Source organism: Lampetra planeri, chromosome 7 (genome assembly GCF_965212315.1).
Source record: "Lampetra planeri chromosome 7, kcLamPlan1.2.h2, whole genome shotgun sequence".
NCBI classification, from domain to species: domain Eukaryota; kingdom Metazoa; phylum Chordata; class Hyperoartia; order Petromyzontiformes; family Petromyzontidae; genus Lampetra; species Lampetra planeri.
Window position 1 is genome coordinate 10,261,569 of NC_136113.1, and position 121,896 is coordinate 10,383,464.

The 121,896-nt window shown below is 45.1% G+C and overlaps 7 protein-coding genes across 17 annotated transcripts; 4 read left to right on the forward strand and 3 right to left on the reverse strand.

The window, feature by feature from the left end:
* The first annotated feature begins 10,617 nt into the window (after positions 1–10,617).
* Positions 10,618–34,585, forward strand: CCDC175 (coiled-coil domain containing 175). Of its 3 annotated transcripts, none has more exons than XM_078596269.1 (19): positions 10,618–10,702; positions 14,528–14,613; positions 16,254–16,365; positions 16,877–17,012; positions 17,694–17,922; positions 18,602–18,724; positions 19,929–20,038; positions 24,506–24,587; positions 24,698–24,834; positions 27,359–27,469; positions 28,402–28,473; positions 28,731–28,866; positions 30,270–30,401; positions 30,854–30,992; positions 32,465–32,544; positions 32,969–33,121; positions 33,240–33,342; positions 33,549–33,592; positions 33,889–34,585. In XM_078596269.1, the coding sequence occupies exons 2-19, from the start codon at positions 14,602–14,604 to the stop codon at positions 34,054–34,056; spliced, it is 2,079 nt and encodes a 692-aa protein (XP_078452395.1). In that variant the 5' UTR covers positions 10,618–10,702; positions 14,528–14,601; the 3' UTR covers positions 34,057–34,585. The 3 variants fall into 3 exon arrangements, with proteins under 3 accessions (XP_078452395.1, XP_078452393.1, XP_078452396.1); XM_078596267.1 differs by lacking the exon at positions 10,618–10,702 and adding an exon at positions 13,487–13,651; XM_078596270.1 differs by lacking the exons at positions 10,618–10,702; positions 16,254–16,365 and adding an exon at positions 13,527–13,651.
* Positions 34,586–34,588: 3 nt separating this feature from the next.
* On the reverse strand, positions 34,589–49,884 carry JKAMP (JNK1/MAPK8 associated membrane protein). Of its 3 annotated transcripts, none has more exons than XM_078596273.1 (8): positions 49,608–49,884; positions 48,759–48,913; positions 39,294–39,376; positions 38,025–38,179; positions 37,181–37,381; positions 36,535–36,716; positions 36,009–36,085; positions 34,589–35,585 (listed from the first exon to the last, which is right to left on the reverse strand). In XM_078596273.1, the coding sequence occupies exons 2-8, from the start codon at positions 48,760–48,762 to the stop codon at positions 35,370–35,372; spliced, it is 918 nt and encodes a 305-aa protein (XP_078452399.1). In that variant the 5' UTR covers positions 48,763–48,913; positions 49,608–49,884; the 3' UTR covers positions 34,589–35,369. The 3 variants fall into 3 exon arrangements, with proteins under 3 accessions (XP_078452399.1, XP_078452397.1, XP_078452398.1); XM_078596271.1 differs by lacking the exon at positions 49,608–49,884 and adding an exon at positions 49,055–49,145; XM_078596272.1 differs by lacking the exon at positions 49,608–49,884 and having other exon boundaries at positions 48,759–49,050.
* A 40-nt stretch (positions 49,885–49,924) lies between these two features.
* Positions 49,925–53,052, forward strand: LOC144719927 (biogenesis of lysosome-related organelles complex 1 subunit 3-like). Of its 3 annotated transcripts, none has more exons than XM_078596274.1 (2): positions 49,925–50,178; positions 51,255–53,052. In XM_078596274.1, exon 2 carries the CDS (start codon positions 51,259–51,261, stop codon positions 51,868–51,870), a length of 612 nt encoding a protein of 203 aa, XP_078452400.1. In that variant the 5' UTR covers positions 49,925–50,178; positions 51,255–51,258; the 3' UTR covers positions 51,871–53,052. The 3 variants fall into 3 exon arrangements, with proteins under 3 accessions (XP_078452400.1, XP_078452401.1, XP_078452402.1); XM_078596275.1 differs by having other exon boundaries at positions 49,941–50,178; positions 51,248–53,052; XM_078596276.1 differs by having other exon boundaries at positions 50,091–50,178; positions 51,232–53,052.
* A 2,013-nt stretch (positions 53,053–55,065) lies between these two features.
* On the forward strand, positions 55,066–61,415 carry CCT4 (chaperonin containing TCP1 subunit 4). Its single transcript, XM_078596278.1, has 14 exons — positions 55,066–55,367; positions 57,524–57,576; positions 57,761–57,850; positions 58,025–58,133; positions 58,229–58,371; positions 58,634–58,755; positions 58,870–59,002; positions 59,120–59,259; positions 59,430–59,526; positions 59,617–59,724; positions 59,867–59,997; positions 60,133–60,367; positions 60,696–60,809; positions 61,210–61,415. The coding sequence occupies exons 1-14, from the start codon at positions 55,256–55,258 to the stop codon at positions 61,222–61,224; spliced, it is 1,602 nt and encodes a 533-aa protein (XP_078452404.1). The 5' UTR covers positions 55,066–55,255; the 3' UTR covers positions 61,225–61,415.
* COQ6 (coenzyme Q6, monooxygenase) lies at positions 61,174–69,634 on the reverse strand. Of its 2 annotated transcripts, none has more exons than XM_078596280.1 (12): positions 69,373–69,634; positions 67,902–68,036; positions 66,685–66,743; positions 66,268–66,394; positions 64,760–64,956; positions 64,531–64,638; positions 64,201–64,263; positions 63,977–64,084; positions 63,055–63,257; positions 62,695–62,810; positions 61,857–62,023; positions 61,174–61,489 (listed from the first exon to the last, which is right to left on the reverse strand). In XM_078596280.1, the coding sequence occupies exons 1-12, from the start codon at positions 69,596–69,598 to the stop codon at positions 61,460–61,462; spliced, it is 1,539 nt and encodes a 512-aa protein (XP_078452406.1). In that variant the 5' UTR covers positions 69,599–69,634; the 3' UTR covers positions 61,174–61,459. The 2 variants fall into 2 exon arrangements, with proteins under 2 accessions (XP_078452406.1, XP_078452405.1); XM_078596279.1 differs by having other exon boundaries at positions 63,962–64,084.
* Positions 69,635–71,895: 2,261 nt separating this feature from the next.
* LOC144719930 (uncharacterized) lies at positions 71,896–77,555 on the forward strand. 4 transcript variants are annotated; one of them, XM_078596281.1, is made up of 7 exons: positions 71,896–72,088; positions 72,939–73,318; positions 73,424–73,706; positions 73,836–74,440; positions 74,640–74,804; positions 75,828–76,025; positions 76,733–77,555. In XM_078596281.1, exons 1-7 carry the CDS (start codon positions 71,939–71,941, stop codon positions 76,845–76,847), a joined length of 1,896 nt encoding a protein of 631 aa, XP_078452407.1. In that variant the 5' UTR covers positions 71,896–71,938; the 3' UTR covers positions 76,848–77,555. The 4 variants fall into 4 exon arrangements, with proteins under 4 accessions (XP_078452407.1, XP_078452409.1, XP_078452408.1 ...); XM_078596283.1 differs by having other exon boundaries at positions 73,424–73,682; XM_078596282.1 differs by having other exon boundaries at positions 72,954–73,318.
* A 1,523-nt stretch (positions 77,556–79,078) lies between these two features.
* Positions 79,079–114,141, reverse strand: LOC144720149 (uncharacterized). The gene is made up of 23 exons (XM_078596655.1): positions 114,016–114,141; positions 108,289–108,463; positions 106,630–106,742; positions 105,457–105,515; positions 103,849–103,932; positions 101,280–101,433; positions 98,878–98,963; positions 97,838–98,137; positions 97,311–97,326; positions 93,471–93,761; positions 92,500–92,537; positions 92,354–92,377; positions 91,467–91,586; positions 91,140–91,219; positions 90,011–90,152; positions 88,055–88,120; positions 86,392–87,231; positions 85,345–85,563; positions 84,062–84,157; positions 83,896–83,943; positions 82,941–83,055; positions 82,687–82,756; positions 79,079–82,010 (listed from the first exon to the last, which is right to left on the reverse strand). The coding sequence occupies exons 2-23, from the start codon at positions 108,321–108,323 to the stop codon at positions 81,878–81,880; spliced, it is 3,129 nt and encodes a 1,042-aa protein (XP_078452781.1). The 5' UTR covers positions 108,324–108,463; positions 114,016–114,141; the 3' UTR covers positions 79,079–81,877.
* Positions 114,142–121,896: the final 7,755 nt, after the last annotated feature.

A 121,896-nucleotide genomic window follows, 5' to 3' on the forward strand; every position in this document is an offset into this window, starting at 1 on the left:
AGTCAATGTGTTTGTGTGTGGGTCGATGTGTGTCAATGTGTGTCAATCAATGTTTGTGTGTGTGTGTGTACGTCGATATGTGTGTGTGTGAGTCCATGTGTGTGTGTGTTAGTCCATATGTGTTTGTGTAAGTCCATATGTGTGTGTGTGTAGGTCCATGTGTGTGTTACTCTATGTATGTGTGTGTTTAAGTCGATGTGTGTGTGTAAGTCGATGTGTGTGTGTAAGTCGATGTGTGTGTGTGAGTCGCTGTGTCTGTACATCGATATGTGTGTGTGTAAGTCCATGTGTATTAGTTGATGTGTGTGTAAGTCCATATGTTTGTGTGTGTATGTGTAGTTCTATGTGTGTGTGAGTCTATATGTGTGTGCGCGTCGATATGTGAGTCTGTAAGTCGATATGTGTGTGAGTCGATAAGTCAATGTGTCTGTGTGCGTAAGTCGATGTGTGTGTGCATAAGTCGATGTGTGTGTGTGCGCGTCGATATATGTGTATGTGTGTGTGAGTCTATGTATGTGAGTGTGTGAGTCGATGTGTGTGTGTACGTCCGTGTGTGTGTGTGTGCAAGTCAATGTGGGTGTGTCGATGTATGCGTAGTTCGTGAAGCCTTCAATAGCTGTACCGGGGGAATTACCATTTGGTACAGATATAATGGGAGGCTGATCGACGCCCGGGAGCGATCAAGGGATGGCTCCCTATTGGTCAACCACGTTATGTATGCCGATGATTTGGTAATAGCTGCTCATTCAGAAGAGGAGTTGGAGACGCTGCTGCTGAGACTGGAGTGTGCCACTAAGAGGTGGGGCCTTACCATCAGCCCCACCAAAACTAGGCACCTGCCTGGGTATTTTGTACCATCGGGCACTCCACCCCCACAACTCCCAATCGGTGATGGGGCAGTTGTGGAGAGAGTGGAGAGTTTCCCATACCTGGGCAGTGTGCTTATGACCGGCTCCAGTTTATCAGCAGAGGTCTCACTCCGAATCAGTCGAGCGGCAATATCTTTTCATCGGTTGCGTAACGCTGTGTGGAAGCTACCTGGTCTGTCGCTCCGCACGAAGCTTCAGGTCTTCTCGGCCACGGTCATTCCCTCCCTTCTCTACGCTTGCGAAACGTGGACCCCCCTAGTGGAGCATCTTCGCCGGTTGGAAACATTTAGGCTGGCCTGCCTACGATCCATCCTGGGTTTAACCAGGCTGGATTGTGTGAGGAGCTCACAAGTCCTTGAAAGATCTGGGCAAAGTCCCATGAGTGAGCTCCTCCGGCAGGCAAGGCTGCGTTGGCTGGGTCATGTAGCCCGTATGCCCAGCCACCGCATGCCTAAACAGCTTTTGTTCGGCCGGATCGAGGGGGCTAAACGGGCGCGGCACGGGCTAGAGAAGAGATGGAGTGATGTGGTACAGGAGGATGTGGAGCTGAGTGGACTTGCCGATGACTGGTACCAGCGGTGTCAAGATCGGCCTCAGTGGAGGAGGCTCGTGAAGGACGCTACTGGGCAGTTGGAGGCAGTCGCCCTCCAACAACAACGGAGGGCGGAGGAGCGACTCTCACAACAACGAGCGGAGCGCCGGGTGGCTAAAGCACAGCAAGTTGGCACAGTAGGGGGCACAGGTGGTGCATCAGCCAGTCATCTCGGTCATCTCGGTCAGTCGACCCGTGGCACCTGGGTCTGCCCCGTGACCTCCTGCCAGCGGGCGTTCGACACTTCACGTGGCCTCAGGGTGCACATGGCCTGGCACAAGCGTCGTGGTGACGTCACCGCCACTTAGTGGCGAATGGCGGTTGTTGTTGTTATTGTGTAGGTCTAGCTGTGTGTGTGTGTGCATCTGTGTGTGTGTGTAAATCGATGTGTTTGTGTCTGTGTAAGTCCATGTGTGTGTAAGTCCATGTGTGTGTGTCAGTCTATGTGTCTGTCGCTATTTGTGTGTATAAGTCGATGTGTGTGTATGTGTAAGTCCATATGTGTGCGCGTTTAAGTCGATGTGTCTGTGAGTCTATGTATGTGTGTGTTTGAGTCAATGTGTGTGTGTGGATCGATGTGTTTGTGTGTGTGGGTCGATGTCTGTGTGTGTATAAGTAGTGGTTTGAGTGTGTCTTTTTCGACCGGGCAACGCCGGGTACCTCCCGCTTGTGTCTTATCGATACTTCGGACTTTAAATGTTTTGATATATCCAGGCTGATGTCATATCATGTATAATGTATGCTGTTTACGAGCAAAAACACCTGCTATCTCGCTGTAATTTTACCAAAGCCATCTGCTAATATGAAGTAAGCCAATTATAAAAGAAAAAGGTGCAGCCCTGCAATATTTTGGTCACACCACTGCTGGTGGAAGGCCCTACACTAATGAGATAGCCCCCCTCCCGTGAATATTTGGCCTACTCTTCCACGCTGGCCAGACAATTTTTACCTCCCGATCGACTGACTCTGGTGTACTCATCTATACTGCTGGGTGGACAGATGGGGGGGGGGGGGCAGGGGATTTTAAACATTTGCCCATTGTTTCACCTTAACCACACCGATATATCAAACCGGCGACCTCTTCGTTGTAAGTATATAATGCTCAACCATTACACCACAGAAGTATCAACATGTCTCATTTATGGTGGTGTCAACTCAAAGTGGCCCCATTGAAGAAATTTGATTTTAGTGACCAAATTTATTAAGTTAAACTATGCCAAAACAGTAATCTCGCCTTAGACTAATGCTGCAAACAGCTGCTGCTGTATCGTACACAAAGGGTAATTTTAATTTCACTTTCTGTAAATAATTGTCACACGTAGTCCAAAGAGCTTTAAACCACTGGGATTTCTGTTTGTCTCTCTCTCTCTGCAGCTTCCGCGTTATCCGTTAACATTCTACGAAACGTAACTAACCAGCGCTGGGAGTGAGGATTGGAGCTGACTCAAATTCGCACAGGTGCCAGAAGTTTACAGCGTGACATTTTCCACAGCTGCTACGGGGAAACCACCTCCAAGGCCCTCATTACTGCGTGGCATCTGCGTTTCCTGGCGTGGGGCTTCACCCAGCATTATCCGACATGCCCCATTGATCCCATGCCGGGCGACTTCTCTGGGGCCAAGTAGCCTTTATGAGAAATAGGAATTTGATGTACACACACACACACTGGTCATGGAAGATCTGGCTTTGTATTGCACCGCGATGGCATTTAATAAATTCCAGGACATGCCCATAAACAACCTCCCATTGTGCATTCGCATTCATACCGAGCAATTGTCTAAATTTATGACTGCCGGTTTGAAGGTGTAATTTCGAGAAAATATACAAAACTATACAACACATTTTAATATTTTTCTCCATTGCGATGGAGCAAGCAGAATTGTGTTCATGTAAGAGCGTTTGTGTTTATATGAAAATGTGTGCAACATTGCACAATGCAATTTTAAAACACATAAGGAATTCCAATTCAAGCGATGGAAAATGTTAATTTTCATTATCTGATATTTTTTCTTCCAAAGATGTGTTGACGTCTCCATTAGTAGCAGTCAGGGCAAACAGCCACTATAATTGGCTTGGCTGGTTCATCAAAGTGTGAAACCACTGCTTTATGTGTACATGTATACATATGCCAAGTATGCTACAATTTGAACCTACTTAGTGTCTCATACATTCAAACAAAATGTGCAGTTGAGTTAAAAAATGCTAAAAGAGAGAAGGAAAAAATCACTGCATGGGATTCAACCATTTAATTGTTAAAGTGCAGATATTTTATTTTAACAATATCCGTCTGATTATTTTTAGTCACCACTGCCACGTCAAAAAGTATTATTTTTTTGTATTTTTATAAAAAGTGTGCATCATTTTGAATATAAAAAATTACCATTTAAAAATTCATCATGCCATGACTTTTGAAACACTGAAAAGATAACTTCTCAAAATAATATAAATTAAATTTTCATATGTCAATTTTATATTTATTTCCTCCAAATTCAGTGTCGGTTGTCCAATCGTTGTCAGTCAACAGATTAAGACGTTGCTCTTCGTAAATCTCGCAGCTGACAGTGCATCACCCTGTCAGAAAACAACCCCGGAAGATGAAATCACAGAACTACTTTTGAAGTCGTTTAAAAATACGTGTTTATCTGCACTAGGCTCACACCTTTTTAAATGCCCTGCACAGAGCATCTATGGAATATCAATCAATCAAATTGAGTGAAAACCCAAGTGTATTATAACGCTCTTTTTGTTAAGTCACTAAGACCATCAACTATCTATATTTGAGAAGCTGGTCGACTCACAGGTAGTTAACATTTGGATTTGAACCCAGCATCTCAGTGGTGCTGGCAACTTTTTTGTACATTTGTCCAAATGTAATTTCGTTAAATACTGTACTAATCTTATGTTATACTGTACAGCCCTTGTCTATCCCCTGCTGAATGAAGGCCTCCCCCATCCCATGTTAGTCATCGGGGATATATGACCATACTTCACCAAGCTGGTCAGTGCAGGTAGGTGAATGTGAGGCCCATGATCGATGTTACTGATATTAGCGGTGACCTGGGCCTGAACCCAGGTGACTGGGCTAATTGTGCAGTGCGCTAACCATTGTAGCACTGCTCTCCTCCACAAAAAATGTACAGCAGTTTGCTGTCTCAAAGGAGGAGGAGATGAAAGTCTGCTCACCGTATTCCCTGCTATGTGCGAAAGCACAACGAATGTCATCAAACCCACGCCCAGATGCCCGACAAAGGTATCCTAGTGACAGTAAAAGCGGCCCTTCCCAATGAAATGTGAATTCCGCCCCCCGTTGCTGCAAATAATGCAGCTGAACATTGAGGGCATCTCTGGTGCAAAATGCCATTGCATCACGAAGATGCTCAAGTTTCAAAACATCATGTCCTGGCGCTGAAGAAAGAAACATTAATCTGTACCAAGAGTACCCTCGCTTAAATATAAACAGTTACATCCATATTTGGTCGGCCTTGCAACGTACGTGAAGACCGACCTGAGGGATTCGGTAAAGGTCCTCTCCTAGGTTCTACCCCAGGTCCCTAGGAGTTACTCTCGACCAGACCACCACCACCACCTCGAACAAGCCAACAGAAAAACAAAAGCACGAGGAAACATGATTCAGAAACGTGAGATTGTAGGGAAGCAAACGCCCACACGTTGCAGAAATGTAAGCAGTCTGGAGTGCGAGCTCTCATACCTCGTCGATATCAAAATCATACAGTCCTTGGTGCCATCAGCGGCACCCTAAACTCCTCCACTCCTGTGGCTTCCTGTGCTGCCGAACAAGATGAAGAGAAACATCACTCTGCTGCTCCAACAATACCTAATAGAACCCCCACGGGAACCCTTCTCCGGATTCGCGCCTCCTTTTGAGCAGCCGAAAATAAAGACACGGGCACCCGCTGATCACAGCACTGCTGGTGGTGGAGTGGCTAGCGCCCTGCGCTACAAACCCGGCCACCCGAGTTCGATTCCTGCTCAAGGCCAACACCAGTGACGGTTATCTGAACCGGTCCTGGGCCTCCCCGAGGTCAACTCAGCCTTAAATTAATACCTGGTGCGGTGTGTAAACATCGTTAATGGGGATACAAAGCCGACCGGACGTGGTGCTGGCCACCCACGCTCGCGTGTGCCGTGCCGGCCTTCATAGGTACTCGCTTAACAGCACTTGCCCCAACAGTCTGTTGAGTCTACACACGGGGAATCTTTGTCATTGGTTGTGACCAGCACGGGCCGCCGTGGACGTGGCGGACGGCAACGCCGTATTGAGGATCCGACTGTGGAAGCACCGGGGGCTGTCTCGCTTCCACGACCAACAAGGGACCTCTCTGCACAGCGCTCCAACGTGGGAGACGCGCGTCCGTCTTGGGGCGCAAACGGGGCGATTAAAGGTCGCGGTCACTGACGAACGCGTGCAACATCGCGGTGGCAACTGCTGATGCCTCCTCCTTGGAATTGTTGGGAAAGAAAACAATTATTCGCCTTCAACTTTGAACTGTAACGCGTATCAACAACTGTTGCTTTTCCTAGCCTGCCGTGCGAAAGAGGCCGACTCATAATGCTGAAAAAGTGCTGCGTTGCACTGTGCTCTTTGAAAAGAATAAATGTTTCAGCAGTCTGCACTTATTTTAATCTTACAAAACAAGATCTATCATCGCGTCTTAACTTCTAATATGGAAATGCCTGAGGCTTAAATGAAGAATGGTGCAATACTGTGAGTGGTCAACACGTTTGATGTTTTGCGTAATACACCAATACACATTGATTTGTATTTATTCACGCTGCTGCATCGTAGAGACGCTCTGCTTTGAGTTGGTGTGTTGCTCTGTAGAAGTCTGTCAAGTTCACTCGATACAAATAAATCATCATCAGCCATGAATTATCCACTGCTCGATAAAGGGCTCATGCCAACAACATACCCGCGATCCTGCGATGACACAATCCATCTCGCTCTCTGAACATGAGTTAGATACAGCCCCAGTTTCCTCTATGAAAATGAGAAAGTTCCATTGTTTTGCTGCTTCCATCCAGAATGCATTTCATTATAATACCCAGTTACTTTATGTTTCATCAAACAGTGCAATGTACCACCGAGGCACTTATAAATAGCTCGTAAAGCCATCAGTGGTGCTCACTTCTTATAAACAACAACTGAAGGTGTCATTTGAAGCACCCACTGTGGCACATAGTTCACCCTCTGCTTTGTTCCCAGTCAACATGTGTTTGTGCTGCTCGAGTTGCTGCGTGTTCATTAATTGCTTTGTAGTTTTGTGCCGGCGAATGAAATATGCTGTGGGTCTGAACTTGGATGTGTGTGAATCCATAATAGAGTTTTTTTGGGTTAGATCGTGATCTAAACCCAAAAAACCTCTATTATGGATGATATTGGTCGCAAAAGCCTACGTGTTAAACTGACGTGTGTGAATGTTTATCACAGAGCTGGATAAAATTACATTTATTGAGGTGCTGTCATCAATTAATCTACCGGTTATCCAATTGATTAATCTAGTAATCAAATACCATACACACCAGTAGGAGGGGCGGAGGGGAGGGGAGCAAGAGTGTCACCTATACCAATGTGTGCCGCTGGACGGGAGGTGATGGGCGGGGATTGGTGATGTGGCCGGCAGCATCATGCTCGGCACGTTGGGCCTGGCTTGTACGGGGGTTTCCCGTCTTCACGAGGCAAGATGTCAAGACAGTTGCTATTACAAAAATAACCGAGGCAATTGACTGCATGTCAACAAAAGACGAATGATTGTGGTGTGCACATGGCCACACATGTGTGTGTCTGTGTAGGAGTGTCAACCTAACATCAGCACTGGATCACAATATCTCATACGCAATGAATTGGCATTTACATGTGCTCCCTAACAGCATTCACTTGCCCCGCCAGCCTGTGTGGGGTTTTCTCTAAAGCAGGTGTGGAGTACAGCCAAAATACCAAGCAGACAGCAACAAAGAACACCATCAAAAGTTGCATTAGGTATAAGAGTGAATACGTTTCTATCCAGGGAACATTGAACGCTAAACTGCCACACCAATCTCCTGACTCCCTGTTCTGGCATCCATTCTGTCACCAAATATCCGCAGAGGAACACAAACTGTAAGGGAATGTACACATTTTCCTGCAAACGACAACCACCTACCCATCAAACCAAGACCCCAGCAATGTCACCTCGCCACTGACTCAAGTCTCGATCCCTTTTCTGCATTTTCACTGCTGTCACCATTCAAGAATTTCATGCATATTTGGAAGAACACTACTGCTGTGCAAACAGGTTGGAATAACGCATCCGTCCAGAATACACACCTCAATCGAGACCCAAACCATCACACCTCCTGGCTGTGACATTCCTCGAAGACACTGCTATATCCATCAGCCACATCAGAACATGAACAGGCCAATGTGCTCATCTCCTTCATAAATGTAAAAGAAAGACAAACCACTGTAGTGCGATTGTGGCCATGCAACCCAAACTATAATAAACCACTGTAGTCTGTGCTCCTTCCACGCAGGAGGAATAGCAACTACACAAACTCTTTGCTGACGCCCTCTCGTCACGGCTATCAGACCTCGGCATTGGCATTGAGCTCCTGAACATATTTCTGCCACAAACAAACAGAATATATTTGTAGGTGTGTGCACGTGCACTTGCTCAACGGTATCAAGCACAACAATAATAATAATGAGAGCAGCACCGGCCAGATGTTTGTTTGTTGGCCCTGCACACAATGAAAGAGGGTGCTGGGTAGCAGCGCACATGGCTGCCTGCCTTCCCGTCTTCCCAGGAGAGCGCATGCTGCACCAAGTAATCATTTTCGGATGAGTTGACCCAAGGGAGACCCCTCACCACATATGGGGGCCGCTCACCGTGACCCTACACGTCACATGGACATACACTGCATTCTGCCAGCAATAGTTTATGCTTCATATGAAGCTCGTCATATATATTCTCGGTTGGAGGTGGGCGGGGGAATCAAAACATTGCATCTATCACCTGGAAGACCCCCCTTGTCCTGTCCCTTTTACTTAGCTACAGTTCCGGCAGAGAATCCAGCCATGCAGCGTGTTCAGTAAAATTCAAACGCTCAACAGAATTACAATGCGGCGGTGGGGGTCTATGTAGAATTTGTCCTGTCGCTTTATTTATGTACACTGCACACCATGGCATTAATATCCCACAAGGCACTATTAAAATTAAGCAAACAAGGGGTTATGTTTTATTGTCTTAATATGTGCTTAAGTGGTTACGTATCGTAGAGCGTCTCAGCCTTTGGCAGAATTTGCCACGTTTATCGGACACATTATGCGCACACCTTTACTGTGGATTATTTTCATTAAAAACAGGAGCGATGTGTGTTCATACATAATAATTAACACCATTTGAAGAAGAACAACCAAAACACTGTGCTTATAAAACACATTAACATAATAATTTGGAGAGTGATAGCTTTGTTGTTTTTTTAAAACGTACAAATTTCAAGTTCATAAATAAATATCACGGAGAATTACCAGGGCTGCCTGCATGTCAATCCAGCTTGCTATCGCCCTCTACCGACGCTTACCAAGATAATCCCTTACGACGGGCCGTGCTGCACGGCTATCTGTCTCCCTTCTCGGTAACTGCACTCGGGATGGCAGCATGAGAGGGGGCCCCAAGGTGGCATTCGTCTGTGACAATTATGTTTAGGTCTCGACAGGCCAGAAGAGACTCACATTCTGAGGCCATAAAGCCAGCAACCCTTGCTTAGCAAGGAAAATTAGCGCAAATTGACGCCTGGTGCCAAGGTTTATGCAAAGCCTGTCCTTGCCCTCTGACGATACCGGGACAAAATCTTACCTCATTCCATTTACTGACTAAACCTGTGTAAAAAAAAATCACATAAGCCCTTCTGCAAACCGCTCTGAACTCGTGACACCATTAGCAATCGTGTTTACACAAATGCTAGTTGTATTTGATTACAAATTAGTAACAAATTAGAGTAGAAATTACATCTTGTTTCTTTTCACAAGGGCGTCAGACTGTAAAACATTTTACAGCGGAAAACATTGCACCGTTATTATTAATATTTTGAGGTCTTCACTCTGCTAAAGAAATGTATAAATTACTCAAAAAAATCATGTTTGGCACGAAGACAAAATATATATGCGGAAATAAAGAAATAAATCCAAATTTGCTGCACCATAAAGCACAATGCAGTCAATATCTGTTGGAGGCAATGACGGCAGGTGACGTTTTACTGCTGTGAGACCATTCCAACTCCGTGAAGATAAACACGCGCGTAGCAGCAGACTTTGAGGCTCTCGAGGTCAAATTTTTCAACGAAACTTTTTTCTAAGAAATGTTCTGATGCAATGCACTCAATGACATTGCGACATTTGTGATTTACCTCACTGAAACTTATTAAGGCATATTGATGTCCGGAAAAAATATAACAACAACGCTTTAATGTGTTGCTCGCGATCAATGCTTTTGCCAGTATCTCCTTCTTCGAGAGCCAACGATAAATGCGAACATGCAGAGGCTTTGTATGCAATATCCAACCGGACATCCGCGATCAACAGCTTTCCGAGTAAAGCAGCAAAGAATTAAAACACGTAGCGCCTTGGTGTCCCACGTGGCAGCTTGAAACACCTGAACCGAACTGTCATGCCTTCCAGGATGCTGGCGATAATTAGGTATTTTGCAAAGAAAGGCTGCACATCTTGCACGTGTCTGCGTTGTGTAAATTTGACGTGCACGGTCGTTAACATTCAAAACCACAGCTCCTTATCAGTTCATCTCACCCATGGATAGTTTGCCTAATTAATATTTTTTGGATGAAGTGTTTGCTCTTTTAGGATGGCATAACATTCAAATGGCATATTTTTAAAAGGCTAATTATATGTGTAGTGGTACACTATGCAGTGCGATAGCATTAAAGTTTAGAATGTAAATTTGTAAGCCTTTATTGCAATTCCCAAAAATACTCTATCAACACAATAGAATTGGCAAACAAGAATAGTGCCCGAGTAGCACCAGAGTAGTGTGCCAAAAGACAAATGAATGCCGACATTTATAAGTAACTCATGTGATAAGCCATTGATTACTGAGTTTCCCAATAATAAAAAGTTGCCTATTCAGCAGACCTTTAACTGTCGGGGAAACAGTTCCAAGTGTAGCTGGTGTGAGCTCACCCGTGATGAATCACGCGTTTATGATTGTGCATAGCTGCGGGTAACCAGGTACGTCTTTGTTATTACTATTATAAGTGAATGCGACGGTGATCAGGGATTGGATCCATAGCCCCACGTGGACGGTAGAGTACGAGGTACACTCACCAATTTAGATGTGGGCGGACTTGGTGTCAGGTAAGCTGCACGTTGCATTAGCTCCAATAATATATAACTGTTCAACTGATATTACTTGAGTTTCAATCGACTGACAGGAACACGGTAACGTTAATCGACTGTTGATTGAGTTGTTGGTGGTAATGATGATATGCACAATTAAGACATTGATATTAAAGTAGATTTCTACGTATAAAATATGCATAATTGAGTGGAGAATATTAACACTGGCACTCAATCCCATTGATGGAGAAATTGAGCTGCGGTGTTGTGTAGTAGAGGGTGTTTCTGATTACTATTGCAGGTAGGAGATGCATACATGTCAACCCACACGATTTACCCCGTATTATTGTACAGGGAAATTGAGTTTTCAGCTCCATACGACGTACAGCCGTTTCAATACGGGCAACAACAGAAATGTTTTTGTCTATTTGTTTGTGTTTTCTCTCCCTTGTTATGGGACTTTGTAGGATGAACGTCGATATTTGAATTAGTCTGCATTAAGGTAGGCACTGATAAGGGGTTGACAGGTATGGAGATGTTCACTTAATTTTTTTTGTTTGCTGTTTTTTGCGCGGAGAAATCGAATAATAAGATGACGTCGCGCCTCGTGGTGAGTTTTTATATTATTATTATTACGAGTGTTAATTACTTACTCTCTGATTCTTTTGGTAAAGTCACGTAGGTAGAAAAAATAATAGATCATTACTAATACGAATCATATTATCATTAATAATACATCATTAATATCAATAATAATAGACCATTAATGCCTCGTCTACAGCAGTCTGATTCTCTCACCTGAAGACGGTCGCTTGTTGTTGCGATCGAAACGTCGTGATCTTTTATTATTTTTTCTACCTACGTGACTTTACCGAAAGAACCAAAGAGTATGGATTCCTACGGTCACGAAAACTTCAGATCAAGAGTGTGTTAATTACTTGTTTATTTTTTATCAATCCAACTCCAATCAATAGATAACGGAGTTGGAAGATGATTAAAGTGTTTTGGTGATCAAAAACTTTGAAGCAGTTGTTTGGAAAAGTTTTTAACATTTGGCATTGTGTTGCGGGAGACTATTCATTGGGAAGGCACAAATTGGCAGCCTTAGAGCTTAATTGTAACATTGAGCTACTGGGGTGTTTTTTCACAGATTACATTCCTGATTTGGGTATAAGAAAGAATTTTTTATATGTTCATTGTCAGTAAAATATGATTTCTCTTGTTAATATAATCGTATAGAAAATGTAATTATTAAAAGTGCGTATTTTTTGTTTAAGCATTATTATCAGGGGCTGTAGGAGGTGCTACAGATGTTTCGGGCAGATGCCTAACGTTAGATATGAAAAATGTTTCTGGTTAAATGTTTGTTAAAAAATATGTTTCAATGTTCGATATGATAAGCGGCTGTTATCATAATTGCGATTTGGGCGGACTTGGTACTGTGACATGGAGGGTATCTCCGATTGCTATTGCAGATACGCAATGCCCTCCTGCAGACGACTTTTAAAATAAAGTTTTGCCGTTTCACAAAATCCCCTGATGCTCAGCTGTTGAGGAGTGACCCACCTCTCGGCAGGACAGAACACAGCGCTCAGTCACTGCTCATCGTCTCCAAACTTTATTTTGTTTTATTGTTGGTGTTGTTGTCTATGTGGCCGGCGTGTCACCCCCTGCACAAGGATTCGCGACGGGAGGAGAGGGCGACAGAGCGGACCGGCTACACAAGCAAACTTTAATTGTGGTTCTAGATTTGAAGCTTGATACAGTAAATTTAGCTGTGACGGTCCCACCTGATGACGGAGAGTTGTGTTGCCTCCGAAACGTCGTCATTTATAGTTCTATTTCTATTATATTTTCTCTTATTTTTATTTTTACCTACGTGACTTTACCGAAAAAACCTAAGAGTATAGTTTAATTGTGGTTCCAATGTAGTTACGTCTTTGCAAATAAAAGTATCGTACTGTGTATTCTAAATAAAAGTGTATACATCAGAAGGTGTATGAAAAATAGCATCATTATTTAAATTCAAATGTTAAGATTGGCATTTGGAAATGCCACAATAAAATCAACTATGCAATCGTGTGGGTATATGTGTGCACGTGTGTGAACGCGCGCGTGTGCGCGTGCGTGCGTGCGCATGGGTGTTCATTGCGAGTGGCCGCTCACGGTCAACACCGACGACGATTATCTGAACGTGTTCTGGGCCTCCCCGAGGTGGAACTCAACCTCAAATGAGTTGCCGGTGCGCTGTGCGTCGTTAACATCGCCACTGGGAAGAGACAAAGGCGGCCTGGTTGTGGTTTTCACTTCAAGTTCAAGTTCATTTATTAGGTATAGCCCTGTGAGCCATTCGGCTCTTGAATCGGGTGCAACCGCAACAAACAAAAAACATCTTAAAGTGAATATGTAACTGAGTGCAAACAGAAAATCCAAGAAAAGACAGCAAAATATTGCAGAAAAAAACACCGTACACCAACGCTGTGTGCAAAAATCCCAGTGGGATGCAAGTCAAACAACCAACTTGCGCCCCCAACACACACAGTCTGTTGTTACAGGCTATGAATTGGCCCCCACTCCCCTGCATGCTACAGCAGGGTGCAGTTGGCATTGTTTGCGAAGTGAAGAGGTCTATTGGCCATTGGTAGCTTCCGTGTTAGAATAAGGGGGGGAAGTTGCTTGGCAACCGTAAAGCTTTGGCTGAGAAAAGAAAAAACCCGTACAACCCTCGGAGATTTAGCTAGAGAAATGTAATAGAGTAACATCGTCATTAAGGGCTGAAAATGGCTTCGGGCGTGGATTTACCAACTTTGAAAAGTGTCCTTAAGCACTTGCGCGACCTCGGTATGTGACATGCGACTTAAGACCCCCATCGTTCACAAACCCATTATTATTACAATGTGGCTAAAGCGTGTACTAAATACGCCGCACGCTTACTCACAGCTCCAAGGAGTCTTGTGCAGTAATGTGTATCCAGTAATTCCATCTATGGCTGGAATAAGCCCGCAAGGCAACGGAGCTCTTTCTGTCAGGTATAATTTATTTCGTTGCTGTGTGTTTGTAGAAACTGTTTGCGAGCCATGCCTCGCTAGCACCGTGTGCGCATCACCGCGACTTAGCCCACGGCAAAAGTAATTTTTTTAAATTTTGCCCGATATAGTGAACGCTTGGTAATGCGACAGCACGCGGTGCTCAGCTCGCTAGCTGCTCTTAGTTTTTTTTTTGGAAGTTAATTAAAACGTTAATTCAGTGACTGAGCACAATGTTCATGTGTGTACATACTTATTGAAAACGTTCAAATGTCAATTCTAGATTTGAAGTTTTCGTGACTGCAAGTATTCATACTTTTTTTTTCACTTGATCCAGTAATTTCGGAGGCAACACAAGACGGAAGCTTGTGTTGCCTCCGAAACGTCTTGATTTCCTTTATTTTAATGTTTTACCTACGTGACTTTACCAAAAAAAACAAAGAGTACGTTCAAATGTCGGTGGGTGTATGTGTCATTCCGTGTTTGCTGTGTGTGCCACGTAACACGAATATTACTCTTTCCATCTCAAGGGATCGTGGAGGTGAATTATTTTAATAAATTCGATGGTGTGTTTATATAATTGCTGTAATAATTACTCATAGCAGAACATGTATGGTTGCATTTTTGTTTAAATCACGGTGCCGGTTTGTACTTTTCTAACCAATCGTTTTATGTTTTTGTCTCGTCTCAGCACATCATCTCAAGAAGGATGAGCATGGATTTCAGGAAGAGGAAATTAGTCACTTTGAAGAAATTGCCATAGCCATGGAAGAACTTGTAAGGATTAAAAAATGCATTTCCTGATATGAAACATACATAAGTATAGTATACTCTTTGGTTCTTTCGGTAAAGTCACGTAGGTATAAAATAAAATAAATAACCACGTTTCGGGCGCAACACGAGCATCCATCATCAGGTGGGAAAGCATGGCCTGCATTCCAAAATAAGACCATGCAGACCACGGCTTTCCCACCTGATGATGGACGCTTGTGTTGCGCCCGAAACATTGTGATTTATTTTATTTTAAACCTACGTGACTTTACCGAAAGAATCAAAGAGTATGGATTCCTGCAGTCACGAAAGCTTCAAATCAAGAAAGTATAATATATATATCCCGCATTCGTTCATTCTAAACAACTATCCATTAAAATACCGTAGGTCAAATGGAATGAATCATTACACCCACACACTGCAGTCGAGGAGACAAAACAGCTGAAATAATTGCAATATTAAGAACAAGACTTATTTTTTCTAAATTGCTGCTTCCGATGAAGGTCAGAAAAGATTTTCTTTGCATATAAATGCTACCTCTACAATGTGACACGTTGGCAAAAAAATTATATAGGAATGCAAACCTGTGATTTAGTGTGGCTATTTTTACTCCCAGTTCTATGCTGTGACAAAAGACACAATATTCAACTGTGATTTTACAACTTTTCAAAGTCATATTAAAACCTACCACACTAGAAAACTGTCCAAATTTAGATTACAACAATGCTCTCATAATGGTTATAGTTTTAGTTTGATCTTGCCCTAACAGAGATATTCTTAATGTTGGATTTCATGTATCTGATATGGATAATCATAAATTCCATGGACACTGGGTTTGTTAGTCTTGCTTCGGTTACCTTCACATGGCATTAATCCAAAGCATAAAACTTCCTGAATTATGCCATTTATTCCCAATTCAGAGCCAATAACAATGTTCAGGAAAATGAAGATGAAATTCCATTTAGAGAAACAATTTAGTCGCAGATTAACATTTTAGAAGGGGTAAGGTACAATGTTGTTATGCTAGACAGTGCATGGCACTCTGTCATTACACAGCAATAATTAGTAGACGGGAATACATAGCATTCACTTTGAACTTTAAAAAAAATTATGTCGCTCATAAGCCATGGCAGTAGGTCGATAGTTTGGCTCATAACGGCTTTAAGTGCAACATATGGACACGGTGATGACACCGCAAATTACGGTGGGTAGAGAAAACGTGAGTGAGCATGGGAGGGTTGGAGGCCAACAAAATAGCAGGGACTACACCATGAGACCACGTGTGGGTCACAGAGCCGATAATGATGGCCACGTCTTCTCCTTCTGTCACCCCAACTGCTGTTGTCACTACCGTCGTGTGGATGGGGGTGCCTCTGTGAAAACATTGCATAGGGCTGGCCGGCAGAGCATTCTGTAAAATAACTTGCTTCCACGCGCCACAAAATCACAAACAACGTTGTGACTGCATTTAAACAAGCCTCTCTTCCCATAGCTTTGTTTTAGTTTGAGCAATTTATACACATTTTATAGTCCCCATGTAAAAAAATGCTTTATGTGTATGTCGATCACGAGGTGTAACGGATAGTTGAATAGAATATCCACCCCAATGGTTTTGATCCTGCGGGTTTTTTTGTGCATTACTGCAGGATGCAAAAAGAAGACATGCTCATGATCGATTGGAAGTGGAAACCATAAAAGCGAGCCTGCTCAGGCAAAAGCTCCACACCATTCCAAATGAAATCAGCCGGGAAAGAGCCGGTGCGTAGTGGCACGGTAGCATGCCGCGCGTGTAAAGGAGTGTTCCGGACCTCGTGCACTTGACCTTACGATCTGTGAGCTGTTAATGGATCTGAGGACGGTTAATGAATCATAAAGTTTATTGGAATGTGTGATATTGGTCACATAAAACACCACAGGTATGCAATACATTAGGCTTCTGATGACAAATTGATGTATGACCTGAAAAAAATCCCTCGAAAAAAAACAAGCTTAATTCTGTTTTTAAACAAAGCTAAAGGGACCTCTTCCACATTAAGCATATTCAGTCAAAATAAGCTTTTTGTGTTTTCATGATTCGATTAATTTCAAGTAATGTAATTTACAAATGTAAATAAGTCTTTCTTGAGTACATCATTCTTGTGCTTTGCAATTGATACAGAATGAAGTAATTCATTTTTAAGAAATACTTCAAATAGATAATTGCATAGGCATGTTTGCGTTCACTCTGGATGAAGCTTTCAAGGTTGTGACAATGCTTTGTCTGTTCCAGCTGCAGTCTCGGCAGCGCGAGACACGAATTCAGCAGAGCTCAAAAACCTGCGGCATGGACTGAGCGCAACCTTGGAAGAAATTCAGGAGCTGCAAAAGAAACATAATTTTTTGGAAAATGACAATTCTGCACTGATGTCAGTCTATTGTTACAAAAAAATCATTTGAAACATGCATGTAGAATATTAACAGCTAACAAAAACACATTACAGAATTTCAAATATTGTACACGAAAGAAATAAATAGAAGGCAGCATTTTTTTGTATCTGGTATACCGAATACAACGTGAATGGTAGTTCTGCTATCGTCAAAATGTTATTGCGGCGGATAGCAATGCACGTGTTTGTTATGCTCATTTAGCGTTTGGAATTAAATGGGGAAAAACACGAGCACGACTTTTCCGAGATATAGCATGCCCTTACCAAATTCACAAAGGGACTGTTCAAATGAGTTGAAGTGCTTTTTGTTCTTATTAAACTCATAATAAGGCTGATTTCAAGTTATAAAAGTGTAAATGCCATGCTATTTTCTTAACACCAGCAAAAAGATTGTGAAAGTAAAACTTTTCCTACACAGTCTAAAAACTGTAAAAAAAATATTCCCACAATGTTTTGAGATATTTTACTTTTTTTAATGTGCTGGAGTTAAATCATATCAATAATTATTTTTTCAACAATTTTCAGATGTCTACCAATGCCAAGAAAATGTCACGTACCAAAAACATCATGCTCTGTCGCACAGTAACCACGTATTACATGAATAGTTCATATTATGCAGCCTTGGTTATAACGTGTATATTTTTGCATTCCCTTTTGCAGGCCTGAATTGGAAAAATGGCAATCACAAAAAGATGAAATAATATACCGACTCAATGAACAGATGTCAGAACGAGCCAACATGCAGATCACACTCAATGACACACACAAGCAAATTCAAGAGTCAAGAGAGACCATCAGTCGACTGGAGGTGGCACGGGAAGACTTGCTGAAGGCCATGGCTCAAGAAAGAGCCCAGTTTGCACTGAATAAGGAGGGAATTCTTAAAGAGGTCACATTACTATTTTGTGTTTTTATAAAACTGTAGGGGTGGTTGGCACAGAGGTCAGTGCACTGCTGATGTCCCGGGTTCATATCTAGATTTCACCAAACCATGATTAACCAGGTTCTCAGTCACAGTGGTCTCAGCTCAGGCACCAATTACTGCAAACACAAAAAATATACTTTTGAAATACGCTTCAATTAACTTGCCAAAATTACAGCTCTGGTAATTATAAATATTGCCATGTGAAGAAAATCACTATAATAAATGGGAAAGTGTCAGACCCTAGCGTGCATAAAAGGTCACTTTGATGGATCTCTGAAGTAGTTATTTGATTTCACCTTCCACTAGTTATTCTTCATGATGCGGTGATACACTGCTCTGAGAGCTCCCATTGGACATTTCTTCATCTTTTGAAATTACTTCGGTAACACAGTACACAATTGGAATAGAATTGAAATAAAAGGAGAAAAGTATGCTTTTGAAAAAGTATTTTCATAAATCTAACTCTGCACTCTAAGTTGGATAATAAAATAACATATCCCCATTCTCACCGTTAACATTTTATAGGCTGGTGTGTACAGTAAAACCATAAGCACTGGATGCATGCACTTTTGATTCACAAAAACCATGAATTATTAATTTTATGTAAATTACATCGAATGTATCTCCGCGTGTTTGGTAGCAGATGGAGAATGAGAAGAGGCTCGTGGGAGCACAGAGGGAGATGAATGCAGAGAAAAGAAAGGATGTGGAGCAAGTGACTAAGGAGCTGAGTGACCAACAATGCAGACTCGATAACCAGTATCAGGTACACACCGATAGCAGTTTACTCCTGTGTAAATTAAAAAAACATGTGGAAAGAAGAACACTTTTTTTGTTCAAAATGTATTCAAGATTATCTTGTGACGGCAGGGGGGGGGGCTTACAATGTGCATTTTCCTGTCCCATGAAAACACTGAACAAAGTTGGACATCAATAAAAAGAGTGTTTTTATTCTTGGACGATGAGATAAAATGCATGTGCTGTTTACCAAAATTATATCCTACCACTCGTAAACCCTGACTTCAATTCCCAGCCGCGGTTAACATCAGTGATGAGCGATATCTGTACTTGTCCTGGGCCCCACCCCCCTTTCATCAACCACACTAACTAGAGTAGGGAAGTATGGTCCAATAAAATCACATGCCTGACAAGGCATGGGGGAGACTTTCATCCAGAAATATGTTGATAGCTTAATTTTTTTGCAAACATTTCAAGCAACATCGACAATAACAGTCCACGCAGCACTTATTTATGTATACATTATATATATTTTTTAAACCTCGACTTTGACACAGAATCCTTCTTCGCACACATAACAAGAAATGTTCCCAGGATCGTCCCGTTTTTTTATCGAAGCTGTCTTTTGAAATCTATAAGTCTTCCCATGACATTAAAAGTCACCAGATGTTGACATTTGCTTAACAACGCAGCACTCAGCCTGATGCGTGTACATGTACAATAGCTCCCCCCCCACCACCACCTCCATCATTGAGAAATATTCGTCTTCCAAATTATACGTCCCAGTTTTTAAATCCTTTATATTAAGTTCACTTTCTTGCTTGCTTGCGCGCTTACGACCGTGCAAATCTCTCGGTCGTTTTTAAACCCACTTCCCGTGATCCAATCGAGCTGACATTTTGCACACAGACTCGTTGTGCGTGACAATTTATTTTCGTGAAAAAAAATGTCCAAAATTTTCCATTTTTTAGGAATTTTTTTTTTTCATATTTAATTTAAAATACCAATGTGATAAAAATGAAACTCTTACTCAAGAAAAACAGAAATGAATAATAAAATAAAATCGATGCCACGCATATAAAGGATTTATAGTGAAAAACATTGTTTTTACGGGTTAATTTTTTTTTATATTAAATACATATATACCTCAAAGGTGGCAACCATATCTGCACTATATATTGAGATCACCTCGAAGGCTGCCTGGAGCCTCATTAGCGTCGTGCGCCTTGTAGCTGCTGAGTCGCGTGCAGGGTTCGCTGGCGCTACTGGAGGCGGCTCGCGTGCGGGGAACGGCACGGCAGGAGCAGGGGAACCAGCAGCAGCAGGAGCTGCGCAAACGCAGGTGCAAGAAGCCACTCGCAGCAGAGCGGTTGCACTAACAAGAATGTGTATACATTTAGATTGAAAGCTTTCGTGACTGCAGGGATTCATCTTCTTGGTTCTTTCGGTAAAGTCACGTAGAAGGGAAATAATAAAATAATAAAAATAAAACATAATAAAATAATTCTCACCACCAAGCTTGGAGCGTAAATATATATACAAATATATATGTACAAATATACGCTCCAAGCTTGGTGGTGTTTCATTCTTCACCTGAGGACGGCTGCTTGCGTTGTGGCCGAAACGTCGTGAGAATTATTGTATTATGTTTTATTTTTATTTTATTATTTCCCTTCTACGTGACTTTACCGAAAGAACCAAGAAGAAGAATATGTGTGTGTGTGTGAGAGATTATCTGTTGCATCTTACCGGTCATCTCAGTCAGCCAAAGTATGGCACCTGCAGGATCTGTCCCGAGACCTGTCAGCGAGCCTTCGACACTTCACGTGGCCTCAAAGTGCACCTGGCCTGGCACAGGCGCCGTGGTGACGTTACCGTCACTTAGTGGCGAATGGCAGGTATTGGTATTGATTATAATCATACTCGTAGTATATGAGAATACAGGCAGACCTCGCTTAGTGCTCAAGGTGCGTTCCTGGAGAAGTGAGCGCTAATCAAATCAGCACTAAAAGGGGCCATTATACCATTATTTTTATGGGGATGTGTTCCCGACAGTGTTGTTTCTTTCGTATGAGCTATATATGAGAGCTTGATTGAGGTATCGGTAAGAGCGCCAATAATAATCTAGATGTTAAACATGATTTCATGAATAAAAAATAATTTATTATTACGTCAGTAAGTATCTACCCACGAGTGTATTCTACAGTACTTCTATAAGGCAGCGGTGGGAGACAAAGCGCAATAACGAGAATCGGCAGTCTACGGCGTCGCGCGAAGCGAGGTCTGCCTGTAATATTTATGGCCGGATGATCTGCATGGATTCCTGTCTGGCTGGGTGCCGCGCTCCAAAGCGCGCAAGCGTCGGGGTTGGTGATGTCACCGCGCACATCTGCGTGATGACATCACCCGCATCCCCAAAGCGTTAAGCCGGGCTCATGCGTGCTGAAGTCACACCTCCCCCAAGCGTGTATCCGACGCAAATGTACAGGATATCATGCTATAATATAATCATACTGTCTCTGTCACACTACCATACTATATTAGAACAAAGGAGGGAGGTGAGGGAGGGAGACAGAGGATGGAGAGACGGAGAAAGGTGCAGCGAGAGAGTAAAATGGCATGCAACGGATAGGAAAGAAAGAGAGAAAAGCGGAAAAAGGACAGCGTGGGAACGTGATATGCAGTGGGAGAGAGGATTAGGAAAAGGCAAGAGAGATTGAGGTGGGGAAATGAGAGGTGCGAATAAGGATAGTAAGGGTGAGAGGTGAGAGAGAGACACAGGGAAAGAGATAAGGGGGGTGGGTGGATAAATGTGCGAGATGAAGTGGAGAGAGGAGAGGCGACAGAGGAATTGAGAAACAGAAAAAGCGAGACATAGAAATACATTTTGATATACAGTACAGAGAATGGAATAGAAATATGGGGAAATACAGCACTATATATAAGAATAAGAATAATACTTTTGCCGGCCGATTGACTGGGAGGGACAGACACAGTCACGTTTAAAGGACGTGCTGGTTGCTCGTACTGTGCAGGGACTCCTCTACTTACGAACGAGTTAGGTTCCAGAGGTCTGTTCGTAAGTCGATTTGTTCGTAAGTCCAACTTTACTCCTGTCGATTTCAAACATGTTGTACAGCATCTACACTAAACACGTGGAATGGATTTAAAAGTTGTATAATCTCCTGTCGATGTAGATGCCACTGGTTCTTCATGTTCTGCAGATGTAGATGCCACTGGTTCTTGATATCCTGCAGATGTAAATGCCACTGGTTTTTTGTGTTCTGCAGATGTAGATGCATTCCCAGAATTTCTGCCTGGGCATAAATTCTGGGAATGCTGGGTAATGACACCAAACAACCACCGCCATCTATTACGAGGCGATTGAACTTACGACTCTCGGTCGGAACAGGCAACTGGACATACGGACAGGTTTGTTCGTATCTCTGAAAGTTTGTAAGTCGAATGTTCGTCGGTAGAAGAGTCCCTGTATATATAATAGAAAGCTTTCATGCCACTGCCATCACAGTATCACCAAAAATAATGTTATTAGAAAGCTCTATGCGATGAAGAAATGCCATTGCCAGAAATGTCGCCAATTTCAGGCGATGTTATTGATGAGTGTGCTTTAGTTATCGCTCTTTGTGCTTTCATACCACTGCCATCACAGTATCACAAAAAATAATGTTGTTCCATTGAAAGGACTAAGTCGACCGCAGTGGAGAATTGATGCAATGTTACTCACACTTGCGCTATGAATTCGGTGGCACCTAAGTTAGATTTCTAGCCACATCTAATGACGCCATCAGTGAGTAATGTCTGAATCGGTTCTGAGCATGTGCTCGATACCAGTGTAATATCCTACTACCCATGACAAACTTTGGGGTAGAGCAGTGGCACACATTGGTTAAGGGCACTGTGCTACAAACCCGATAAGCCCCTTCACCAACCTTCACTGACCAGCATGGACAAACAGTTCGCATGACTGACACGGCATGGAGAGGCTCATCCAGCAGTGAATAGGCATCGGGCTATTGATTATTTAGATTGTATTAATTAGTGCCTAAAATTATCGTACAATCATTGGATATTGCTGCTGCTGTACAGCTACTGTGACACCACATTGGATGCCTATGATATTTTAACTTAGGTGTTCTAGACACCAATTGTGAATAATTATTCCTCTTATTTACCCAGAAAAGCCTCACTGAGTCATAAGACTTCGTTTCACGAGGGTCTTGCATTCAGATGTTTGTCCAATCCATGAATGCCTGTTAAGTATATGGGAGGAAACTGGAGTACACGGTGAACACCCGTGCATACAAGGCAGGGATGTTTAAAGCTCCGCATAGATAGATTCAAGAATAAGTTTCTCTAATACCATTGCCCATCCATCTTGTAGTCCAAGCCGACAACAGTGACCACATGACAGTGGTCATAAGAAAATAAAGAATTCCGTTAAATGACCAATTATAGCTCTGGACCTGCAAAATTATATTTCTGCCGACATATTAATGTATTGTCTCACCAACGTATAGTCAATGGAGTAGTAACTACCCAAACCTTCCATTAAATTCACCGCTTATTGCACCAACTTTAACTGGGCAGCTGCCCATGGTGTGGCTGTAATATGGCTGCCGTTTTGCAAGAGTTTGCACTCTGGCATTTAAAAGTTTCACGTGACACACACGCACATGGCATGGGTAATGGATGAACACGGTAATTTTTGATCGATTGGTTTGGATTTCAATGGCAGTCGTGTCATCAAATACACGGTTCGCAGATGGAACTAAGCAGCTGCCTGAGAAGAACGGTTCTTTGGGTAAGCGCAGCCGACTGATGCATAATACATCACCGCTACATTCCAATTAACAAATTATGCATGCTGCTGGGTTGCGTAAATTTTTTTCTACAATAAAAAAAAACACTCAGACTTCCAGTCCACAGGGAAGGCCTCCTCTAATGGTGATCACACCACAAGCCGGAGTCTTGTGCTGCCTCTGCAGTCTGAAGTCAACGGCATGTTTTAGGCGATAATTTAAAATATAACCTGGGAATTGTCCTTGTGGGCGCAGTCTAAATGGCTGTGCACGAGCGGAAGATTAATCAGTAATGAGTGACAGATGAAATATATGCTTGATACGCCCCTGTGATTGAACGTTGCAGGGTTGAGCAACTGCAGGTTATGCTGGTGGAGCACAATTTTTCTTTTTCATGTCAACCAATCTTCTCTAGTTAATTGCATATGGTTCAAAGAGCTTTAGATGTGCCTGTTGATAGACTGGCATGGACATATGAACTTTGTCCAGCTCATGCGGGCTGCTCATTTGTGTATGTTTTTTTTTACAATTTATTTAAGCAAGATAACACGAACAATGCTCGTACTGGAATTGTTGTGAACGGTAAAGGATGCAGTCCCGAAAATACTCGCTCATGCCACTGTTGCTGGAAGGGCCTCCACCAGAGGGAGCTCAAGAGAGTCCTTCTAGAGGGTATATTCGCCTACTTGTCCACGCTGACTGCATATCTTGGAAGAGGTTGAAGTATCCGTAATATCTACGCCACCACGAGCAACCTAGCGATCGACTTAACCGCAGTGTTCACGTTCACACTGCTGGGTGGACAGAGGTGGAGTTTAAGAAACGTGCCCATTGTTTCCAACTGCATGCTGCACGGGCAGATTGAACCGGATCGCAAGTCCAATGTGTGAACAAACCCATCACGGCAGAAATTCCTGAAGTGCCGATACTTGTTTGATTGGCCAGAGTTGTCGTGCAAATATATATAAATCTTACTGTTTATCTTTCAGCAAACGCTTAACCGAGGGCTTGACACACGCATCTCAAACACTCGGCGAAAGAATTCGCGTCCTCCGTGAAACGCAATCCAAGGTAACATTTGCATCACGCCACCCAGACACTAAAAACCTCCACCCCACGGTGCACAGGAGGACATGCTCGCTGAGCTCACTTCAACTCTTTCGTGCCAAACTGTGCATCAGATGAATAAGGCGATGGCAGACGCTGAAGAGATGAAGAAGAGTCTGCAAGCTCGGCGCTCCGACACAGAAGCAAGGCTCGCCCAGGCACGGGAGCTGGAAGCCAAAGAGCTCGCGAATAGAGAGGACGCAATTAAACAGTGAGTAGGAGGGACAATCTTCATTTGAAGTTTTTGTGGCTGCAGGAATCCATACTCTTTGGTTATTTCAGGAAAAAAAATAACGTAGATAGATAATCTACGTGACTTTACCGAAAGAACCAAAGAGGAGGGACAATGTTGCACTGACAAAGGAAATCATTTAAGGGTGTTGAGTGCATATTGAAAGCGCTCTGAGGTGCCAGGTTTTGGAGCATGACCCAGACTGGAACTGAAGTTGGAATCAATGGCCCTTATCAAAGTGATGCTTTAAGCACTACCCACTAGGGGTCGGCACGGTTTGAACCGACTCAAACTGGTTTCAAATTGAGCAATCCAAACCAAACCAGCGACGACTGAACCAAACCAAACCAAAACCAAACTAAGCTAAACCAAACCTCTTAAGTTGGCTTGAACCAAACTAGTTTGAGCCGGTTCCACCCTGTCCGAGCGAAACCGAGTCGGTTTTCGTAGCCCCAAACCAAACCGAACCAGTTCAAACAGAGCCAAACCAAACCGATTTGGTTCGGTTCAAACCGCGGTTTGGTGGTTTGAGCCAAACCGTGCCGACCCCTACTACCCACTAACCCAGTGGCCCAGCAGTGCACATACAGTCGTACAATCTATCAAAGTGAGCACTTTGATAGCTGGGAGCTCCATGTCTAATTTTATATTTGACGTCATTTTGAGACATGTTGCTAAGTGGAGGTACATTACAACTAGATTAACACTATTCTTTGGTTCTTTCGGTAAAGTCACATAGATAGAAAAATAAAAAGTGAATAAAAATAATAAAAAACAAAAAAACCACGAATGTAGACTGTAGCCTGGTTCTTATTTGGAGTGTACTGGCAATCTATAATGTAGCCTGGTTATTAAGTTTGGTGAGTGTACTGGTCTGGGTGATGGTACTGGCAGTCTATAATGTAGACATATTCTTTGGGTCTTTTGGTAAAGTCACGTAGATAGGTTCAAAGAAAATAACAAAATAACAAAAAACTACGACGTTTCGATCACAACACAAGCGGCCGTCATCAGGAAAAAGGGGGTTATCTTCTTTGAACCTATCTACGTGACTTTACCGAAAGACCCAAAGAATATGAATTCCTGCAGTCACGAAAGCTTTAAGTCAAGATTTAATGTAGACTTATTATTGGTTCCTAAAAATAAGCACTGTTTGATAACACTAATTGTGTTGCGCTAATTTGTAGGTTTTTTGCCGTTGTGCTGCATAGATCTGTGATGTGTTTTCGGGTTGTACCACGAGTCTTTTGGCATGCCAGTCTATCAGCAGCACATTTGTCATGCAGTACAACAAGAACGCAGAGAGCTATCCCAATTTTGTTAGTGTAGCTGTGAAGGACGCATTGACGGTGGGACATTGCCTGGTAAAATATAGCCACTTTCACAGCTTAACAATTCGATTTGACACCAATAACATTCACAGTTTCACACTCATTGGGCCATTTAGAATTAGCTTAAGCATAGAGAGCTGTTATCCTGGCCCCTGTGTGGTCACAACTGGCCCCATCGACACTGCAATCGATACTGGTTCTTTTAGGACTTCCCACTGAAGCGGTCTCAGGGATGGTCGATGGAGTCTCATTTATCAGGGATCACTTCTAGGAGGAGCTAAGGTCAGCAATGTTCACACTGCCAAGATCCATTTCTTTGAGCCGTCATGAATTGATTGCAACTGAATGCACCGAGTGCAACAATACTTTGTGTTATCGCTACCTTTTTAAAATATATATGACGGTTCCATTTACACAGGTGTGAAATAATCATTGGTTTATTGTAACATTCCTTTTAACATAGAGACATAATTCAGACTATACATTTGCATCATTTTCTGATTACATAGTAGACAAAAGTGCGCGCAAAAAAATAAGCAAAAGTATCGTGCACGCTCATTAACATCAATAACACTGATGCATCTCATTAAAGCAACCATTACGCGCCACATATTTGCATTTAGATTGCTATGAAATTCGCCCAACATGAATAACAAATATTCTAATAATGCAACTTGAGACAATTATTAATCAACGCATATTTACATTCGAGAGCGTCAACATTGTGCAAACACCTCGCGGCGTAAACCTGTGATCGAAATGGCTGCAGGTTATGCTAGGTGCCCACGAGGGCCACTATTCTGTGATGTAAGCGGAGGTGCTGTGCGTGATTCACCACGTTCGACTCGGTTTCTAACGCACACACGCTCCCCCATGATACCTAATTCCTACCGACTTTCCACATCAGCCGAGCTCCCATTCCTCATGTAAATCACATCATGTTTGCACATTACGCTTATCTGCTCATTTGTCGACATGGGACGGCTGTCTGTGTTTGGCCTCCAAAGACTTAAAAAAACAAAGTTTCCAGGAAAATACTTACAAACCTAACATGTAATGATGGCTAAATATTTTGTAACATCTAGGGGCATTTGCAAACATTATGATTTGTTACTCCACTGCCTCCACCCCCTCCACCCCCCTTTTCATTCTGGTGCTTACACGTTCGTCAGGTTTCAGGCGTCAAGATCTTTTATAGATGAGAAGACAGAAATGATAGCACGACTCCAGCGGGAGACGGTGGATCTGGAGGAATCCATGCGAGAGACGCAAGAGCAGAGCAAGTGAGGCTGCCACGCGCGACGCAATGCTGCATCGTCTGACCCTTGCATTCACACGACCCTGCCCTTGTTAACGGTCTGCAGAAAGAGAAAGCAGAATGAACGATGCCGACACTTGGCTTCCCGTCAAATTGTTCGTGTTTGATGTGTGTAAAGCAATGCTGTCTGAACCTCTCATTACAAGAGAACAAATGCCACAATTTTTTGTTATATAAATAAAGATGATCAGACACAGAACTGCGTATATTTAAATTATCATTTACCATAAATAATTCAGTCGATTTTGATTTCACACTGTGCTATAAACAGCTTGAGTTCAATTCCTAGTCACGGTTCACAATATTGGCAAGTGATATCCGAACCAGTCCTAGGCCTTATCTTTACCAAGCCTCACTGACCAGTGTGCTGAAGTATGGACAAACAACCCCCATGACCAACATGGCACGGCGAGGCCTTCGTCCAGCAGTGGATTGACAAAGGGCTGTCGTCTAATATTTCAAAAATGTTATTGTGTATGTTCACCACAGCTGCAGGAACTGGCCAAAGGTAGTATCAACGGCTTTGGCCATGATGACCCTTTTTATCTTGAATTCCATATTTAAAGTGTCAGTAACACCGCTATGCTGAACTGTTTATATTATATGATGTAAAAGGGGCTACGTCAGATAACAAGGGGCACTATGCTCATATGGAAGTGGCAGTCGTGACATTGTTGCACAGAGGTAATGTTCGGCTTATTATAAAGCCCATCTCTATGTACTAATGAAGTCATTTCTGTGTGAGATGGCAGCAGTGAAACATGAATTAATAAGTGTGAGTCTGTTCGTGCTATGGATATACCATGTCCTAGCCCTTTTTAGCATGCCCCACATTCTTTTTTTTCCTAATTATGACTTATTTTGTTCACATTTTCACATCTCCCATTTTAATGGCAGGGCAGTAATGAATTCCTACAACCAGCAGCTTGAAGAGCACAAGGAATGGCTGGCAAAGGCACGGCAGGAAAGGTGAGATTTCTTGGCTTTGGTTAAGAAGAGGATACATTTATTTTACACGAGATGGGAACCGGTGAGCCACACAACTCTCGGAATTTCACGAGCTTTTTCCACTCACGAATTCAAAATGCAAAACTTTATTCGCAGCTTCTGACTGCTGAAAGGTTGAATGCATATATCCATTTTGTCTCGTGAGCGTTTTCTGCTAAACAATGCAATCCTCTACAGGATTCCTCCTGCTTTTCATAACGCTGTGTATCTTTTGTGAGGATGGCGGTAATCTCCAAGAAGGAAAGTATCCAGATGGAGATCAGGGAAATGAGAGTGGAAGCAAACAAGTTCATTCTGCAACTAGACGGCCAGCTTGAGAAGGATGCGCAGAAGCAGAGAGAACTCACAGATGAGGTTGGCACATTTCCTGCACGCTTAATTACAATGCACATGCCCAAATGAATGTTACATTTTTCATTGATGTGTAGTGACATCACGGATGTCACTGTGTGTTGCCGGCCCTAGAGAGGCACGGCGTGCGATGTACTTACATTGTGGACATCATGTATGTAGCGACATCGTGTATGTCACTGAGTAATGCCGGCTCTAGCGAGGCACGGTGTGCGATGCATTGTCATCGCGGACACCCCATAGGTGGGTGTAGTACCAGCCCTAGAGGGGGCTCGGTGAGCGCTGGGATAGCGCTCAGTGGCACCACGCGTGGCGTGCAGTGCCGACCCCTACAGGAGGGAGTGTGAGAGTGTCAGCCATGGGATGAGGTTACCCAAGGCCATGGCACTCTGGTTGACCCTGGAAGGCACGTGACCAGTAAGATCTACACAGGGGCCCCAGGTGAGGGCTTGGGGGGTGGTCACGTGTCATGGTGAGATCCTACGGGAAGGGTCGAGAAACGACAAGGAGGTTTCTCGAAGGTGGTCGTGGCCAAGGGCGGGGCCAGCCACGACCCAGGAGCAGGTAAACCGGCTCCGCACAGGGACCGGGGTTCAGCTTTGCTGTTGTCATCTGAAGATCTACGATCTACGTTCTACGTCCGAGAAGAAGTCACCAACACGTGGACGAGGACCCAAGCCAGGGCCCTGTCCGTTGTAGCTACTCCCAGTGACTAGCGTAGTCAGCCTGGTGGTCCACCACCATAGGTTATCTGGTAAAGGGGCAGTAACCCCTTTGTGTCAATGTGTTGGTGTTAATAAATATGTGTTGCCTCCAAAGAGTACGTCTGCGACTCAGTTAAATCCACTACAGATGTATGTTAAAATATTTTTTTTTGTATAAGGTGGTGCAATCATGCACATAGTTCCTGTTATAGCGACAGTAGTTTATATATCTTCAGTTGAGTGTTAAAAGCAAACATTTTCAGAAATAACTAGCTTGTAAAGGGACTTTTAAATAACATAAAATAGTACATTTTGGCGATGATGTGTTGGCAGTGGTAGATAAGCAAACAAATAACAAAAACGCTGGGCATTCGTCAATTGAAAAAATGTACGTAACTGATGTGTCAGGCAATTGCCCTGCTTCATAGCACACGAATGAAAATGGTGTATGTGGGCTACTTAAAAGAAAATGGACATTCACTGTATTATCATAAAATATACAATCGAAGCAAAAAGCAATAAACACATCTGAAATGATCTCAGAGCTGAAAACGTATCACCTGTCCTGGATTATAGAAATTGAACAAATTACAACCTATCCAGAATTCCACAAGATTCAATTTCATTTGGAAAAGCTTACAAAATCTTGCAAATGTCAATGAAAAGGTGAACTGAAGACGCATCTTTTTTTCCAACGTGTAGTCCAGGCAGCTGCAAACGGAGATAGCGGAGAAAATCCAGATGATCCCCCGTCTGCAGCAGCACCTGACAGAAGCAAAGGAGCAGTGTCGTCATCTGGAATGCGAGCTGACGGCCTGCGTCAAACGCATCGAGGTCTGTGCTCTTAATCTCCAGCACCCACCCCCACACTTACAGGAGTATCTGTATTCTGCCAACAGAAAATGGAAGTAGCGTCCTTATAGGTTGTGTGCGTTTGTGTATGTGCACAGGGGTTTTATTCACGCCTGCATGCATGTTCATTCATTGCAAGTGATACTCTAAATATATTATCCTGGGATTTTTTTTCACAATATACTGCTTTAAAAAATACTGAAAATGAGAATTACATCGAGTTTAATATCTACATGATTAATCAAACATTTCATTGTATGTTTTAGAGCCCATTTTCCCAAAGTTACCTGAAAATAATGTCCATTTTCTGTGGTTATGTAAATACTGATTGGCAGATCTCACTTGCAGGAAAACATGATATCTCAGCATTCTCCCAATACTTTACCCTCAAACAATGAAGCAATAACACTTGAAGTTGTATCAATTGCGTTCAGGAGGAGTTGGTGCGAGTGACAGAAGTCTGTGAGCAGAAGGAGCAAGAGATGCAGCAGACAGCCCCTGTTCTGCAACAGCTGCAAGCCGAGCTGCAGGAGGCACAGAAGCTGTACAACGAGAGGAAGCACGAGATCGCAGGTGGTGCCTGGGGCATCACCAAGGCCTGGGAGGGGTGCCCAGTCTGTGAATGTTAAGACTAATACGCCCTTTATATATCCAGAAAGCTTCCACGTGGGACGAAATTTGAATAGCCAGAGAAGACCCGCACGGAGGGTGTATCACTCAAAAGCTCCCCTGTGAGGAATTTCATAATCTATTGCGGTACTTCCATCTCTTTACATTGCAGCCGAAGCCTACAGCACCTGGTGTTTGTTTCCAGACTGCAGCCCCGATAACATTCAGAGGGACTGAGCCCCCTGTTAATTATTAAGTCAAACATTTTTGAAAGACTCACATCGGGAATGAGAGCTAGAGCAGAATACATGATAGACAAGAGCAGAACTTACCATTACTTGTTCTGTTTGGCGTTTCACATTTTCAGCAAAGTTCTTATTTAAGATGGTTAACCAAATCCATGAATGAGTTTTTTCATGATTAGTTCTGTTTGGCGTCTAATATCAGTTTAAAGTTTAACGTTGAATGTTAAGTGCCCCCTTCCTTTTAAATAAGGTCAGAGTTCATGGTTGCCAGACAATCCGCTAAGTACTAACCAGACTGGTTAGTAGTTGGCTTCTGAAGTAAGAATTATTCGGCGTGATATGGCCTAAATAACCACTCACTTTCTCACCAGCCTGAAATTGAGGCTTTCATAACACAAACGTGTGGCGATGGCAAGAATGAATACCCCATCCTCTAGAATGTCAATTTATTTTAAAAAGCATTGGGTACAAACAACCCTCACTTGTACTTACATGCTGGTAAGGGGAGCTGGGAGAGTATATCATCTTACCTGACCATGTAGACGCATTTCTTAATTGCTGCGACATTGATCGATATGACATGTTAAATTTTACAAATGCTCCTGTACATTCGTACATCACTCAGAGAAGCCCTGATGAAGCCCTGAGAGGCGGTATCATTCACCATTGCTGAGTACAGACACAAGGCAATTGGTTCCAATGCATATCGGTAGGCACTAACGTATTAAGACATATATATTTTACACCCCGGGTGGGCTTTACTCATATTTTCAAGGATTAGGGCCGAGATGCTGGAGTCAAATAAAACAATCATTGCACCTGCTGTGATCATGGGAAACCACGTGAATGTGGCCTCTGCCGCTGCGCAAACACCCCCCAGGCCTGTGCTCTTTCAACCTCTCTCAACATCGCAAGAAATTGTGAAAAACAAACTCTGCACTTCGGATGAAAAAAAAGTCGATTTTCATGATGTGATAAGTGAAGAAATCATTGTGAATAAAAACTGGCTCTATGTAGGTTACTCAACAATAGATGCACAATCTGAACTCACCTACAGCTACCTTTAAAAAAACCCGCACACTATTGGACTTTGATCCACGAGAATGCAGATTTACACCGACTGCGGGTAAATCCACAGACTGCAGTAATTTACTGTGCACGTATTTAATGGACAACTCTTCTAAATTGCAGCCATTAAGAGTAAAAGGAGACAGATGGAAGAAATGTCACGTCAGATGCAACAGGAAATCGAAAACTTCAGCACATCAAAGGTAGTACTTAATTATCCACGCCTAATGTAACTGTACCACATTAAGATGTTTAGTGGGGTAGGTTGCTATTGTCCACTGCTGTACATTTCACAGTTGTGCATTTAAACAATTAAATGTTATAGACATTCCATTTGGCCTTAAGACTGTAAGCAAGTGCTATGAACGACCACTTATTTAGACCACCAATGCTTACAGGGCTGGCGTGGCCAGTACCATATCTAACTTTGCCTTTCTACGCAGTATTGATGGTGACTACACCACAGCCCCAATTAATTATATTAGCCAAGCTAAAGCAGAACAAAGTTGTTCTTGGATAATTGTAATTGTTACCGTGCAATCAGTAATCAGACCCATGACACTGGGATCGTAGTGTCTGTTACTCTGACTGCTATACCATATGCACACACGCACACATTTGTTACAGGGACAGTTGCAATCAGAGTTGCAAGAGGCCAGAAGTGAGTTTCTGCAGCAACTCAAAGACCAAGGAGATGAGCTGCAGGCGCTGGAGAGAAACATTTATGAGACATGTGGGAAACGGGAACAAGTTACGATGGAAAACTGCCGATTTAAGCTGGTCAGAATTAACTATCTTCTCCCACAACATGAACGTTGCGCGCGATTAAAAGCATTTAGTTGGTTGTTTTGTGACTTAATGCGATCAAACTTTTAACCTCATTGTAAATCACTTTCAGTGTAATGTCAAGTTTTCAGAAGATATTTCCAAACTTGAAACCGATGCTGAAAATCACGAGCAAGCCATGAAAGACCTTGAGAAAAATCGTGACACTTTGGAAGGTTGGTGTTTATTTTAACGTTGAAAGAAGTAACCATCCGATTATGATATACGAATTAATTTTAATATAAGGAGCAATGTATTTTGAACTTCGTTCGCACCGTATGTAACCAACCGTGATAATCGTAATTGCAGGGAATATTCCTTAACAGCTACACACAACTAGCCTTTAAACTTGTTAACCATACATTTTTTTCCTTTTTTTTAGCAAACCTCCAAGAAGGCTGGGTGAGATGTGCCAAGTCTCAGAAGGTAGGATTAATACCGCTTGTGTTCATGCCATTACCGTGCCTAACGATGGCTGTAATAAGAATCTGGGGATCGCTAACCACACTTATTTTAAAGATAGATTTTTCCAACCCATTGGGAGGGAATTTTTCTTTGGATAATCGAGTTTGAATAATGAAAAGAAATGCAATATTTGATCATACAAACATATTGTAGTGATTGAGAAGAAATCAAAAACACTAACGTGAAATGTCTGCAAAAGAAACTGTCAAAAACAGTCCAGCCGTGTGGGTCACAGTGCTTGAACATTTCTCTCTTAGGAATACGAAGAGGGAGATGAGTGCATTGTGGAGAGTCTGCTGGAGCTCATGAAGAGAACCCAGCGACGACAGATTCACATTGGGAAAGTGACCTTGGGACTAGAAGATCAAATGAGTCTCTTTGGTAAAATTCTGGACCGAACGACAAAATCCTGCCCGCTGGGATAGTTTTACTCATGTGCACTTATCGCCTGTGCCCTCAGAAGCAACTGTAAATTTCTTAGAAAAACAAATTCACTTTTTTGGAGTAATTGTATGACTAAGATTGTTTGCATGCATCCATGCAGTTTCTCGTTTAAAATGCCTTATTTTTCAATTTGCACTAGGAATACCTTACGAACTCTGCTTGATGGAAGTGAGGATTCAAAATAGATACCCTTTTTCAAATTTGTATGCAGATGCCAAGATGTCCAAAGAATATTTATGGCAGCTTCACATTTGAAAATTCTTCAAAACATAAAAATCATCTTAAATGAATACTCAGATGTTTGCTTTCTAATGTCAGTCTCCTTGTGCTTTAATGGATATCAATTGTTTTTACATGTGTGATGTTGTAATCTGTATGCTCATATAAACACTTCCTCTTTTAAGTAAAATAGTAGAAATTTTGAACAGCTGTAACACGTTAATTACTTTAACTGATCACCTTGCTTTCACATATCCCCTGCACGAGTTGCCATAAACATGAGATGGTAAAGGCTTGTACTTGTTCATTTTATTTTACATCATGACATATTGTACACCTCTACAATATTACAAGCAACAATACATATAATTACACCAAAAAAGCATACATAACTTATTCCATTGAGTTCAGGTTTTGCAAGCAAATCAAATTTCAACATTGATTCAAGAAATTATAGCATCTCCATTTTAACATAAATGACACATTCTCTCTTTATGAAGGATGTACAGAAAGGGGTTTATACACAGTTTTTTGTCAGACTAAGCTGCTCACCTTGGTCATTCTGAGAAATGCTCATGCAGGACACAAGAAGAAGCCATGTAGACTGAGCCTGGCATACCAAAAATCTTATCACGTTTCGGTCTCGTGATTTAAACGAATTTAAACACCCAGATTTGCCAAATGTGCTGGCCCAGATTTTTCAATATATACGTTCATTGTGCTGTCCAATGCATAACCATTCCCCCTTCTGTTAACACTGAATCTCCTAGCTGCCTCTGACAACCAAGGCCAGCATGCAATATGGCTAATAAAGATAGTGTTCAAGCTATTTGCTGCTCCACTACCTACCTATCTTGCTACCTGGTGTGATAACTGCACGGCAAAACATATACTAGCAGTAATATTTTCTCTCACCATTACAATTCTCAGTAAAATAGATGAAGAAAACAATTTAACTTCTAAAAATGTAAAAAATAAACCAGTGTGAGTGCTGTCAGCAGCACAATATTTTGTACAACCTCTCGTGTAAGATTGGCGACATCTGCACATGCATTGCCAGAGTGCATGTACAACTTCAACCCGCATTGAGCTCCGAGTGGATCCGCTCTGGGTCAGTGAACTTAGCGGTGAGCAGGTAAAAGAGAGCTGGTCCTGGCACAAGTGCCAGCATGGGTAGATCACTCTTCAGGCTTTCCAGGCGGGTGATCGAGATGATGCCATAAGTGTGCACCACCCAGTGGCTCAGCAACACTATCAGGTTTCGCTTGTTGGAGAACAACGTTTGAATGTTCTATGAAAGGGAAGGGAGGTAAACAAAACAAAAACACACTTTTTTATAACATTGCCAAGTTGTGACCTAATCTGTGTGCAAATACTTTATCGTATATCATAACTGTTGACTGTATAATAAGTCCCGTAGCTGCTGCTATATGTTAACCCAAAATGTTGGGAGGCTCCCATGTTAAATTACTGCAAGATGGTGTACTTAATTACATAAGCACAGCTTATTCGCACAGGTACACAGAGTGCCCTCTGCTGGACTGTTTTTTTCCAAATTTCTCCATTTTCAGACTAATTAAATTCCAATGAACACAGTAACATTTTACCATGTAAACACTACCAAATAAAAGTAACGCATTTAATTGCACAACACAATTTTGCATATTGACTGCTCTTCCACTAATTGAGGTGATAAAATAAAAATCACACTTACCACGATTTTCATTAATGCAAAGTATACAGCACACGTCACAATTGAAAACACCAGTAGAATGAATGGGAAGGCAAAATCTGTAATTGAAGACAAAGGCATTACATTGTTATTTTAAAATAATCTATTTATCGTGTGACCATGCTTAATTTGAACTTGTAAATAACATCACAAAACCATGAGAATAAAATATAAAATACATTCACCATTAACACCCACAACGGAAAACTATGTAATAGACTAAAGCCCCAAACGTCAAGAAGTTTAAAAGGCCCATTACCTGAAATGTTAGCGCATTATATACTATAAATTAACCTATAATGTATCTGCAGCGGTGTTAACACAAATATGGTGCATATTTTGCATTTGTTCTTGGGTACTATTGCTAATTTAATTCATAATAATTGAAGAAGAAGATACAATCTGGACAAACTGTAACACTTTTAATGTAATGTGAGAACAAGTGCAAGCTCAGTAAAGTCAAGGCGTTTAAGTGCTCTGTACAAAGGGGACAGGACTGGGCCCTCACAGAGCAAGCCGGCAGACACAGCCTGCACGAGAGTGAGGATGGGGAGGAAGTAGAGCGCAGCATAGATGCTTTGGAAGCGATCCGCCTTGCCCAGGCTGCCGGCAAGGCGCTTCACCAGGAACGGCCGCACCACCATCATGAGCACCAGGCAGAAGGCGTAGTAGATGAACACGATTGTGTAGCTGTGCGCACAGCAGAGACAGTTATTGACAGGCGCTGCATAACAAGCAAACAACTCACAAAACTAAACAGAATTAATAGCTAAGTAGATGAGATATATGCATCCCATGATAATTGTTTTTTTTAACATCACAGCCTGGTTTACATGCAGGCGTTGACCAAGCATGCAAACCTATCCAGAGCAATGCACACTATATCAAAAAGAACAAATGCTAGCACACAATCTAGTTTAATGCTGACGTTTCATGTTCTGATAATGGTATCCGTAAGCCCATGGCAAAATGCAACCTTTTGAAATGAAAATGTCTTTCGTATACCAGAATAACCGATTACATCAACAAAAGGAAAATGTAATCCCTGGCTGCGCACATTTTTGAAGCAGCATAACAGTACGACTCGTGCAGTCATCCCGGAGAAGGATAATTGTGCGCAGCGGTGTCATCTGGTGATGAGACCGTTTACTCACAGGGGAAACACTGCCTCCTGCGTGCAGTGGATGGTGTGGATGTAGTCGGGGCTGGGGTTGAACAGCATGGTGTACCAGTCGGAGAGCACGTGCGAGCGGCATGAGCGCACGTGAAAAGAGCCCAACGGGTCACTGAGCAGCACCGTCACCACGGCAGCCGCGCTGCACTCCAACACTGCGGAAAAGTGCAGCAGCAGCGCACTGCACGCAGCGAGAGGGTCACTTGCTGACAAATGGGCATCGCTGGAAAGATAATGGGTGTTCTCTTCACTGCACAGACAAGTGTTTGGAACAGCATGAACAGTTCAGGATAATTTTAGCCAATAAAATAATTTCATTCGTTTTTAATACGAATATAACTTCAGCTTTGTGATGAAGGGACTTACATGAAAATTGTTTATTGGATCAAATAGTTAAAATTTTGGAATTTACATAATTCCAACTTAATTTTATTATCACTTTCAACAGTTAAAAGGAAAACAAGAAGAGAATATAATACAAGCCTTTTGTTACTTAACTGTTATTCCATGAATATGCAGCCATAACTGTTGGACATTAACATGTGGCTAGGCATGAATGTATAATTGTACCTATTTAATCATAACTTCGGTACATATAAATGGTAATCTTGCAAACATTACAAAACATAAAAAATCTTTATAAACAATAAAAGAGGGCTCATCAGAAAGCCCACATACATCTATAAGCAGCAAATCATGAATAATCACGTGTGACACATTCGACAACATATTAGCCAGCTTGGGATTTGGACACTCGTGATCTTATGATAAAAAAAACATCAGCAGCTGCTTTGTGACAGCAACCATATGGGCACCGTGCACACCTCTTCCTCCGCGAGTACCACTCGATGAAGAACCAGTGCAGGATGAGGGGAAGCATGGCCATAAAGCCGAGGTACAGCCAGTCATAAAGGTTTGGAGATTCCTCGCAGCGTTGACAAAACTTGTCCTTGTCCGGCCTCTCGCCCCGAGGGCACGCCTAGATCAAAACAGCCGCGCAGTCACTCTCATGAAGTGCAAATCAAAACACCACGATAAAAAAAACATTCTTAAAATGCAATTCTTAATTGTGTGCCATAAGTATACAGCAATTCCTCGCCAACCACATGGATTAGCTTTCTGGAAAAGGCCGTGGTAGACAAATCTGCGGTTGGTAAAGTGCAGTGCCCTATGGCAAATAAGGGCTTCGGGGAACAAAGGCCACAAACTTGTCATAGCTTAACTTGCTTGTTCATTAACTAAACACAGTACATTACACAATAACATAATAAAACATAAATAAACATTACATTACCTCTAAAATTAACGATGATGATGACGATGATGACAGTGAGATGATGGGGCAAGGGGTAGTTAGAAGGGGTTCAGCCCACCCTCCTCAGCCCACCCTCCCTCTACTTCTGGGGCATCAATGACAGATGAGCGGCCAGGCGTACATATACGTTATCAGAACGGATTCTGAAAAAAAACTTCAATAAAAGAACTTTATCGGTACGTCTTCCAACCTGAAGATGTGCCGATAAATGTATTTTATTAGAGGCTCCTACAAGGCCATGCAGGAGGGCGTGTGGCACAGTTTGGTGCCAGCTATCATAGAGTGTGGTCATGTTGCTACAGTTCTCTGCGGTGAGTACAGTACAATGTCTTTTAAAATAACGGCGCTCTGCCTCTAAATAAAATTTACGTGACCTGCTTGAGCGTTCCAAGATTCGGCGGCGAGCAGGACCCACACTGCAATTTGCAGATATCTCGGAATGGGAAAAGGTAAACGTGAATGTGGTTGCGGTGCGACGCTGTCTATGCACTACGAGAATTACAGTACACACAACAAAAGAGACGGACAGCCATGGCACGGAAGAAAACTGCAGCCGATCAACACGTAAAGGCGTGTTGCGGACCCGTGCTTACCAGCGGATACTCAAATTTCCAGACCGCGGTTGGTAAATTGGTTCACAAATAATAAACCGTGTATACATGAAACCGCGTTTGGCAAAGGATTCCTGTATTACAAAATTAAAGCAAAGTTTAATGTAGAGATGTGCAGATTAACATATGCATTTATGTTTACAATAATAACAGTGACGAATACTCACGCCACATTCACTGTATGTATCATTTCCACCGAGCTGGCGTCGCCCGCAGTAGATGCCAGGGCACAACTGCTGCATATCCACAGCTGGAAGGGAAAAAGTGCATTATAATCATACGTATATCTATAATGACATTTTAAATGTTTGCCCTGGTTACAAGTGTTTTAATCCATTTTGAATAGCTAATTGATAAATTAATTTTGAGCCAATATGTAATTAGTGTCATCATGAAATTGTGACTTGTATGCTCAAATCAGGGTCTTAAAATGAAAATCTTGAATAATTTCTTCAGCATATTTTTATTTATTTATGGTGCTATGTAAATTGTTGTTGTATTCCTCTCTGACCATCTGATATAATCCATCCAACAGCCAAGCAAAATAATCCAATACTTAGCTTTCAGCCTATGCTAGCAATTTGGGGACATGCATGCAAATATTCATTTTAAAAAGAAACACAGGACAGTTGTGGCACCTAGAGTATGTAAGCCACAGGACTTAACTGACCAACTTTCACTGAAATGTTTGTAATTTTGTCCATGACTGCCCAAGCATCCTATAAAGTATAACCTGCACTATAATTTCTGCTAACAAGGATAAAGGTACTGGCATTTATTCAGCAAAAAACCGACACAGAAACAAACAGCCTCCACTGGCCTGAGGTTTAAAAACCAATCCGCTTTGATCATTGTAGCGTGATGACATGAAAGTCAAAAGTACACAAAACCCTTAAATCCCCGTGGGGAATTTTAAAAAACATATCAGTGGGAGGTTTGGAAATTATTTCTGTGACCGTGCCCTGACTTCGCTAATGTTCTACCATGGCACGACTTACGTTGGCTCATTAAGCCTCTGATTAAATAATTGCCTCCATGACATCTGCTGAGTGGAATTTATGGACAATGGCTTGCAAACCTCTTCACCGTCATACACAGGGCAGATACAATCCCAAGAGAATTCAAGCAAGCTAAAGTCATCGCCATTCTGAAACCAAGAAATCCCTCCAGCTACAAGCCAATATCCCTTTTCCCTCCACGCTGATGGAACGTGCCATTCTTGCCAGACTTTCTCCCACTATCGATTCCCAACTGCCTCCCGAATAAGCAGGATTTCGAACTGGCTTTAGCTGCTGCAAACAGATAGTTGCCTTCATCATCCTCATAGAAGCTGGTTTCCAGCATCAACAGATAACTGGTACAGCAATGAGTGACCTCTCTTCTGCCTATAAACTGCTTGACGTCATGGCCTACTGCTGAAATTGTCAAAAATTATCAAACGTTGTACTATCGCACGATGCTCAGCAACCGTACTTTCAGGGTACACCTCTCTGGTAAACACATACACAAGAGAATAATGAACAATGGCGTCCCTCAAGGCTCATTAAGAGCACCGCCACTATTTAACATATATCAGAATCTTGATTAGGACTGGTGGACTCTGATGAGCTATGAAGCTATTCACTCATGTCCAGAAAATATATGTGGCCTGCCATAGGCATCATCTAACAAGTTCATATCTGCAGATAACATAGCCCTTGCTGTACAGGGTATAAAGCTCGAAAACATTGCCAATACAGCTGATCTAACGTTTTGGAGACATTTCCATCACTGGAGACTGACCAAATCTTTCCAAAGCCACCCACAAATGCTTTCCAGCTGAACAATCATGCAGCAGATGTCACCCTTGATGTGTCCTTCTGTGATCCTACTCCTAGATATCTAGGGGTTAGCATGGATAGAAGCCTGACCTTCAAGCCCCACATTAAAAAGATCTGTGAGAAGACCAAAAGAAGAATCACACTGCTACAGAAACTTGCCTAAACGACCGGAGGCGCTTCAGCCGATGTGCTGCAAACTTCTGACCAATCACTACTCATTGTCAGGCTATTGTGCTCCAGCCTGGTCCGGGAGCTCACACATAAAACTGCTCGATGCATTATGGAATGCGCATCATTACCAACACTGAAATAGACACTTAATTCCCTGGATCCCTGTTCTCGCGAATATTCTGCCAACAAATATCCACAGACATGCTAACTGAAAAGGAGTTCATACCTTTTCTTCACAACGACAACCGACCCATAATCCAAGACCTTAACAATGTGCCTCAAGTCCCGATACCCCTTCTGGGATGACACTATCACCATCCTAATATCTCACCCAGATACAAAAGAATGCTGGCAAACAGAATGTAAGAACACGGACATCCAGAATTTAAGATGGAATAACAGGCCACAGGTTAACTGTGGTCATACAATCCAAACTATGGACCATATATTAAACCACTGTCATATCCGCTCATTCAATGGAGAAACAGCAAAACAACAAGCCCTCTCCTGAAGCTCCCTCGTGGAGAGCAGACCTGACATTGGCATTTAGCTCCTGAATATATTGCTGCCAAACGCTAAAATAGAATAGTGGAATATAAATCCACGCAGAGGGACATGGTAATATTACCATTAATACCACGCAGTAATAACATACTTATCCAACAATAATCCATGTATATACCAATACACCATTAGGCAGTAAACTCATCACACAGCAATACTTCAATTACAGTGATCCACAGATACACACTAATGCTTTACATCAATACATGCAAAGTGTAATATTAAGGAGATTGTAGCATAACATTTACCAAAAATTTACTCAGGGCACATGGAAACCAATAACTGATATTGGTTTGCAATATCCCAGGAGTTCATTTACATTTTTAATACAATGAAAATCGCTGCATGGGTTAATAGGGCACTGCATTTAAGATAATAACACAGGCAAAACACATCTATTCTCATATCAACTACACTATTCACAAAATCATCTAATGTATTAAATGCACTTTTTACACGTTACAGTTGCACAATTTTGTGTCAAAAGAATAAAGGAGTCACATGTCCCTTGTCCATGGGAATTGTACTTTTATGTAATAAAAATGCCAATTGTTAGTGGTGTTCGAATGTTAACAATTACTGTAGTAACTCATGAGTCTGTCTGCGTAAGTACATGCAAATACATTTAGCACTGTTACGAAAGACAGTGCTAAATAGTTGATCATACAATCAACTATTTTTTTAAGTTAATCTGAGTATCTTATCCCTTATTCACAAAGGGGCCCTGGGCATTAGTGGCAAAATATGAGCGTTACCTGTAAATACTGTAATATTTACTGTATAATACTGCCTGATAATAGAATACAGTAAATGAATAACATGTTGGCAAGGGTTTTTCTTACCGAGAGATAATGTATTGCATATGTAATGTTATAGGTGCACTCCCAAAACATTGGTCTATTAAAAATTGTACTGTACAGTTGCATTAAACAATTAGGCTCATTGACATATTAGAGTATATAAAATCAAAATCAATCTTCACCATCAAATAAAAATGGGTAATTTGAACAAAAAATCACAGAGTTGAATAATACCTCTGAAGAGACAGCTGTCATTTTCACTAAAAGTCATCTGCTTGTTTATGTAATAACATGCCAAGATAATAAGTAATGTGAATGTTTTTTTATATTCTCTAGGATTTAAAGAATATTCTGGCAACAGAACGACATTAATCAGAGCACAAATTGAAAAGTTAGAGCAATTTTAAATGAACCGTTTCAGCCTTCTGTATTCAAACACTGCCACCTCTTAGGGGTGCTGGTTTTGTCTTCCGAACTTTGGTGGTAAGAGTCCGCAGCCACTAACAGAGTTATTGTTGGGGTGGAGAGGAGCCCTGCCAGCAGCCATCCAGGAAACTCGAGGCATAGATGATTACATTCAGGGAAATCTGGTAATTTTATTTACACTCTAAACGACCAAATAATTTCATAAAGACAATTTAGCAATTTTCTCCCCATGTCTGTATTTGAATGAATTTATTTTGAAAAATGTGAGGTGGTGTATGGGAATACCATCGTAAGATACAATCTTTTCATAAATTCATTCAGTGACCTACTTTCTGCAGAAAAGCTGGACTTTTTGTCAAAGGTCTAAGATTTGTTTTTATTCATGATCTGCTATGCTACATCCACTGCCGGACAAAGGCCTCAACAAGTCACCACCATCCTTCATGGTTCCACGATGCAACAATTCACCTAGCACCTGCACATGAGCTGATTTTATGCTCAATCTCTTCTCGAGTGCTCTCACTCCTTTGACCACTGGTTCGTTATCCTTGCCCACTGGCTATATACAGTGGTAGGCCGCTGTACGTGAGCTGTATCGTTCAGTTTCATTCCGACAAACGGGGCACTACTTTTTATTTTGCTCAATATGTTCAACGTTAATAAAAGGTATCCAAGCAAAAAGTTCTCCACGCATTATCCTGGAGTTAATGAGAAAAGTGTAATTTATTGGCGCACTATATTGACTGCCTATTGAGACATATAAAACTGTTGAGCTAGATTTTCAACCAATCAGCATCGAAAATGTAAGTAGGTCTGAGCTAAAATCAAGCCAATATCACTACGCACATGTAAACATGGAGGACGTAAGCAGTGCAGCTTCATCCGATTGCGGCGATCAAGCTCGATTAAGGTGAGTTCCACACAGCCATGTCCTTTATGGCAGTGATAGGCAAACGTTTCAAAGAAGCAGGACTACAGGATATGCTGATTGAATCAAATGTGGTAGCTGTTGGTTCAATAAATGGAGTCATTAGTGGACATCACTACAACCGTAGCATTCGTGCACACAAACTCCTATTTGAAGCAATGCATAACTTGCGGTTGAGGTCATTCTTCTGTCCCTTCCTGAGCAACATCACACTCGTTACATATCAGCCATGGAAGATCTAGTACGAGAGTACAAGTCTGAGGCAGGATTTTCATCTAACTCAGTGTTTGACATATTATCAGATATGCTGTCCTGCTATGATAGATATGTACATGAGATGAACTCTGTTAATCCCACCTTTGGACTTTGGAGCTCATACATTGAAATGGTTCAACTATTACTGAGTTTCATTAGAGCAACCAGAGACTCTGACTGGAGCCTTCACTTAGCAACAGTGAGACGTATGCTGGCATGGTATTTTGCATATGACCGCCAAAATTATGCAAGGTACCTATCAGCATATTGGGTCGAGATGATCAATCTTCCAAAGACTCATCCACATTGCTATGAAGAAGTTACTGCAAAAGGAAACTGGGCAGTACAGCGTAAGGATGCTAACAGGTTCTCATCCATACCTTGTGACCAAGCAATAGAACAAACCTGCAACCGTGATTCAAAGAACAAAGGCGGCATAACTGGGATAACATTGAACAGAGGTGCCGTCCAGCGATGGATACTGTCTCATCCTGAACGTTCTGCAATCACAAGGCAGTGTGAAATGATGGCTGGAATGCAACATGAAGAGAGGGGTCATAAAGAGTTGGATGCAACAGGAATTGCAAAAGACAATGCTGCTGTTATATCTTTGGTTTCAGCGGTTGAGTCTATGATCAATCCCTTCCTGCCTCGTAAAGATCTTGTATGTGTTAGCTCTGGTGTTGTTGCTACAAAGACTGTCAGAGATGACATACAAAGTGCTTGTGATAAAGGTGAAACAGCTCTGAAAAATTTCATCCAAGATCGAGTCCAGTCATCAAAAACAGACTTCTTCTCTCCAATAAAGTCCTTGAAGCTCACTACGTTTGGGGATCAAATGAAGAAATCATCTAAGACAAAAGATGGAAATCAAGTCATTCTAAAAAATGACAGGAGACTCTGTGCACGACTGTTAGTGATAAGTCAATCCCGGTCTGTAAACTTGAAAGAGATTCTGACATATTCACTTGGCAATATCTCATCCCCGCTAGCAAGCACTGATGGTTCATTAGCCAAAACAAATAAGGCTGCTCTTCTAGCTTGTTTAGAATCAAAGAACAAGGACTGTCATGTGAACAAGACTGTTGGTGATAATGGTGCCCTACTGATAGATGGCATGGCATTGATCAGGAGTCTCAAGAATATACCAGACACATTCGGTGAGCTTGCTGATGATCTTCTTCAACTTATGATTAAGATGGGTAGAAAGTTCAGTTGTCCAAGGGTCGATTTTGTCATTGATTGCTACCCGGCAGTGAGCATCAAAAATGCTGAACGATCAAGACGTGCTGTTGCTGGACAACAATTACTGCAAATATACAGCATCAATTATTATTTGGTTCTTTCGGTTAAGTCACGTCTAAAGATAAAATAATAAATTAAATTAAATAATAGAATACGACGTTTCGATTGCAACACAAGCAATCATCATCAGGTATAATGAAATAGCGACATAATATCTAACCAGAAAACTATAGACAGACATATTAGCAGACAGATATCACAAGATACATACATAGCGAGAGCAACACAGGTGACAGAGAGGGGTGATCGTCTCTGTGGGGTGGCCTTAAATAGACAGAGGGGGGGCGGAGGCAGAGAGAGGGAGGGGGGTTAGAAAAAATTAGCATATCAATGAGTGGTCCAAAAGAAAACGTGGTGCTGCGAGTACGATGGCACAGCAAGCAAGCCTGAAAATCAGGAGAAAGACACACTAAAATTAAATAACCTAGTAAAATATCGAAATGTAATGTAATACAACACAGAGGGTCGGTCAACACACAATTAACGCATAGCCTGGTTGATTACGTATTTCAAAGATTGCTAAGTTAGAATTTAAGTGTGAACATTCTAAAGAGGACACAGGCAGAGAAAACAAGTCGCCAGCATCAAGCAGAAGACTCCAAGTCAGTGGACCAAGTTTCTAGCCAGTGGTAAAAATAAAGAAGCCTTGACAGACTTTCTCTTTGAGACATGGAGAACTGTGCCTTTACAAGCAGCTGGAAAAGACATAGCTATCTTTGTGGCACACAGAAATGTATGTCATCAACTCACTCTTAAAGATGGCATTATGTCTGTCAAAGAGGTAGAATATTTGACTTGTGACCATGAAGAAGCTGACACGAGGCTCCTACTTCATGCAAAACATGCCTGGAGTGAACTTTATAATAAGATAATCATCCAGAGTCTTGACACTGATGTTGCTATCATTTCACTTTCAATAATGGCTAAGCTTCCCTCAGCAAAGATGTACTTTCTGACAGGAACAAAAGACAGGCAAAGAATGTTAGATCTCCAGGCTATTGGTTCTGCTTTGGGTCCTTCACTAACAGAGGCACTGATAGGACTACACACATTCACTGGCTGTGACTCAACTAGTTCCTTTTATGGGAAAGGAAAAGAGAAACCACTAAATATAGTGTCTGGAAACACAGAGTACATCAGTGCATTTGTTGCTCTTGGGAGGCAATTTGAAATGGACAGCACCGCATTTGTGACCATAGAACGTTTTGTGTGTGAGCTGTATGGAGAAAAGGTATCAGATGTTAATTTGGCCAGATACAATAGGTTCTGTGTCCAGGCCTCTTCCGAACAGGCATTACCTCCAACAAAAGATGCACTTGCAGAGCACTTCAAGCATGCTAACTACCAAGCTGCAATCCACAGGAGAGCATTGGATCCTTTTATAAATGCTCCCAGTCCAGACGGCTTTGGATGGATTGTCAAGGATGGTGATCTCATCATATCATGGATGACTAAAGATCCAGCTCCTCAACAGATTTTGGGGTCACTCCACTGTGGGTGTAAGTCTGGTACTTGTACAGGTGGAAGGTGCTCATGCCACAAGGCTGGCCTGGCCTGCACTGACCTATGTAAATGTGTTCATTGTGACAATGTGAGATTAACTGAGGATATTGTTTCATGTGAATTTGATAGTGAGGACAGTGATCTTGATATTTAGTGATGTGTATATGATAATAAAATTAATATAGGATATATATATTTAATATAAATCAATCAAAATTAAATCTTGTTTACAATAATCATTCCTGTGAATATGTACATGTAGTGCAGTTACTGCTCGTGTATGCGAATTGACAATTCACCATTAAATGTGCTATTTTGAAAAGAGTTTTTTATATATATATTATAGTTTGGCTTAATTCTATTTGTTATTCATATTTTACCTCAAATATTACCTTTGAATTGGAACAACATAATGAGAAGTAATTGGGATGTTAATGCTACAGTAGAAGTTTTCTTGATAATCTTATCATGTTTACTGTGCATAGATAGCAACTTCAGGTATATCACACATTTCAAACTGGTTTATTTTGTACTTCAAGTGGTAATTCTGCATTTTTGGGTTTATATGATAAACAGGTTTGAAAGTGCAAAATTCCCTATGGTTTCCCTTTTTTTCAAAATGGGCACCTTTAGCATCATTTTTCTCAAAAACGGCAAGGTTGTGTGCGGATAACTTTTTCCTAAGGAATCTCTATATATTTCTGATGTTAAATATAAAAAAAGTAGGTAGTGCCCCACTTGGTGGAACGAAACCCTATTTCTAGGCCTCTTTTAGGCTACTGACAGCGGCCTATGGTGACGTCTCCTGCCTAAGCGCCAGTTTATTCCTTTAACCTGCATTGTTCTCTAATCCGTGGTATCCTTTCTCTCTCAGTGTAATCATAAGCATGCATCTCTCCACACTCCTCTGTGTACGTTTGAGATTGTTTTCCATCCTCTTTATCGATATCCATGTTTCTGATCCATTTCATACAGGAAATACACACTGATTAAAATGTTTCCCATTCAGACACATTGGGATGTTGCTTTTCATTACCAAGTCCAGATTTCCAAAAAACATTACAATTAACCCACATTATATTGATCTCAGTTCTAGTTCAATAACTGCCATTGGTTCACATTATGTTGCTGTTTTCCAGCCATGTTCCCCTCACAATGTTTCTACTTATGTAGCAAACTTGTTGTACATTAATTTTGTTTTCCCAATATTTACTTTCAGCCCAACATTGCAGCCTTCTCCGTGAAGATGTTCTAATATTGTCTGGTTCATTCCCATTGGACGTTATAATGACTATACAACTAGAAAATCCGAGATGATTAATAACTTCTCTATTTATTTGTTTGCCTTTGTTCCTCCAATAAAATTTTAGCAAAACATCACCCCATGTTCCTGTGAATAGCATTGGCGGCGAAACCGTGTCTTCTATTTAGCTGGCCTGCCGCTCCTGACACAATTATACGACTCAACCACTTAAATGTAAAATTATAGTTGTCGCTCCACCTCCACGTTAGGCATACGAAGAGCGTCTTCAAAGTCTGGGCTTTATGGTATTTGATCTAAACGGTCAGTGGTAGAACACGTCCACCTTGCTTACGTAGTTTGTTTGGCTTATATACATCGTCCATTATTCAGCTCTCTATGATAGTGAACAATGTATATAATAGTACTGTATAGACATGCATTTGCATGTGATACAAACAAATTTGTTTAGCACGTAGGCTTTCGCGACCGACCTAACCCAAAAAGCTCTATTGTAGATTTTTAAAATGTTGGCATCTTAGAACTTTCAGTTTGACGTTCTAATAAAAACACAAAGGACAAGTATTCAGCATTACAACCCAACAATCGACAACACGTACGCATGGTGTAAGGAGACCGAGATGAGGTGGGATAGGTGGTCGCTCCTCGCCGCCTCTGGCCGGGTTTGAGGCTTCGTTGGCGGCTGCCGATCCAGTCGAGGCCGGTCACGCACTTGCGAACTAGGCCTTACCGGCCTTAAGTCCTCAAAAACGCACTAAACACGAACAAAAACAGCCCAGTTAAGACGTGCAGCCATCGCAAGAGTTACTAGTAAATGTTTAAAATCACAAGTGTAAGTTTATATTGACGGCGCTTTAGTTAGGGGGGTGAACGTGTGAGACGGAGACGCACTAACCCGGACGTGACCGGGTCCCCCCCCCACGCGATGCCAGACCAGAGGTTTAATTACTCCGTTATCTTTTAAGTTTCGTTTATAGATTTTTTATTTTGTTGGCAATCGAACTTATAACAGAGATGTTATACGAGGTGACGTTAAGGTTTCAGGTTTAACACGGAGGCTTTCGCGACCAATGTTATTCCATAAGATTTTTTTTTTATGGGTGAGATAGTGTAAACATGTTCCGTTTATTTAAAGTCACGTAGAAGGGAAATAATAATAAAATAATAAAAATGTAAAATACAAATTCTCAGGACGTTCCACAGCAAGAACAGCTGTGGATTTCACCCCTGATGATGATTGCTTGTGTTGCAGTCGAAACGTCATGAGAATTGTATTGTTTGATATTTTGTATTATTTTATTCTTCTCTTCTACGTGACTTTACCGAAAGAACCAAGAATAGGTGTTAAGATGTTAAAACACCTAACATAAACATTGTGCAAGGAATCGTGTCTGCGTTAACCACACGTACTTGTGGTGAACATGCAAACAAAACAAACCTATTCTTACATTTTGATACTGGCCAGGGGGGTCCCATGATGCAGAAACAAGTTCGCTCGGCTAAACAACCCAAACTTTGATTCCATTATGTAACACAATTTTTGTTAATGGTTAGTGTTATTTTCTAATTGCTTATGCCTCAAAAGTACATCAAATGGCTATTATTCCCCCAAAAAATTGCTTTTGTGACCAGAACTTGCACACGTTTTCTCATTGAAAAACAAAGTTTTTATTTTAAAAACGCGTTTGTAAAACGGAGGCCTCGGAGGCGGAAAAGGAAAAAGCCGCCGCCCGCTCCCTCACGGGATTCCGTAACAGCTGACGCCATTCACGTGACCGGCCCCTTCCCGTGGTGCGAGCAAGTGACGGTCGCGAGCGATACAATCACAACAACAATACCAATCACCAGCAGCAATTATAACAACTATGCTTGCCTCTGGTCATTCATGGTGACAATTATAACGATGACGTCTAGACCGTGTCGATCTGCTGCTTGCGGGTTTTAAGCCAGGCAACTTTCAGGCGTCGCGGCGACGGAGTGAGTGGAACGCGGCGACTTCGTGGACCTGAATTCAACCAGGTGAGATCACACTGAGATGTGACCGGTTGACAGGTTATATGATTATTCAACCAGATGTGGGGATATATGATTATTCAAACAGGTGAGGTACCTCTAAGATGTGACGGGTGAGGGGCTATATGATTAATCAACCAGGTGATGGCCCACTGAGATGACCGGTTGACAGGTTATATGATTAATTATTCAACCAGGTGAGGTCCCTCTGACCGGTTGACGGGCGATATGATAATTGAACCAGGCGAGGTCCCACTGAGATGTGAACGGTTGACAGGTTATATGATTTTTCAACCAGGTGAGGTCCCTCTGACCGGTTGACGGGCTATATAATAATTGAACCAGGCGAGGTCCCACTGAGATGTCACCGGTTGACAGGTTATATGATTATTTAAGCAGGTGAGGTCCCTCTGACCTGTTGATGGGCTATATGATTATTTAACCAGGTGAGGCCCCACTGAGATGTGACCAGTTGACGGGCTATTTGATTATGCAGCCAGATAAGTTCCTTCTAAGACGTTACCAGGTGAGGTCCATCTGATTAATTATTCAACCATATTACGATTATTATGGCAATACTTTATTGTATAAGGAGAGGTTTCTCATTCAATGTCCCATTGATTATATTATATATTGCGTTATAGTTTGCATTGGAGTACACAATTAAACATTTTTGGGAGAATGAGTGCCTGAGCAATGCCCATTTTCGTGCATTTGCGCCAAATGCTGACTATTGTTACGCTTGAAAATACTAAAATATACCTCATGCTTAGTGCTCATTGGTTAGATGTACTTTTGCAATTTTAAAAGTTCTGCTTTACCATGACTAAGTTCTGTGTGTAAAGCCTCTCACGTGTGACCCAATTTCATACACTTTATAAAACAAATTTGAATAAGTGGTGTGTAAATGCTTCATATTTCTTAATCTATTGTATGTTATAATCATATGCTAGCAGTTGTTAATACTCTTTGATTAAACCATGGTTGTGAATATATTTTTTTAGTACAGTAAACGAGTGCTTATTTCATGGCAGCTAAATTATAATTCTGTAATAAAAGTGTTGTTGTTCATGAGGGCACAGGGCCATGGCATCCAGCAAGTACCAAACGGTTGTGGAGGGGGAGGCCTCGGAGACCGACTCAGATGAGGAGGTGTGTACCACTTCAGTAGCAGCAGAACCCAGCGCATGCATGGTGGTCACAGGAGAGGCTTCCGAAACAGACGAGGATGAAGGGGAGGAAGCAGAAGAAGAGATTCAAGCTGTCCGTAACAACGGTCTGATACAACACGAGGACCTGACCTCGCTGACAGGGCAAGGTGCCATCTCATCGTTGACTGTGGAGAGGAGACCCGGGAGGGTGGAGATCTGCGGCGAGACAGAAGTGCCCGCGCAAATCTCCCGGCCACCGGGGACGAGGAGTTACAACACGCTGCTGCAACTGAAGCTCCGAGAAAGCAACGCGCGTCTGCGGGGTGACGTGGCCGAGATGGTGCGCAAGGCATACACCACAGCCGCCAGGGACGTGCGCAACACCACGCAGCGGCTGGGCGACTCACAGGTGGTCATCATAGAGGCGTCAAACAGCCTGCACCATGCCCTGGACAACCTACACAGCATCCGCGACAAGATGGACATCATCACCAGCTGCAATTTGCTGCCAGAAATCCACCTGCCTGCCGAGTACAAGCCTTCCTGATGCCTCTCACTGAAGGGTTATCTTATACACCTGAATAAATACAAATATACAAATCCCAGGAACACGTTTGTTGAATTCATATAACATGTTTTTCAATGTATTTGTTGATTTGTCTTGGTCCATGTAATGTAAATAGTTTTGCAGAATTAATGTATCATTATGCAATGCATAACGATACTGTTTATGCAATGCATACTGTTATTGCATTGCATAAACAGTATGTTTTGTAATCGGTGGCACAGTGGTTATGACCAAGACTAACGTAAATCGTGAATGATATGTGAACCTATCATAGTCAAACCTGACTGACCAAGAGCCCCCATGAGCAACAGGGGAGCCCTTCTGGAATTGTTTGGCAAGGGCTAAAATCATGATGGTAGAATCCAAAATATTTAACCAATGAACAGTAATTTTTATTTGATCCTTAATTATTTGTCAGTGCAAGACAAATGGCTTGAATTACTTAAAACAAATTATTTGGTGTGTTTCCTTCCGTTTTTGAAGCAGCAGCAGCAATTTGTAAAAGGTAAATAAGAGGTGTATCTCAATTTTCACTTGATTGTTGCCAGATGTGAAATCCTCAAAATGCTGGGTACTATACTGCATTTGATCAATTCTAAAATGCCTTATAGGTCACTTAAATGTTTAAAGGTTATGCTTTACAACAATGTGTACCTCTAGACATTTATTTTTATCACCCCCCCTCCTCCACCGAGTGTGTTGTTATTCTGCCTGTGTAATTTCTATTGAGATATGTGCACCTACAATGTGACTGGGTCGTGCACCTCATCACCTAATGTAGGTGTTATATGAAATGTCCTGAACTGTAATGTATCTCCTAAACCAGGGGTCGGCAACCAAAATAACAAGAAGAGCCATTTCTTTCCAATTCGGTAGAAAATTCAGTATTTCAAGAGCCGCAATGCATCTGAGTACATACTGTACATACGTACATATTGTCAAGAAGCAGCCCGTAAAGAGCCGCATGCGGCTCCGGAGCCGTAGGTTGCCGACCCCTGTCCTAAACCATATGTGAGTTCTGTCGAGTTATCACGTGTACGTTTGAATATGCAGTTTTGGAGATATGGACGGTGAAATAAATATTGCACTGCATGGCCTTGTTCAATGAATGCGGTTTTATCCAAGACAGTAAAGTACATTATTGTGGACCGAATAATAAAATTAGTCTGAGTTTCCTTGGGATGGAAATCTGGTGTCGGATGTGCAGGCAGTCCCTGAGATACGAACGTTCTAACTATGAACGAACCGCCATACGATTATTTTCAACCATCCGACATGCAAATGTTCGGTCATATCAACGAACTACATAAGTATTTTGTTCATCGGAGTGATCCTCCACAAGGTGTAATGAGTCCCAGCATCCCGTGTGAAACACCCCTTCCGACAAGTAAGCCAGTATCAGGACTCAAGTGAAAATAAAAATGTATTCCTTTTATGTTTTATTTACGATACAGTATTAAAGTATTACATGCAAATGTACAATATTTTTTAGTTTAAGTGCTTCCCTTTTTTTTTACAGTGCTTCCCATTTTTTTGTTGAACCATAACACTTTTTATAAACACTGCCCACATGTACATAATATTGAGTTCCGAGATAACAAATCTACTTACGAATGTCTCAGGAACATAACCCGTTCGTAAGTCGAGTACTGTATTGCATGGTACAAGTACAGACCCATTTATTATTCTGCTCTTGGATGACGGATTCCCCATGCCCCAATGCTAGTTGTGGGGATTATGTGACAAAACGTTCACGTTGGTTAAAAGGTGGTAAATTAGAGCATAGTCCACGACAATTATTACAGTACTATACTCCAATGGATTTTGCTGCACTGTCCTCGGTTGGTAACAATCCAGCAATGGCCTACAACACTATAGCTGCTACGTATATTAAAAATTTTGCATCCGTTAATAATACTGCCTTCAAAAGAAAAAGTTTATAAGAGGCGACGTTTCGGGAAGAAACCTCGGAGGAATCTGACTTATGTTGTGAAAGGCCATTTGCCGAAGTTGTTTCCTTCAGCAGTGTTTTTGGCAAATGTTTTTTTTGTACGTATGCATCACTGCCAACGGTATATTTTACGAAGTAAATCAATCAGCCAAGCACGAACCTAATATTGTGAACATTATTTGAATCCGTTGCGTTGGCAGTGGTGCACAAAAAAAACATGCATCAATCACATTGTGTAGCCTTAAAATAATTAAATACAAATAGGCGACGTTTCAGGCAATATCCCTTCATAATACTGTGCTTTCGTGCATTTGAACGTTCATCGTTGCATCCAACTATCTGCGAAACTTTACCCCTGCAATTCCAAACATGTACGGCATGTACAATAAACATGGGGAATATCTTTAAAAGTTGTATAATCTGTAGATGCCACTGGTTTTCCATGTTCTGCAGATGTAGATTCCACTGGTGCTTCATGTTCTGCTGATGTAGATGCCACTAGTTCCTCATGTTCTGCAGATGTAGATGCCACTAGTTATTCATGTTCTGCAGATGTAGATGCCACTGGTTCTTCATGTTCTGCAGATGTAGATGCCACTGGTTCTTCATGTTCTGCAGATGTAGATGCCACCATCACCATCTATTGCGCAGCGGTTGAACTTACGACTCTCGGTTTGAACAGGGAAACTGGACATACGAAACCAGGTTTGTGCGTATCTCAGAAAGTTCGTAAGTCGAATGTTCGTAATCGGAGGAGTCCCTGTTTACTAGTGTGCGCACAACACCGCACGCTCCTCCTGAGCACGTGACTTTGGCGCGCGCTCTCATTGCGTACCGAACACGTGCGCGCAAGCGCGCGCCGCGGCGGGAATGAGCGCAGCGGCGATTGGCTGGAGCGTCGTTCCCCCCCCCCCACCTCGTCCCCCCTTTGTTCAACGCCGCGCGTCTATTGGCTGCAACCTTTTTGCGCATCGCGGTGAAACGGGAAGAAGCCCCGCCCACTCCATCCCCACCCCACCCATTTCGGGGCAAACCGTTGAAAGTGAGAGCGCGTCACACGGGTATCGAATTCTCCACGCCATCTTGCTCAGGGTGTGTGAGTGTGAAAAAAATAAGATTCCATACGCGCGTGTCGCCGCTCGATGACGCAACCCCCGCCCAATGCTAATGAATGGACAAACCACTTGACCAACATGGCCGCGCGATGCTTCGGCTCCGCCGTGGTCGAGGCGCCGGCCCGGGCCCCCACCACCTCCCCCACAGCTCTTGAGCACCGGCGTCTGGAAAGTTCCTCTTGTGAACGCGCCTCGCTCGTCCTCAATCCGCCGTCATCCGCGCTCGCCGAGCCCCGCGACACACGCCGACCGAAGCCGCTCGCACCCGCCTCGTCCTTGCCCTCGAGTTGGAAGCAAAATGCCCGAGAAATCCGTGTCCGTTCGAGGCAGCGGAGGGAAGATGGGAGGCGCCTACCAAGACCGCGAAAAGCCGGCCATGATCCGCTCCAGCAACATCTGCGCCGCCAAAGGTGCCAGTGCTTGCTGCTGGGTTGTTCTCTTGGTCTCGCAAGCCGCGTGGTTTAATGAGGAAAACACGGCTAATGATGTCGCATTAACTCGTTACGTCGTGTTGAATTTTTGGCAGGAGACTTGACGCGTGCTCATTGACAACCCGCAGCTTCCATTCATTCGCTGTTGTGCCCATCCCAGTCAACGGTGGCTTCGTGGGCAATATGCGTTTTAATGTTTTTAACGAAGATTGAGAGCAAATTTGTAACAATCTAAATGTGTGGACCATGCTGGTTATGCCACCTTGGCGTGAGATTTGTTAGACGTCAGGACGCAGCTAAGCGGCGTCGGTGCAGCTGTCCAATGTCAGATACATTGTTACGTTAAGGGCGAGGCCACAAGTCTGATATGGAAACACGCAACACAACGGCTCCGTTCTTGCAGTCCCATTAGATTGGATTAGAGCCACCCACCCGTTATGGGAGAGAGGGGTGATAGTTGCTCATACTTCACCGTAGATTAAAGTAATTTTGAAAAGACACTCCTACCTTGAGCATTGAGAAACAATCCTTTCGTTTCCAATTCTAAAATGGGGCCTCGTCAATGTACCGGTGTATGTAGTTGAGGACATGGATTTGCTTAATGAACCCCAATACGATTAATCTCAAGTCGAGGTGGATACAGCAAGGATTAATATCCAGTATATGGGCGTTTAAGTCAATGTTGCCTGTGTAATAAACATACGATGCAGCGTTAAATGCACCCGTGTGACGGGAGTCACGGTCATGTTTTCATGAAAATGTGAGTAGTGATACCAGACGAGTAAAGTAAATGCTGTAATGAGTACTTGTTTTTAAAATCCATGGTCAAAATTGGTTTGAACTCGGGACATAGAGCTTTAGGGGCTGTCTAAAAGTAGCACTTTTTCAGGCTGTATTTTTCTTTAATAGTTCCAGTTAAAGCTACAATCATCAGCTTGCTAAATGTGCAATCATTGTGTTTTTTGTGAAATGCCTTTATAACATTCCCAACCCTACTACACATTTGGCGTATTGTACACACGACATGGGTGTTTTTTTACGTCCCAAGTACAGAGGTCAAGTGTCAACTCAAATATACACGGGTTCGGTCCAAATAAGGCAGGCAATTCTTAAGTAGATGGAAGGGAAAGTGACATTACATGTTTTTGTTACTAAAATTACAATTCCTACCCAACGTGTAGCGTATTCGGTAACCTGGAAGAAAGCTGCAATGCTTTACGTTGTCAGCTGAAACCCAAAAGCTTTGGGTGTTTGTCGCTAGGGTTACGTTTTCAGGGGCGTCACAAAGTAGATGTGTTGTACGCGTCAAATGCGCGCTTAGACCGTTGTGAAGGTGGATAATTTGTGTTTGTTTTCAACGTCCTATTTCGGAGGACCTCATTATGTTTGAACTCTCACGGACACGTTGCCGTAGTCTACTGCGCTGTGCTTCGTGTTTCCTCTCACCCCTCATTGGACATTGCACACATTTTTATATGAACCAAAATCCTAATTCGACGTTTGCCATCATTAGGGATTTGAAATCTCTTTTAGCGAGACGGATTTCTAAATTAACTTTGGTGTTCACATGGGACAAATAATACACAACTGCGACAGTTATTATTTAAATGCACCCCCCCCCCCCCCCATGTAAAAACGTGAAATTTTGTCTCATTCCTTAATTTACAACCACTTTGGACACGGTTTATTAAGTGCAGGCTTGCATTCCTGTCTCCGATATCGACCTGGCATATTAAGCTGATGGCCAAAGCATCTCCCTTTTTTGGATATGTAATTGCCCCAATGTGGTACTCCTTTTAATGACCTTTGAGGAATGAAGTTGACCCCTCAATTGTGAATCAAACACTAATCATAGTAGCACCCAGCTGATAATCTGCTAAATGATTAGTTGTTACACTTAGCTGAGTAATGTTTGATATCAAGTTTTCTGTACTATAGACTTGTCAACTTGCACCTGTTCAAGTCTAGGCTCAAGACCTTTTCTCCTGGGCCTATCTCTAATATAGATATGCCCACATTCTGTCCAATGTTTTGAATTGCATTCTCATTTAGATGCTATATGAATCAGTATTGTGTGAAAGTTGAGGTTTTTCTCCGTGCGAGGACTCAAGTCTCTTGTGTGTGTTGCTTCACAGCGATTGCCGATGCAATCCGAACAAGCCTCGGACCCAAAGGCATGGACAAAATGGTATGAGAGGCAACCCTAACGTAAATTGCGGTTTCATAATTAACTTTTGTCTCATGAAGTTCACAAGACTCATTGGCAATGTTATGAAAGTATAATACTATTAATAATCTTGCACCACGTATACAATAGCTTTAAATGCAGTTATATGCTTGTCATTAATACCATAACTGTAATTGGTGATCAGATCCAGGACGGTAAAGGTGACGTCACAATTACCAACGATGGAGCCACCATTCTTAAGCAGATGCAAGTGACGCACCCTGCAGCCAAAATGGTGAGTGTCTTTCGTGTTAAAATGGTTTGAACTATGAACTTGATGTTCACTAACACTTGCATTTGAGCAGGTTCTACAGGAAGAACTATGCCGTTGTAGATTCTTGGACCGGTTTGCTTGTTGTAGTTTTCTTACAAAGGATGACTTATTCCATTACTGGTTGTGTCCTTGTAGCTGGTGGAGCTCTCCAAAGCCCAGGACATTGAGGCAGGAGATGGCACAACTTCTGTTGTGGTCATTGCTGGAGCTCTGCTGGATGCCAGTGCAAAACTGCTGCAAAAAGGTATTTTGCACGTTTTAAACAGTTTTGAAATCTTCCATTAAAGATGAGGTGAGTTGCACACTTTTTTTTAATTACCACTTATGTCATCTATGCAGGAATCCACCCAACAATCATCTCCGAGTCATTCCAGAAGGCCCTGGAGAAGGCTCAGGAGGTTTTGGAGTCAATGTCCTTGCCTCTGGAGCTGTCTGATAGACAGTCCCTCCTCAACAGTGCGACCACAGCTCTCAACTCAAAGGTGGGTCTTCACCTTTGGTTATCTGATAGGCCAAGTGCAAAGCCTGCCAAGTACATTTTTTTAACAAAACTATCCGCAACCGTGTTTGTCTTTACACCACGTTGAGCCCCATCATCAAAGACCTAAAAAATTACAGCAGTTTACATTTATTGGGCTGCTGTATAAACTTGGTTAATTGGGTTGCTGGAGAGTGGGATGGGTGTAATCTGAAATATCGGTAAGCGCAGCAGGTGTTTTCAGTGTTTTTTTCTTACCTGTTCAGGTAGTGTCCCAGTACGCCAGCTTGCTGGCACCGATGAGTGTGGATGCTGTTATGAAAGTGATCGATCCAGCCACGGCCACCAGCGTTGACCTCAATGACATCAAGCTCATCAGGAAACTTGGGTAAGAACCTAGCTGTTTGCTCAGTCTTGTATATTTGCTTATTTCAGTGTAGTTCACTGAATCGGTATGAACCTATTTATCTGTTTGTTTTAATTGCCTTTGTATGCTTTTCAGGGGAACCATCGACGACTGTGAGCTCGTGGAGGGCCTGGTTCTCACGCAAAAAATCTCCAACAGTGGGATCATTCGAGTGGAGAAGGCGAAAATTGGCCTCATCCAGTTCTGCCTGTCCCCACCCAAGACTGATGTAATTAAATTACATATATAATTGGTCTTTTTTACATATAGTTTTATCATGGAAAGTCCAGTTTTACAATGGGGAGTCCAGTTTTAAACATTGAAGTTGGTTGTGGCCGTTTTACAGATGGAGAACCAAATCGTGCTGTCGGATTACACCCAAATGGACCGTGTTTTGCGTGAGGAGCGCACCTACACCCTCAACCTGGTCAAGCAGATTAAGAAGGCGGGCTGCAATGTACTGCTGATCCAAAAATCTATTCTGAGGTGAGCTGGGCTGAGAGCATCACTGCATTATTTTACTGTGGAGCTGAAATACTTTACATTGTGTCAAAGAGAAGTAACATGAATATTTGTTTGGAGTTGCTTGAAATTTACCATCACTCACCAGAATGGATTTGCTAATCGCAGCACATTTTTTTTGCGATTTTATTCAGAGATGCTCTGAGTGACCTGGCACTACACTTCCTCAACAAGATGAAAATAATGGTGGTGAAGGACATTGAGAGAGAGGACATAGAGTTCATTTGCAAAGTGAGTAAAGGTTGAAAATAATGTTTTCCATTGATTGTGTATTGATATTAAAATGCGATGTGTTAACACTTAATATTACATTTCCCCTAGACAATTGGTACCAAGCCCATTGCTAGCGTGGATCACTTCACTGCCGAGATGCTGGCATCTGCTGAGCTTGTGGAGGAGGTCAGTGTGGGCAGCAGCAAGGTGGTCAAGGTATGTGTACAAATTCAAAATTCAGCAAAATATTTTCATCATCTCTACAGCACCCCATACCTTATTTTCTGCTCAAATGTAATAAATTACCCCTCCGCATTCTTGAGAATTGGACATTACCGACCAAGGCGTCTTTCTGCAGGTTACAGGGTGTGCGAACCCGGGCAAGACGATGAGCATCCTGGTCCGTGGCTCCAACAAGCTGGTGCTAGAGGAGGCAGAGCGCTCTCTCCACGATGCCCTCTGTGTCATCCGTTGCCTGGTCAAGAAGAGGTGCGGAAGTGTAGTGCACCGCACACAAGCCGCCACCCTTGCTGTAAGCATGTGTTAACGCTGCACGCTGGTTGTGAAGGGAACGTGAAGCTTGAGTTCTGCCTCCCCGTCCTCTTCCCTGTGTGGTAATCACAGGGCCCTGATTGCTGGAGGCGGAGCCCCCGAGATCGAGCTATCACTGCGCCTGACGGAGTACGCGCGCACGCTCAGCAGCATGGAGGCGTATTGCGTGCGTGCCTATGGCGAGGCCATGGAGGTCATCCCCTATACGCTGGCTGAGAACGCAGGCCTCAACCCCATCAGCACGGTCACAGAGCTGAGGAACCGCCATGCCCAGGGCGAGAAGACTGCTGGCATCAATGTCAGAAAGGTCAGTGGCATGCTGTTGACCACACACGCATGTTGTGCCATGTTAAGTAGATTTTTTGTTGTTCCTGATTGTCTAAAGGGTCAAGGGTGTATCGCATATATTGTTGGGACACCAATTCAGTGCAACTATGAAACATAGCTTCACAGCTAAATGACCTGTCAATATACTGCACATATATCCACATGGTGTATTTTGATAGTGTTCAAAGGACCATGGTCTCGTCAAATAGAATACTGATGAATTATCGTTGGTCATGTAAGTTTGAATTTACTTTAATTGCTGATCAGTTCATTTCCACTGAAGTCCATTTGTTTGTGATGGCAACTAGGGTGGTATCTCCAACATCCTGGAGGAGCTGGTGGTGCAGCCCCTCTTGGTGTCCCTCAGTGCAGTCTCCCTGTCCACCGAGACGGTCCGCAGCATTCTCAAGATCGACGACATAGTAAGGCACTCTGAACCACGAACCCAGGCCTGACTTACACTGGTCTACTGCATTTGAGTGCATATTTATGAATGCATTTGAAATTGTTTGTGCTCCTGTGAAATACTTGTATGATCACACATTGAAGACCGATGGGACCCATGCATAATCTAAACCAGTGGTTTTCAGCTTTTTTGGTGTGGCAGCCCCCAATCAAGACCACTAGTCCCTAGACCCCAGCCCCCCTCCCCCTGGTGTGAGAAGGCTGGTCCTCAACATGTTTGCTGCACAATACCGAAGTGATAAAAAAAATTTACTTGTGCATTGCTGCTTAATATCCCAATTTATTAGTGCACAAAATTGCAGAGATCACCTGGTCATGTAGTGAGTGTTTAATATGCTTTTATTGTATCTTTTTCAGGTGAACGCCAAGTAAACATCTACATTTAAACATGGTGAACACGACATGGCAGGAACAAAGTAGCTTCCACATTGCGTAGAAAACAAATATTTTATTTGGCTGCAATAGCCAAATTGTTTGAAATGATCACATTGTCTTGTCTTTTTATTAAAAGAAACAAGTCACATTACACTGTTGAGCACTGAATAAAAGCTGAGATTACTGAAGTTGCAGCTGTCCTGTGCAAATTCCATGACTTGCTTCTCACCTGCTATTGGTTGGCATGTGCCATGATCTGGGTCTGTCAAGAGAAATGTACAATGAGGTTTTGTTAATCCAGTGCACATTTAAATTGAAGCACAATAACTTTGTTCACTTCAGATTGGAGTATTACCAACACCAATTAAAGGCAGATTCCCAAGTGGGGTATGATTTGCTTCCCTTATTGTGGCATTTCAGGATTGCAATTATTAAATTATTTGTATCTTGTAAGGATAACAACTCAATGGCCACGTGTACGCACATGACATACAGCCAAACAATTTCAAACATCAATTCTTACACATTCTAGCTATGCATGTGTAATAAGCTTAATGCCATGAATTGATGCATTGTGGCACCCTTTAAAAGTCGCATTATCTGGTATAGTTGCTGGGGATGACACGCACCTTGAGAAAAGGCAGTGCATTGGTGGCCTGAAGACCCAGACTGCGGAGCAGAACCACAGGCCCGAGTGTGGTGGAGTATAGTCGCTTGAGGCCGTCAATGGCCAGCATGGTGGGCAGGTTTTGCCTTTGCTGGGTTGTCTCGTACTTGCTCAGGTGTTGCAGAGAGCCTGAAGAGAAAATTGAGAGTTATCTCCAATCCAACTTTAATTTTAAAATAATTCTGCTACTTCCATTTGAATTGCACACTGAACATGCTAGAATGTGCTTTCAAAAGCCAGTGTTTATCCCTACAAGTATGATAAATGCAAACAAGTTAACATTTGCATACTTCCATAAATGGTAGTACTTTATGCTAATGTACCTTGCCTGAAAAGCAGCCAGTTTACAAAATCTGGTATAGAACTGTTTCAGAGCTGTTGCTGGTGGATGATGGTAAACAATATACAGGCGTTTCTGGGAACCTTAAAAAATTGGATTGTCGTTAATCCCATAGATGGTAGAAATGGGACATCACTTGCTGATTTGTTTTTCCTTTTATCAGCCATATTTAACAGTTGTATCGATAAAAATCCAGGAAAATACTTGAACAACAAAAGCCCAATTCCCAGTCACGTCGGAAACCACTGTTCCAAGTGTTCCGAATCTTGTCCAAAGATGCAGCGTAAATAAGTTTCTACATTGGAAATCGATCCATGGTGGCATATAAACAAATGTGGATCGTAAATTGGACCATCGCAAACCGGGGACTGCCTGTACTTCAAAGAAAACGCCTATGGTTTCAATACAAAGGGGTAGTCCTGTGAAACCCGCATGTTAGAGCAGGGCTGTGCTGGCTCACCCAGGTCGCTGCCATCGTATGCGGCTTGGCTTAGCACATCGCGCAGGCAAGCAACATCTCCAAAGCCAAGGTTGACCCCCTGACCCGCCAGTGGGTGAACGCGGTGTGCTGCGTCACTGTTGCAAATAAACACAGAGGTTTTAAAGAAACCCACATGGTCATAAATCGCGAGAGGAAAGCAGTTGATTTGAAATTTGCTCCATGACATCCATACACAAAACATTTCGTACATGTTAAAAATAATATTTCCCCAGCGCTTTGATAAATTGCTGTGATGCAAGATCACAAAGACAAGAAATGAATGTGTGCATAGTAAAAGTTCCTGAGATGGTGAGCCCTCAGAAGAACAGGCCACCTTACCCGATGAGGGCGAGGCGAGGTCTGACATAGTTTGTGGCATGGCCCAGTCCCAGTGGGAAGGACGCCCGGCTGGCTGGGTCCACACCCGACACGCTGGGAGGCAGCTGACGAACTGAGGTCCCCCAAGGCAGAAGTACCGTGAGCAGGGAGCGGAACACGGAATTTGCCGTGTCCACAAGTTCAGAGCGATTATTCTCGCTCCACTGACTCGGGGAAAGGGGGGGGAAAAAAAAGGGATTTTAAGCACGACTTGAAAATGGTGTAGTAAAATTCGAGGAACACAGCTATGCAAGTGCAGAAATCCATTCTCAGCAGTAGTGCAAAAAGCATTGCCTGAAAACTTAACAAAAGTGGTTTATGAGGATGAATTAATTTAACAAAAAGACTTGCACCGTTTACTTATCAATGAAAACGTGGAATAAAATCAGACAATAGCTGCAGCGACTACAAGCATAAAGCACGTATTACACCATAAAGTACTTAAATTGCTTTGCAGACTGGACATCAAATATGCAGCCTCGGTTAGCCGCATCAAGACGTGAATAATGCTGAGCTCTCTACAAAATAGATGCCAGAACTTTTTAATGTGCAAAGTCTCATAGCAATTAAATATTTCCATCACTCGAAGCTTAGAAATCTTTAAGGCCTGCTTTAAAAAAGATGGAGGCTCTCATTAGTCTATTTTAGTTTAATAATGCAATGATTAACCATTAATTTTTCTTGATTTTTTTACACGCACATGCTGTTTCCCCATCTGCATTGTGTGACTTTGCAGAAAATGACCTGCTTAGTTTCTCATTAAACAGGCTTCCTCTCGGCAAACCATTTGTGATGTCAAGGCTGTAAAGCAGCTGTGCTGCCTGGTATTTAAGGGGCTTAAAGGTGTTACAATTTGCACGGCACTTGCATTTCCTGTGCTCACAAAGGCGGAGTTGACAGCGTCGACAAATTCCTCGTGGCCTGCAGCGAGAAGCTCCTTTGCGTGTTCATGTGACGTGGACCACACGAGAGAGCTCAGCCGCTCACTCAGCTGAGACACAAAATGACGGGGTTACCGGATTGACTTAACATCTCTCGCTGCAGTCTTAAAATGGATCAGGACAACCTTTTAATATTAAAACGTTGACATCATGCATTTATATTTACCGGCAGCATCGCGATGGGGCCTGTGGGCAGGAACCTCTGCCAAGCAACGTTGTTTTCCGTTGGCTAAAAAAAGAATATAATATTCAAGCATCTGATGAATGTTAAATCCGTTTAAAAACAATGTGAAATACATATAAACGCTTACACTCACATTTATTTTTATTACAGTCCACAGTGTTACATTTCAACTTAGTTTTTCTGTGCCTTTATACAATTTTACAAGACATTACCACAATTTAATCCTGATATTTATTTGTGCATAGCAACACTTTGGCATGCAATCTCATTCCATAGAGTATAATACACCACTAGTTATTTCTTATAATGCACCTCTGAAAGCTGAAGAGTGGCCACAACGGCTGACTGGTCATAATTCCACCGCACTGTGTGGATGCCAGCCGACTCCCTTGCCATCGAGTTGGGCCCATCTGCACCGATCTGCACCATTCTCAGACAAAAAACCAAAACAACAAATGCTCACCTAGCTAAATGAAGGTATGCAAGTTGGTTGAGCGATAGCCCAGCACACATTCAATGGCGTGGATAGGGAGGGACTCACCACAAGTTTTGTCCGCAGGATGCGTCCATCCGCCAGTGTCACGCGTACCCACGAGCACCCAGATGCCTCCTCTTTGTTCTTTTCGATTAACTCAGGCCCTTCTTCGGCCTCCTGTCGCTTCTCAGGAGCCATGACGGCCAACGAGTCAGGCCACTCGTACTTCACCACCCGAGTCTTGTAGAGAACGCTGACATGATCTACCACACACCACCAAGCACAGCTCTATATAATCACCATCATCCATATGATCCTTATGGCGGTACCCCGGGGTACCAAATAATACAAAATGGCTGAAGCAATTAAATATTTTATTTCTGGGACACTTATTTTTCCAGGGGTGTACTTAACTGCACGGCTGGGGTAACCAATCAATCCGAAATCAGTGCTGCTCTGTGATGTCGAAACGCCAAACATTTGCATAAAAAATCCGTTATCGAAAAATTCTACTTTGAATAGTGCATCTTGTACAGCTCGTCGAGATGAGTCGATTGCCGCATCGCCGACCATCAACAGACTAAAAATGACCGCATCACTGACATTATGCGAGAGCCAGGGTACTATGGTACCCCGGGGAACCGCCATAAGGTTCATATGTCCAGTGTTTCTTCCAAAAGTGATGACTTTCTAAGAGCATCTGCTACTGGCAAGCAGTGAGTGAATGAAATGTTGGGAATAGGTTTTCCCCTTTTTTCTTGCAACAAAACAGGTGTTAAGATGTTAAAACACCAAACTGAAACCTTTTACAAGGAATCATGTCTGCATTAACCACAATAGTTGTGGTCAGAATGCAAACAAAAAACATACTCTGATAATATATGCATTGTCTTTGAAACTGATTGGTCCACACCAGAGACAGCTTTCTTTTGAGCCTAGTCTCAAAATGGTGTTAGACCAGAGTATGCCAAAAGGTGTACAGCACAAAGACAATGCACTATCAGAGTAATGAGGGCTCGGGTGAGCATCTACATCATGGGACCTCCTTTGCCAGTACCAAAATATGAGAATAGGTTTTCCCCTTTTTTCTGGCAACAAAACAGGTGTTAAGATGTTAAAACACCAAACTGAAACCTTTTACAAGGAATCATGTCTGCATAAACCACAATACCAATCAGTTTCAAAGACAATGCATATATTATCAGAGTATGTTTTTTGCTTGCATTCTGACCACAAGTATTGTGGTTAATGCACACATGATTCCTTGTAAAAGGTTTCAGTTTGGTGTTTTAACATCTTAACACCTGTTTTGTTGCCAGAAAAAAGGGGGAAAACCTATTCTCATATTTTGGTACTGGCAAAGGAGGTCCCATGATGTAATGAAAATGTTGTTTTGCAATTTCCAGATTTGCAGCAATTATACTCATTTTGTGGGGGAAAGGCTGCGTACAATGCAAAAGAAATCCAACATATATATACATACATAAATTGTCCCATATGGTCAACAAACACAATGTAAACGGAGTCATATTTAATTGTAAAAGCAAAGGATGTGGTTTCCATGGAGACAGCACCAGAAAGTGTCTCGAGTTGCCTTGTGAGAGCTGCCATCACCACATCGTTCTCCACCACATAGCCCATGTCCTCTACAAGGTCCTCTTTGTCGAATGTGATGAGGGCATCTGAGCAGGCATCCCAAACCTACCAGTGGAGAGAGGTTGAGGAAAAAGGAGATCTAAGGACAACCTGCATCATCATCATCAACATGACATCAATTAATTCGTGACCCAGCAAACGCTGAAGAATTTTTTTATATTAGCAAGTACTCTTGGAAGCGATTTATGATGGCTACTGCTAAATATAGTTTTGTTTATTTTTAAAGACAACTTCCAAATAACAGCTCCTGCTGTGAGCTCTTTGAATATACAATCATGTGTCACTGACTGTGAACATGTTAATGCACCTGTCCTTCAAAGCCCTGTGGCACTTACCTGCATTCGTTTAAAAGCCTTGCTTCTCATGTCGCACACATGATCCCAGGCTCCGACATCTGCAAAGCGAAATGTGGTAAACAATATGTAACTTATACTCTAAAGTCTCAACGAATGGGTTCGCAGACGTGTATTAATGCATGAAAACAGATTAAGCTCAGGATACATGTGTAGTGAGTCCAACTGAGTCGCAGACATTGCCTTGGGAGCAACACTATTTATTTAACAACTTTACATTACATCACACAATCTACACTCGGGTATCAAATGCCCCTCTAACCACGCTATGGCAGAACTAGACACGGTTCACTATCCCGGCCCGGACCACAAGCTGGGTCCCAGACCGCATGGCTAGAGGCTTCTTCTCCCCGACGTGGATCTTCGTAACACCAGCACACGAAGCACCCCGAGCTCCTCACGGGCCCCGTTATATCCCCCTGGGCTGGGGCTGGCTTTCGCCCTTCGCCAGTCCACCTTCCAGATCTCTCGAGCTCTTTCTCAAAGGCTCCCGAGAGCTCTTTCAGACCACGTGACCGCCCAGCAGTACTCGTCCACCGTTGGCCCCCCTCCAATATCATCCGGTCAAGTGTCAGTAGGTCAACCAGCGTATCATGCCCCAACGTAACCCTGCCTGGCTGACGCTCCCTCTCGCTCCATCACCAGGAGCCCGCACCGCACACTGCTCGCGGTGCTTCCGCGCTGACCAGGGCTTACCCAAGCCCCGCTATGGCTGGTACTACGCCCCGTAAGCGGGCTACACATAATGTCAGCACATTATCCGCCGTAGCTTCGTAAGCCTGGCACCACACAGTGACAGTCACTACACATGCATTGAATCATCTACGAATGGATATATTTCGATTCGCACATCTTGCAATGAGTGTACGTTACCTCTGTAGCCACCAGTGGCCAGATTTAAATTCACCACGTAATTATTGTATTATTCTTCAACTTAATTCTTACCCCAAATCATGAAAATCGTTGAGCCTACTCTGTAAGTTATCACGGTTATGCTATTAAGTTCTCCAAGGTTGTACCGTGTTGTTCAGCATGTATGACATTGACCCTTCTGGGCGGATGGACGAGGTGTAACCGGTACATCCCTAGCTCCGATCAGCACCTCCAATTAGCACTGTTGAATACGTACGGTGTGAAAGAAGTTCTAAATACATACACATAGCTGCCTGGCTGTGGAAATGGCGGCGTGCGTCTCTTACGGTCAAGCAGCGTGATGGATCCTGGGCTGAGGGCGCTCACACGGTTGCTGTAGGTGGGAGGCAGGGTTCCAAATTGCTTGGGCTTTCCAGCTTCCAGGAGGAGAATCCGCTTGTCAGACAGCACCGGATCAGTGCCTGCCAGCGAGAGTTGGTGTTAAGATGTGTGGTATTGCATGTAACTTTTGTTAATTTTAAAGTGTTTTATTACTAAGACTAGTAGCCCACAAATCCTTTGGACGTGACCATCCGTATCTCCCTTCCCTCCAGCAAAACTTTTTCCAAATATAGTATAATAGTATGAGTGTATCTCACGCATTTGTGGGGGATACACGGCCGGGGTGGGTAGGGTTGGGGGGAGGCTGGCTGGCTGGCTGCTTGAATCCAGCTCAACACTGTGGTGTGATGCGGGTGATGTCATCACGCAGATGTGCGAGTTGACATCACGACCGTGCACGCGCATTTGCGCGCCAGCCAGGCAGGAATCCACGCAGGAAGCCAGACAGCATTTTTTCTAATATAGTATGACGATAATTCTAGATTTGAAGCTTTCGTGACTGCAAGGATTCATATTCTTAGGTTTTTTCGGTAAAGTCACGTAGACGGAGGCTTGTGTTGCCTCCGAAACGTCGTGATTTTTATTTTATTTTAATTTTACTTTTATTAATTTGAATTTGAATTTTTTTACCTACGTGACTTTACCGAAAAAACCTCAGAGTATGACGATATATTTGGGATTCCATGGCCACAATCAGACTACTGTGTCTTATCTTTACATTTCCATTTATGAAGGAGATGTTGATGTTCTGATTGAGTTGATTGTTACACCAGTGTCTTTGAAGAGGACTGTCTGAGCCAAGAGGTGCGATTTTTGGGTCTATAATTAGGTATTTATTCTGGATGCCTGCGGACTTCCAATTTATCTCAAATGCAATAATGGGGCGACCGTTATAGCGAATGAATTAATTACTCAGTTAACACATTAACATGGGTCATTATCAGCCCATGGAGCAATGAGCCCGCGGAGCCACGCGTACCTGCGGCGAACATGCAAACAAATACATGCTCTGGTAATATATTGCATTGCCTCTTTGAGACGGATAAGGGGCTGACAGGTATGGATTTATATCGAGCAAAGCAACCGACCTCTGGCGCTTGCAGGCTGCATTGCCATGCCCTCCTGAAGCCGGCGCGTCCATCTTACCACGGGTGTGAGAGAAAACCACTTGGGCCCAAAGTCAACTTCAACGCGTTGCAAAACCGTGTACCGTCATAAAAAAAATTCAAAGTGCATTCAAATACACTTAAAACACACACGGGCGTCGTTTCCCCGAAATCGCACCGCCAGTACAGCATTGCAACCCCCCCCTCCACCCCCTACGCAAGTTGGCCGCAGAGCATCTGCCAACGAGGGGCCCACGCGCAATGCAGGTGGTGGCGGTCGCGACGCGTCGGACAACCAGGCCTCTCTCACCGAGCGCGCACGCCAACGCCGTGCCCACCATGCCGCCGCCGGACACCACCACGTCGTAGTACGGCTCCACCTCCTCCTGCTGCTCCCCGTGCCCCACGCCCCGAGCGGCGTGGTGACACGGCCTCGCCGCCGCGTGCTGCCGCCCCGGGGCGCACAGAAGCCGCGGCAGAGTTCGCGTCCAGGCGCCGCGCAGCGCGCCCCGGCACAAGGGCACGGAGGCCGCCATGAGGACAGCTGCTGAGGCGGGGGGGAGCTCGTAGAGCGCCCCCGGGTGGCGGCTGCGTTCACCGGAGCACCCCCCCCACACCCCCCATCCACCCCCCCTCACACCCCCCACCCAACACCGCCCCACCCAACACCCCACGCATCCCCCCCCACAGCACACCCCCCACACCCCTACGCCCCACCTCACCCCCCCCACTACCCTCCCCTACGCCCCACCCCCCACACCTCCCCCCTACACCCCCCACTACCCCCCCACACCTCCACCCTACACCCCCCCACTACCCCCCCCTACGCCCCACCCCCCACACCTCCACCCTACACCCCGCCTACACCCCCCTACACCCCCACCTCACACCCCCCCACCTCCCCCCTAGACCCCCCCTACACCCCCACCTCACACCCCCACACCTCCACCCTACACCCCCCCTACACCCCACCTCACACCCCCCCAACTCCCCCCTACACCCCACACCCAGCCCATTACATCGCGAACGCAGATTGGCGAGGGGAGCTGCTGTACTGACATTGCGATTGGAGGTCGCGGTTTGATTGACGAAGGCGTTCAAGTTTGTTTGGAACGGATGAAGACCATTGGTTGGTCGGATGTCATCTACTTCAATAATAATACTGGTAGGTACCTCCTGGTTCCACCAGCCCACAGGGGCTGGGTGGAGAGGGGAGGGTGGGGAGGGGCTGGGTGGGGAGGAGCTGGGGAGTGGGAGGGGTGGGGCTGGGTGGGGAGGGGCTGGTCACCCCGTGGTGCCCTTATAAAACTCAACGTTTAACCTACTCACGCCGGCTTGTGCCCGCCCTCACAGTCGGGCATATTTGCGGAATACACCACGCCGCCGTTGACCCTGGCCATTGACCGAGCAACCCAACGTTACTACCAGCTCCCTCCGCAGGAATGTGTTTTTGCATTTGAGGTGGAAGATGTGTTATCTCATACCCGTCAACCCATTATCAGTGCCCTACTTTATTTCGGACCAATTCAGACCTTATTGGTCACCCTGTGCCCCTTATAAATCACAACGTTCGTCCTAAAAAGTCCCATCACAAGGAAGAAAGACAAACAAATACGTTGTAGACAAAAAATATTTACAGAACATGAAGATCTTCTTGGTTCTTTCGGTAAAGTCACGTAGAAGGGAAATAATAAAATAATAGAAATAAAACATACTAAAATACAATTCTCACGACGTTTCGGCCACAACGCAAGCAAAAAAATAGAACATGAAGAACTAGTTGCATGTGCAGAACGTGAAGAACCAGTGGCATCTACATCTCCAGAACGTGAAGAACCAGTGGCATCTGCAGAACATGATGAACCAATGGCATCTGCAAGAATGTGAAGAACCAGTGGCAACTACATCTGCAGAACATGAAGAACCAGTCGCATCTACATCTGCAGAACATGAAGAACCAGTGGCATCTACATCTGCAGAACGTGAAGAACCAGTGGCAACTACATCTGCAGAACATGAAGAACCAGTGGCATCTACATCTGCAGAACATGAAGAACCAGTGGCATCTACATCTACAGAAAATGAAGAATCCGTGGCATCTACATCTGTAGAACACGAAGAACCAGTGGCATCTACATCTGTAGAACATGAAGAACCCGTGGCATCTACATCTGCAGAACGTGAAGAACCAATGGCATCTACATCTGTAGAACATGAAGAATCCGTGGCATCTACATCTGCAGAACGTGAAGAACCCGTGGCATCTACATCTACAGAACATGAAGAACCAGTGGCATCTACATCTGCAGAACATGAAGAACCAGTGACATCTACATCTGTGGAACATGAAGAACCCGTGGCATCTACATCTGCAGAACGTGAAGAACCAGTGGCATCTACATCTGTAGAACATGAAGAATCCGTGGCATCTACATCTGCAGAACGTGAAGAACCCGTGGCATCTACATCTACAGAACATGAAGAACCAGTGGCATCTACATCTGCAGAACATGAAGAACCAGTGACATCTACAGAACATGAAAAACCAGTGGCATCTCAATCTACAGGAGGTTATACCACTTCTAAAGCCATTCCCCGTATTTAGTGTACACGCCGTACAATCGATAGGAGTAAAGTTGGACTTACGAACATATCTCTGGAAGCTAACTAGTTCGTAAGTAGAGGAGTCCCTTGTGCTGTCATAGGCGACGTTTCGGACAATAGCTCATCGGTATTGCTAGCCCCTCCCCCTCCTGTGTAGCCCCGCCCCATCGTAGCTAGCCCCGCCCCCCTCCGCCACTAGCTCCGCCCCCTCCGTCGCTAGCTCCGCCCCCACGCATCCCCGGAAGTGGTCGCCGAGAGTCGCGAGCTTGGCCATGGAGTCGTCGCCTGCCGGGTCGGGCTGCTCCGGGTCGAGCCCTCGCCGCTGGTCACCCCGTACCGGCCCGGGGTCAAGGGAACCCGCTTGGGACATCAGTGAGGACAACGACAGCGACGACGGCAACAACCCATGGATTCAGCAGCAGGTACAGACTTGCGCCCCGCTGAGATTGCACGAACCAAGTGGACTTTTTAACTCACCACTGTTGGTGTCTTTGATAGATAAACGATCGCGTGGACGAGTAGGTGAGCGGCGGGGGGGGGGGGTAGCTGTCTATGTGTGCGGTTGTCGTGGCTTCTGCTGTCCTTCGTCTCATCGCTCGTGGTCCTAGTGTCATGTCGCTACTGCTCTGGGTCTCGTCCGCGTTGGCGCGTGTTGATTGCCGCTGACCGCCACTTCCTCCCCCTTTTGGGTCCCACAATTCGCGTTGTTTACGGTTGCCGTGGCGATGCTGAGCGTTCACCGAAGGCCTCCATATGCATGGGAGAATGATGCAGCTTCAACATTAAATGTCTCATCGGGCAGCCGCACACCGAGGCTGTGCGCGTGAAGCTGCCAGACACGAGTTAGAAGCTTCGTCAGAAGGAAAAAAACACACAATTTTGAGTTTTATAGAGCTTTTTTGGCACTTTGCTCATTTGTGCTCATTGTTTACATTTGCTGCTTCGGTTGATACGTGTGCAATGATTAACAGGTCAATTAGAGATAATACCTGGGGTTTTCCTGAAAAGAGATTGACGTTTCAACTGAATGGTCTTCCTAAGGAAATTACAATTTTCTTCCACGAACAGGAAGTTAATTTAAGAGGGCCAGCCCGCAGAAAAGTCGAACTATCTCTCGGTGACAGGTTACAAACCTCTTGTTACTTTTAATTAACCTCATATTTGTCTTGATTCGGGAGAAAAAAAGGACATTAGCTTTTCTTCATTCAACGGTGACTATACAAGTGGAAAATTATTATTATCGAGTCAGAAAATGTGACTTCCAACGGATAGTTTTCTCCCACACAGAGCACCGGGAGAGACCGGACCACAAGTGTGGAGGACACCTTCATTACCAGGAAACTGCTGGACTCACTGCTGGCAGAGGCGGTGAGTGAGCATTCAAGTGAGGCCTTCGCCTTCAAGCTGCAGGAACTGCAGACGCTGCAGGGCAGGCAGCTCGCGCGTGTGGAGGCTCTGAGCCTTGAGCAGGGACATCGCCAAGGCCACGACGGTTCGGGGCAGGAGGCCAAGGAAGGAGATTCCATCTGCTCTCGAGACCCACAACGTCCTCGCGCCAGGTGTTCAGTGGCCGACGAGTCAGAAGACGGTCGCAATGAGTTTATGCCGGAATTGGCATTTGGGGTGAACATTTCTGGCACCAGCAGTCACAGGTGATTGAATAGCTTTACACGTTACTGCATCGATATATTTACGCTCGTGTATTAATGTATCTTTTGAAAACATTTTGCTGTTTTTATGCATTGTCATTCCTGCAGATTCCAGCCGGAACTGCCGAGAGAAAGCTCATCCCTACACGATGATGCTCGGTGGAGCAACCATTCGTTGGAGGAAGGAAGCAGCTCAGATGAGCATGCAATGTCTGATGGAGAGGACCTGAATGTGAAGCGCCGTGCCGAAGGCAGAGACGGTGTTCCTTCACTTCTCCACCACATGTGGGAAGGGTTCAGCGTCGATGATTACGCGCCCTGCGAGAAGCCAGAGCATGTCCGAACCACGTCCGAGTCATCGACATCAGTGAGTAGAAAATCTGCTACAAAGGTATCGTGCCACAAGCACAGAAAATTAATTCGTCAAATATGTTGGTAAATTGAGTGGAAAATAACTTTGCATATCTTAAATAAGTATTGAAAGCAGGGATTTTATGAGCGTTTTGAAATCATCTGCCAGAAACCGATGGAGTGGACACCAAAAATCACGATTCCCGAGCCCTTCGGTATGACGGTTCGGGAGGAGGAGAGGAGGCGGCACGGGGTGAAGTCTCGCTCGGCCCGTCGTCTGGAGAAACTCGTGCAAGAGCAGCAAAAGCAAGAAGCGCAGCTGGAGGCCCTGAGAAAGAAACAATTCCGTGCCACTCCAGTGCCAGCTCACACTTTTAAGCCGTTGTTCACTGCGATGCACCAAGACAACCGCCAACCAAATAAAAAATATAACACAGCCTCGCGGGATGACAAATCAACGACAAAGATGCAGCAGGCAGAGGTGACGGGCAGAGGAGACGCGGGGGAGCACCGTGGATTTAAGGCCAAGCCTGTGCCACGCAGCGTGTACGACCCCGCAGTTGCCGAGCGGATCAGGGAGGAGGAGCTGTACCGGCGAATTCGCATGCGCGTGCGAGCAGACGAGACCCTGAGAGAGTCGGCGCTGCCGGGCGGCATGGCTCGCCGTGCAGCCTCTCCCAAGAGGGCTCGTCATGCCTGCTACACAAAAAGCAAGCAGAGGGACCAGTGCAAGCCCTCCATTCCAACAGCATCCAGTTCCATACAAATACACAGGTAATAGATATTTAGTTCACCTTGGTGTCCAAACTCCTATAATTGTAATTAATAACATCTATTTATTGTGCATAGATTGTAATATTTGGCCTGTATCCATAGATGGCTTTGTAATGGTTAACCTTACCCCACACATAAGCCAGCTGTTGACGTGCTGCAGAACGTTTAGTCAACGAATTCATGGCTCTACCTTGTGCAGGGAAACTCCTAAGGATCTGCTCCAGAAGAATAACCTCCATGAAGTGACCATAGGTCACAATGGCAACAGTCGAACGGAAACTCTCGTGGGAGGCCACATGCCGGGTGTTCACATCATGTTTGAGGAGCAGAGTCAGGACGACTCCGATTCAGGACGTCGGTCGAGGTACAAAACGTGCATCTGGTTCATGCCTTGTGACAGTGATCCCACAACTTGCGTTACTGACAATGTTATTCAACAAACATCACATTTTTAGATGCTAAAATAAGAAAATGTGTTCTTGTGAAATAATAGGAATAATTTTTGTCAAATTCAACGCTTAGAAGTATAGCCATTTTAACTCGGAGGCTTTCGCGACCAATATCATCCATTAGAGGTTATTTTGGGTTAGATTGCGTAAATATATGGCGAATTGCCCGATGATGCTGGATGCAATTACCTGCGAAACGTCGTACTCAAATTGTAAATGTTGTGGATTCACGCTTCAACACACCGGTGAGCTAAAGCAGTGAACTATTTGTCTTTTGTCAACGTGACACTTTTTTACTGATTGGCCGTGTCGGGTGGTGGAGGTTTACGACACATTTATAAATAACGCGATCTAAACCCAAAAAAGTTGATTATGAATATGTCGTTAAAACCCGCCATTACCCGACATGTTCTGTTTACGTGACAATCCTTTCTAGTTGGCTGTGTCTGGTGGTGGCGGGTATTAACGACACATTTATATATTTACACGATCTAACCCAAAAAACCCTATATGATGGAAGTATAGCCATTGTTTTCCTGTCACTGGTGGTAGACGTTTTGGCCAACTTTTCAGGAAATATTTAATTTTACATTCAATCGCAAATGTGCTGCAGTCCAGTTGGATGAGTCATTGGAATTTGAGAAATGTTGAGTACATATATGCAGTTTTAAGTGATTTGAATTTCAAAAGATTGTGTAAAAAGGCAAATATAAAATACCATTATCCCTTGCTTTCGCAGACTTTGAATTGTCTCATTTGCTTCGGTGACAACTTAATGCAGTGAACCACAAAATCTTGTTCAAAATTATTGTTATTAAAAATACGTCGATCTTACAGAAAAATTTAGTAACTTAATGACAGTGTTTGAAGTGAATATGGGTGTGAATGCACTCTTTCTGGTCCCAAGTGTGATTTTACGTTATGTACCCACTCAACAGTGCATCGTCATCATCCAGTGTGGCAGATGAACCCACGCAACATCGGGGACCCGCACAGCATTGGCCCCTCACTCCCTCGCAGGCGGGTGGTGGAGTGCGGGTTGGATCCCGGTCCCGTGGCGTGGCCAAACACAGGGACAAGCGGAATTCATTGTCGCTCAGCGATGAGTGGGACAGCGACTACACTGAAGACAAGAGGTGTGCATGAATAGAAACGGAGCTTTGTGTGTTCTGAAGTGTGGTGACTCATATTTAAACTAAACTATATCTATTTTACCAGGTAAGGCCCACTGAGCTATGTAGCTTTTTTTCAGAAGCGACCTGGCCACAAATGATAGCTCAACGAAGTGGCTTATAAAATACTCTAAATGTAAAAATGTGGAGGGAAAAAAAACCTGTGTACCAGGCGTGATAATTAACATCTCGGCAACAGATTTAACTGAAATTTATTGCACTGGAGAATCTCAATTACTTAAGAATTACTGTCGGCACACCTGTAAATGTTGTGGATTTGCTCTCCAATACACCAGTGTGTTGTACTAGTAATGAATTGGCATGTTCTGTGCACGTGACAAACCTTACTAATTGGCTGTGTCAGGTGGCGGCGAGGTTAACGACACATTTACGTGATCTAACCCAAAAAACCTATATTATGGATTTCATTACCTTGTCGACATTTCTGCAGATTTGGTAAAACATGAAATTATGGACCAAAGGGGAGTTTGACTACCATTAACCCTGCGTACAAGTAACGTCTAAGCCTCCCTTATCTCGGGAATATTCGTAACCCCTGTACAAAAGCAGTGGCATTGTGCAGGTTTTGTAGCAGTTTCGTTTCATTGGTTATATTGCACTTGTTTGATTGTCTTCAAGCGAGACTGGTACTGCATTGTGTGTGCACACAGGATCACACGGACTGAAGGAAGAAAACAAAGAGGCCAGCTCGGGTTCCACCCCTCCCAGAATGAGCGCTCCATCTCTTGGGAGGATGGATATATACGCAAGGACATAAGACAATGACATCCTGAAAAAAAATATTTCCCGTACAGTTAGAACAGTTGCTTAGCTGTCTATAATGGTATCATCCATTTTTTTACAGTTTTTTTGAGACAGCAAGTTGAACTGCGTGGTTGCTGTTGGCAACATACTGCAATTGTATGCTTAAAATTTTCAACTTAAAAGCTTGAGTGATGAACAGCACTGACAGACGCATTACACCTGATGTTGGTGAGAACTTAGGACGTGTGTGTCGCCAACATTGGTGGACGTTTGGAGGTTTAGGGATACAAATCGTAGGAAATAAATCTTCATCCTACCAAGTCGGTATGTGTGTGTATAGTTCAATTGACCTTGCTAAAAATGTGTTAAATTATAATTATTTAATAGCGATGATGATTTGTTTTTAATATTGTGCCGGGGCATCAAGGTCACCCTTTATTTTTGTAATTAGAAGTGAAGTTTAATATCTGACGATGGGTAAAAGTAACCAATTTAAATTGTGCTCAAAAGCAACCTGTGTACACGATTTAAATTGTTTTGCATTTCAAGATTTTTGTCAATTGCAATTTTTGGTATTAACATTCCACGTTAATGTTTGTCAACACATTATTTTCATCTATCTTCGTATCTTAGCAATCTGTGAAATGTAGCACTAAAGGTAAGCAACTTGTCTTCACAAATTAGGCTTGCAGTGTATTTGTACAACGTCTAAAACAAAGCTACACAACACATTGTTGGTCTGTCTCTTTTTATCCAGTGTTGGATTGCAGTCGTAGTTTAATGCAGTTGCATCTGCAAATAGATATGTGAATCACGGGCAAAGGAGAAGTGTGTGTATATATATACAGGACGTTGTATGTGTGTAGTAGGCAGTAGCGTAACAAGCGTGGGGCAGGGGGGGCCTTTGCCCCCGTGGCCAAAGCTACGAGTTGGGACCCCCTTGACAACCGCCATGAGATATGTTTTCAACAACAGTGCAAAGGAACAAAACCTTATTTAAAACGCGGTTAAAATTAATTTACGTGAAAATGCTTTCATTTACGATTAATGTTTTGATTTAATTACAGCAGTAATGTAATATTGCAAAGTGGTGTTACTGCGACAGTTGTAGTGGCTGCATTCTGCGAAGGCGGAGTGCCCCTACAGCGTTAAATATCCAAGACCGTGAGTGCAAGAGGAGCGGCGATATTTAGCCTCGGTGAGACTAATCAAATATTGGGGGCCCCACCTGACCGATGGCCGCACCCCCTGAGTTGATAATGTCGCTACTACGCCACTGGTCATAGACACAAGAGGAAGGTCTTGGACCTTGTCAAGGCGCTCTCCTCCCACCCAGCTTAAAATACGCTGCCAAGCTTAGCAGTGTTCATTAGGATGCTGTTTCTTCACCTGAGGACGGCTGCTTGCGTTGTGGCCGAAACGTCGTGAGAACTTTATTATGTTTTATTTGTATTACTTCCCTTCTACGTGACTTTACCGAAAGAACCAAAAATACAGGGGTGGGAGGTCAAGATTACGGGAGCCACAGGAGACAGTGCGACTCTTCAGAGATTGGGGTCCTGGTTGTTGAAGCAGAGAACAACTCGATATTTTGTGTAAACTATTCCTTGAGGTGTAAAATAGCAAACCCACACCGATGCTTATAATACATTCTTTCCATCACCATTTTAATGTCAAATGAGTAGATGACGGTTATCACTTTTTGCACTTCATAAATTCCAAAGTTCACATTTAAAAGGAAAGTCATTTTCTTTAAAAAAATAAAAAGCCTAAATCATTCAACTGCTGGGAGGTCTTCTTGACTGCACGCTCCTCGATGCTGCCCTGGACATGACGCAATCACGACTGGCTGTGTCATTGTATTTGCACAGTTGTCCTGATCGTTTGCGTAACTCAGATAAGCATTGGTCAAGAACAGGACTGGGAAATAGTGTATTCAGTACTTTTACGCATTCAGCAGATAAAGCTGTTGACACGTCGGTATATAAATGTAATTGACCGATGTCATTCGGGATCGTCCATAAATGACGTCACGCACCTAGGGGGGGGGGGGCTCAGACATTTGTGACGATGTGTGACGATATTTATACTGGTAGGAACCTCTGGTTACACCAGCCCACAGGGGATTATTGTGTCCGTCCGTCGTGCAGAGAGGGGGAAGGTGGGGAGGGGCTGGGTGGGGGGTGAGGCTAGGTGGGGAGGGGCTGGGAGGGGGGGGGGCTGGGTGGGGAGGGGTGGGGCTGGGTGGGGAGGGGCTGGTCACCCCGTGGTGCCCTTATAAAACTCAACGTTTCACCTACTCACGCCGGCTTGTGCCCGCCCTCACAGTCGGGCATATTTGCGGAATACACCACGCCGCCGTTGACCCTGGCCATTGACCGAGCAACCCAACGTTCCTACCAGCTCCCTCCGCAGGAATGTGTTAAAGTTGCGCATTTTGATGTGACGTCACATTTCTCAAACCCCTCCCCCCTCGTCACACATTGTCACAAATGTCTGACTCCCCCCCTCCAGGTGCATGACGTTATTTATGGACGGCCCCTATCCTAATAGTTTTCGATGCTTTATAGAGAGGATCTGCCTCCTGCAGCTGGACCCTGCAGACCGATGTGGTCTGTAACAATTGCATGGGTTAGGGACCACTGATGACATCCCTGCTCCACCCAGACCTGGGTGGACAAGTGGCCGATGAGGCTGCCCCAAAAAAAGATAACAACACTCGACGTGCATTGACGAATCGGCGCTCTGTCGTTGGCCGACCGACAGAATTCGTGCGTTGCTGTGTGTTGTGAACACGCTGGGAATCATCCCAACCAAGATCCATATTTTTGGCGCAGTCCACTATAGTAGTGGAGACCGCGTAGGCTCGCGTTCCTGCGAGTGCCAAGAGCGGCCACCTTGGGGCGTCTTAGCGACTGCTAAAGCGACTTCAGCAAGGGAGGCGAGGCTGCCTCTGCTCCGTGGTCCAGGAGCAGCAGCGGTGCCACCTTTCATTGCCTTTGGCCGGCATCCCACAGACAGCCAGTTGCAGCTGCTCGGCTGCATGGTCACACGCGACTTTCACAATTGATTCTCATGCGGCAGATGGATTTGTGTCGGCATAAACAGCTATGCAATGTCAGCATCACAGCAGCACTGGGTGGTGGGAAGACTTCAATTGCATATCCTTGAAAATGCTGAAGAAGAGGTGGGGGATAGATGATAAAAATGGGGGAGAAATAGAGCCCTGAAAATCACACTGTGTAAATATACACCTCTGCTGGGATCTACTTTTCACGTTTGATTTGGTACGTAAAGTGGGAGGCGTGGGTGAACGGCCTTTCAGAGAGGAAACTCTGAACCCTGGCCTGGTAGACACCCAGGGACTAAACTTGATGTCACTTATAGACCGAGGGTCCTGCTAAGTTGTCGTGACTGCAAGGATCCATACTCTTTGGTTCTTTCAGTAAAGTCACATGAAAATTAAAAATAAAATAATTAAAATAACTACATTAAATCACAAATGTAGTTATTTCTTTTTTCACCTACGTGACTTTACCGAAAGAACCAAAGAGTATAAATTAATATGTGAGCATTACATGTTATGTTTACCAATACAGTAATTTTGGTAAATTTACATTTTCTCTTGGTAATATTTCATGTTCACTCGGTGCAAATGCAAGCAGTACAATGTAAATAATAATTGTGTGTGACACACCACAACTTGCAAACATGGGGCTCTGTGAAATAAAAACACACTTTAAAAGGACAGGTTGCAAAAACCTGCTGTCATTGTGCAATACGTTATGTCTGCCAAAAAACACAGAACAGTGGTCAAAGTTTATACAGTTTCTACTTATCCTGCAGGTAAACATCTACTGACACTATGCTGACGCATGTCAACGTACAAGCGTAGCAATAGCATGTATGGATGTAAACAAACGTTATACAAACACAAAAGTGCACGTATGAACGTGAAGGCTGCGTTTCGAGCATGACTACCTCTGTCGGTCACGCGACGGCCCAACACCCGGGGTGCACGCCACTGCATGGCACCCATGTCCCACCATGCCACCAGCATCCACCAGCAGCGGTGGCGCCGGCCACCACATGAACAAGTGACCAGGACTCTGTGCCCACGGTTTTACTGGGCCTCCGAGAAATCGGGCATTTGGTTCTGGGTTCATTTCACCATCGGGACCCCTTCTAGTTACCAAGCAGCACATTTTTTCTACGTCTTAGCTTTTCTGCAACATCTTTCTAAAGCTTCCTTCAGCAAGCCTTCCGCTCTGGATAGTGAACCAATCCGGATTTTTTTTCATCCAATTGTATTGACAGGAGCGTCAACATACGGTGTGAGTGGACTAGTGGCCACAGGAGGTAATGACAGGGGAGTCAGGCTGCAGTACGAATGGACTGATGGCTACGGGAATGATCAAGAATAGGAGTGTGGCCAGGTGACGGAAGAGGACGGTGGAGTCTGCTGGTGGAGCGAGCGGTCTAGAACCAGCAAGAAGGTTCCGGAATGGGGGGCGTGGCCTCAGACCGTATATAAGGGAGATGCGCGGGAGACTCGGGGTTGTTGCAGTGGGGGTCTCCGTCTGTCCGAGTGTGAGCACGTGGCTCTTTAACAAAAGAAACCATCTCAAGACAATTGCGTCGAAGTCGTCATGACACTATGATTTGTTGCAATTAGACTTGTGTCCTCCTGAACCTGCTCTATTAGTCTATCCATCCAACCGATTTTATCCATTGGATTCCCGTACCCACAACTCGAGATTTTCCAGACTTCCCACCAGACCCGCGGTCAATTATCTTAACCACGGCAGCAAATACAATTACAACTGTAATCGACCCCAGCTCTGCTTCCAAAAGTCCTCCATTCTCATCGTTTGTACCGAATATAACACGATCCTCAACAATACCCTGGGGTCTTTACGCACACTCAGCTGGGCTCACTGAAGAAGGAGCTGTTAAGTTAAACCGCGTGCGTGGTGACCGACTTTGGGACCGCATCACCGGGCGGGTGCCCAGTCGCCCGGTGGGCCGGTGCCACCGATTCACCGCGTCTCTCAGTCGTGCTGCGCAGAATGCACACCGCAGCGCTGCAGGGTGCGGCGCACGTGCACCGTGGCCTCTGGCGCGAACCAGCGGCGCGTGTACATGATGCTCATCACGTCCAGCAGCAGGTTCCTCTCTCGCCGACTGCGGGGGGAGACCACATGGCAACAGGGGCAAGCAGCAGACGCCAGGATTCAGTTGGATCTTTTGAAGGGGGCGTTAAATTCCCAGCCACGGCTAACGTCAGTCAGCGGTGAGCAATATGTGAACCGGTACCGGGTAGTACAACGCCACTTCACTTACACTGACCAATCGATTGCTAGATTAAGGCCTCCCAACACCGTGTTGGTAATGGTGGTTGTTTAAACGCATTTCACCACGCTGGTCACCGTGGACTGGGAACTAAACTGAGGTCAGCGGGTTCAGAGCGCAGTGCATGAACCACTGCCACCACTGCAACCATTCAATGTTTTGATATTTAATAATACCATCTTTCTGGAAGAGTCCTACTTACGGATCTAAGTATACTCTATACAATACTATTATAGACTTGCAATTGCAATGAGTTTGTGTAAAGGAATTCAATCAAAATGAAGGCCTCATTCGTGGTAAAGAGAAGGCCTACACCAATGCATCACTTCATGAATTAAATGATATTCTTAAACTCACAGTGCAATTTGTGCAGTTTATACGGAAACGCTGTGCTGTTACATAAAATCACAGGGACAGTGTGTGGTTGGCTCGTGCGTGGACAGGGTTGGTATGCAGGCCAACTCATGTGTGGCTGACTCGTGGGCAGGCTGGATCATGCGTGGCTTACGTTTGCCTTAGGGCTTCCCGGGCACGGCTGAGCTCCTCAAGATAATCACCCTCCTCCATGTAACTCCCATCTTAGAGAAGGCCAGTTGACACACATTATATACGCATAGACACCCATGCATCCATATATAAATCATTAGTACACCAATCTATGCAATTATCTAATACAAAGAGAGATAGATAACGTTGCCTTTTAACAAATTAATGGCAATCGAGACATGCCATGTTTGCCGCATGTGGAAAGGACGCACCCACCTCGTTGACCCAGCTGGGGCTCCGGACCGAGGAATGGCTGCTTGAACGGGTGCGAGTTTGGGGCCCTCTCCAACCGCTCGACCGTCCCTCTCAGCAGGGCGGCCTCGGCACCCAGCTGCGAAACGACGCACACGTGCAGCTCTTCTGTCAACCCACTGCTGGATGAGGGCCTCCCCACGCTGTACAAGCGTGTGTGGTTTAATTGACCAAACTTCATCAAGCTGGTCGGCGTGTGTTGGTGAAGCATAGACGTGGGAGCATTGGAACAAAATGGATTTTGCGGCACTGCCCAATGTTGCTCGCGACGTAGCCCCGCAGCCACCTATGGCAGCCGGGTGTGCATGGCGGTCACCCAATCAAGCACTATCCAGGCTCAAACTTGCTTAGCTTCCGAGATCTGATGAGATTAAACTCATTATAGGTGATGTGAATTCATACATCGTGCGTTATTTAGTGCCCTACCTTCTGCCATTGGCGATGCCATTCAGTACTTTACCATACCATACACAACAGTGGTGGTGAAGCTAGGAAAGCATGGTGTCCAGTTGAAGACTCTAATGGTATGACAATAAAGGTAGTATGACTGAGATAATTATAAAAATAATAACATGACACATGCCAGCACCAGCCTGTCCTATTAGCAAGGTAAACATGATTTCAGTTCATTTTACAAAACTGCTCATCTCTCAACTAACAGGAGTCAAATACAGTAAAAAAAAAATCTTAAACCCTTTAAGATTTAGCATGGCATACATTTGTCAGTTTTTTCCTAGGGTAAAGGTCGTAGACACTTCATCATCAATACCATACAAACCTGGTTCCTTCCGGTAGGAATGAGCCCTTAATCGACTCTGCACAATAACATTTTCTCAAGTAGGTGCCATGACTTGCTGACAGACCGATCCAAAAACGTAACATTTCTGATCACGTAGATACAATGTACGGTAATACACACCCTCTGAAGACGACCATTCAGCTTTTCAATTTCCGCCAGTAGAATTTCCTGGAAGAAAATTCAACTTTTAGTTTCTTGGTGCGGTAAAAAAAAAAACACGCGGCAATGACAATTTTGTTTCGTCTGACGAAAAACGTGCTGAGCGAACAGGAAGTTGGGCCCAAACCTTCTCCCGTGCAGCGTCGACTTGTTGCTGTCGCGTCTGACCTCTGAGCTGGCCGGACTCAGCCCGTGAGTCCTGCAGCTCCTGCAGTAGCCTATCCTGCAGGACACCACAGCGCAGAATGACAACCCGAATCGTCTGTACCGCGCCAAGTTAATACCACTGAGATTCACGTCCTGCCCGGGGAGATGGCAGCAATACAACGTTGATTTAGATTTATTTCCAAAGTATATCTATAATAGTGACAAAAAATCAGCAGACAAAATCAATTAATAATGCATGACAACGTAATGCACCGTTTAAGATCTTGTTCCCATGAAATAAAAGTAATATGGATACTTAATAAATTAAAGATCGTCTGCTCACATCACACACCGCTCAATGTAGTTTCACAAGCATACGAATCGCAAGTGCAGCTCAGTTCTCATCCGCCGTAAGCAGCTCTCAGCCATCAGTGAAAATTACACATTCCTATGGTTGGAGCCTTGTCTCTCCATTGAACTACCTCTTGGAGACTTCGCGCAAAGTGAGACTCAGTTTCTTGACCACGCGTTGCATCGAAGTCGTGAGCTTCTGAACGTAAGTCACGCACTCTGCCACAGTGTGGTGCAAACCTCAATGGTGAAACATACCTAAAGGGTAATAGCAGCCTGGGCGAAGCGTGCCTATGGGTAGGACTGGTATAAAGGCTTGAATGGCTAGTGTGGTTAGGGTTAAGGCTAGTGTAAGGATGTGGTACTGTTAGTATGGTTAAGTGTAAGACTCGTGTTAGGGTCTGGTTGGCTGCTTCAAGTAGTGTTATGGATAAGACCAGCGAGGTCGCGAGATGTTGACTAGCTCGCCTGGTATACAGGAGCTCGTGGGTTCGATCCCGACCCTGACACCTGCTGCTGTATATTTGGAGTTTGCGTGTTCTCCCCATCGTCGCGTCGATTTTTCTCCAGTTTTTCCCTCCACGTTTAGAATCAACATGCGTTCAGAGTATTTACCTGCTATAAACTTCAACCTGATAATCCAATTCCTTGAGCTATCATTTGTGACCAGGTCGCTTCTGAAAAAAGAGCTATATAGCCCAGTGGGCCTAACCTGGTAAAAAAAAAAATAGTTCAGTTTAGTTTTTAGTTTAGGTACATTCGCTCACGTTGTGGCCTCCATTACCGTGCATGGTGTTTCCTGACACCCGAAACGTTCCTCTTTACCCGAGCCACTTTCCCAACTCTAACGAGGTGAGCCTCGTCAGATCCTGACACTCTCCCGACACCCCCGACCACAGGAGCCCACCGCACCTTCTCGCCCTCGAGCATGGCCAGCTTGCGCCGCTCGCGCTCCCGGGCCTTGCCGAGCTGAGCTCGCAGCTCCTCCAGCTCGGCTGAGAGACGCTCCCTCTCAAGTCGCCCGCCCCCTCCACCTCCTCCTCCTGCTGCTGCTTTTGCCGGGCCCGGATCCACGTCCCTCTCGCGCTGGAGCTGCGATGTCAGCTCCTCCACCTCCACCAGCAGCCAGTCCTGCAGCCGCAGCCATGGACAGAGTGAGGAGTCCAACTCATCATATTATTGTAAGATGCTCAGGAGCACCGTGGGTGACAGTAAATATAAGCAGAACTCTGTTCTGCGTTTTGACATATATGTAAAAAAATATTAACAAAATGTTTAAGCCCATGGACCTATTGGTTTTCCAGAAAAAACATCTCATTCATCAATAACACTTCCTTAAAAGGAAAAGTATACAAGAGAAAACATTGCAGGCAATGGCACCATCTTCATAGCACACCATAGGGAGGGTCATTGCCTGAAACGTTGCCAATTAGAAACACCGCTACTCCACACGTACATGCTGTGTCGACGTTACCTTCCACTACACACATACATGCATTGGCATCCTGGAAGGCTACAAAATCTGCCTCGGGTTTTCCAGACTCAGGCGATAACTCGTGGAGGTGCATTAATTGGCCGTGGCTTCATCATCAGCAGCAGCGGCAGCGCTTTCTCCACCAGACGGGCGCTTACAGCTTGCGCAACTTCTCAGGAGAACCATTCTGGTGGAGCCCAGCACTTGTGCAGCATCACCACCACCTCCTCCACGCTGCCATTGCAGTTTTACATTCCATCTATAAAATCAATCCACTTGCACTCACCACCTGAGAATAGAACACCTGAGGCGTCGTTTTTTTCTATGAAAGGAAGCGAGTCACATAAGTACTTCATCCTAAAATTAATACTGCGGTGAAGCTTCGAGTAGAAATACATCAACAGAATGCACGTCATTGTTACGAACAGTGAGACGCGCCTGTCCCATCAATATTCTTCATCGACCGTGGACACGAGGACCCTTACTCTCTCTTTCTGTGCGGCTGCCATCGCTCTCTCTGCGGCTTGCGCCTTCTCCTCACATCCCTGGTGCCGCTCCACGCTCGAGCCTCTCCTCGCTTGTGCATCGTCATCTCCCCGCTCCGGCGCGATCAGAGCCGCCTTCGGACCCCTCTCCTCCGCCCCACGCCCGTTCGTCTGCGCGCCTCGCTCCTCCGCGACGGAGAGGCTCTGTACGCAATCCCCGTCGCCGGTGAGCCACGAGCGCCGCGGGACGTCGTCCCCCGCGCCGAGCTCCACCTTGGCGTCACCACCTCCTCCTCCTCCGCCGCCGCGTGCGGAGTCCCCGCGCCCCGGAGCCACGTCCCGGGAGCGGAGCTCCTGCTCCAGCTCCGCCACGCGCCGCTGCAGCGCGTCCCGCTCGCGCCGCGCCTGCACGACGAACTTGTCGTACTCCTCGCGGATTCGCCGCTCCCGCCGGCAGCTCGAACACGGGCCGCTCGCCAGCGTGGCCTGAGACGGCAGCTGAGCGCCCTCCACCTCCGCCGCCACCAGCCGTTCCAGCTTGGCCGGCGGCCGCTGCTCCCTGCCGCCTTCGGACGCGTCCGCGGCGGGGCCGAGGGGCGGCCTCCCACCGGTCGGGAGGCCGCCGCTCCGTCCATCCGTGCTCGACGCCGTGGGTTTGGGCGACTTTGGGGACCTCTCGGAGAGCTGCGGCAGGGTCACGCGCTGCTCCCGGAGCTCCTTGCCGGAGTCGTCAGGCAGAAGAGACGGCGGCTGGGTGGAGCGGGTCCGATCGAAGGAACGTGGAGATGGAGCCGGGTGTATCGGAGGGAAGCTGGTGCTGTGCTGCCCGGCTGGTGACAGCTGCATGCGTGCACACATTGGTCATCGTCGTCGTGATCATTCACTGGGTGCATCTCATCTACCACAGCGCTCGACAATGCGTGCCACTGTAAAGTGTGGGTGGGGGACATACATACAGCCCACATATATGTACAGTACGTTGAACTTCTTTCACACCGTACGTAGCAAACCGTACTAATCGGAGGTACGGGGGAAGGACAGCACACTAAATACAAAAAGCAGTTATAAAAAAATTAGTTTTCAATCTAGATTTAAAAGTGCATAGCTCCAGTGGCTTCCTAATATAGGAAGGAAGAGCCTTCCAGATGGTCACAGAAGCGCATCTGAAAGCGCATGACGTGGTGACCGTCTTTGTTCGATGGTCAGCCATAAGCCACTGCGAGGACGACCTGAGATTGTGCCTTTGGTTTATGCTCCTTAACATGATCAGCGAGGTATTGTGGTTCATTTGTTGCAAGCATTTTGCATGTAATGAGCGTGTCCATGGGCTGTATTCGGTCCGCAACTCCACTCCATACGGCCTGCAGTCGCGAGGCCCACCACAGTGAAACGGCAAGCATCTTAGCACCACTAATTGGGTACTACAGGGAATAATTTTCCACCTGGAAACCCTGTGTTTCTATTTGTCACTACTATCACTACAAGGGCCGTTTGCAAGTGCAGAAGTCGGTCCGAATCCTTCATGCAACACATGAAACGTTGCCTCTCTGGCAAGGACAAGTTGAGGTGTGTGTTTAATGTGTGGCCCACAAAGGGTGTTTGAAAGTCCTCTTGGGCCCTCAGTGACGAAAAGGTTCCCCACCCTCCCGTAACGCAACCTTACCCTCTTCAGCCCCTGTTCGATGGCGCTTGTCCCTTCTGCATCACTCTTGTCTGCTGCTTCTGACGCCTGTCGTACAACACAGCAAACCATTCACAGCGTCAACTTAAAAACTACGATCGCAGTCCACAAAGGTGTTGAAGACAGTATCGTTGTTTTCACACATAAATCACCAAAAACTAAAACATGTTTAATGTAGGAAGATGCCGCTGCCTGCAGATGGCGCACCAACACCGTACATGAACCATATTGGTGGATCCCAGCCTGTGGCCGGCGGAACTCTGGCAGATGTGAAACTTTCGAGTAGTTTTAATTTTGAAATTAATGTTGACAGTTGTCTGCAAAAAAACCGCTTCATGGTTTCCAGGGACCTGCGAGTCTAGCAAGCTTGAGAACCGCTGCCACAAACAATCCCATTTGGATCTACGGTACACAACACCGTATAACACGTCAACACGCATTACTCATTGCATAGGAGTTTAAAGGAATTGCCCCATAATGCGTTCTTGATAAATGCTATGATTTTAACTCAAGAAGAAATCATTCTCAGCCTCAGGAAAACCGAATGCTTTTGCAGTCGCCGCACGCACTCGGTGTTGCGACTGTGCGGCTGTTTTTGGAGTGGATGTTCTGTTCCGCACTGTGACAGTGCTCGCAAAAGATTGATCTGCTTCTGCAGGAAAACTAAAATGTCAAAAACACCGAGATACAAACACACACGATCAGGGTTACATAAACACATTTTGTCTTTATCTGATCATAAGCGTCATTCAGGGCCCCCTTAGCCCAAGGGTCAGATCAGAATGTGGTTCCATCTGAGGTGGCAACAGTTTAGTGGCATGATTCCTTTTTTGACCAATATATATATTTAATGACCTACAAATATTAACGAGTTTTCAAACAATTCACTTTCATTGGCCATATAAAGCAATTCTGACCACTGACATTTTGCGATCTTGAGTGGTAGTGACAAGTTAAATATCTCGTCAGGGCCCATGAACTGCCTGTGGCTACAGAAAGTTATTCCGATGGGTAGGGTCACCCAATAAGACCTGAATACACTCAGTGGATTTTAGAGCAATTGTGGCCGGCAATCATCATTGGAAATGGCATACTTTCCAACCCTAACGATTTACGCGGGAAGTTGCACGTTTATGCCGATTCACCACATTCCAATTTTCCACAAACCGTCAACCAATTTTTGGTGGCCAATGTTGATGACCAAGTACATTAAATGGCTGCCAGAGCTCCGTTGCTTCGAGCCATTGCCGTACTAAGTTGCCATAGTTGCCAACAGTAAACGCATTTACAATGAACCTGCGTGGCATTTAAGCATTGCATAAGTGCAAATACTTAGCCTAAATTCCTAAGACCGACAGAGACAATTGCCCTCCTCCTTCGTCTGGTGTATGGCTCGAAAATGTGTGTAAAGCTAACAGGAATATTGAGGTTTGTGAGCAATTACCCTCAAGTTAATAATAATTTAAAATTGTATCGCGCACAGTTTTCACTCTCAGGGAGCGAGAACAACTCAGACACATGAGGAACCACAGACAGCCTAGAAGGCAACCACACTGTGAGCCGGCACTAACGATTTCCCAAGCTCTGTCATCCTTTAAATATTTCAATGTTTTTGGACAATTAAGGAGCGTAAATGCATGTCGGTGAAAACCGGAGCAGCCGGAAGAAACCCACGAGTGCAAGGAGGCAAAGCTCCATCTCCAACAGAAGGGACAGATAGTATCAGTCCGTGCTTTGCAGTACCGCCCTGCTCCTGGCGAGCCAGAGTACGGCTCCCCTTTGACAGCCATGGGAAGGGTATTTTGCAGCACTCGTGCGGCGATCCGCCAACCCTCGCCACCTTCACAGCGCTTGATTACAGGCAGCCACGTGCAAGTGCCACCGTCCACCCCTCATGCATCGTGGCATTTAGTGCGTTGCGCTGGCGCCGGAACGAACCCGCACGCTGACGTTGCGGACGGGGCGACACGCGATGGTGCGTGCGCGAGCGGCGAGCTGCAGGGCGCCGTGCGCCTCGTGAGCAGCCTGAGCACCGGCGCTCAGTGTCACCAGCAGCGCCGTGCAGCAGCTCCCGCCCAGGCTGTAGCCAAGGGTGGGTGGGCGGGTGGGTATGTGGGCGGGTGGGCGGGCGGGTGGGCGGGCGGGTGAGCGGGCGGGCGGGTGGGTAGGTGGGTGGGCGGGTGGGTAGGTGGGCAGGTGGGCGGGCGGGTGGGCGGGCGGGCGGGTGGGTAGGCGGGCGGGTGGGTAGGCGGGTGGTCGGGCGGGTAGGTGGGTGGGCAGGCGGGCGGGCAGGTGGGTGGGTGGGTGAGTGGGTGGGTGGGTGGGCGGGTAGGTGGGTGAGCGGGCGGGCGGGTGGGTGGGTGAGCGGACGGGTGGGTGAGTGGGCGGGTGGGTTGGTGGGTGGGCAGGTGGGTGGGCAGGTGGGCGGGCGGGCGGGCGGGTAGGTGAGCGGGTGGGTTGGTGGGTGGGCAGGTGGGTGGGTGTGCGGTGATCGTGAAATGGGGGGAGACAGACATGGCGAGAGTATCAGTGAGATTTTTTTTTTCAGATTTCAAATCGAATGGCCAAGGCTACTGTGCAAAGTGAACATGGTGTAATTAATATTGCATGTCGTAAATTTTACTAATTATTTCTTTGCTGACCTTTGAGGGAAATGTAATGTGAGAATGTGTGTGGTACAAGGTGGCGAGATGTTATCTACCTTGCCTGGAATACAGGAGGCCGTGGGTTTGATCCTAAACCTGACGCCTGTATATTTAGAGTTTACATTTTATCCCCGTGGTCGCGTGGATTTTTCTCCGGGTCCTCTGGTTTTTACCTCCACATTTAGAATAAATATGCGTCTAGAGTATTTGCCTGCTATAAATTTCCACATAAACCACTTCGTTGAGCTATTATTTGTGGCCAGGTCGCTTCTGAAAAAGAGCCGTATAGCTCAGTGGGCTTTACCTGGTAAATAACATTTTTTATTTTAGTTTTGTTTTTTCCCCAGTGCATCCGTATAACGTGTGCACATATGCGCTTGTGTATTTGTCCGCAGTAACAACGCATGCGTGCTGTAGGGTACCAGTCGCGGAGAATGCGCGTGAGCTTGGATTCTCGGTACGGGATGTGTTGGCAGCCCGGGGTGGTCAGAGCAAAGATGACCTGACACGGCATCCACGAAAACCACATCCGCGTCAACAGACAACAAGTACCGAACAACGTATTTACATCTTCCCCGCGTACAGCGTGCGTGCTTGACTCGACAAGAATTCGCCCATTTATTTTTATCGCCGTTCATTTTTCTTCATCTTGTTCCCTTTGAAGTGGCGCATCAGCGTCTGTGTCGGCGGAGCGGGGGGCCCGCGCGGTCACACGAGCGCTGCGGGGGGGGGCGAGGTGTGACGCTCACGTTGGCGAGCAGAGTGAGCGATCGGTTGACATTCTTAGCATCGTTGATATCGTCCTCGCCGGAGGTCGGGAACAGCCTCCTCCCGCGCTCCGAGTCGCCGAGCGCTCCTCTCCGCACCACCTGCACACGGTCACGGGGAGGCGGTGGCGGTGAAGGCGTCTAAGTCGATTGGGAGAACCCGTGAATGTGGCAACGCGTGCGGCGGCGGATCGAGTTGCTGCTCGCGTTCGTGGGGTGGATGGCATTAGGCCCCGATTCATGAACCTAAATTATTAGGGCGGGGGGGGGGGGCGTGGTGCCGAGGGGGTATCCTGTCCAATTTCCTGAAGCACAGCAATTTATCAAATCGTTGGGAGGGCGAATCATTAGACACCCTGGCGTGTATGGGGGAATATTGCTGTACGCGCTTCGCACTAACCCTATGGGGAGCAACAGCACAGTACTTTGCTGCAATCAATTCACTGCTCCGGCATCTCAGTTCGATTCTCAGACAGGCAGTGGCGTAGCGTGGTTGACATTGGCCCTGCTGCGGGGAATTAAGTGATACCCTGTGCTTGGGCCACTCTGGTCCGTGGGGCCCGGTGCAATTGCACTGCCTGCACACGCAATCGCTACCCAGTCGACATGTAACGTTGGGGCCAATGTTTCACGTTGCCCGGGTACGCCGCTGCCCATGTGAATGCACAGCGATGGGGGTGAACAACGGTGCTCCAGAGACACGGACCGGCATTCCAGCACACGTACGTGGGATGGTTACCTCCAGCTGAAAATGAAGAACAGCTGCTTTCGCGAAACGTTTTTCATATAAAATGAGATCAAAGGGCACCGCGTGTTTGGCCGCTGTGCTGGCGATAGATCACGCAGAGTGAAGCGGAGAGGTACTTTACCCGTCCTGATCCAGCGAGATCCACCTGGCAATGGAAACAAAACAAGCCACGCTCAGCTGTGCATGCACCCCGTGTGCAAAACCGCGTCCCGCTGCTGTTAAATAAACACAGAGTTTGTGCGAAAATAAATAAAAAAAGTTACTTACAAGTGTCAGCCTTCCTGTTATGATGGTCGCTTCCTGCGCTGCAAATATCAAAGTGTTATAGATACAAGTGCTGTTCTGTACGTGCAGTGCGTCCAACGCAGCCCAGCGGTAGTAGCGCTTTCACCGCTCGTTGCAGAGGTTCGCGGTTCGAATCCGGCAAGCTGCCCTAGTTATTACTGCAGTGTGTATTGACCAGGTATGTATGTTAAACTTCTTTCACACCGTACGTAGCCAACCGTGCTTATCGGAGAAAGGGCAACAAACTGAACACAAAAAGCAGTTCTAAAGAAATTAGTTTTGAATTAAGATAAATTAGTTATCGCTTTAGACCATAAAATACTAATCGTGCTGTCTGCATCACAGGGGACATTATACATCACTTCATATAATTTAAAATGAGTAGGTCATTGTTATGCCAGAGTAATGGTGCAAATTTGCCAATTCGGAGAAAAAAAATCCACGAATTTACTCAATTGTGATTGCACCTTGTAATCATCGCCCCCTACTGGAAGACTAACGCCCGTTGGCAAGGCAGGTGCTGAGTCACCTAGTGACGCACAGGGACAGCTGCCACTGAAGGTGCCCCCTTTCAAATGTGTTGAGATATAAGACGCTTATCACGCAATCAATAGAAAAATCATTAGAACTTAGGAAACATTCAAACAACATTTTACAAGCCACATTAGCAGCAATTGTTGAAAAAAGCACAATTTGAAAGAAAAAAAACCCTACCAAATCACCTGGAATGTGCCCGATCTTGTCAGATCTCTTAAGCTAAACAGAGTTGAGTCCGGAGAGTGCTTGGATGGACCACCACCACGCATAACAGGTGCTATAGGCTACTATGTTGTGGGAAACAGAGGTCAGTCCAGCAAAATCCTTTGCTGTCTGCCTTCACCAACCCACACTGACCAGCGTGGTGAAGTATGGTTAAATAGCCCCCCACGAATCGACAGCATGGAGAGGCCTTCATCCAGCAGTGGACTGACAAAAAAAGTTTTCTACATGCAGACATGTACAGTACATCCTCAATGTAAACAGCAACACGGGGACTCTTGCATTAGTAATACGCAAAGCGAGTGGAATGTGTGGGGATAACTTACGTTGTTGTTGTGTGTGGACCACAGTCTGCACAACTGTGATATAGAATATGGTGTGGCTCCTACTGCCAATCTCCCCCTTGGAAATGCCTGGATCACAGATAAACGAATTAAACTCGCATTGGATACGATCTTTCAATTGCATAACGTTGCGTGTAAAGTCTCAAATTGTCATTTTCCCTTGTCGTTCATCCCAAGGTTAAACGTACAAATAGCACGTCTTTTCTGGATGCCAATAACAATGGTTATGCTGTTGCTCTGCTATAACATCCGCTGAAAGTGAGCTGACACGATACGATAGAAGAACTTAACAAAGGAAGCTGCGAACTTGAGCTCAAGATAAATACGATTAAAACAAAAGTTGTAAAAAAAATGTGTGAGGGCCACAACTACAGAACACGACGGAGTATGTGTACCTCGTGGAATTATTAAAGACGGACCGGGATCAGAATGATGTAATTAAAAGTGACCAAGAAAAGGGCGGAGTGCTTGAATAAAACTGAATTTTATCATGAATTGTAACAACGCATGTGCCAAATCAGTGTCCACTTGGTGCACGTTTATTGCCTGCTATTGATAAATAAATAAAAATACATCGTCTCTGACAAAGCAGATGGGACGAAAACTGAACAGTCTGCACAAACGCATTGAGAGGTGGATGCTTGGAATTAGGCAAAAGACAGAGATTAACACATCGATTTGAGACCATGTGCAAATTAGAAACATCATATTGCCTGTTAAGAAGAAGTGGATTGCGCAAGACACACCACTCAGATCGGTTAATGGCCAGAGGAGACTGGTAATGGAATGGCAGCCAACGGAGGGAATCCACTCTAAAGGCTGACGACTGTGGAGATGGAACAATGAGATCAGCTCATGTGCAGCGGCAGTAAGATGGATTGTGACATCGCGAAACCATGAGGTATGTCAACTATGTGGTGGGGGCGATCATGCAGCAGTGGATAGAACACGGATCGTGATGATTTCTTTCAGTTTTAGCTTCACACAACTTGGCCACACTTGAGTTTCAAGGTTGTGTTAATGATACGGGAGAATTTAAATGATCGCTCATTCGTTCGAAGAAACTACTTAGCCAATCAACTCCAAAACAATTGAAATGTGCTTTAAAAAAACCTCAATATATTCATCAACTTCACACCGAGTAGGCTTTGTGACCAATATTATCCTTAAAAGCGTTTTTTTTCGGTGCGATCACGTAAATATAAATGTGTCGTTAAACCCGCCACCAGCCGACAGCCAATAAGTAAGGTTCATCACGTAAACAAAACATGCCAATTAGTTAACTAGTCCAGCATACCGGTGTGTTGGAGAGTAAACCCACAACATGTACAATTAGAGTACGACGTTTCGCCATTTAATTACAACCAGCCTCATCAGGCGACAACATTTCAAGGCGACAGCCTGATGAGGCTGCCTGAAGAGAAAAATATATAACCGTCGACGTTTCAGGCAATGGCCCTTCTTCATTGCCCTGGTGACGTGGCGTTCTATGGCTTGACGCTGTCGTGCAGCAAAAACCAGTGGACCAAAAGGACAATCAATCTTGATTTGAAGCTTTCGTGACCGCAGGAATCCATACTCTTTGGTTATTTCGGTAAAGTCACAACGGTAGAAATAAAATAAAATAAATCACTTCGTTTCGAACGCAACACAAGCGCCCGTCCTTAAAAAAAAAACTCCATATACTCGTGATTTATTTTATATTATTTCTACCGACGTGACTTAACCGAAAGAACCAAAGAGTAGGACAATCACTGTCACCCGGAATGCTCCTCTGCTCGGTGCTCGCGTGCCAGGAGTCTAAGGGTTTCTTAGGAACCCGTAGAAATGCGTCGACTCTATGAAAACAACAAAAACCAACAGCGCCCTTTGATTGTGCACACAGCTCCGATTTTACACTGTAGTTCGCTTTCATGTGGAAGGGTTCCAATTGGGTTATGGCAACGGACACCACGTGGAGTTTTTTTTCTTCCTCCATATTTCCGACTTTAGTTTCCTCTCACGCGGCCAGGTTCGTCGACCTTGCGATGCTCTGCGTTGTTTTTAAACAACTTCGCTTTGAGGTTTGAAAACAGCTTCGCAATCTCTTTCATTCTCATTCATAGCTCTGTACAAACGCAATCCTTTTACCTTGAACACACCTGTAAAACACGACCAGGTATGTAGCTCTTATACGCCACCTTTTATGAGGCACCTGGCCAGCATGGCAAAGTGGGCCAAAGGGGCCCTCTAGAGCTCCCTCTAGTGGAGGCCCTTCCACCAGCAGTGGTGTCATCGAGCATGCAGGGCTGCACCTTTACCAGTTCTCATCAGCCTGGGCCTTACGACAGTATGCCATCGGGTAGTAAAGGTGCGTTCATAGTAATGATATGTTTACATGTAAACTTGTAATAAAAAAACATCTGTGCTATTTTGTCTTGAAGTCGAGTACTTAATTTCACTCCTGTTCATACTCTTAGTTCTTTCGGTAAAGTCACGTAGGTAAAAAATTAAATAAAAATTAATACAAATAAAACAATAAGTGCAGCAAATCTGGCTGTGACGGTCCCACCTGATGACGGAGACTTGTGTTGCCTCCGAAACGTCGTGATTTTATTGTTTTATTTTTATTAATTTTAATTTCATTTTTTACCTACATGGTGACTTTACCGAAAGAACTAAGAGTATGAATCCTTGCAGTCACGAAAGCTTCAAATCTAGAATTCACTCCTGTTCCTCTCGGTCAGTCACCCGGACAAATCTTTTTGCACCCGGCACAACACATCGAGCACATGGCCGTGGCTACAAGTCACGTGTCATCTCCAGCCCACCATTAACGCAGTAAATGTGACAAATGAAGCCCTCGTGATGTCTATTTATTCCATATGGCCATGTGTGCACATTCCACTGCCTGGAGCACGCTGTGAGCTATGCAGCACAGAGGGTGCAGGGAGGGAATGGAGCCACAGTCGCAGGTATGAGCTTGTCTTGTTTGTCTGCTCTGCTTGGTTATTGGAACCTTCAGGCGATGAAACGTAAATATTTCCCTCTAAGCAAGCAGCAGAATTAGTGATAGTATTACACAACAGCCAGTGCACTGAAAATTCGATTTTTTTTGTTTTTATCCAGGAAAGCCTCACTCTATGAGTCTCAATATTTTTTTTTTCAGGATGGTCCCGCATTGGGATGTTTGGACTATTCCATGCATATATGGTTTGCATGTGGGAGTAAACTGGAGTACTCAGAAAATCCACCTTGCCCACTAGGGGATACATCTTCAAAGCTCCACACGGAAGGATTCACGAATCCACTTGCCATCCCCTGGCCACTTGAGAGCCCAACATGGTCCACAGACCTTTGACTGCAAAGCTCTGGATTTATACCGGCGAGCGCCACCACACCCAGCATTTGTAACAGCCACCGATGATTGCAAAAATATCAGCTGAGTCATTAACCTGACCTACAGCCTGCTGAAGTGGACACAATCCCGACCCTCGGTGAGTTTGAGTTTTTTTCATTTTCAGGTACAGGTGGTAGATTCATTACCGGACAGCAGAGGCAGTACGTGTTGTGATATAAACAGTGCTGGGTTCTCTCAAAGCACGTCTTCTGGGAGTCTGCATAGATTTCCAACAGGGCCCCATCTGGTGCGGGTGTCTCTGATGAAACTGCTATGATTGCAATCGCTTTGTTTTTGATCAAACTGAAGACCTTGAGCCGTCACGTCCTGTGTGGTATTTAAAAAGCGGGAGAAATAAACCAGCTTATTAGAATCAAAATGTCTTCATCTAAGACGAGTACCTTACCGCTCTGCCAAACCGCATTGTTTCTCATAGTGTAAGTTTACAGAAATGTGATAACTTGAATTGCATGGAATCCATCATGTGTAGCTCATTTCAACTTCAACTTATTCACTGCATCCTGAATGGATATATTCCACAAAATACAGAGGTCATAATATACATTTCTATCCGGGTTGTGAGTAGGATAAGTATTTTGGAACTATGCAGATATATATATTTAGCCATCCAATCGATATTCCAAACAATCTGTAACAAAATAAATCGCACTCAGTTGAGCACTTGCAATGCAAAGACAAAATCCCCCATATAGCCTCAACAAAATGTTGGGGCAAGTGCTGTCAGCGAGTACCTATGAAGGCTGGCACGGCACACGAGGGGGTGGGTGGCCAGCACCACGCCTGGGCGCCTTTATTTCCCTAGTGGCGATGTTTACACACCGCACCAGGCACTCATTTGAGGCTGAGTCGACCTAGGGGAGGCCCAGGACCGGTTCAGACAATCGTCACTGGTGGTGGCCGTGAGCGGGATATGAAACCGGGTGGCTAGGTTTATAGTACAGTGCGCCAACCACTGTACAAAGACGTGCATACACACACCTGCGCTCCGATTGGTCATGCCCTTCCTGAAAGCCTTGAGCAAACCTTCCACGGATGTCACCTCCGTCTCGACGAGCCCCTCCAACGACACTGCCTCGTCAGTTTCATGGATTCGGATTTTGTCTGTATGCTGGTGATCCTTCGGGCAAAATTATAACAACAGCAACGGTCAAATAAGTTCATCAAGTTGGCTGAGTAATGCAAAATGAAAACGGTGTTTATTGTAGCTTTATTGTAGGCGGATATCCACTCTACACTATGGAATATGTAAGTGTATAGAAATCAGAATGTTATCATGTGAAATGGGTGACATTCACAAGTTGGCAGAGGGCCTTTTGAGTCTGACGAGCCCCCTGTGTAAGCAATGTCCCATCGTCTCCACCGAGACGGAGCAATCCGCTAAACTTCAATGACCCTCGGCCATCAATGTGAGGATCACACTGAGAATATCTTTGGTTGTGTTGTTAGAAAAAAAAACTTGATAACCCACACACATAGATAAGATATCAATGACAACCATTGCTAGCACGATAGGAACACTTCACAATCCACTTGTTATTTTGTTTAAAAAAATGTTTTATATATAATTTCCCCACATTTTTTGTCCACTCAATCCACTAATTCTCAACAAAAGCCGAGTTACTATCTGGATAATACTTTTGTGGGTTATCAATTATATATTTTTTCACAACACCATTCATTTATAAACTATAAAAGCACAACTGATACCTTTCTTTAAATTTGGTGATTATCACATTCTGTGTCCTGGGCTCCGATTCTGTTGCCGTGGATGTGAGCGTGTAAATATTGAATGAACCGGCATTCTACAATGGGAGTTTATTGACCGGAATGCATGAGACTTGACGTAGGCCAACCAACCAGAAGGTCGTACAGTCGCTCATTCCACAGCTGAATGAAGGAAACGACGACCCGATGTGTGCAGCCAACGCTTGACTTTTGCATCCCTGCACTCACAAGTCAGACACGTCAAAATGAGTGGCAAGAGTATTGTTGCATGTGTAGGGGTGTTAGAGAGAGAGCCCGTTATGCATGGCAGCTTATGGCAAACAAACACAGTGGGCGGGGCTACGTGAGTGCACGGGGAGGTGCTCTCTACGACGTCCGCGCCAGGCACCCCGGGGGGGCCCCACCCCTCAGCGGGGGGTTGGGTATAAAAGGGGATGTATCGGAGGGCTCGGGGTTCTTGTTAAGCTAACCAGTGAAGACTGAAGACGTCTTAGCTAGAGCCCTGGACTCCCCTGGTTCGCCGTCCTTATCAGGGCCGAACAGGACCGAGCCAGCGGCGTGGTCCCGAGATCCAGAGCCGGTGCTCTTGTCAGCGCTGGTCTGGGACTCAGGGTACCGGGCCCGACTTACCAGTGTCAGGCCAGATAGCCTCCCCTAGCCCGTTAGAGGAGGACTAGGAGGCAGGCTAGGAAGTAGCTAGCGCGTGTATCCCCAGCTAGCCGGGTGAGGGGGCCGACACCCCCTCTAGTGTTGTATGCCAGAACCGTGCTGTGTGAATAAAACCCGTGTGCCTCCAACTCCGGCGTCCAAGAGTCGTGAACTCTATTACACATGCAAATGGTGATTTATAGACAGCAAATGGAACAATTGCGACCACAAAACTGGTCCTTGTGTGCCACATGACATGAACGTACCACGTGTTTCATTCACACAGCCTTGTCTGAGACCACCAACTTAAAACGTCCAAATTATGCCCATTTTACTACTGTCAATGGCAAAATGAGTGGTGTTGGATTCACCGCAGCAAAGGTTTGGTACAAAAAATAACAGCTCTTGGAAAAGTTTTATGGACCAAGTTTGTTTTAAATTCTAAGGCTCCCTGGTCTCGTGTTGTGATGAAAAACTAAAATGGCATTCTTAAATTCCAGAAAAAAACAAGATGTGTGTTAAATGGTCCGTAATCTACTCAAGGCACTGTCACTCGCTTTAACAGTTTGAGCATTAGATTAACAAACAGTACCAACATTACTCACAATTCACGCACTCGCACAAATGCGAGCTTGTTTTGCCAAGGGTGAGTAAAGTCAACATGGGTCCTATCCACGATCCGCATATAGAACTGTTCTGGCCAACCATCTCCAAGAGACAAGAACACACCGCCTTAGGCAACGGTGGTGATGCATCAACCCAAGTCATGCCCTACTCCAGAAGCCATGTCCACGCTGAGCGGGTAGATGGGAACCATCTTGAATGCTAGGGGGCAGGGGAATAAAGTTTCTGTGGGGGCCCATGTGGAGTAGCCAAGAGGGCCCATGTGGAGTAACCAAGAGGGCCCATGTGGAGTAGCCAAGGGAACCCATGTGGAGTAGCCAAGGGGGCCCATGTGGAGTAGCCAAGAGGATCCATGTGGAGTAACCAAGAGGGCCCATGTGGAGTAGCCAAGGGAACCCATGTGGAGTAGCCAAGGGGGCCCATGTGGAGTAGCCAAGGGGGCCCATGTGGAGTAGCCAAGAGGATCCATGACCATTATTAAAGGAAGACACAACCTTTCCTCCTGTCTGAAAGTAAATTACGTAATTTGCGGGTACAATTGTTCAAATTTGGACCACGACGTCAGTACAATACGGCCTATTCTCCTCAGGAAATCTTCAACGTCCAATGTGAAGCGGGCGGTGAATGCGTCATGGTTAATAAACCCACAATATTAACCAGCGTGGCCTTGTGTATTTGACCTGCGAGCTTCTGCAATAAGCAGCGAGCACGCGCTACCACTGGGCCGCGTCCCCGCTTGTGCGAAATTCTGTGATGTGAGGTGCACTCTTGTGACTGAAACACTTAACGCGTAGGTTTTTTCCGACTTCATGGATCTTATGCCAGAGATATGTGGCGCAGTTTCAAGCAAAACGTCGCGTATCTAATGATTAATTATGGCTGCGAGAATTATTGAGCTCAACAATAATTGGCGTGTTCAATGTCTGTAAGTGCAACAATTTAATGTGTGTTGGTGAGGTGGGGGGTGGGTCTGTCTAACGACCCAGATCTGGCCAGATAATTTCGTGGCCTAACCCAACAATCGATTGTGGATAAAATAAATAAATAACTGCGGATTTTATTTCGATTTAAAGCTTTCGTGACTGCAGGGATTCATCTTCTTGGTTCTTTCGGTAGAGTCACGTAGAATGGAAATAATAAAATAAAACAAATAAAACATAATAAACGTCGTGAGAATTATTTTATTATTTTATAATTTCCCTTCTACGTGACTTTACCGAAAGAACCAAGAAGAAGAATTGCGGATTTGTGCACTTGCCCACCCTGGAAGATGTCCTCAGCTGCGCGCGAAAGCAGCCCGCGCTGGCGGCCGCCGCCGAGCCCCGTGCCGTAGAGCGAGTGCGTCTTCCCCGTGGCCGGGGCGCCGTACGTGGCCACACAGCCGTGGAAACCGTCGAGCACACGCCGCGCCAGGGGCTGCATGCACACAAACCCCCACGCACACACGCACACACACGCGCACATGTATACAAAGACAAAGATCCCCCGTATAGCCTTAACAGACTGTAGGGGCAAGTGCTGTTAGCGAGCACCTGTGAAGGCCGGAACGGTACACGAGGGTGTGGGTGGCCTGCACCCCGCCCGACCGCCTTTGTCTCCCCAGTGGCGATGTTTACGCACCGCACCAGGTACTCATTTGAGGCTGAGTCGACATAGGGGAAGCCGAGGACCGGTTCAGATAATCGTCACTGGTGTTAGCCGTGAGCGGAAATCGAACCCGGTCGCCAGGTTCGTAGTGCAGCGCGCTAACCGCTACACTACCGCATGCACACACACACACAACAAAGACAAATATACCCCGTGTAGCTCTAACAGACTGTTGGGGCAATACTGTTAGAGAGCACCCATGAAGGCCGGCACACCACATGAGTGGATAGGTAGTCAGCACCACGCCCGGCCGCCTTTGTCTCTCCAATGACGATGTTTATATGCAACGCATCAGGTACTTATTTGAGGCTGGGTTGATTTTGGGGAGGCCGAGGACTGGTTTAGATAATCGTCACTGGTCTTGACTATGAGCGGTAATCGAACTCACGCACGCATACACGCACACGCACGCACCGCCAGCATTTTAGAAAAGTTTTAAATATTCGCTTTCGGGGATATTTGCTTTTTCTGAGTGTTGGCAGTCGTGCGAGACACGTGAGTGCCTCAAGTAAAGTGTCTCAGTAACCACGGTTTACCATCTCACCAAGCAAGCTGAGATGTAAACCAAGTCTGGTATTGGTGCCATCTCATTGCTCGAGTACAAAAAAGCTACCAATGATAGACCACGCCACAAACACTTGTGATAGATTATTTTACATGCCTTTGTCATTGCTTTTCTGGAAAAACGTCTCCCCCTGCCGTGTCAGTCATAGGGGTTGTTTGACTAAACTACACCACACTGGTGAAGGAGTGGCGGTATACAGGACTGGCCAGATATCACTCACCACGGATGTAAGCTGTAGCAGGGAATCGAACTCAGGTCACCAGATTCACAGTGCTCACCACTACGCCACAATTCCGTCCATAAGCAACGTATTAATTAAATATGTAGGCGTGTGAACGGTGTGGCGACATCCACAGCGCTGGCCAATATGACCTCTTAACCTTTGATAAGGCGCATAATAGTTTCTATTGATTATTTGATTGAAATGTGTTCTTACACTTGCAGTACACGAATCGTGTGCAAAAGAAATCAATAAGTCGTATGTGCTTGGTCCAGGTTACCCCTGCAGCCACAAGAGACTCTAAACTCAACACAACAGCAACAACAAAACTATTGATACTTCAATTTACCCCGAAACCTCACAATCACAGACTCCCGAGGGATAATCATGAATTACCCAACACATGACATGGCTGACCTCACTGACCCTCACGTGATAGCCAAATATAAATGCAATTTTAATAACTATTAAGCCCATCAACAACACGGGCAGCAGACGTTATTTTGCCTTACCCAAAGGTGCATGTCGTAACTTTCCTTCAGGCAACACACAGTACCACAATGTAATTATTTCTCAATTAATATCGACCCTTAAATCTCACGATACATGCATCAAATTGCGTATGTAATTATGTTTTTCCCTGATTCGTGTCTACTGCATATTGTGTGAAATGCTTTAATGTCTCCCAGCAGCCCCAAGAGATAGCATTCAAATATTGATTGAATTCTCTGACGTGGCAGCAATAAAGTGGTCGAGTGATTTGCATATCAATCTGTGGCAACACACAGGAGCATAGGGAGACATCTGTGGCCACTAGAGGCTTTATACGATTCACAGCAATGTTAAGTTGTAAAAAAAAAACTGTCAATGCTCGAATTAAATTGCGACCCTGAATTACGGCCATTCATTCGGGGAGGAGGTAAATCGTCCCACCCACGGCGTCTCTTCAATAATTATGCATCGAGTGAACAAGTGACGACGCTGCAGCACGATGGAACAATGAATGGTCGCCACAGTGGCGAGATGTTAACTACCTCGCCTGGTATACAGGAGGGTCGTGGGTTCGATCCCGACCCTGCCGCTTGTATGTTTGCAGTTTGCATGTTCTCTCTCTCTCTCTCCCCGTGGTCGTGTGGATTTTTCTCCGGCTCCTCTGGGTTTTCCCCTCCACATTTAGAATCAACGTCACGTGTTTAGAGAGTATTTGGCCGCTATACATTTCCACATAGGCCACTTTGTCGGGCTGTCATTCGTGGGCCAGGTCGCTTCTGAAAAATATCCATATAGGCTCAGTGGACCTTACCTGGTAAGAACAAAAAACAGTTCAGTTTTATAATAAAAACAAGTGTAGTTTAGATTCATATCGGCCATCGTTTTTACGGAGAGCAGCGGCCGCTACCTTGGCAATGGCCTCGTACACGTCCCTCTGCGAGGCATCCTCATCCAGCACCGCGTCAAACTCCAGCACCTGCGTCTGGTTCCCCTGTCACACGCGCCGAGCCGCACAAGCACCAATTAGCAACTGCCACCTGATCCACACCCAGAGCCGGCCCAGCCACTAAGCGACCCTTGCAATTGCAAAGGGCCCCGTGGCCAGCAGAGGGCCCCCTAGAGTCACTGCTAGCTAGTGGGTGAAAAAAATCATTCATCAAAGGGGCCTCCAACCAAATTTTGCTTAGGGCCCCCAAAGGTCTAGGGCCGGTTCTGTCCACACCGCACGCGTCACGTTCTCATTTCAGGCCGCACCGTCGACTGGAACACGCGCGTCGATTGCACGCCCGCTCGTGGCACGGCAAGCGCCGTTAGGCCTGCAGCAGTCGCTCTCTCGCGTGAATAGAAGGCGATGACTACGGGTGCCAGCAGAGAAGAGGCCTCGATCCAACGGCACACGGCAATGGATGATGACCAAGATGATGAAGATTGCTTGGGAATTGTAGAACATCAACTTTCTCAAGAAAGTGCGGATTAAGTATAGAGAGGAAAGCCGAAGAGTTTGTGGCAGAAAAGTGGCCTTGGCTGAAAGGGAAAGTCTGTACGGCAAATCTCCAATGTGTTTGGGGTTTGTAACGCATGTTGTACAGTACAACCCGAAAATACCATCGAATAGCTACGCAGCTAAACCGCATAAACCCATTGAGCAATGTTGCGGCTGATTATGGGGTATGGAGAAAAGTGATGGTGTATGATTAAGCTTAAAAACCAACACTGAACTCCACAGAGATGAGAGCGTTTAGGTGGATGACGGATGTATCAAGGACAGACCACATCACAAACGAGACCACTAGGGAATGAGTGAAAGTGGCACCCATTACCGAGAGCGTGATGGAGTATCGTCTAGACCAGGGGTCAGCAACCTGCGGCTCCAGAGACGCAAGCGGCTCTTTAAGGACTGCTTCGTGACGTTATTTATTACGGACCGCAGTCCCGTATTCACACGCATTGCGGCTCTTGAAATAATGATTTTTTTTTTATATCGAATTCGAACAAAAAATGTCTCTTCTTGTATTTTAGTTGCTGACCCCTGGTCTAGATTGTGTGTACATGCCGAGAGCAGAGACACGGATTACACGGGTAAGAGAGTGCAGAACAAGCGTTTAATCATTTATTTCTGCATCATTATTAGTATCATCGTCTGCTTGTCTTGCTGAGCCAGGCGGCAACCAACTCATCATCACAGCGGTGCACTCGGCTGCTCCTGGCGTGGTTATCTGGCTTGATCACCTGAATGTGAAATTGCAGTCGTTGCTCCAAATCTACACCAGCCATACGAAAGAAGGATAGCTGTGTGGAGGGAGGGCTCTCAGACCACCGACCACAATTTCGTCGGATGACCCAAGAAATGGGGGACGGCGAAGACAGATGAAGAGACAAGGAACTGTGGCGTCGACGGGGATTTGCGCACAAGAAACGAGAGTGGGGAGTGAAAACCCCAAAAGAAAGCCGACCCCAAATAATGGGAAACTGCACTGAGAAGAGACGATGAACTTCTGAATACACCAGTCCTCACCCGGCCAGTGTTGATTTGAACTCCATGCTGTCCTTCTACTTTCACGCATCGCTTTGTCTCTGCAGCACAAGACACAGTGTGTCAATGGATACCGTGACAAGGCTATGGCTCACAAATGGGAGGCAATGATAATTATCCATAGATTGTTATTATTACTACGTGTGAATTACTGGCTGCACATGGCATCAGTCTCTCTCGGGTTTTTCAGTCTCTAGTGAGACGAGCAGCTGTATTCATTGATGATCGAAATAATAAAGCGGCGTATGACGTTCATGATGATGATGCTGTTGATATTGATGATGATGGTGGTGATGATGATGATGATGGTGGTGATAATAAATATCGTCCTGCATGTGCCTGTCTGGTGGACTAAGCGCTGATATTGAAACGACTGCCATCGCAATAAGTCTCTAAATTAGACCACCTGGACCTGTTACCCAAGACTGGAGTTTTGTAGCCTCCTCAAACTAGAACCACGAACCACCACTCATCTTCTTTCTACCGGCTATCAACCAAAAAAAACACGCCGTCTGCTTCACAGTGGATGTTAAAGTTCCCATGACGTCGGTTACAAGAGCGGGCCATTTTGTGCCGACACTATTGTCCAAATTTGCCAAGTGTGAAAAACGACCCACGAATCACTCACTTGGTATATACATAGCAATAATCACCCACTACCACAAAAACTTGCCAGGACCCTCCCCCAAAAAGTGTCACGAGCCGAATTGTATTGCAGCCCGACAGATCGGCTCATCTTTAACTCAGAGTTATACCGCGAGCAACTGAGCCTTCCATGCAAAGTTCTCAGCGATACAATTGCAGTAAACCACATGCCAACGTTACGCCAACGTTGGAATACGGTTGGGACCTTTGGCCCAACGTTGGCGCCCTACGTTACAAGTATACAGGGATGCTCTCTGCATATTATTAACGTTGGAGGGGGGAGTAATTCGTGGAACTTCAGCAGTGCGGACCACTGACGAGATCCATCATTGGCGAGATCGCCCGTTGACCGAATGCGTTTCGCCACCGAGCCTCGGCAACGATCTCGCATTGGGTTTCGTGCCGGAAAACCCACGCCACCGATGGACGATGTTAACCGAATTGTCTCCCCCGTTGCCCTCCACGCATGCGGCCCCCGCGCGACCACGCGGCACGCCTGGGGGGACGCACCGTCGCTCTTGTCTCCCGGGCGCAGGCGAACCAGGACGCGGAAGCTGTCCCAGGGCGCGTCTTCGGACTCGGCGCCTCGAGTCGTCTCCCAGCCGGAGGCGCGCTCCCCCCCGCTGCACGGTCACAATGGCGAGCAGAACGCGCGCAACGCATGAAACCAATGGCTTGGTGATTAGGTTGGCTACGTACGGTCCGAAAGAAGTTCAACATACATAAGGAACATTAAGCTGCTGCTGCTGCCAGTAGTGCGCAAGCACAACTATAACGAACACACTCAAAGCATTCGTCAATAACAATGTCGTGGCCTTAAAAGGCAAAATGTATCACTGGCGACAATTCGGCCAATGGCCCTTCTTCACGTAGCACGTAAATAGAGTGGCAAGAGAGAGAGAGAAGGAAATTGCCACGATTTGTAAATGACATCGGTTTAATTATCTTTTAAAACTTACTTTATTGAATTTCATCGGAAATAAATAACATTCATAGAATATACTTCACCAACCCGCACTGACCAGCTGTGGTGAAGTATGACTTAAAAATAAAAAACAGCCACAATGACCTACATGGCGTGGGTGTGTAGGCCTTAATCCAACAGCGGATTCACCAAGGGCTGAAAATAAAATAAAATAATTTAAACACATTCCTGCGGAGGGAGCTGGTAGGAACGTTGGGTTGCTCGGTCAATGGCCAGGGTCAACGGCGGCATGGTGTATTCCGCAAATATGCCCGACTGTGAGGGCGGGCAGAAGCCGGCGTGAGTAGGTTAAACCATGAGTTTTATAAGGGCACCACGGGGTGACCAGCCCCTCCCCACCCAGCCCCACCCCTCCCACACCCCACCCAGCCCCACAATCCCCACCCAGCCCCTCCCCACCCAACCCCACCCCTCCCACCCCCCCCCCAACCCCTCCCCACCCTCCCCTCCCCACCCAGCCCCTCCCTCCCCACCCAGCCCCGCCCTGCACGACGGACGGACACAATAATCCGCTGTGGGCTGGTGTAACCAGGAGGTTCCTACCAGTATTATTATCAGGTCTAGGAAGGCTCGACGCGATCGATGAAATGATTATTTCAACCGTCGATGATGGTCGCAGCTCGACTTGGCATCACCGACCCCGGTGGCTCAGCAGCAGAGCGAGTGGCTCGCAATCGTTTGATTAGTTCACATCCTGGTTTGGGGTTGACTCAGCCCATCATCTCTTCTAGGTCGATGCAATATATACCACTTTGGCAGCGGGGGGGGGGAGTTAAAAGTGATTGTCTTATGGATATACTCGCCCCTGCCATACGAATGTGGAATTTCCAGCACTGGCTCTGTGCTGCGAACGTGGAGATGAGCACCACCTCAATGCTCATTCCATTTGAGCAGAAAATCACGTGGTGTATGGGTCTGTGACATTTGGCTGGTCTCTATGTAAGTCTATGAGTCTCTATGTAAGTCTGTGTTTCATGTACGTGTGAGTCTATGAGTCTCTAAGTCTACGGGATCTGTGTGTATGGATAGTGGATGTGACTGGGGAAGAGGCACGGGTTTCGAAACACGTAGAGAAAGACAAGCGCGAGCAGCCGATCCCCCACGCAACAATGTGACTAATTATAATAATAATAATGCGTCGGAACAACAACAACAACATCGATGCTACAGCGCTGGATTCTCACTCTTTAGGTGGCACCACGTCCTCGTCTCGCTCCATCGGGACTCCTGCAAGGGGACGGAGACGCGGGGCCCGATCCTCCCTGTGATCCTCGTGCGGGGGTCCTGGGTCCTCTGGGTCCGCCGGGTCCCCTGTGTGTCCCGATGTCTTGCGTCGCTGGCGCGGGAGCCGCAGGTTGTCTGTGGAGTTGGGGATGTCCGCGGAGCGGGAGAAGAGAGCCGGGAGGGGTGGGGAGAGAGAGAGACAGGAGGGGTTAGGGAGTGAGCACGTGCAACAGAGCTCTCCAAATCACTGCTGAGTCAATCGTCATGACGAGCATCATCAGCCAATTCGCCAAGCCTGACTCTGCTGATGAGACACGGACATGGAATGTCGAACACCGGTCCTGAGTTGTCTTGTGTTAGACCAATGCTGCTAAATAGATGGACTCCCTTAAGGCCGTGTGGCCGATGGAATGTGTAAAACAAACCATTCATGAAATGTTACGTGGAGAGACGACAATGCAAAGGAGGCCTATTTTGCATCGTATTTATTTAATTTCTGCACACTACCTATGTTTGTATCCACGACGAAGCTAATGCTTATAGTTGTGGTATGTATCAACAACCATCTGCTAGATTAAAGGCTTCCCCAAGTTATCACAGTCTATCATTCAAATACCGTACGAACAATTCCTCGGCCATGTGATGGTACATCGAGAACTAGAATCTGTTCTAAAATCATAGATCATCATTCTCGGGACACATGCAAAGTGTGTTGCATGAAAAAAACGTCACGATTTTGCCCTGCGTGAAAATAATTAACGGCTACATTTAGACGAATGGGGTGAACACAGCTGTACAAACCACACTCAAAAGTGAGAAACAATACAAACGAGACGATAAACACGAGGCCAAATAACCACTTGATTAATATACATCGAACGGCGACCGGAATCGTCAAAAAATCATCGAATCTCCGTACGGGGAATTAACCTCTTGCCCCTCACAACTACACACAAAGACCGTGTTAATGGTTAAAGGGTTGCTTCCTTGTTCATTTTAGAGTGACAAGCAAAAAAAAACGTACAACCATTTGTCAATCCACTGCGAGATGAACGCCTCCCACCCTACACCGCTATCGGTCGCGGTGGTGGCTGCTTGACCATACTTCACCAAGCTGGTCAGTCCGGGTCGTTGATAGATGTGAGCGAGACCAAGACCCGTTAGGATCATCACTCGCCCACCGAACGCAGGCGTGTGGCCCGGAATACAACTCGGGTTGCCGGGTTCACACCGCAGCGCGCTAATCATGGCGCCACCGCTCAGTTTCAGTTCAGTTCATTGACTAGCTATAGCCCTGTGAGCCATTGGGCTCTTGACTCGGGTGCAACCGCAACAAACAAAAAACCATGAACAAGAAACATCTTGAAGTGACGACGCGCAACAGAAAAATCCAGGGGAAAAAAACAGCAAAGTCTTCCAGAAAAAGCACCGCATATCAATGCTGTGTGCAAGAATCCAAGTGGGATGCTCCACGCGGGGCACCTTTCACACGCGACAGCTTCCCGCGAAATCAACGAAGCCAACAACAGCAGCGGTGGTGGCCACGTCGGTCCAAATGCAGCGGTAACCTATTCTCCCTGCCTTGGATGGGTTACCATCGGCGCGGTTAATCATACAAAAGAAGTCGACTGTGCAGTGCAATCACTCGGAGCCTTTGATGCTGTGCGATCGAGTTCCATGATTGACCCTGGATTCGGTACGTTCAATTCTCTTTCATCATCATCATCGTCGTCGTCGGCCATGGTCAATCCACTGCTGGATGAACTTCTCAAACCGCCTCTACCTCTCACGATCCTACTATAGCAGTTATCCAACAAGCACACGCACTGCTTCAATCGCTCCACCTCCCACGCGGATGTCCTCGTGGACACATTCCCGTGCCCTGGATGGCGCTCCGTTATTATTCTCGATCGTCGTCCCTTCCTGCGAAGCGTCCTGCCTAAGCCTCACTTAAAAGACTGAACGATGTCATTAAACCTGCGTGTGTGCTCGAAAATCCGTGCGTTCGATCCCCCTTCCTGGCTCTCAATGTAATTCCAAGCGTGCATCCATCCGCACTTTCTTAGCGCACCCGTCGGATCTCTTTGTCACAACAATGGCCCTCACTCTGTAGGGTTTCGCGGCTGTGCCGCATGTCTCTCTGGGGTGTTCTTTACGTTGTTACACCGCGTGTTGTTTGACGCAATGTCCCTGGGGGTCTACTGCTTACAGGATTCGGCGCTCTCCCCGCCGCGTCCCGGGTTCGATTCCTGGTCAGGGACCTTTTTTGTTGGACAACATGCGATAACAACCAGAAAATATACCATGAAGCAACGATGATTGTTACCCATCAGAACGCGCTCAATAATAGTTTTTTTTTTAGAGGACACATATCTTGGCAATGTCATGAGGTTGATCAGCGATCTGCTCGTGGGAGTAGAGTCCAGAATACCCAGAAAAAAACACGCAATGAGTACGCTGGCATAAACAACTCAACAACTACGCACAATGTTTTACATATATATTTGCTGTACTGCCATCTCCTGTGAACCTCACAGTCCAGCGCGTTTGGTTCGGAAACTTTGCCTTCTCTACTTGATCCACCAACCCTTACCTCCTGCGTCCCCCGTCCGGCCCAACAATGCGTGGGACCACACGGAGCGAAACGACGGAGGAGGAGGAGGACATCTGTGTCTTGTTAATCATTACAGAATTCATTAACGAGCGAGAGGAGGAGACGCACTTACTGGCACGGTCCGACGGGATGTCCTGCATCACGCGGTTGCTGGATGGCGGGTGAAATATCTCTTCCCCGAGATGAATGTACCCTAGATTAATACACGTGTAGCTATAGCTCACTGGAAGAGTCGCAAACTCACCACAGTGTAAATGTTGCCACTACTGCGCCCACTTTCGCCGCGACTGACTGAGAGGCGAGGAGGCGGTGGCAGAGAGACCGCGTGTTGCTGCGGCGTGGGATCGAGACGGAGAGGGGTTTTTTTGGAGAAGGCAGCCGTGCGAGTGGCTGCTTTTTTCCCCCCTTCTACACGATTATTTATTTAATTTGTGTCTCCCCTTCTTCTGAAGGAGACCTCCACTCGCCGGGGAGCAAACATTTGCTTCAAAGGGGCCGGCCCCCTCCCTGGATCGTGTAGCGGCGCTCGCCACAGCAGACGCCCGCACGCACATGGGTGTCCGTGAATGTCGCGTGGTTTTTTCGCGTCGTCGTATCCCCCAGGGGCCCGCGTTTGCTCTCCTTCGCTCGCGAAGGACCCTCGACGCCACGGTGCAAACACGCGTCACGGAAAGAGAAAAAAATGTTGACGAAAAAAAACTTTGCTTTAAGCCGTCGTTTGAGTTTTAGCTGCCAGCGGACACAGACCGCTGAACGTTGGAGGAATGGACAATCGTGGCGCTTTTCTACTCGATGAGACGGCACAATGCGCAAGCTTTCGTTAATTACACCGTACCAAAGAGGCGACATAATATACGAAGTTTCGAACAATGGCCCTTCTTCACAACATAGAGAAGATAGGCCAATGAGTTGTTTTAGTTTTCTGTACTATTACACTACTTCCAACTCAGTACAATATCACATTTCTGTTCGATGGACATGCAAGATGTTTCATGGTGATTTTTGTTTTATATAATTCTCGTGATTTATTTACCCAGTAAAGCCTACATGGGCCTCGTAACACTTTTCTCAAGAGGATTCTGCTGCATTGGGGAGGTTGGCCAATTCTTTGAGCGAGAGTTTGGCACACGAAGGGGTGACGATTCTCACTCACCTGGCCACGCCTCGCTGGCCAATGCCCAACAACACCTGGCAAATCTTGACTTAAAGCTTTCGTGACTGCAGGAATTCATATTCTTTTGGCCTTTCGGCAAAGTCACATAGAAAATATTTATTTTTATTTTATTTCAACCTATCTACGTAAAAATCTTGATTTGAAGCTTTCGTGACTGCAGGAATCCATACTCTTTGGTTCTTTCGGTAAAGTAATTTTGTCTACCTACGTGACTTTACCGAAAGAACCAAAGAATATAAACACCTGGCAAGCCCTGGTGGGTGACTACCCATCCGAGCACTCACCAGGCCCCAAATAATGCTTAGCTTCCGAAATCAGACTGAGAGTGTGCGCATTCATTGTGGCTTTGGTCGTTGGTTGAGTGACAGCCCTCACGTGTGAAGGAGGAATCCGATGACCTGTGAAGATCTTTTTCACAGATGTCCATCATACACTGGGTAGTAATAACGATAATAAGTAATCACGGAGATAGCCGCCCACTTTGGTAAGTAAATGCGCACAGGTGCATTCATGTACAGCAGCCCATTTTGCCAACTCACTGCTGGATGAGGGCCTGCCAACGCGAGCGCGTAAACGCACCGCGTTCACGTTGGGCACGGAGTACATTGAAGAGGAAACTAAATCAGCAGAAAATATCTCCTTCACCCAGCCGTCTATCCAGAAGAAAATAAAAATACGAAGCATTTCTTATACACGACCGATCGGCTGCACGCGGCCTTCTGTGAGTGCATCATTTCAGCAGCATTGAGTCAAGACAAGCAAAACCCTGGACCGGTTTCGACACATCAGCAGAGGCAGGCTTACTTGAATCAATACCGGTGAACTCCCGTTCTTACAGGCAAGGGACCCGCTCTCTCTCTCTCTATACAATATCGGTCCGAGTTCGACTATTACACCGAAGGACGGTGATTTCCCGAAACGTGAGCGGTATTTATGGCACAAGGCACAGATGATAACGAGTCCTTCCACGTGTTAGCGCAGCAAGAGACAAAGAGAGAGAGAGGGAAGGGGTAAGAAGGAGGAGAGCAGAGCATGAAATCTTTTGTGAAATCTTTTATTTAAAAGGGGGGGGAGGGGGGACATACAGCAAAGCATTGAAAAAAAATTAAATGATGAACGAAGCAAAGTGCCGACTACACCGAGCATCTTCTTGTTTCCTCTGATCGTAAAGAAAAGAGACATGTGTCAATGTTAAGGCACAAGTGAGCTGCGAGCCAGTGTGGCACTCTCAACCCACGTGCTTTCGCAACGCACACCGTTGCGCGCACACAGGCGATCATTCGGGCACCGTGAGCACGACTTGTCAGGGTGCCGTTTAGTAATAACCATGAGACTCGCGCACGCAACGACACAGATTCCACGTGTAGACTCTTCGCAAGCTGTCGGGACAAGTGCTGTGAAGGCGAGCGCCGATGTTTTAAAACACACCGCACCAGATACTCATTTATGGCTGAGTCAACCTAGGACTGGTTTAGATCATTGTCAACTTGTGTTGGGCCGTGAGCAGAAATCGAACGCTGGTTTGCCAGTGGGTTCGTGGTGCAGCGCGCTAACCGCTACACCACCACTCCCGACCACCACTCACCACAAAAAGACAAATATCCCCCGTATAGCCTTAACAGACTGTTGGGGTAAGTGTTGTTAGCGAGCACCTATGAAGGCCAGCACAACACACGAGAGAGTGGGTGGCCAACACCACGCCCGGCCGCCTTTGTCTCCCAAGTACACTAGGTACATTATTTTAGGCTGAGTCGAACTAAGGGATGCCCAGGACCAATTTAGATAATCGTCACCAATGTTGGCTGCTCGTGTCGCCAAGTTCGTAGTGCAGTGCGCTTACCGCTACACTCCCACTCCGCACACGCGCAACAGAAAGACACACACACGCGCACTGCTTACGATATCCACTTGCCAACAGCTTCTCTTTCTTCCACCACCGCGGCCGAGTGTCGCTCCGCAGACGGCCGACAGCTAAGCTCCCATCATCGCATCTGCAACATCATCACATCATCACGGAACCCCCGGAGGGCAGCGCAGACGGGGTGGAGTGGGTTGGGGAGTTGAGCGATGGAAGAGGAGGTGGGGGGGTCGCCTCTCTGTGCTGCCAAGTGAGTCGTCCGCGGGACCTGGGACGGCTCCTGCGTGCGGTGGCTCACAAAGAGGAGGCAGCTCCCTCTTCCTCCTCCTCCTCTTCCTCCTCCTGCTGCTGCTGATCCTGCGCTCGTCGCTTTGCGCTGTAGGGCTTTCCCGTGTTGGGTGACATCCATACTGTGGCACATCCATATTCGGATTCTCAGGATTATAAGACGCTATGGAAAGTAAGACGTCCAGTGTCAATAAATGTATGCAATTGTGACAACAACAAAGACAAAGATCCCCCGTGTAGCCTTAGCATGCCGTTGGAGAAAGTGCGGTTAGCGAGCACCTATGAAGGACGGCACGGCACACGAAGGGGTGGGTGGCCAGAACCGCCTTTGTCTCCCTATTTACGATGTTTACAATTATTATCACACACATCAATCCGCCAGATTGCTCTAAAATATAGAGGGGGGGTAGGAGTGAGTCTTGTAATCCGGAAAATACGGAAGTACAAATCGGAGCGGTGGCGCAGTGGTTAGTGCATTGCCCTGTGTATACGGTCACCTGAGTTCAATACCCGCTCACGGTTAACATCAGTGGCGAACAATATCCGAACCGCTCTTTGCCAATCTGCACTGATCATGAGCACCGTGATGTGAGGTTAAGCAAACTCCGGCTACTGACATCCAGAACGTGATTGACAAAGTCACGTCGCGTGTGTTTTATTGAATTAACAGACAGCGAATGCCTCCATCGCCACGTGACATCTATAATGCACAAGTGTCAGTGCGCCCGTCCCTCCGTCACGCTCTGGATCTCTCACACTGTTTGCCGAAGGAAAACAATGAATGAAACAAAAAAAATGCTATTTTTGCCGACGACATTCCTGGAAAATCGTCGCTTTTATGAACTTCCAACATATTGACCCCAAAAATGTCCAGAAAATATTCTTCGGAACATCCCTTTGGACATGATGGTGCAATTGGACTATGTCTTGCATCACTGCATCTGCTTATACCAGCTGCGATGATTACTGACTGCTTGAAAGTAGCAAAACCCGCTAGTGTGATTGGGACGCGAATAACTCCTTCCATTGAATATGTCTGCGTAACACTTCAGAATTGTAATCTGCTGCTGTTGTGCATTGTGCAACGGATAACAGTTTGAACTATCTGGGGCAGATGTGCATCGTCATGTGCGTGAAATGAGCCAAGTAGGCAAGCGAGTGTCACTGGAAAACAGCAGCTTTTGATTTTCCAGATTCCTGTGCACAATGTCAGATTGACTCTGCTGTTGGGCATTACACCGTATTGGTTATAATAGCGGAGATCCTGCAAACGGTATGCATATATTTTTTCCTATTTTCAGACTCAGATCCTACGACATTTAACATTCGCTGTGAACGATTTCACAAAATCTTCAAGAAGAAAAAAATATCATGGCTCACTTGAATTAAGTGCAGCCCCCCTACTTACAATCATCTCCAGCTAAGTGATGTCACCACAACACGGTGTTTTGGTGAGTGCGAATTCCTCCAGTGCAAAAGTAAGATTTATCATAAGAATAGTAATGCCAATAACGTCTGCATTTATAGGCAGTTTTTAACCAAAGCTTGCAAAATCCAGATGACTTGCATTTTACTGAAGTTATAAAGCGCACAAATGCCCGGGCAGTATTAGCAATGAAACAAAGTAACGATGTAGGTCAGTCACCCGATGAGCATTTTGCAGCAAATCGTTTTGACAGCATTGTATTTGCTCGAGCATCTAAACCGTGGAACTGTTTTGACTTCCCTGAGTGTCATCAGCAGATTCAGACACTTTTGTGGGACGGGATGAGCACACAGGTATGAAGACCATGAATTGAGCACGTAAAGTAATGTGCAAATTCAATATAAAGTCTAAGATTTTCATTCCACGGCGATACCGCCGCACATATACTCGCTAGGTTGGATGGTCCATTAAAACCAACCTTTTGCTTTTCATTAGTTTATTTTAAGAAAGATCATTGTGTAGGTATACACAACCAATATTTAACACCTGTATATAAAATTGTATAACATTTTTTATAATTTTACTTGCTTCTCAACATTCCGGTTTCGCAAATAAACCAACTCAATTGGCATATTTGCCCACGTGACAACTTGATTTTATAGGCTCTGTCGGGTGGTGGAGGGTTATAGTTAACAATTGGCATCATACCTACATGATCTAACCCAAAAGAAAAAAATTCTGAAGTTACTATTGGTCATCAACGCCTCCGTATAAAAATAATACCAAACTTTATTTTGCATTGCAGTAATAAATTATTTTCAATTTGTTGATGGACTTTCTGTCTCGCTTAAATGCATTTGCAGTAAGACGCTTATTATTCCCAAACAGTGTTGCATTCTGTATGTAGATGTAGACAAAGAAAATGTCTTTGCCTTAATGAAAGCCATACATTAGTGTCAGCAGAAATACGTGTTTCAGAGGTGTTCATTGCCAGAAAAGGTTTAGAGTAGAGCTCAGTGAGAAGGGCAATGATGGCTCGTTAAAAAGTTCTACAACCATCGTAAACCATACACTCATCCACCCACCCATCCACTCACCCTCCTAACCAACCACCCATCCACCCCGTTAGCCACCCACCCATCCACGCAATCATCCACTCATCTATCCACCCAGCGATCCACCCAACAATCAACTCACCCATTAAACTATCCACCCAGCCACACATCCATCCATCCACCCAATCACCCAGCCACCAGCACATACAGCGGCTCACATACCACTCCCGCTCCCTGGACAACCCCTCTCTACTCTCGATGTGTCGGGGCGGGGGGGATGAAAGGGGGATGGCTTTGCTCTATTTGGATATCGTGAACTGTAAGGGCCCACAGTTGTGGGTAGACGTCCCTCGGTATAACGAAGTGCTTAGTGCACGTGGTAACGTGTTTTCAAGCTGGGGGAGGGCACGCCCCCGATTCCATGAACGAGAGGCCGGGACACATAAAAGGTGGCCTTGAAATTGTCCATGGTCATATATTTCAGTGAAGGATAAAAACACTTTGGTTGTTCAGTTGATCCATATCAACACTGCGTAAGTGGCCAGAGTTGGAAGGTGGATTGAATGGATGTTATCAGGTTCGTGGAAACACCTTATTATCATAATTATAACACACGGTACAGCAGGTGGTTGTGAGAGATGCTGACCAGGACGAAAATGTGCATCTTAATTCTGCGAGAGGCCAGGATACAACTCTGCACAGCGCCAGAATGCGTTTTATTTGACAGCGTGGTTTATGAATTCATGACGCGCGCCATTATACTCAAATTGCCAAGCGGGACAATCTTGAGTGAATGTGAAACACAACCCCTGGAATGCGTTGTTAAACGTTTTCTTTGGAAACATTCACTCAGACTAACACATTTATAGATTTGTTTAATTCATTCTCAGGGCAACATTGATATGTGTGGTGCATTGGTGGGCCCTACGCATATACGAGCTTTTAGTATAGGATACGTAGGCGTGTTATTAGGGTACACGTTGTTCTCATTAGTTTCAGAGACCTTGGTTTATGTAGCCAATATCCATTGCCTACTAATAGAAACAAACGCAACCACAGTGTTGTGGGATTTCACAGTTGTATTAACCAAGAACCCTGAGGCTCTGAACGAAATATTTCATGATTTCATGTTCGTTGGCGTCAAAACAAAAAACATGTGATGCTCTTTACATGTCTTGGCTTTCCAGCTTGCCGTGGTATTGGAGCGATCCACGAGTTCACACTTCTTCTGCGTGCATGATCAAGATTAATAAGGAGAGTTATGCATGCAATTAAGTTATTACCATCATTATTATAATGAATATGACAACCATGCTGAATGCAGCCAATAACCATTTCATTTAGACAGCATAAAACACATTTAATATTGGCATGTGATTTCACTCAGATGTACGTATGTATGTTCAACTTCTTTCTCACCGTATGTAGCCAACCGTGCTCATCGGAGGTGTGGAGGAAGGACAACACACTGAAAACACAAAGCACTTCTAAAGAAACAAAAATGGGTCCTCACTTGTAAAAATAAAATAAACACCATACGTTTCAATACACTTGACAAATACTGTACTCCTTAAAAAGGCGCCGGCCAAAAATCTCAGATTTTGTAGGCTTGGCATATGAGGTTGCCAAGAGATGGCAGTGCAGCAAAGGATTCCTAAACCTGTTTTTGTGGAGATTGGAGTGTTACTCCCTTGTATGCGTGTTTTTTTCTGCGTGTACTCTGTTACTTCAAATATGCTCAACCCTTCTGCATGGGATTGGCCAAACATTCTAATGCAAGACTCCCCCTGGAAAAACGCTTGAAACTCAGTGAGGCTTTTCTGGGTAAATAAAGGCCATTCATTTGTTATTATCCCAAAAGCAAAACCCCTCCGGAAGAGAATATTGACACTCATTAAGCCGTTCTTGGGTACATAAATGACATCAATATGCCTTTTTTTTAGCCGCATCGACTCTAACACCAGCCGCCGAAGATAGCGGTCCCATGAAGTGTATCTACACGCAAAGAGGCACTCGTGCAGAGGACGAAGGACCTATAGGTAATGGCTCTCAGGCTAAAACAAGCAGAACCTCTTCGCAGTCCTTGTGAGCCACTGGACGGGAACGGCCCTCGCCATTGTGCACGGGGACATTCCTGTGGCGGCTCTGCTGGCCCGCGACGCATCATCTCTCGTTGCCGAGGAGTCATGGGATTGCTCTCTTTACATGCGGCGACTGTAATGTGGGGAGCGGTGGCGCAGCGGTCAGCACACTTTGCAACGTACCTAGCGAGCTCATTTCGATACCAGGCCTTTTCCGATATGTTAAAAGGATTCATATTCTTAGGTTTTTTCGGTATAGTCACGTAGGTAAAACATTAACATTTAAATTAATAAAAGTAAAATAAAATAATATAATATATAAAGAATAAACCTAAGAATATGAATCGTTGCAGTCACGAAAGCTTCAAATCTAGAAAGCTTCAAATCTAGAATTTTAAAAAGAGTCGATTGTTACCTATTGCTGTACAGCCCTGGAGTGAGAATCATTAGATTACCTAGTTACACACTCACATTAAACCTACAGGGAGCAGTAGCATTGTAATTTAGTAAATTCACTGCTCCAGCATGACCCATTTATAACATCAGCATTGATTAAGCAAGCATGACTCAGCTGATGAGATACCGAATGTCGAAACATATCCAGAGTTTGCTTGTGTTAAACCAATACTGATGCAGAAAATGACGATTTTAATGCTGCATATGTCCACTATTCTCTGTTGTAGGTCTTCGGTTGAGTAGTTGTGTGCTTGCAAACAGTGCTTTCATTTTCACAAAAATTCCCTTGCTTTTTCCGTCACGTGTTCAAGTAAATACACAATGTTACGTTTATTTCCTTTAAACTGTAAAACAATTACCGTGCCTGCTACAGATGATGACCACAATAATAAGGCAACTACGTAACTGCAATGTCACTTGACTTCCACATAGGATAACCTTTATTGTTCATATTTGTAGTAAGCAGAGCGTGGTTGTCTGGTAGATAGCGGGGACTCGGGGTCATCCGCAGAGGCGCGAGATACTGCAGGAACTAACCGGCGAGGAGCGGGTGGCAGAACTGGCCTCGCCTGGAACACGGGGCTCTCATGCAGTGGCATCATCGCCCAATGTCGCTCTTACTCCACCTTGTGGCCAATCTCAAGCGGTCACATGGCTCGTCTCAGTCGAACGATCGCGAGTTTAGAGTTCGTTGTCGAGGTGCGCGGTTGAATGACACAGCAGCCCTGATCATTGACCATAAACACCGCGCGTGCGTCTGCGTCATAGGCCAAACTTGCCTTCTACCTTGTGGCTCCAAGTCTTGAATGCACCAAAGCCCACCTTGGCTTTTCCAGTGTCAGGTCATTATGCTTGCATTGAGACACTGGAATTCGACGGCAGTTAATTCATCATCAGTGCTTTCTCCCCCGTGCAACTTCCCAGAATAAGTTGTCTGGTGGATGCCCAGCATTGATGCATTGTAATCAAACGTATTCTATATTTTCCAACGATCAGTTAGTACATCTGTACGCATTATCACCAGATACTTGAAATCCCAAGGCGGACTTTGTTGCCTCCACGAATTGCAGTCAAATGTCCCCGATGTCACCTACATTTCCATGCCAATGACAATCATATTGCCGTCTGGTAACCCAGAATAAATAATCGGTGACTGCCAGTGCCCATTGCAGAATGCAATTACTAGATAGTGATTATCTTGGTGAATATCTCAACATGTTGGACGATACTTATTATTGTCGGTGATGCAGAGGTGGATTGAATGTGCTGTTGTAAATGTTGACAAGACCCACAGTTCAAGTTCAATGCATTTTCACCGGGCAGCAACTCCCCTTGAGATGCCCTCCGAGAAAGCTGTATTGCGTTACAGTATTTATTTAACAATACTGTACACAATACAACCAATTCCTGCTACCCTGTCAAATGCTTAACAAAGTATGCATCTAAACAATAATTTGCTCAGATCAATATTTAAGTACATTTTTATTTTTTCCTTTTGCCAAAAATCAGCAACAGTGAGGCAATGTGCAGATGTTGCGGAAGAGATCCAAAACAAAAATTTAGCCTTTATGACAAAGATTACGTAATCATTGTAAAATAACGATATTAACGTATCCAAATCAACAACAACCATGAATAAACCACTGCTGGATTAAGTATTCCCCATGTCATCATCAACTCTCATTGTCCTGAAAATTCACAATTCATCTCACTCCTCTGTGTGAGCTAATTTAATCGCTACATCTTGTAGTATCATGTCGGGCGTGTTATTCTTTTGGCTGCCATTCAATTACCACTCTAGTACATCCTTCAAAGCCATGTGTCCCACCCAATCTCACTTTTGTAAACAGATAATATTGTCTTCAATTCGTGTTTGTTCTTTGATATAAGTTTAACTTTTTTTTCTAAGTGTAAATTGCAGCTCTACGCCTCTTTGTGTAATTTTTAGCAATGTGCAGTGATTAAAAACATATTTAGGCATAACGTAATGTGCCTTTTACTTATTCAGCTTTGTCTCACATTCCACTTTGTTTGATAATTTTGATCCCAATCATCATTGCAAAAAACGTTATATGTTCTAGTATCATTGTAACCACTGATATAGGAATTAATATTCTCGTATTATTGTAAAGTAATATTCTAGTTAATCGATATCGATTATGTTATTGTAACCATTATCCCTGTGGTAAATCGTAATTGGAGCGTCGCCAGCATGACCGTGGTGAATTTCGTTTTCAGGTATCTTCAACAACCTGTACGGACCAGTGTGGTGAAGTATGGTCATATAACCCCTCCAGTGGACGTGTAACCTAAACCACCGCGGCAATCCCCAGCTGCTCTGGTTCGATCAGCCAAGACAAGGACTCTTCTGAAACAAAAAAAAAATACATTGGTGACATAGTGAAATGAGGATAAAAGGAAAATTCCATACTGATTAATTATGGAGGAATGGGATTCTTGTGTCCAGGAATGAAACATAGAATGTTATAATGAAGGAGTAACTCTGAGAGCGTTGTCCAGCTTATATGGAGACTCTCGAACCAGAATATAGATTAATTAAATTGTCTGCTACAACAACCAACCGTGAAGTTGTAAGTAGAGCAAATGAAGAAATCA

Excerpts from the sequence above, each read along its gene's own strand:
- LOC144719927 (XM_078596274.1), top strand. The coding sequence starts at position 51,259 with ATGGCATCCAGCAAGTACCAAACGGTTGTGGAGGGGGAGGCCTCGGAG.
- CCT4 (XM_078596278.1), top strand. The coding sequence starts at position 55,256 with ATGCCCGAGAAATCCGTGTCCGTTCGAGGCAGCGGAGGGAAGATGGGA. Across the intron at positions 59,725-59,866 it reads GCAGCAGCAAGGTGGTCAAG|GTTACAGGGTGTGCGAACCC; the intron begins GTATGTGTACAA and ends GTCTTTCTGCAG. Across the intron at positions 60,368-60,695 it reads CTGGCATCAATGTCAGAAAG|GGTGGTATCTCCAACATCCT; the intron begins GTCAGTGGCATG and ends GATGGCAACTAG.
- CCDC175 (XM_078596267.1), top strand. The coding sequence starts at position 13,591 with ATGGCTTCGGGCGTGGATTTACCAACTTTGAAAAGTGTCCTTAAGCAC. Across the intron at positions 28,474-28,730 it reads GCAAAGGCACGGCAGGAAAG|GATGGCGGTAATCTCCAAGA; the intron begins GTGAGATTTCTT and ends ATCTTTTGTGAG. Across the intron at positions 30,993-32,464 it reads GAGGAAGCACGAGATCGCAG|CCATTAAGAGTAAAAGGAGA; the intron begins GTGGTGCCTGGG and ends TCTAAATTGCAG.
- LOC144719930 (XM_078596281.1), top strand. The coding sequence starts at position 71,939 with ATGGAGTCGTCGCCTGCCGGGTCGGGCTGCTCCGGGTCGAGCCCTCGC. Across the intron at positions 72,089-72,938 it reads ACCCATGGATTCAGCAGCAG|TTTTCTCCCACACAGAGCAC; the intron begins GTACAGACTTGC and ends TCCAACGGATAG. Across the intron at positions 73,319-73,423 it reads TCTGGCACCAGCAGTCACAG|ATTCCAGCCGGAACTGCCGA; the intron begins GTGATTGAATAG and ends TCATTCCTGCAG.
- LOC144720149 (XM_078596655.1), bottom strand. The coding sequence starts at position 108,323 with ATGGAGCGAGACGAGGACGTGGTGCCACCTAAAGA. Across the intron at positions 91,587-92,353 it reads ATCTCGCTGGATCAGGACGG|GTGGTGCGGAGAGGAGCGCT; the intron begins GTAAAGTACCTC and ends GACCGTGTGCAG. Across the intron at positions 88,121-90,010 it reads TCCGCAACGTCAGCGTGCGG|GCGTCAGAAGCAGCAGACAA; the intron begins GTTCGTTCCGGC and ends GTTGTACGACAG.
- JKAMP (XM_078596273.1), bottom strand. Across the intron at positions 38,180-39,293 it reads ATACATACAGTGAATGTGGC|GCGTGCCCTCGGGGCGAGAG; the intron begins GTGAGTATTCGT and ends GTTTTGATCTAG. Across the intron at positions 36,086-36,534 it reads TGTGTCTGCCGGCTTGCTCT|ATTTTGCCTTCCCATTCATT; the intron begins GTGAGGGCCCAG and ends CTTCAATTACAG.
- COQ6 (XM_078596279.1), bottom strand. The coding sequence starts at position 69,598 with ATGGCGGCCTCCGTGCCCTTGTGCCGGGGCGCGCTGCGCGGCGCCTGG. Across the intron at positions 64,264-64,530 it reads CCACTCTTCAGCTTTCAGAG|CCAACGGAAAACAACGTTGC; the intron begins GTGCATTATAAG and ends TTCTTTTTTTAG. Across the intron at positions 63,258-63,961 it reads CCTTTGTGAGCACAGGAAAT|TGGAGCGAGAATAATCGCTC; the intron begins GCAAGTGCCGTG and ends TCCCCGAGTCAG.